Below are 144,179 nucleotides of genomic sequence, written 5' to 3' on the forward strand. Positions count from 1 at the left end.
TTCACTGTGTTAGCCAGGATGGTCTCGATCTCCTGACCTCATGATCCACCCACCTTGGCTTCCCAAAATGCTGGGATTACAGGCATGAGCCACCGCATCTGGCCTCCTGTGACCACTTTTGAATGTGTATTCTGCTGCCATTGGGTGGAATGTTCTGATATATTGATACATCTGTTAAACTCACTTCGTTTAGTGTTCAAGTCCAACATTTTCTTATGATTTTCTATTTGAATGATGTATTAAATTATGTTTTTAAAAAATTTATTTAGCCATTGTATATCCTTTGATTAGAGCACTTAATCCATTTACATTCAACTTAATTATTCATATGTAAAAAGCATCCTGTTCCATTTTTTTGTTTTCTGGTTTTGCTAATCTTTCATTCTTTTTTTCTCTGTTGCTGTCTTCCTTTGTGATTAGGTGATTTTCTGTAGTCTTATGCTTTGATTTATTACTTTTTATCTTTTATATATGTACTACAGGTTTTTGCTTTGTGAGTATCATAAGGTTTATATAGAACAACTTACAACAGTCTATTTTAAGCTGATAACAAAATAAATTTGATCACATAAAAAATTCAACACCTTTACTTCACATTTAAAAATTTAACACTTTTGATGTCTATATGTGTGTGTGTGTGTGTGTGTGTGTGTATATGTATATCCTTTTAGATCATCTATCCATTAACAGTTTATCCATAATCGAAGCTATTATTTTTAATAGTTTAATTTTTAACTCTTATACTATACAAAGAAGCAATTTCCCCACCACCATTATTACAGTATTAGAGTATTCTAAATATGACTTTGTAATTTTATCAATGAGCTTTATATTTCATATATTTTTGTTTTACTAATTAGCATCCTCTTCTTCAACTTGACAAACTCTCTTTAGCATTTATTTTAACACAGGTCTGGTGGTTAAAAAACAACAACAACAACAAAAAACTCCCTCAGCTTTTGTTTGTATGGGGAAGTGGTTTTTTTGTTGTTGTTGTTGTTTTTTCTTTATTTCTGGATGATCCCGCCAGGTACAGTATTTTGGGTTGACAGTGTATTCTTTCAACACTTTGAATATGCGATCCTACTCTATCCTGGACCGTAAGGTTACTACTGAGAAGTATATTGCTAACCTTATTGGAACTGTTTTAAGTGATTTGCTTTTTTCCCTTTTGTTGCTTTCAGGATTTTTCTTTGTCTTTGACTTTTGAGTTTAATTATGTCTTGGTGTAATCTTCTTTTGATTAAATGTGACTGGAGAGCTTGGGTCTTCCCATACCTAGACATTCAGATCTTCCCCCAGAATTGGAAAGCTTTCTGGTTTTTTAAAAATAAGCTTTTTAATCCCTTGTCTCATTTATCTTGCTCTTTTTTTTTATAACACATGCTTTACTCTTTTGATGTTGTCACATATATCCCATTTGCATTTTTTTCATTTAAAAAAATTCTTTCTTCTCTTTTTCCCTTTGGTTGTATATCTTCCAATAACCTATCTTCAAGTTTGCTGATTCTTTCTTCTATTTGATCAGTTCTGCTGCTGATGCTACTCTATTTGCATTTCATTCATTGTATTTTTCAACTCAAGAATTTTTGACTTTTAAAAATAATTTTAATGTCTCTCTTAAATTTTTTATTTTCATTGTTTACTTCTTTTCTGACTTCATTGAATTATTTTTTCTGTGTATTGTTGACATTCGCAGAGTTTCTCAAAAGAATTATTTTGGATTATTTGTCAGGCAGTTCACATATCTCCCCATTTTGGGGACTTTTCTACTGGAAAATTTTTGTATTCTTTTGGTGGTGTTACATCTCAGTTTTAAATGTTTCTTGTTGCCATATATTAATATCCACACATTTGAATAAGTGGGTAATTATTTCAGTCTTTGCAGACTGACTTTTTCTGAGAAAACTTTTACCAGTCAGCCTACCTGGTGATTATGAGACTGCCATCCAGTGTGGACTTGATGCTGAAATCCTTGGGTAACCTGGTCTGGGTCAGCATGTGAGAGGCCCTGGCATCTGAGTCCATGGGGTTTGGCCTGGGAGTTATGGAACTTGGATCTTCCAGGAGAAACCAGCTAATTCGGTCTGCAGTAGTGGGCCTAGACCTTGTATCCAGGAGGGTGGGCCTGGGGCCTTTGTCTTATATCCACGGGGGCCAGTTCAAAGCCTAGGTCCACAGGGGCTTACCTGGCATAAGAGTGGGCCTTGAGCCTGCATTTGCAGAGGCCAGCCAGGAACTAAGCTAGGGCTGGGCCTGGCCCTTGGGTCTACTGAAAAAGGTCTGGAGCCTCACTCCATAGGGGCAGTCCTGGGACACGGGTCCATGTGTTGGCCTGAAGTACCTGTCTGCAGGAATGGTCCTGAGCCTTGATTCACGGAGGCCAGTCTGGCACTAGGATCCACTGGGTTAGGCCTGGACTCTTGAGTCTAATGGAGCTGACTTGAATGCTGGGGCCACTAGAACCTGAGGCCACAGGGCCTAGCCTAGAGCCAGCCTGGTGCAGGTGTAAGCATGGAGTCTAGGTCTGTGGCAGAAGGTGTGGATCCTGGCGTTATGCATGCTGGCCTAAAGCCTTGAGCCACAGGATCTGGTCTGGAGCCTGAGGCTGTAGGACTGACCTGGAACCTGACTATTCTGAGGCCAGCTCGAAAGCTCGCTGTGTGGGTATTGGCCCACAGGCTAGGTCTGCAAGAGTTGGACTTGGACCACAAGGATTCACATGGGACCTGAGTTCATAGGGGCAGACATGAAGCTTAGGTATCTGGGGCCTGGCCCAGCACTGGGATTGTCTCTGATAGGCCTGGACTCTGGATCTTTTGGAGCAGGATTGGACCCTGGATTTGCTAGAGCAGGGGACTACAGGGCCAGCATGGAGAGTGCAGAGGCAAGGACCAGCCTAGCACTAAGCAGGCCTAGAATCTGTGTCCATAAGTACCAGTGGGGTACTTGAGGCCAGGGGTGCTGACTTGGCAGCGGGCCTGAAGCCTGGGGATGTGTTGGCCAAGTCAACTCTGGGTTGGTCTGAAACCTGGAGCTGACTTGTAGCTAGGCATGCAGAGGCTGACCTGGTACTGAGTAATCTTGGAGTTTGTATACACAGGGGCCAACATGGAGGCTGGCTTGCAGGTACCAGCATGATGACTAGGATTGGAGGTTTGTCTGTTCCTGGGGCTGGCCTGGAGCCTGAGTCTGTGGGGAATGGCCTGGCACTACAGTGGATCTGAAGCCCAGGACCACTGGGGTCAGTCCTGGAGCGTGGGGCCACTGTAGTTAACCTGGTGGTAGGGTGATCCAGAGTGCAAGTCTGTTTTGGCATGCCTGGAGCCTAAGATTGTGGGATTTGGCCTAGTGTTGGGGTGGGCTTAGAAGCTTAGTCTGTGGGTACTGCCCTGGGGTCTGGTTTGTGGGGGCATGCCCAGTGCTGGGTTTTACTTGGGTCAGCCCACTGTTGGGGTCCAAGGCAGAGTCCTGTGATCACTTCCCCCTTCTCCCCCAAGCAGAGGGTATCTCTCTGCACACTGTGCTGCCTGGGTATGAAAGAAGAGCGATGTGGGTATTATAAAACTGTCCTCCCTACGTTCCTTAATGCATCTTTTTAATTTTTGTGCTACATCCAGGTTTTGTAATAGTTCACCGGGTTTCCTTAGCTTTTGTGAAGGTATTTTCATGTGTGGAGTGTTGTTCAAATTGATGTTTCCGTAGAGGAACAAACACTGAAAAGTCGTATTCCACCATCTTACTGATGTCCCCATAATTTTCAAAAGGTAATGTGAATAAAAAATGTTTCAGATATCTGCAACAAATGAAATTGGTATAAAAATGTGTGCAATGCACACTGTTGAGGAAGTACTATTGATAAAACTGTGGCTTGTTTATTTTCACAGTAGAAAGAAATGCTAAATTTCAGTTAGAGGTTAATGAAAATAGCAACATAACTTCTCTCCTCCTCCCAGTTCACAAATCTCCTTGAATTCTATTTACTGGTCTCTCAGGATTCCATAGACCCAGGGTTAAAGAACCATGGTATATGAGTGAAGTAAGCAGAATCAGGCATGCCTGTTTTCCCAGAAGAAGGCAGCCCTACTTAGCTCTACCAATTTGTTGCCCAGGAGGAATGCCAGCTCACTGGTGTCAGATTTTCTCTTTCCAGAGAAATGGGAAATCTCTATTTTAACATGCTGGTAAATAAATTCAAAAACAGAAAAAAAAAAAAAAAAACCCAACCACTTTGCAGGTCATATGCAGCATCTCTGTGGGCTGTATATGGACAAGGAACTAACAATTGTACCTCCTCTTAGTATTATTTTCTTAGGCTTTCTAAACTCCTTTGAATTTCCCCTCCTCCTACTTGGCTTTGTAATGCAACTGCTTTTGGGAGGCTAGAGATTCATAACTAATAAGGAGTTAAATAGGCTATGTACAACTAGATCAAGGATTATCTTGTACTATAACAGAAAGATAACTATAAATCATTAATTTTTAAAGAGTAAAGCCGGGCGCGGTGGCTCAAGCCTGTAATCCCAGCACTTTGGGAGGCCGAGACGGGTGGATCACGAGGTCAGAAGATCGAGACCATCCTGGCGAACACGGTGAAACCCCGTCTCTACTAAAAAATACAAAAAACTAGCCGGGCGAGATGGCGGGCGCCTGTAGTCCCAGTTACTTGGGAGGCTGAGGCAGGAGAATGGCGTAAACCCGGGAGGCGGAGCTTGCAGTGAGCTGAGATCCGGCCACTGCACTCCAGCCCGGGCGACAGAGCGAGACTCCGTCTCAAAAAAAAAAAAAAAAAAAAAAAAGAGTAAAGCAGGGCGGAAAAAATCTTTTCATCAATATCAACCATAAAATATCAAAGAGCCTAAAGTAACTTCAATCTAATAAGCATATGTGAGAACCTATTCTGTGCTAGATAATATGTGGTAAAATAAATTACAGCTACTATACTGTTTAAAAAATATTTTAGGAGACGGAAACAAGATGGCCGAAGAAGGGAACAGCTCAGTCTCAACTCCAACCTGGAAGGTGACCCCTAGAAATTGATTTCTGCACTTCAACTAGAGACACTGGGTTCATCTGGGAGCGACAGGCAGTCGGTGCTGGGGCTCTGTGCTGCAGGCAAGCCAAATGAGCAGGCAGGCCATTCTGGGAGGCGCCAAGGGAAGAATCACCCTGACAGGGAACTGAGAGACACACAGCACTGGGAAAGCCAGATGCTTCCACTATTTTCCAAGCACAAAGCCAGGCACCTGGGAGATCATATCCACCGGCAGGAGGTTAAAGTAGACACTATAAAATACTGGCACAGAACCTTGGAATCACCGTGAAGGCAGCAGGGAACTTGGGAGGCATGTTAGAGGCTGGTGAACACAAAAGCTGCTTGGGAAACTTCGAACTGGGTGGAGCTCACACAGCAGCTCAAGAAACTGCATGGGAGAACCACCTCTAGGGACAGGGCACAGTAAGCAATAACAAACACACAGCAGAAGCCTCTGCAGGCATAAGCTTGACTCTGTCGAGCAGCTTTGAAGAGGTAGTGGATCTCCCAGCACACAGAGGTTGAGATCTGAGAGGGACAGACTCCCCTGCTCAAGTGGGTCCCGACCCCTGAGCAGCCAACAGGAGACATCCCCACTGGGGCAGTCGACATCCCACCACCTCACGGGGGTACACCCTGAGGAGGAAGCTTCCAAAGCAAGATCCTGAACAGGTACACTGGCTGTTCAGCAATATTCTATCTTCTGCAGCCTCTGCTGCTGTGAACAAACAAACAGGGTCTGGAGTGGACCTCAAGCAATCTCCAACAGACCTACAGCTGAGGGTCCTGACTGTTAGAAGGAAAACTATCAAACAGGAAGGACACCTACCTCAAAACCCATCAGGTATCACCATCATCAAAGACCAGAGGCAGATAAAACCACAAAGATGGGAAAAGCAGGGCAGAAAGCTGGAAATTCAAAATAGAGTGCATCTCCCCAGCAAAGGGCGCCAGCTCATGCAGCCAGGCAGGATCAAAGCTGGACGGAGAATGACTTTGGCGAGATAGAGAGAAGAAGGCTTCAGTCCATCAAATTTCTCAGAGCTAAAGGAGGAGTGCGATGCCAGGCATAAAGAAACTAAAATGCTTGAAAAAAAAAAGTGGAAAGAATTGATGGCTAGAGTAATTAATGCAGAGAAGGTCATAAAAGCGAAATGAAAGAGATGAAAACCATGAGAGAAATCACGTGACAAATGCAAACTTCAGTAACCGACTCGATCAACTGGAAGAGAAAAGAGTATCAGCGATTGAGGATCAAATGAATGAAATGAGCGAGAAAGAGAAACCAAAAGAAAAAAGAAGAAAAAAGGAATGAACAAAGCCTGCAAGTATGGGATTATGTAAAGACCAAATCTACGTCTGATTGGGGTGCCACAAAGAAGTGAGGGGAAAATGGAACCAGGTGGAAAACACTCTTCAGGATATCATCCAGGAGAACTTCATTGGGGCGAATGACAACATTCAAATCAGGAAATGAGAGAATGCCACAAAGATACTCCTCGAGAAGAGCAACTCGAAGACGCGTAATTGCCAGATTCACCGAAAGTTGAAATGAAGGAAATCGCAGGGCAGCCAGAGAAAGGTCCGGGTTACCCACAAAGGAAGCCCATCAGACTGGCAGCAGATCTCGGCCAGAAAACTCTCCAAGCCAGAAGAGTGGGGGCCAATGTTCCAACATTGTTCTGAAAGAAAAGAATTTTAAACCAGAATTTCATATCCAGCAAACTAAGTTTCGCAGTGAAGGAGAAATAAAATCCTTTACAGATGAAAAGCAGTAGCAGACATTACCCACTAGGCCTGCCTTACAAGAGACCCTGAAGGAAGCACTAAACAGGAGGAACAGCGATTTCCAGCCATTTGCAAAACATGCCAAAATGTAAAGACCATGAGGCTAGGAAGAAACTGCATCAACTAGCGAGCAAAATAACCAGTTAATATCTAATGGCAGGATCAAGTTCACACATAACAATCTTAACCTTAAATGTAAATGGACTAAATGCTCCAATTAAAAAGACACAGACTGGCAAATTTGGATAAGAAGTCAAGACCCATCAGTCTGCTGTATTCAGGAGACCCATCTCACACACAGAGAGACATACATGAGCTCAAATAAAGGGATGGAGGAAGATTTACCAAGCAAATGGAGAACAAAAAAAAACAGGGGTTTACTGCAATACTAGTCTCTGATAAAACAGACTTTAAACCATCAAAGATCAAAAGAGACAAAGAAGGCCATTACACGCAATGGTAAAGGATCTAATTCAACAGGAAGAGCTATGATCTAAATATATATGCACCCAATACACAGGAGCACCCAGATTCATAAAGCAAGAGTCCTTAGAGACTTACAAAGAGACTTAGACTCATACAATAATAATGGGAGACTTCAACACTCCACTGTCAACATCAGACAGATCTTGAGACAGAAGTTAACAAGGATATCCGGGAATTGGGCTAAACCTGCAGCAAGCAGACCCTAATGAACATCTATGAACTCTCCACCCCAAATCAACAGAATATACATTCTTCTCAGCACACCACATCGTACTTACTCCAAAATTGACCACGTAATTGGAGTAAAGCGCACTCCTCAGCAAATGTACAAGAACCAGAAATTATAGCAAACTGTCTCAGATCACAGTGCAATCAAAACTAGAACTCAGGACTAAGAAACTCAATCAAAGCCAGCTCAACTACATGGAAACTGAACAACCTGCTCCTGAATGACTACTGGGTACATAACAAAATGAAGGCAGAAATAAGATGTTCTTGCTGAGCCAATGAGAACAAAGATACAATATACCAAGTCTAGGTTTATTTAAAGCAGTGTGTAGAGGAAATTTATAGCACTAGAAATGCCTACAAAGCAGGAAAGATGAAAATTGACACTCTAACATACATAATTAAAAAGAACTAGAGAAGCAAGAGCAAACACATTCCAAAGCTAGAAGGCAAGAAATAACTAAGATCAGGAAGGCTGAACTGAAGGAGATAGAGACACAAAAAAAACCCTCAAAATCAATGAATCCAGGAGTTGGTTTTGAAAAAGTCAACTGGTGACAGACCACTAATAGGGACTTTAACTAAAGAGAAGAGTCCGTCGGCCTTAATTAAAAATGATAAAGGGGATATCACCACCAACCCCACTGAAATACAAACTACCATCAGAGAATACTATAAACACCTCGCGGTAAACTGAAATCTGGAAAGGAAATGGATAATTTCCCTGGACACTCTTGAGGGCTGAAACTTGAGGAAGAAGTTGAATCTGAATAGACCAATAAGAACTCACGAGAAGTGGGCAATAATTAAATGACTACAACTAAAAAAAGAGTCCAGGACGGAACCTGGATTCTGGCTGAATTCTACCAGCAGTTACAAAGGAGGAGTTGGTCCCCATTCCTTCTGAAACTATTCCAATCAATAGAAAAGAGGGAATCCTCCACAACTCCCCATGAGGCCAATAATATCATCCCTGATACAGAAATATAGCAGGGAACCACAACAAAAAAAGAGAATTGCAGACCAATATCCCTGATGGGCATGGGTACGAAATTATGTTGAAAATAATGGCAAGCCAGTTCCAGCAACACAACAAAAGCTTATCCACAAGACCAGGTATCCCTGGGATGCAAGGCTGGTTCAACATTAACGATGTGCAACATAATCCAGCATATAAACAGAACCAAGACAAAGGAACCACATGATTATCTCAATAGATGCAGAAAAGGCTTTTGACAAATTCAACAGCCCCTTCATGCTAAAAGCGACTCAATAAATTTGGTATTGATGGAGCATTACCTCAAAATAATAAGAGCTATTTATGATGACAAACCCACAGCCAATATCATACTGAATGGGCAAAGCTGGAAAATTCCCTTTGAAATCTGGCTGAACAGGGATGCCCTCTCTCACCACTCTATTATTCAACATAGTGTTGGAAGTTCTAGCTAGAACGAATTAGGCAAAGAGAAGCAAATCAAAGGGTATTCGGTTGGGAAAGAAGAAGTCAAATTGTCCCCTGTTTGCGAATGACATGATTGTATATTTAAGAAAACCCCATTAATCAACTAATCTCCTTGAAGCTGATAACAACTTCGCTAGTCTCGGGATACAAAGTGTGTGCGGAAATCACAAGCATTCTTATATACCAGTAACAATGGTGGGCAGTCGGGAATGAACTTCCGTTCACCAATTGCTTCGAAGAATAAATACCTAGGAATCCAACGCAAGGATGTAAGGACCTCTTCAGAGGAACTACAAACCACTGCTCAGTGAAGCAAAGAGGACACAAACAAAAAATGGAAGAACATACCATGCTCATGGATAGGAAGAATCAACATCGTGAAATGGCCATGCACCTTAAGGCTATTACTCCAATGCCAGCCATCAAGCACCAATGAGTTTCTTCACAGAATTGGAATAAGCTGCTTTAAAGTTCATGGGACAAAAGAGCCACATCTATCCTAAAGTCAAAGGGGCTGAAGCAGGAGGCTTTGCTCACGCCACTGTTTCAAGCTCTCTACAAAACTACAATGCTTTAACAACATGGTACTCTTGAATGGGAACGGATGTTGGGTGGGATGCTCCGGTGTGCATCTACAACCATCTGATCTTTGACAAACCTGAGAGAAACAAGAAATGGGGAAAGGATTCCCTATTTAATAAATGGTGCTGGGAAATTGGCTAGCCATAGGTAGAAGAAACTGAAACTGGATCCTTTCTTACTCCTTATCACGAAAATTAATTCAAGATGGATTAGAGACTTAAAATGTTAGACCCTAATACCATAAAATCCTAGAGAGGAATACCTAGGTAGCAGGTACCATTCAGGACATAGGCATGGGCAAAGAGACTTCATGTCTAAAACACAAAAGCAACAGCAAAGCCAAAAGTGACAAATGGGATCTAATTAAACTAAAGAGCTTCTGCGCAGCAAAAGAAACTACCATCAGAGTGTGAACAGGCCTACAGAATGGGAGAAAATTTTGCAATCTACTCATCTGACAAAGGGCTAATATCCAGAACCTACAAAGAACTCAAACAAATTTACACAAGAAAAACAAACAACCCCATGAAAAAGGTGGGCAAAAGGATATGAACAGACATTTCTCAAAAGAGACATTCATACAGCCAACAGACACATGCAAAAATGCTCATCATCACTGGCCATCAGAGAAATGCAAATCAAAACCACAATGAGATACCATCTCACACCAGTTAGAATGGCAATCATTCAAAAGTCAGGAAACAACAGGTGCTGGAGAGGATGTGGAGAAATAGGAACACTTTTACACTGTTGGTGGGATTGTAAACTAAGTTCAACCATTATGGAAAACAGTATGGCAGTTCCTCAGGATCTGAATTAGATGTACCATATATTTGGTAAATGTTACTGGGTATATACCCAAAGGATTATAGAATTATGCTGCTATAAAGACACATGCACACATTATGTTTATTACTAACACTATTCTAATAGCAAAGAGACTTGGAATCAACCAAATGTCCATCAGTGACAGACGGATTAAGAAATGTGGCATTAATACACCATATATGGAATACTAATGCAGCCATAAAAAAGGATAGGTTTGTGTGTGTCAGCTGGGGACATGGTTGGCTCAAGGCCTCATTCTTAGCAAATATCACAAGAACAGAAACAAACACCACATATTCTCCTCATAGGTGGGAACTTGTTCGTGATCGCTTGGACTTGGAGGGCATGCAGGGACTATCATGGGGAGGTTGTTGGATTTAATATGAGTAGTAATGGGTTGTTGGGTTTGGCCTTGACTGGCTGGTATGCATGTAACAAACCTGGATGCATGCCTACAACAGAGTATAATAAACATTAAAAAAAAAATATTTTAAGGCACTGATGAATGCAAACCTGAATCATAGTTTAGTTTTGCCTGTTTTCATCACATTGAGCTTTGAAGTTCCCTTGTGGTGTTTCAAGTTTAGAGGTAACAATGTTAAGATAAACAATATTTCTATGAATGTTCTTTCAAATGTCTGAGGGTATACATGTGCAAGAATTTCTCTAAGGAAAATATCTAGGGGTGAAATCGCCGAGACAAAGGCATTTGCTTTTTTTGTTGTTGTTAGCTAGATTATGCAAAATGTTTCTCAATGCAGTTGCTCGAACTTGCATTTCCACCAGCAGTGTATGAGGATTTTAATCTTTCTACATCTGTGCAAATATACGGTACAGTCTTTTTAAAATTTTTACAATTTAATGGTGTATAAGTGTATTTTATGGGGTCTTTGGCATTTTCTTGTGGACTAATGAGAGAATTTTGTCATATATTTATTGACTTTTTGAATTTTTCTATTGAATTGTTTGTTGAAGTCTATAGCGGATGCTATCATGTGCCTCCCAGATACCCCTCTCCAGGACAGAAGCACTCATTGTCAAGCTACTGAGAGTGTTGGCAACAGATAGATCTCAGCTGAATTTCTCCCCAAGATAGGGCTTACCAAAATGTACATACCTTTCTCAGGGTCGGCCTGCATCCAATGGCTGTTTGATGTGAGTATATAAAGGCTCTGACCTCCATCCCAATTCAGGACGGCTTTGAAGGGCCATTCTAGCTCCAGAAGCCCCATAGGATGGTCTGAGGTCTTTGATGTGACTGCATTGCAGGTCTTCCTTTCTTTGTGTCCTGTGCTGCTTCTTCCACTTCCCCATAGGTTCTGATCCTGAGATTGTGTCCCAATACATTTTTTATGTTATTTCTAAAATCACTACATTTCTGGCCGGGCGCAGTGACTCATACCTGTAATCCCAGCACTTTGGGAGGCCGAGGCAGGCAGATCGCTTGCGGTCAGGAGGTCAAGATCAGTCCAGCCAACATGGTAAAACCCCGTCTCTACTAATAATACAAAAGTTAGCCAAGTGTGGTGGCTTTCATCTGTAATTTCAGTTACACAGGAGGCTGAGGCAGGAGAATCACCCGAACCCGGGAGGCGGAGACTGCAGTGAGCTTTGATTGTGCCACTGTACTCCAGCCTGCACGAGAGTGAGACTTTGTCTCAGACAAAAAAAAAAAAGTATTAAATCACTACATTTCTTTCAAATTTAGATCTTAATTCATCCTGTAATTAATTTTTGTATGTGATATGATAGAGGTCTTGTATCATTTTTTTCCTACATGGATGACCAGTTGTCCCAGCATTGTTCATTGAAATACCCACCCCTTCCCTAATAATATGCGATACCATTTCTATTACATTAAGTAACACAAGTGTCAATTTTGGGGCCTCCATTTTTGTTCTAATACTACACACACAGTTACTTATAATAGCTTTATAATTAGGCTTGATACCTGGTGGAGAAAATCTCATGAGTATCAGTTTTCTTCTTTAAACCATTAATTGAGTGGGTTGTATTTTTGTAATGTTAAATCAACTTTGCATTCATAGAATGAACTCACCTTGATCATAATGTATTATCCTTTACATACATTGCTATACATTTCTGAATTCGGTTTGATAACATTTAGACCACGAATAAGAATGGCCTGTATTTTTTTTTGTTTATGAATTGTCCTTGCAAGGTTTGAGGATCAAAGTTTCATTGGTCTCATAAAATTAATATAAGTATGTAACAAACCTGCACGTTGTGCACATGTACCCTAGAATTTAACGAATAAAAAAGAAAAAAAAAAAAGGAGGTGGGGGCCACAGTGGCTCACTCCTGTAATCCCAGCACTTTGGGAGGCTGAGGCGGGCAGATCACCTGAGGTCAGGAGTTCAAGACCAGCCTGACCAACATGGTGAAACCTCATCTCTGCTAAAAATACAAAATTAGCTGGGCATGGTAGTGTGCACCTGTAATCCCAGCTACTCAGGAGGCTGAGGCAGGAGAATCACTTGAACCCAGGGGGCAGAGTTTGCAGTGAGCCAATATCGCACCATTGCATTCCAGCCTGGGCAACAAAAGTGAAACTACGTCTCAAAAAAAAAAAAAAGGAGGTGGGTTATGTAGAAAAACTGGGATGACAGTATATGACTTGGTGGCAAGAAGCCAGGCAAAGCAGAAAATGAAACTAAAAAGGTCGGGTATGTAAAATGCAGTGTGGTTTGATACAATGGGAGACAGGGTACTGGGTTGAAGCCTGGTTTTACATCATTCCTCTTCCCTTAGATAGTACCTTGTCCATAGGTCAGTCACAGCACTTCTAAAGTGGACTAATTTATATGCTGTGTCTCTCTTCTTCTGCTAGATTGTAAACTTGCTGAGTACAGGAAACATGCATGTGAGTCTTTGGATTCCTGGTCTTTAACAGATATTCCTGCACATGGCTGATAAATGTTGATTAACTGAGTTAAGCAGTATAATCTTGAGATCATTATCTGTGGAATGGTTTTGCAGAAGTTCCATGAGTTAATAAAATGTTGAAAATACCAAAAACAAGGATCTTGAGCAGTTCCTAGAATAAAATGTTTGGAATTTATCCACAAGAGTTAATTAAGCTGCATATGGTTCTTGTTTTGTTCTGTTTTGTTTTTTACTAAAGTTGTCCTTTTTATTAAGCGTTTAAGAAACTGTATCACAGCTTCTCCATTGAAGTCATGCATCTGATGTTTAGACTCTGCTGATAACCTCACTGCATTGCCTTTACAATGTGTAGGATAAAAGGATGCACCCCATGGGTGTCTGTTACTGGTTCTGTTAATAATTGTTTTCCTTTTCTCATTATAGTTTGACATTTTAGAAGCCAAATGCTGTTCCACATTCTATTAGCCCCTTGCACTGGATTGGGACTGAGGTTTAGAACAAAGAGAAAGTAAAAATGGAAAAAACATGTAAGAGTGAAATGGCACAACTAGGATAATAACTTTAGCTCAACTCACCTGCTGACACCTGGAAATTAAGGAGCAATCACTTACGCAGACAGATCAAAGGAAAGGTGCGAGGAGCCAGGGACAGAGCAGTCTGCCCCAGGTGCTGGTCAGTTCCTTTCTCATGGGTGTTGTCAGTTACCAGAGTATAAGTCAGCCATTGTTGCAAAATGTACAACCACAAAATTTCAGTGTCATACAACACTAAGGTGTTGATTTCATTCACATGTGGCTGATATAGGCTGGGCTTGGCTGGACAGCTATAAGCTGCTGATTGGACCTAAGTCTGCCTGAGGCTTCATCCTTCTTCAATTAAACACTTTCCAGGAGAAACTTAACTCATGGCAATGTGGAGAAACAAGAGAGGTTGCACAACCAGGCAAGCCCTGACCACACGGCCAAGCCTAAACTCAAGGAGGTAGTGAAGCATATTTTTTCCACAAAAGTGTCAGAGAAGGAAGTAAATATTTTGGAATGACTAATGTCCATAGGCAGAGGCCTAGTCTGAAGCATTTCTATAATAATGAAGATAATTGTGCTAAAGAAGTCAAGGGTAGGTGATTCTTGTATTTCACAAGTCCTGGGTATTTTTACTGGGAAATGTTGCTGATAGGACAATGAATTGATACTATCTTTCTAGGGCATATTTACAATATATATTAGCAGTTTCTTACCTATTGACTTCTAAGAATTTGTCTGAGATGTATAGAAAGATTTTTATATAAAGTCATCTATCTCACTTTTATATTAGTGAAATACTGGGGAAAATTACAAGTGTTTGGTTGAATAAAATATGTGACATCCAGATAATGGAATATTTATGCCACATTTCAGTGATGTTATACCAGAATATTTAATGACATGGAACAGTATTGCCAATATTCTTGCTTAATGGAAAAAAAAGCATGTTACAAAACAGCAGATATTTTGTTTTAAATCATGTATATATGGGTATTCATATTAAGCTTCTGTAGGGATATCAAATAAAATATAATAATAGTTATTTGTAGATGGAGCTAATTTTCATCTGAAATTTATTCTACCTACTATGATCTGAATGTTGATGTTTCCCCCAAAATTGATTTTTTGAACTTAATACCCAATGTAATAATAATATTAAGAAGTGGGGTCTTTGGGGATGAGATTTGTGTCCTAATAAATGAATTTGAAGGGAGCTGCCTTGCCTTCCCACCACATTAAGTTACAGTAAGAAAGCACCATCTTGGAAGTAGAGAGGAAGATCTCACCAGACATTGAATGTGTTGTTGTCTTGATCTTGGACTTCCCAGCCTCCAGAAGTATGAGCAATAAATTTCTCTTGTTTATAAATTAAAAAATAAATAAAATAAAATAAAATGAATATGAGACAGTTCAAGACATTTCTATACATTTTGGATATGTTTGTTTAAGACTGGAATTATTTATTCCTTGAATACCTCAGAGTTTTTTTTTTTTTTTTTTTTTGGCCAGAATAATTTAATCTACTAGTTAAACGTTTTGGATATTTTATTCTTTCTTGAGTTAATTTTAATGTTACATTTCTCCTGGTGATTTGCTGGTTTCACTACAATTTAAAATTTACTAGTGGCCAGGCGCGGTGGCTCAAGCCTGTAATCCCAGCACTTTGGGAGGCCGAGACGGGCGGATCACGAGGTCAGGAGATCGAGACCATCCTGGCTAACACGGTGAAACCCCGTCTCTACTAAAAAAAAATACAAAAAACTAGCCGGGCGAGGTGGCGGGCGCCTGTAGTCCCAGCTACTCGGGAGGCTGAGGCAGGAGAATGGCGTGAACCCGGGAGGCGGCGCTTGCAGTGAGCTGAGATCCGGCCACTGCACTCCAGCCTGGGCGACAGAGCGAGACTCCGTCTCAAAAAAAAAAAATAAATAAATAAATAAAATAAAATAAAATAAAATTTACTAGCATAAAGCTGTTAATAATTGCTTCACTTATTCTACAATTTCTTTTGAAATTTTTCAAACCTACAGAAAAGTTGAAAGAATATTGCAATGAACACCCACATACCTTCATCCAAATTTACCAATGCTCATCACTTTGCCACATGACTCTTATCTATTTATCTATTCACACGCACGCACACACACATACACACACACTTTTAGTTGAACAATTTGAAAGTGAGTAGAATAGAGGTCATGACAATCGACCAATAAATACTTTAGTGTGCATTGTTTAAGAATAAATATATTCTTCTACATAACCATAATACATTATCATAATTGAGACAAAAATAATTCCATAAATTTGCCTACTATAAGGTTGTATTGAAACCTATTCAATTTTCCCTAAAATGCCTTTTATAGTTTTTTTTTCTTTTTTTCCATCTAGGATCTGGTGACGTTTTACACATTATATTTGGTTATATCTCTTTGGTCTTTTTTTTTTTTACACTTTTAGTAGTTACTTCATTTTATTTTTTATTCCTTCAGGGATATGATAATCTTGATTATAAAAAAATTTCATCATGACAACATAATTTATTTTGCTGAAATTGAGATAATAAACATGTTTTATGAGATAAATATATAATACATTATTTATGTATATACACATTTTACTACTTTTAAACCAACATAATATTCAGACATTTTGATAATTAAATTCAGATGTCTTTGATACTTTACCAAGTTTTAGTTGTATAAAAACCATAGGTGTAATTCACTTTTTTTGTTTTGATTTGTTTTTAATTTTTAATTTTTTTTTTATTTCAATAGGCTTTGGGGTAACAGGTGATGTTTAGTTTCATGAATAAGTTATTTAATGGTGATTTCTGAGATATCTGTGCACCCATCACTTCAGCAGTGTACACTCAACCCAATGCGTGGTCTTTTATCCCTCACTGTCCCCACCCTTTCTCCCATGTCCCCAAAATCCAATGTATCATTTTTATGCCTGTGCATCCTCATAGCTTAGCTCCCACATGTGAGTGAGAAAATATGATGTTTGGTTTTCCATTACTGAGTTACATCACTTAGAATAATAGTCTTCAATTCCATCCAGGTTGCTGTGAATTCCATTATGATGTTATATATATACATATATACATATATGTGTGTGTATATATATATAACCAAATATTATTATATTGAAATGTTTTTTTATATATATACACATACATATATAACATTTTCTTTATCCACTCATTGATTTGTGAGCATTTGGGCTGGTTCTGTATTTTTACAGTTGCAAACTGTGCTGTCTGTATGGTGACCGTGTCATGCTGGAAGCATGAGTAAAGCCCTTAAACAAAAGATCCTGAGGAAACAAAATAACCTGAGGGCTTTACTCACGCTTCCAGCATGACAGAGTTGCCATACAGATAGCAGCTCAGTCTCTCCTCTCTCCCAGCCCTCGATCCCCTGCTCTTTACCATGTGGGCCCCCCACCTTGGGCCAGCAGTAAAGCTTCCCCACCCCATGTATGAACATTCCCAGTACCAGTGTTTCTACATTTTTCTGAGGTAAGGCTTCCAGTGGTACTGCCATTTCTGCCTTCAGATTAGGAAAGGAGCAAAGACCCTGAGTGCCACATCTCCATCAGTCTTCAGCCAACCTAAGGAGAAGTCAGTCCATCTTCCACGTGAGTCTCCCATACACCCTGCTCCTCACCAAGCACAGCCCCCTGGCTTGGGCCCACAATGCAGCCACCTCACCCCAGACCAAATGCATTTACCGTCAGCGGCTCTGCATTTCTCTACATTGGAGCCCCAAGAAACATGTGAAATGCCTCCTGCCGCGGCCACCGCCACCACCAATGTCCCTTCTTCTGCTGCCTCTGAGCTTGGGAAGAAACAGAAAGCCTGAGCTTACTCCAGGGCTACATTGTGTAGCCTGAGAGAGCGAATCCGAAGTCTTCAGCCAGCATCTGAGTGGGAGAGAAGTTCCTACTTTCAGAGCATCGGGAGTGAGCATGGCTGCAATCATGAGGAAATACAGAGAAGCCACGTGGCTCAGCAAGAGCCTACCTACCACTCATTATGAGTAACCACCATCTGCTGGATCACAGCCCAAACTTCAACACCAAAAATATATTCCCCCCTGTGAAATTAAGGACAAGAACTCAGCTACAAATAAAGACACTGCATAAAGCCCCCATCCCTCTGAAAACATAAAGAAAAGAAGTCAACTAACTGTACTCAAATCAAACTATAGTTAAAGGAACATCTGCCCACACAAATAAGAAAGAACCAGTGCAATAACTCTGGCGAACCAAAAAGCTAGAGTGTCTTCTTTCCTTTAAATGACTGCATGAAATCCCAAGCAAAAGTTCTTAATCAGGCTGAAATGGCTAAAGTGACAGAAATATAATTCAGAATATGGATAGGAACAAAGACAACTGAGATTCAGGAGAAAGTCAAAACCCAATCCAAGAAATCTAAAGATTACAATGGAACATTACAGGAGCTGATAGAAAAAAAATGATCATATTAAGAAAGAACCAAATGGGTATGATACAGCTGAAAAGCACACTGTAAGAATTTCATAGTGCAATCAGAAGTATTATCAACAGAATACATCAAGCTGAGGAAAGAATCTCAGATCTTCAAGACTGTTTCTCTGAACTAACTCATGCAACAATAATAAAAAGAATAACAAAAAGATGAACAAAACCTCTGAGAAATATTGAATTATGTAAAGAAACAAAATCTAAGACTCATTGGTGCCCTCGAGAGAGAGGGAGAGAAAGCAAGCAACTTAAAAAACAAATTTCAAGGTATTATCCATGAAAATTCCCCCAAGCTTGGTAGAGTGGCCAATATTCAAATTCAGGAAATGCAGAGAATCCCTATGAGATACTACGCAAGGTCAACCCCAAGACACATAGACATCAGATTCTCCAAGATTGAAATGAAAGAAATAATGTTCAAGACAGCTAGAGAGGAAAAGCAGGTCACCTACAAAGGGAACTCCACCATGCTAACAGCAGACATTTCAGCAGAAACCATATAAGCCAGAAGTGATTGGAGGTGAATATTCAGCATTCTTAAAGAATAGAATTTCCAATCAAGTATTTCATATCCAGTAAAACTAAGCTTCACATGCAAAGGAGAAATAAGATCCTTTTCAGACAAGCAAATACCATGGGACTACTTTACTACCAGATCTGCTTTACAAGAAGTCCCAAAACGAATACTAAATATGGTAGGGACAGACCAGACACTGCATAAACACACTTAAGTAAACAGACCATTGATGCTATAAAGCAACCACACAATCAAATCTGCATAATAACCAGCTAAGAACATGACAGGATGAAATCTACACATATGAATATTAACTTAAAGTGTAAATGGAATGAGTTCCCCAATTAAAACTCACAGAGTGGAAAGATGGATAAAGAAGCAAGACTCAATGGTGTGCTGTCCTCCAGAGACCCATCTCACATGGAACGACAGCAATAGGCTCAAACAAAAAAAGATGGAGAAAAATCTACCAAGCAAATAGAAAACAAGAACAAGAAGATGTTGTTATCCTTATTTCAGACAAAACAGACTTTAAACCAACAAAGATCAAAAAAGACAAAGACGGGCATTATAAAATGGTAAAGGGTTCATTTCAAGAAGACCTAACTATCCTAAATAAATAAGCACCAAACACAGGAGCACCTAGATTCATAAAGTAAGTTCTTAGAGACCTACAAAGAGACTTAGATTCCTACATAACAGTACTAGGAAACATCAATTTCCCACTGAGGGTACTGGACAGATCACTGAGTCAGAAACCTAACAAAAGTATTCAGGATCTAAACTCGACATTTGACCAAACGGACCTAATAGACATCTACAGAACACTCCATCTAAAATTAGCAGAATGTATACTGTTCTCAGCCACATGTGGCACATGCTATAGAAGCGACCACAGAATAAAAAAATCTTCACCAAATTCACAAAAACTAAAACCATACCAACCACACTCTTGGACCACAGCACAATGAAAATAGAAATCAATAACAAGAAAATCACTCAAAACCATACAATTACATGAAAATTAAACAACCTTATTCCAAATGATCAGTGAGTAAACTATGAAATTAAGGCAAAACATACTACCCAAAATAATGTATAGATTCAATGATATTCCCATCAAGCTACCATTGACTTTCTTCACAGAATTAGAAAAAAATTATTTTAATTTCTTATGGAACCGAAAAAGAGCCAGTATAGCCAAGACAATCCTAAGCAAAAAGAACAAAGCTGGAGACATCACGCTACCTGACTTCAAACTATATTACAAGTCTACAGTAACCAAAAAAGCATGGTACTGGTACCAAAACAGATATACAGACCAGTGGAACAAAACAGAGGCCTCAGAAATAACACCACACAGCTACAACCACTTGATCTTTGACAAACATGACAAAAATAAGCAATGGGGAAAGAATTCCCTATTTAATAAATGGTGCTGGGAAAACTGGCTAGTCATATGCAGAAAACTGAAACTGGACCCTTTCCTTACTCCTTATATGAAAATTAACTCAAGATGGATTTAAGACTTAAATGTAAAACCTAAAACCATAAAAACCCTAAAAGAAAACATAGGCATGGGCAGACTTCATGACTAAAACATCAAAAGCAACTGCAACGAAAGTCATTGGCATATGGGATCTAATTAAACTAAAGAGCTTCTGCTCAGCAAAAGAAACTAGCATCAGAGTGAACAGGCAACCTACAGAATGGGAGAAAAATTTTGCAATGTGTCTATCGCACAAAGGGCTAATATCCAGACCCTACAAGGAACTTAAACAAATTTACAAGAAAAAAACAAACAACCCAATCAAAAAGTGGGCAAAGGATATGAACAGACACTTCTCAAAAGAAGACATTTACATGGCCAACAAACATATGAAAAAAAGCTCATCATCACTGGTCATTAGAGAAATGCAAATCAAAACCACAATGAGATATCATCTCACGCCAGTTAGAATGGCGATTATTAAAAAGTCAGGAAACAACAAATGCTGGTGAGGATATGGAGAAATAGGAATGCTTTTACACTGTTGGTGGGAGTGTAAATTAGTTCAACCATTGTAGAAGACAGTGTGGCAATTCCTCAAGGATCTAGAACCAGAAATGCCATTTGACTCAGCAATCCCATTGTAATGGTTACCAAAGTAATGATTATAAATCATTCTACTATAAAGACACATGCACATATATGTTTATTACAGCACTATTTACAATAGCAAAGACTTGGAACCAATCCAAATGCCCATCAATGATAAACTGGATAAAGAAAATGTGGCACAAATACACCATGGAATACTATGCAGCCATAAAAAGGGATGAGTTCATGTCCTTTGCAGGGATATGGATGAAGCTGGAAACCATCATTCTCAGCAAACTAACACAGGAACAGAAAATCAAACATCACATACTCTGACTCATAATTGGGAGTTGAATAGTGAGAACACATGGACACAGAGATGGGAACATCACACACTGGGGCCTGTTGGGGGTGGGGGGCAAGGGGAGGGAGAGCATTAGGACAAATACCTAATGTATGCGGGGCTAAAAAACTAGATGACGGGTTGATGGATGCTGCAAACCACCATGGCACATGTATACCTATGTAACAAACCTGCATGTTCTGCATATGTATCCCAGAACTTAAAGTAAATTTAAAGAAAAAGAAATTAAGGCAAAAATCGAGAATTTTTTTTAAACTAATGAGATCAAATATACAACATACCAGAATCTCTGGACAAAACTAAAGCAGTATTAAAAGGTTAGTTTATAGTGGTAAACCCTCACCTCAAAAAGTCAGATAGATCTCAACTTAAGAACCTAATATCACACCTAGAAGATTCAGAGAAACAACAGCAAACCAATAACAGAGTTCGCCGAAGACAAGAAATAAAATCAGAGCCCAGTTGAAGGAAATTGAAATGTGAAAAACCATACAAAGGATCAATAAACCTAGTAGTTGGGTCTCTGAAAGAATAAGTAAGAGAGATGGACCCCTAGCTACACTAATAAGAAAAAATGGAGAGAAGATTAAAATAAACACAATCAGAAATGACAATGGACACATTACCGTCAACCCCACAGAAATACAAAAAAACCTCAGAAAGTACTACAAACACCTCTATACATACCAGCTAGAAAACCTAGAAGAAACGAATACATTTCTGGAAGCATACAACCTCCAAAGATTGAAACAGGAAGAAATGGAATCCCTGAAAAGACCAAGAGTTTATACCAAAATTGGATCAGTAATAAAAAGCCTAGCAACGAGAAAAAGCCTAGAACCAGATGGATTTACAGGCAACTTCTACCAGATATATAAAGAAGAGCTGGTACTATTCTTACTGAAACCATACCAAAAAACTGAGGAATAGGTACTAATCCCAAACTCCATTCTATGAGGCCAGCATCATCCTGATACAAAAATCTAGCATAGACAGAACAAAAAAGAAAAGTTCAGGCCAATATCCTTGATGAAGATAGATGCAAAAATTCTCAACAAAATAGTAGCAAATGGAGTCCAACAGCACATCAATATCTCATCCACCACAATCAAGTAGGCATTATCCCTGGGTTGCAAGGTTGGTTCAACATAGGCAAATCAGTAATCGTGATTCACGATGTGAACTGAACTGGAAAACCACATGAGCATATCAATAGTGCAGAAAAAGCTTTCAATTAAATTCAACATCTCTTCATATTAAAAACCCTCAACAAATTAGGCCTTGAAGGAACATACTTCAAAATAATGAGAGGTACCTATGACAAACCTATAGCCAATATAATACTGAGAATGTGTAAAAGCTGGAAGCATTTCCCTAGAGAACTGCAGCAAGACAAGGTTGCCCTCTTGCCCTCTCTCACCACTCCTATTCAACATAGTAGTGGAAGATCTGAGCAGGGCAATCAAGCAAGAGAAAGAAATAAAAGGCATTCCATCAGGAAGAGAGGAAGTCAAACTCTCCCTGGTTGCAGATGACATAATTTTATACCTAGAAACCCCATAGTCTCACTCCAAAACTCCTTGACCTGATAAACAATGCTGGCAAATTTCAGGATATAAAAGTCAATGTACAAGTATCAGCAGGATTCCGATACACCAACAATATTCAAGCTGAGCGCAAAATCAAGTACACAATCCCGTTCACAATAGCCACAAAAAGAATAAAATATCTAGAAATATAATAAAGCTAACTAGGGAGGTGAAAGTTCTCTACAATAAGAATTACAAAACACTGCTCAAAGAAATTAGAGATGACACAAACAAATGGAAGCATTCTTTGCTTATGTATAGGAAGCATTAATGTTGTTAAAATGACCATACTACTCGAAGCAATTTACAGATTCAATGCTATTCCTATCAAAGTACCAATGACATTTTCCACAGAACTTTTTTTTTTTTTGAAATGGAGTCTCACTCTTTCACCCAGGCTAGAGTGCAGTGGCACGATCTCGGCTCACTGCAAGCTCCACCTCCCGGGTTCTTGCCATTCTCCTGCCTCAGCCTCCTGAGTAGCTGGGACAACAGGAACCTGCCTCCATGCTTGGCTAATTTTTTGTATTTTTAGTAGAGACGGGGTTTCACCATGTTAGCCAGGATGGTCTCGATCTCCTGACCTCGTGATCCAGCCACCTCGGCCTCCCAAAGTGCTGGGATTACAGACATGAGCCACCACTCCCGGCCTCCACAGAACTTTTTAAAATTCATATGGAACCAAAAAAAAAAAAAAAAAAAAACTTGAATAGGCAAAGCAATCCAAAGCAAAAAGATCAAAGCTGGAGACATTATGTTATGCAACTTCAAACTATAGTACAAAGCTACAGTAACCAAAACAAAATGGTACTGGTACAAAAACAGATACATTAGACCAATGGAACAAAATTGCCCAGAAATAATGCAACGCATCTGTAACCATCTAATCTTCAACGAAATTCACAAAAACAAGCAGTGGGGAAAGAACTCCTTATTCAATAAATGGTGCTGGGATAACTCGCTAGCCATATGCAGAAAACTGAAACTTGACACCTTCCTTATACAGTATACAAAAATTAACTGAAGATGAATTAAAGACTTAAATGTAAAATCTAAAATTATAAAAACCCTGGAAGATAATGCAGGAAATACCATTCTGGATAAGGATCCTGGCAGCAATTTCATGACAAAGACACCAAAAGCAATTTTATCAAAACCAAAAATTGACAAATATGACCTAATTAAACTAAAAAGCTTCTGCATAGCAAAAGAAACTATCAACAGAGTAATGAGATTACTTACAGAATCAGAGAAAATATCTGAAAATTATGCATCCAACAAACGTTTAATATCCAGAATCTATAAGGAAATTAAATCAATAAGCAAAAAACAAACAACTCCATTAAAAAGTGGGCAAATAACATGAACAGACACTTTTCAAAAGAAGACATGCATACAGCTAACAAGCACATGAAAACAATACTAAACATCACTAATCACTGGAGAAATGCAAATCAAAACCACAGTGAGATACCATCTTATACCAGTCAGAATGGCTATTAAAAAGTCAAAAAATAATAAATGCTGGTGAGGATTCAGAGAAAAGGTTATGCTTGTACACTGCTGATGGAAATGTAAATTAATTCAGCCATTGGGGAAAGCAGTTTGGCAATTTCCGAAAGAACTCAAAGCAGAATTGCCATTTGACCCAGCAATCCCATTATTGTGTATATACCCAAAGGAATATAAATCACTTTACCATAAAGCCACATGCACATGTATGTCCACTGCAGCACTATTCACAATAGCAAAGACATGAAATCAGTCTAAATGACCATCAGTGATAGGATGAATAAAGATGTGATACATATACATCATGGAATACTCTACAGCCATAAAAATGAACAAGATCATGTCCTGTGCAGCAATATGGATGAAACTAAAGACTATTATCCTAAGTGAACTAACACAGGAGGAGAAAACCCAACACCACATGTTTTCACTTATAAGTGGGAGCTAAATATTGAGTACATGTGGACACAAAGAAGGAAACAACAGACACTGGGGCCTACTTGAGGGTGGAGGAAGGGAGGAGGATGAGGATTGAAAAACTACCGTATCGTGTACTATCATGTATTATGCTTTATTACCTGGGTGGCAAAATTATCTTTTCACCAAACCCCAATTTACAAACCAAACCAAACATGCAATTTACCTATGTAACAAACCAGCATATGTAATTCTGAACCTAAAATATGTTTTTAAAAAAGAAGACTGAAAGAAAACATGGAAAAGGATTAAAATTAGTAAAATGTGGGTGATGAGAAAAGGAAAAAACAAAAATTAAAATTCAGCAGAAGAATTTTAAAAGTTAGCTGAATTGACACAAGTAGGGAAAGAGCTGTGATTTAAACCCACTTTTCTATGACTCCTAAGACTGTGTATTTAAGCACTATGCTATACTGCTATATTTTGGTTTATCTTATCCCATGGCAACAAATAGCCACATACGGATGAAATTTAAAGTATTTAGAGATAAGTCTTCCAATATCAGTAAAATAGCAGGTTAGGTGTCTTGACTAATGCTTATGCTGAAAACAACTAAAGTGCAAATAATGTACAAAAATTATTCTTATATCATAAAGAGCTGGCAAAATAGTATGATTTTTTGTTCAGGCCAAAATCTACAAAATGTGGCAGTCCACAAAAATCACAGGAGCATCGAAGCCACTTTTGCACATTGAACACTTGTTTTCATGGGTTTGGTATTCTAAAGGGATGGAAGGCAAAGTCTGGACTCCATGTAAGATGAGAAATCTAACAACAGACCCTGATTCCACAAATTTGGAACCCTAAAGAGCTATATTTTCAGTGAAAGAATGAAGTAGATAAAAACATATCCAACCCACAGCAGCCCCCAGAGAACTGCAAAGAAAGTTGCCTGGTTCCTATGCAATGCAGGGGATGAAGCCATCACTGAGATTTTATAACTCAAGCACACCCTTATGAGAATTACAACCCAAATTCCCATAATCTATGTGGCCCTAAATGCCTCAAGCTGTTATTTAATGTCATTCTACACTAATAATACCCCAAGAGACCTGAAAGAAGCAAATACCAATTCCCTATGGAAAAAGGTTCCATCATCTAAGCTCTTAAAGAAGTCCTATAAATAAATTTTCAAGAATAGGCTGCTCACCACACAAAAAAATAACTAGTAACAGAGCAGAATAAGGAACTGTGAGGGAGAACTGTCATAAACAAACTGATAGTAGAGAAAGACCCACAAAAACTTCTGATGTTGGAATTCTCAGAGAAAAAATATATAATGACTATGCTTGTTACATTTAAAGAGGTAAAATATGAGCTTAAAATATCTGTAATGAACAGTACACTATAAAGAATGATCCCACAAATTTATACAATAACCAAATAGAATTTCTAGAAATTAAAAAAAAATAAAACCATAGAACTAAGATTAAAACTCAACACACATTTAGCATTTCACTAAAATATAGTACTCTTGGGCATTAATCTCAGAGAAATTGATGGAGAACAGAATATCATCCCATTAATTTCTTACAAATTACATAGGAAAATGTACTTTCACAATGAAGAAATCTGGAAAGTCAGTTAATGCAGTGATCAAATGTGGCATTTCAAATACTGAGATAAATTTACATTATGTACCTCATAAGATGAAATGTGAATTACATAGTATAACTTATGTAGTATTTTATCAAAAATTATTTTATCTGAATGTTATAAGGAAACAATCATAATAATCCAGAATGAGAAACATTCTATAAGACCTGGCTTAGACTCTTAAAAAATATTCAATGTCATTAATAAGTAAACAAAATTCCAAGATACTTCATTTTCATTAAAACACACCAAAGAGATATAACCAAATGTAATGTGTAAAACTTCACCGAATCCTAGGCTGGAAAAAAAAAAAAAAAGATCGAAGGCATTTTAGGGGCAATTAGATAGATTTCAATACAACTTTATAGTAGGTAAAAAATTATGGAATTATTTTTATTCTCTCAATTATGCATTATGGTTATGTAGGAGAATATGTAGGAGAATATATTTGTTCTTAAGCGATGCATACAAAAGTATTTATTGGTCGATTGTCATGACCTCTATTCCACTGACTTTCAAATCGTTCAACTAAAAGTTTGTGTGTGTGTGTGTGTGTGTGTGTGCGCGCGCGCGCGCGTGCGCATGTGGATAGATAGATAAACAGGTAAGAGTCATGCGGCAAAATGATGAGCATTGGTACATTTGGATGAAGGGCATGTGGGTGTTCATTGCAATATTCTTTCAACTTTTCTATAGGTTGGAAAAATTTCAAAAGAAATTGTAGAATAAATGAAGCAATTATTAACAGCTTTATGCTAGTAAATTTTAAATTGTAGTGAAACCAGCAAATCCCCAGGAGAAATATAACATCAGAATTAACTCAAGAAAGAATAAAATATCCAAAACGTTGAGCTAATAGCCTGAATTATTCCCACACACAAAAAAACTCTGAGATATTCAAGGAATAAATAATTCCAGTCTTAAACAAACTTATCCAAAAAGTATAGAAAACTCTGGAACTGTCTCATATTCATTTTATGAGACCAATAAAACTTTGATCCTCAAACCTGGCAAGGACAATTCATAAAAAAAAAAATTCAGGCCAATCTTATTCATGGTCTAAATGTTATCAAACCCAATTCAGAAATGTATACCAATGTATATAAAGGACAATATATTATGATCAAAGTGAGTTCATTCTATGAATGCAAAGTTGATTTAACATTACAAAAATACAATCTACTCAATTAATGGTTTAACTGATACTCATGCAATTTTCTCCACCAGGTATCAAGCCTAATTATAAAGCAATTATAAGTAACAGTGTGTATAGTATTCAAACAAAAATGAGGCCCCAAAATTGACACTTGCATTACTTAATGTAACAGAAATGGTAGTGCATATTGTTGGGGAAAGGGTGGGTGTTTCAATGAATAGTGCTGGGACAACTGATCGTCCATGTAGAAAAAAATGATACAAGACCTCTATCACATCACATACAAAAATTAATTACAGGATGAATTAAGATCTAAATTTGAAAGATAGAAATGTAGCGACTTGATTGATTTTTTTTTTTTTTTTTTTTTCTCTGAGACAGAGTCTCACTCTCGTGCAGGCTGGAGTACAGTGGCACAATCAAAGCTCACTGCAGTCTCCGCCTCCCAGGTTCAGGAGATTCTCCTGCCTCATCCCTCTGAGTAGCTGGGATTACAGGTGTGAGCCACCACACTTGGCTAACTTTTGCATTATTAGTAAAGATGGGGTTTCACCATGTTCGTCAGGCTGAACTTGACCTCCTGACCTCAAGCGATCTGTCCGCTTTGGCCTCCCAAAGTGCTGGGATTACAGGCATGAGCCACTGTGCCCGGCCAGAAATGTAGTGATTTTAGAAATAACATAGAAAATGCACTGGGACACGATCTCAGGATCGGAACCTATGGGGAAGTGGAAGAAGCAGCACAGGACACAAAGAAAGGAAGAACTGCAATGCAGTCACAGCAAAGACCTCAGACCATCCTATGGGGCTTTTGGAGCTAGAATGGCCCTTCAAAGCCGTCCTGAATTGGGATGGAGGTCAGGGCCTTTATATACTCACATCAAACAGCCATTGGATGCAGGCCGACCCTGAGAAAGGTATGTACCTTTTGATAAGCCCTATCTTGGGGAGAAATTCAGCTGAGATCTATCTGTTGCCAACACTCTCAGTAGCTTGACAATGAGTGCTTCTGTCCTGGAGAGGGGTATCTGGGAGGCACATGATAGCATCCCCTATAGAGTTCAACAGACACTTCAACAGAAAAATCCAAAAGGTCAATAAATACATGAAAAAATTATCTCCTCATTAGTTGACAAGGAAATGCCAAAACCCCGTAAAATACACTTATACACCATTAAATTGTAAAAATTTAAAAAAGACTGTACCGTATATTTGCACAGATGTAGAAAGATTAAAATCCTCATACACTGCTGGTGGAAATGCAAGTTCATGCAACTGCAATGAGAAACATTTTGCATAATCTAGCTAACAACAACAATAAAAAAGCAAATGCCTTTGTCTCAGCGATTTCACCCCTAGATATTTTCCTTAGAGAAATTCTTGCACATGTATACCCTCAGACATTTGAAAGAACATTCATAGAAATATTGTTTCTCTTAACATTGTTACCTGTAAACTTGAAACAACACGAGGGAACTTCAAAGCTCAATGTGATTAATATAGTTGTTTATATAATAGAATACCACAGAGCTACGGAAATAAAAATACTACAGTTACAAATATCTACATGGATAAATTGTACAACCACTCCTGAGAAAAATAAAGCATAAAAGGACACATACAATATGATTCAATCTATTTAAAGTTCAAAAATATGGAAAATTAAGCTATGATTTAAGTTTGCATTCATCATTGGCAAAAAAATTTTTTTTCACAAAGAAGGGAATAATTATCACTCAAAATAAGATAGAGGTTACCTTTGAGGAGAGGGAGGAGATCATGTGGTAAGCAAGAGGTGCCTGGATGCTTCTGGAGGTCTGGGCAATAAACGTGTTACATCTGAACCTGAGTTGTGGACACATGTAGCTTTATGCTGTCATTATTCTTTCAATTGTAGATATGTTTTATTCATTCCTCTGTTTTTATATTTCATAATGACAAGAACCAAAGTAAGAAAAGGAAAATAAGTGCCTAGAGATGATCATCCACTTTTATCAAGGTTCAGCCACATTGTACTGAAAATATGATTTAGAGAAAATGCTAAGGGAAGACAGACGGCCCACAAGTATTACTGTAAAGCAACAGATCCAGAGATCTAGCATGAAGAACGAAGCAAGCAAGCAGGTACGCTCTCCTTTCACTCTTCACCTGGTGAGGGGTACAAAACATGTGTTCTGGGCTTCACCCTCAGCTGTTCTGGCTTCATAGCCTGCATTAGCTAAGAGGCAATGATTGCTTGCTTTGTTTTTACCAGGACATGTACCTTCCCCTTGCTGACCTATCCTAGTTCCTTTCAAAATGTACCTGGTACCATTGTCTCCTACCCATGCTCATTCTCTGCCAGGTTACTATTCCTAACCTCATAGACAAAGCAGGCTAATACCCTCATGTGTGCTCAAACATAAATTTACATATTAACTCTCCTAAGTAACTCCTAAGCATTTTCAATAGCAGATTTCAGAGAAGAGGTACCTTTGCATTCACTATTCTCTTGACCATATCCTCCACCAGCCTTATGAAGTTCCTTCCTGAATTCTCACAGACTGATTATAAGCCCTCAAACTCAGGCCCTTTACTTCTCTCAATACATACGCATGGTAATTTGGTTCGTATGAATTCTTTCCAAACCATATGATTTGGTTTTTTTCTCAACAATGTGATTTGAAGATCATTTCATGTAGGTTAGTATAGATCTACCACATTTTTATAAACTGCTGCACTGTATCACACAATATAACATACCATATAGTTTAATTGGCCATTCCCCTTTGGATAGGTATTTAGGTTGTTTATAATTTTGCACAATTACAAGCAATGCTAAAATTAACATATTTATGGTATATGGACTAAACTGTATATAATTGAGAGTTGCTCTACTATAGACACCAAAATGTGAAATTTCTGAGACATAGGGCATATGGCCTTTTTGGTCATAATAAATATGAAAAAAATTCCCCTCCAAAACGACTACCATTTTTATCTTCAACCAATAATTTATAATTTCTCCGTCCTAATCATTTGCCAACACTTGGTCTTATAAAACTTGTAAACATTTTCCAGTCAAATGAATAGAAAATAGTTCAATTTCATTTTATTTCCCTAATTACTAATGAGATTGAACATCTTTTTATATGTTCATTGACTACATGTAATCCTCTGAATTATTTGTTAATTTCTTTTTACATTATTGTACATTGTATTTTTCTTATTGATCTGTAGGATTTTAAAAAATACATTCTGGATAGAAATCCTGCATTACATATGTGGCTATCATTGTTCACATGTTTTTAATCTTTGGAAATATTAAACATATCTCCATGAAAACACTTAAAAAACTACTGTGTTTCTTCACATGCTGGTCTCTTCCGCTAGGGAGTGAATTTCTTTAGAGCAGGAACTGGGTTTTATTCATCTCCATAGCAACCAGAAAGGAGACTGGATTATTGGTAGGTTTTCAGTCAATACTGGTAGCATTGAATTGATAATGCCTATGGCCCAAAGGGATGACATTGGCTCTTAGAATAAAGAAATGAGTAAAAAGGACTGTGAGATTTCTTATTTTTATCATTTGTAGTGAAAACCTCATTCTGGCAGCCCCAGGAACAGTCACTTTTCAATTTGTTCTTCCTGCTCTTGGCCTCAATCTCCAGCACAGAATTTCCCTCTTTCTACTTTTCTCCCAGAGTTTCTCTGAAAGGTGAGGCAACTTCCACATCTTCATTCAGGGCTAGAATTTTTACTGTGGTGTCTTTGAAGTTTAAAGCTGTCCCAACACCCTCCTTTCCCTCCTTACATCTTAGGAAAACACAAACAAAATAGTGAGGAGAGCAGAGCTGAGCAAGAAAATATAGCCAACTATGTCTGTATCCCACGAACTCTTGTCAAATCCTTTGTAGGAAATACACAAAAGGAGCACAAAGCCTTCATGAAGCTCCATTCAGGGACACGGCTGAATAGATTCCCCAAAATGGGGAGGACCTCATATGATTAAACAGAGAAACTGTCATGTTTAAGACGACATGGCTTCCTTTTTCATCCCATGATACTACACAGTAGTTTCATCACAACTTTACCCAGCTAGGCGGAAAAAAGTGATCTACTCATGTCATGCTGAAGAAACAGATTGGAGACAAAGTCAAGAAAATAGCCATGATTTCTGAAGTTTAAGATCTTTTTATTAATAAAAAAGTACAATAATTAAACTGAACAAGATTGCTTAGTACCCAAGCACACACCCTGCATGGATGCCATAATGGGAGAGTCTCTGAAGTAGAACAGAGTAACCTCTAAGTGGCCATGCTAACAGAGGCAAATCTTGAGTATCTCCAGGTTCATAACAGACTTGTTTATGAGAGATTGCTCATGATCCTAGCCTCAGAGCCATGCCTCTGAGGCAAGAACTAGTATAAAATAGAGAAAAAATAAGGTGTTGCTCTAAAGCACTAAAATAATGAGGCACAAACATAAGAGTTACAGAGACTAAAGCTTAATATACTGTTTTATAATTTATTTAAACAAACTAACAATGACAAAAAATCCAACTATCCTTTCACTGCAGGCTCCTTTCCCCAACACAAAAAAAGAGAACCAGTTTCTGGCACTGCTCACCTGCGTGACCTCCTGTCAAAAAACAGGGATGGACACCACTAGGAAGTCTCTTCCCCTTTTAATTCTGTAATACAATGAAAACAGCACTGCATACAGCATAGTTATAAAGTAATGTCCAACACAGCTACTTGTAGTGACTCTAGGAAAGGAAGGAGTTTTTAACAGTTGACAAAATAATATCTCTTCCCCTGACCCCACCCCAACACCAGAAAAGGAAATGGAAAGTAAAACCAGTGTTTGGAAAACAAAGAAATATCCTGCCACTGGTATAAATCCCATCCTCTTCCAACCCACTCCCACCCCCAACCACCCTACCCAACTTCCCTCCTCCTACCTATACTATTCAGAGTAAAGTAAGTTGGGAAAGAGAAAATATAAGTGGTGAAACTGAACTGGCCAAAGCTTAAAGGGCTCTGGAAAATTGCCTTTGTGCTTCTGAGAATGTGACATGTAATGTGGTCCAAGCAGAGTGACAAAGGGGGAAGAATACAGCTTTTGAAGCAATGAATTTTGCCTACCTCTTCCTTTAGGTCCTAATACATTTCAAGTACGGAAACAGATGATAATCCTATTGTTAGTAACAAAGAAGATACAGGGAAAGTGAAAGTAAAAGAATAAATAATATTGCTTCCAGTGGCCACTCTTTAATTATCCTTCTTACTGACTCAAATCTATCTGTTTATCACCTAGGAAGCCTAATCTTCTCTTTTACATAGGGTAAATATAAGGTACTATAAGTATCATATTAACAATGGTTATAATACTTGGTTGTTCACTTAAAGATCTTTCATCATTTTTGCCAACATCAATTTATGAAAAGCCTCACAACATTCCTGTGAGGTAGATATTGAGATCCCCATTTTGCAAATGGATTAATTGAGGCACAGAGAGGTGATATGACTTGCCTAAGGTCAAACAAGTGGGACCTGGGAAAATACGGAAGAGAGGTAACTCAGGGTGGCATTACCATTGTGAGAGAGCCATATTTAACAGTGAGAAAAGATAGTGCTATGTGTTTATTTAAACTTGGCCCACCCAGTTCCTTCTGTGTCCATCACTCTGCAGTACCTCATACAAGAATTAGCAAACTGTGGAGCATCAGTAAGTTCCCTTGGCTTATTTAAGGTTAGGTACATTCTTGATGGTTTGGTTCATGAGAAAACTTTTTGGGGGCAGGATAGACCCCAGAATCTTAGAACTCAGATCACAGAAATCCCTAATTCCAGAATTTTGCAGACCACTTCGTTTCAAAGAGCTGTTGGAGTTCAAAAATATTACTATCATGTACACACACACTGTGCTGTAGTTGATAAAGTTGTTTCCCATGGGTATACAGGTTAACAATTCAGATACTGCTGTATATGCACACTGAATTTAAAAAAATAAGTAAATAGATGACAGAGGTTGAGAGGCAGGTTTCTCAGTATTAGTGTGGGAGGCTTCATATAACTAAGAGGAAGAAGCTAGAATGATTCACATGGTAACACGTTAGAGTTGAAAACATCAATATGAACTCATGTTTAGCTAAATAAAAATCTGGATGATTACATATAGAAATATTTATAGAATGTGCATATACATAGGATAGTATACACATATGTTTCCTTGCTCTGTTAGCTGAGATGCCCTAGAAGCAACAATAACCCAGGAGCAACGAACATACCTAATGCCCAGATATTGGTTTCTAATACAATTTTCCAGTAAAAGAAACCAGGACTTCTTGAAGAAATGGCTGATTATAGGAGTAGGCCACAAAATATACAAGATGAGCCTGGAACATCTTGCAGTGGCAGAAAGTAAGAATGTGCCAAAAAAACAAAAAAAAACAAAAAAAACTGATGGGGGTATGTCAAAAGGACTTCAGAATCACCCAAAAGAGCTCCCAATAGCCAAAGCTGGAACAATTAGAGCAATGAAATAAAGTAGTAGTATTAGATTATAACTCAAAGTATAAAATAAATACCCATGAGTCCATGCTGATATAAATATTGTATAAATAAATAAATGGGGGAGAAGAGACAATCTCCCTTAGAAAATAATTCCAAATAATTTATGTAAGATACTTGCTCTGAAGGGTGTGGCATATAACTTACCACTCCGCATGGGCTATACACAGTGATTTCCTTTCAGAGACTACAGTATGGAGGGGAGGAAAAAAGAGTACAGGGGAGAAACCTGACAATGACTATTTCAGTCAGGTGATCAAGGTTAAACAACAGTGATGAGTCATGTAAATACAGGCATACCTCGTTTTATTGTGCTTTGCTTTATTGCACTTTGCTGATATTGCATTTTTTACAAATTAAAAGTTTGTGGTAACCCTGTGACCAACAAGTCTATTGGCACCATTTTTCCAATAGCATGTGCTCACTTCGTGTTTGTGCCAGTAACATTTTACCAATAAAGTATTTTAAAATAAGGTATGTACATTGTTTTTTAGACATAACATTATTGCACATTCACCAGACTACAGGATAGTGTAAACATAACATTTTATATGCACTGGGAAACCAAAAAATTTGTGTGACTTGCTTTATTGTAATATTTGCTTCATTGCAGTGATCTGGAACCAAATCTGCATTGTCTCCAAAGTATGCCTGTATGATGTGATGAAAATGGCACTTCTTCTCTGTGGTCCTACTCTCAAAAACTCATAACCTCAGTCTAATCATGAGAAAGACAATGGACAAATCCCAGTTGAGGAAAATATCTCTCAAAACTGTCAAGGTCACTGAAAACAAGGAAAGTCTGAGAAATTGTCACAACCTACAGGAACCTAAGGAGATATGATTACCAGATGTAATGTGGAATCCTGAACAAGATGCTGAAACTTTTTTTTTTTTTTTTTGAGATGGAGTGTTGCTCTGTCACCCGGGCTGGAGTGCAGTGGCATCATCTTGGCTCACTGCAACCTCCGCCTCCCAGGTTCAAGCAATTCTCCTGCCTCAGCCTCCCAAGTAGCTGGGATTACACATACCTACCACCACGCCTGGCTAATTTTTTGTATTTTTAATAGAGACAGGGTTTCACCATATTGTCCAGGCTGGTCTTGAACTCCTGACCTCGTGATCCTCCTGTCTCGGCCTCCCAAAGCGCTGGAATTACAGGTGTGAGCCACCATGCCTGGCCGAAACAATTCTTTAAAAAGGATATTAGGTAAAAATTAAGGAAACCTGAATAAAGTATGGACTTCAGTTAATATTAACATATCATTGTGTTTCATTAATTGTAACAAATATATCACACTAATGTAAGATGTCAATAATAGGAGAAACCGGATGTGGGGTAAATGAGACCTCTCTGTTCTAGCTTCACAATTTTTCTGTAAATCTGAAACTGTTTGAAAATAAAAAGTTTATTTTAAAAGAAATTAATATCGAAAACCTTTGTCTTGCCCATAATGCACTCTGCTTAATCTACCCAATCAGTTCACACTCTTCACACTCTTAGTTTTTCCTAAATTTTACTGTAATTATGAAGTTTATGTTCAACTGCTGATCATCAGATAGAGGAATTCTGCTGCAACAGATCCCAGAATATTATCCAATCATATCGATGCCCTAAGCAACTGTCCAGGCTAAAGGTGCTTTGCTGTTGTAAAAACAACAAATTCAATTGAATCCCAAATGCTATTCAAGAGATACATTTTAGTTCCTTTCCACTTCACTGTCTATCTAGCAAAGTTTTATGTGTTTTTGGTAAACTCTGTACTGTGCTATATTTGAATTCCTATACTCTATAAGATTCTGTTAATGAATCCTGAGACACTTCTTAGAGCATATGTAAGTAATTGGGAAGCTTTTATCGTTTTTTGGAGGCGAGAGGGAAATGAGAATAGGGTTAAAATTGCTTCTTTACTATAGACAATTAACAAACATAAAGGCTGTCATTATGTTACAGAAACATTTTTAGATAAAGGCTCAGATGTCAGGGACCCTAATATTTGGGACCCTAATTTGATCAACCTAATTAGTTCAACAAGATATTTGATAATCTTTATTTATGAGTAGATCATATGTCTCAATGCAAAAGATTCTGAGTTCTGTGGGGAGCAGTTCAGTTCTGAACTCTGAAAAAGGAGTATCAGGATCCAAATTTTGAAGAAAATGAGTAAGCCTGGGCTGTACTGTGAAATACTGCATCAACTACTGAATTATAAGCTTAAACTTAAGTTAGTTCATCTTTACCAATCTGTCTTACAGCTACATCAGAGGTCCCCTTTAACAGACTGGCCCCAGATATCGCCTAGTGTGTTAGCAATTATTATGCAAGTTTGGAACTTGTATACCAAAAGTCAGGAAAAAGCCTTGATCGAAATAACAATGATAACAGTAAAAATCCACACGTCATTTTGAAAACTACAGGCAGTCCTTGGGTTTATGGAGAGTTCATGATCTAGACAGACACTGCAAGTTAAAATGAGGTAAATAAAATCTAGACATTAGGCCGGGCGCAGTGGCTCAAGCCTGTAATCCCAGCACTTTGGGAGGCCAAGGCAGGTGAGATCACGAGGTCAGGAGATGAGACCATCCTGCCTAACACGGTGAAACCCGTCTCTACTAAAAATACAAAACAGCCAGGCGGTGGCGCCTGTAGTCCCAACTTGGGAGGCTGAGGCAGGAGAATGAAGTAAACCGAGGGCTGAGCTTGCAGTGAGCTGAGATCTGGCCACTGCACTCCCAGCCTGGGAGACAGAAGCGAACTCCCTCTCAAAAAAATCTAGACATTATAGGAAGTGTTAGAACTATGTGCCTGATGTTATATGGCAATGACCACAAGTACATTTTACTTGCTATTTAATCAGCTGTAAATGATTTTTGAGTTCTAAGGTTTTTCTGAAGAATAACATATAAAATTAGACAAATGTGCAACCAATCACATAAACTTTTAATTTGGTTTAATAATGTGATCCTGGCCAAGCGTGGTGGCTCACTCCTGTAATCCCAGCACTTTGGGAGGCCGAGGCAGGCAGATCACTTGAGGTCAGGAGTTTGAGACTAGCCTGGCCAACATGGTGAAACCCCATCTCTACTAATAATACAAAACTTAGCCAGGTGTGGTGGCACGCACCTGTAATCCAAGCTATTTGGGAGGCTGAGGCAGGAGAATCACTTGAACATGGGAGGCGGAAGTTGCAGTAAGCAGAGATTATGCCACTGCACTCCAGCTTGGGTGACAGAGTGAAACTGTCTCTCAAAACATAAATAAATAAAATTATATGATCCCTAGGAGAATAAGCATGCAGGTGTATAAGGGCTCAAGGAAACATCTAGAGAAAAAATCTGACCCGTATTTGTCTCATCTGTAAAATATGAGGGATGGGCAGGACTAGATGGTTAACGGGATCCCTTCTTGGTGCTAGAATTCTACAATTTAGTGAGAATGGACAGCCTCAGGAAATAGTAACCTAAAGTATTCAAGCAGGGTTGAAAAGAAAAAGGTGTTCAATATAAAGACAATCTTTAAAAGAGAGGCTGAGTCCAAATTCAAGTGATGCAAAGCCCCCTTCCCCACCCCTGACCCCAGGAAAGGAAATATGCCATGTGGAGGTAGATCTATGGTCCAGGGCCAGGAACAGAGGATTTTGTGCCCCAGGTAATATTATAAAACAATCTGATTGGGCAGCCAAATGAGTATATTATGCAACCTGCTATAATAGCTAAAACAAATGGCTTAGGTCTTCATAGCAGTTGCAGAACATCAAATTGCTTTTTGTATGTCAGTTTTCATGAAAAACATCTTATGTTTCATTTGAAACACAGGAATGAATGCCAATAATTCCATGGAGTGAAAACATTCCGTTCTTCCAACCCCTCACTTCTGTATAACATGCCCCTAGTGTGTGATTTCTCATCATGCAATATACTCAATTGTTCCTTTGTGTAAACAAAAAAATAAACAGTACAGCCAGCCCCTCAAGACACTGTCTCAACAGCCTGCCATTTGAATGAGGTTTGTGATTAACAGCACTTTTGATATCCTATCCAAATAAATGAACTCCTCTATTTGTTCTCAGGATCATCTTAGGTCTGTTTGTTCCTCTGCCCAACCTACTCTCCTGGAACATTTTTCTCCTTACTGATATGTCCATGTGTGCTTTGAATATTTGTCCAAATTTAACCTGACAAATAATAATTGTGCAGCAAAATCTTTAATCCTGAAGGAGAAAGTGGAAGAGAAGAAAAAGAGGAGAAGTACAAGAACTCCTCATTCCCTTGATGAACTTAAGAAGCAGAAGCACCAGCACTATCTGCAAACCAAACTTTAAGAAGAAATAGGATTAGATTTATTAAAACCTTTTGAGTGTGGTATGGGACTCAGCTTATTCACTGGGAGTGTGCCTCTTACTCAGAAACCAAATCCCTGTAAATCTTACCAATCAACTACATTGTTATGCTCTTTCCATTTAGGAAGTTAAAAAAGTCATTTAGGACACTATCAAGCCACTTTTAGGTACTTATTTAAAAAACATATGGACGAGAGTTCTAGAAAACAAGAGAAAAATTGGAAAGAAAAAAGCAGCGTATGTTTGTTCACAGCCTTGAGTTTGATTCCTGTTTTGTTACTGTAGGAAAAATGTCCTATTTCAGAGCAGGGGGGATGGGAAGGCAGCCATGGGTGCCACACTGGAATTCAACCCACATGGAGGTTGAAAAAAACGGGTCTGGACAGTGGAGAAGTGAAGGTAGAATATGAAGAGCCTCCCCCCGGGAGACCAGCTCTCTTTTCCTCCAGTCTCCTCAACTTGGCTCAGTGGGCTGCTTCAACCCCATTGCAGATGCAAGCTGAAGTCAAAGAGGAAAAAATTGTCCCAACCTCAGCACACGAACAGGAAAGATACCAGCGCAGCTTCTCTAGTGTGATCTGTGCAGCTCACATGGTGTCATGGCGACGGCGATGCAGAGACAGGTGGTCAGAACGAGAAAAGCTGCGGTTGCAGTCTGTGCACCGGAAAGGCTTGATGCCTGTGTGCTTGCGGAAATGGCGAGTGAGCTCATCTGAGCGAGCAAATTTCCAGGAGCAGCCATCCCAGGTGCATTTATAAGGCTTCTCTCCTAAAAAGGGAATGTGACCAAAAAAAAAAAAAAAAAAAAAAAAAAAAGAATCAGAGAGAGGGGGATTGGATACTAGAAAGATAATAGATACATAACTTGTGTCAAGTGAAAAGGTTAGGCAATAACCTTGAAGGTATATGCTAGTAAATCTTTTAAGTTAATTAATTGATTGAGAAGCACCGTATAAATGTACAACATGATGTTTTGAGATGTATATACACTGTGGAATGGCTAAGTCGAGTTAATTAACATACATATTACCCATATACTTATCTTTTGTTGTGGTAAGAACACTTGAAATCTACTCTCTCATTGATTTTTTTTTTATATTATTATACTTTGAGTTCTAGGGTACATGTGCATAACGTGCAGGTTTGTTACACATGTATACCTGTGCCATGTTGGTGTGCTGCACCCATCAACTCGTCAGCACCCATCAACTCGTCATTTACATCAGGTATAACTCCCAATACAATCCCTCCCCCCTCCCCCCTCGCCGTGATAGGCCCCGGTGTGTGATGTTCCCCTTCCCGAGTCCAAGTGATCTCATTGTTCAGTTCCCACCTATGAGTGAGAACATGCGGTGTTTGGTTTTCTGTTCTTGCGATAGTTTGCTGAGAATGATGGTTTCCAGCTGCATCCATGTCCCTACAAAGGACACAAACTCATCCTTTTTTATGGCTGCATAGTATTCCATGGTGTATATGTGCCACATTTTCTTAATCCAGTCTGTCACTGATGGACATTTGGGTTGATTCCAAGTCTTTGCTATTGTGAATAGTGCCGCAATAAACATACGTGTGCATGTGTCTTTATAGCAGCATGATTTATAATCCTTTGGGTATATCCCCAGTAATGGGATGGCTGGGTCATATGGTACTTCTAGTTCTAGATCCTTGAGGAATCGCCATACTGTTTTCCATAATGGTTGAACTAGTTTACAATCCCACCAACAATGTAACAGTGTTCCTGATTTTCAATAATACAATACATTGTTACCTACAGGAGTTCTAAAGAAAGGCCAAGATGTTAGAGTGGGAAGCACATAGCCTCTTGTTCAAACAGGCCTTTGTGTGATCCAGCTCTACTATAAACTAGCTGTGTGATCTTACATAATCACTTCTCCCTGGCTTGGTCTCTGTTTTCTCATTTCTAAAGGATAAAAATATACTACAAAGTTGTTCAAAACATTTTCTTTTTAAAAGATAGCTAGCAACCAATGCAACTGGGATTTAAACTCAGGTCTTTGGCACTTTAAAATATCTGTTCCTCTAATATCTCCTATCAAACAGTCTAAAATAGAGCCATATGGCTGGGTGCAGTGGCTCATGCCTGTAATCCCAGCACTTTGGGAGGCCAAGGCGGGCGGATCACAAGATCAAGATACCGAGACCATACTGGCTAACACGGTGAAACCCCGCCTCTACTAAAAATACAAAAAATAAGCTGGGCGTGGTGGTTGGTGCCTGTAGTCCCAGCTACTCAGGAGGCTAAGGCAGAGAATGGCGTGAACCCGAGAGGCAGAGCTTGCGGTGAGCTGAGATCGTGCCACTGCACTCCAGCCTGGGAGAGAGTGAGACTGTGTCTCAATAATAAATAAATAAATAAATAAAGTAAAATAGAGCCATATATACACAGGATGAATGTGTGATTCACTGGAAAGGGCCCTCAGCAAAGGCTACAGGTCTTCTGTGTAAGGTTAGAAACTCAAGGGCATGTAATGGCACGGGGGGCAGTGTCAGGCCAAAGTTTTTGAAATAGCTCCATGCCCAGAATCTTTGGGTTGTATTTGAATTATATATAGGATATGTATGCTCAAGATAGAAAGCTAAATGGAAAAAAAAGTAGTATAAAAAATTAACACAGTATGACCGCATTATGGTATGTAGATCACACGCAATACATTTGTATACTCATAATAAAGCCAGTATCAATACACTTAAATGTACAGTATGAGAGAAACTGTTAACAGTGAATGACTTTGTGGAAAGTGAGGACCAGGGATAGTGGGAAGAGGACTTTTCATTTTTACTTTATACCCTTTTGCACTGTTTTAAATGCTTTAAAATCATAATGTTTTATCTTATAATAAAAATTTTTAAAAAGGAAATAAGCTATATGAGCAACAATAAATATTAACTGTGGATAAGTCTGGGTTGTAGGATTAGGGTAATGTTTGCTTTCTTCTTAATACATTTTTCTGTTTCCCATCTTCTACAACGAGCATGTATTATTTTATAATCAGAAACAAGCAATAATGCAGACACAAAAATGTATTGGTATTCTTTCTAACAGTCTCTTTCTCTCGGTCTTTTCCCCTTTTCTCCCTGTAAATTACCTAGGGCATTTAATTTTATGCTGTTCTAAATTCTGGTGGCAATCTGGCTTGCATAAACTGTTTTCCAACTTACTACACACCACCTACCAACCCTCCCAAGTGTTTGCTAATTAACTGTATAGTGTTCACATAATGAGCAACAGTATGAAATCCAGTCTGAATCACAGCTTTGGACTATACCCAGGCAAACATTTCAAGGATTAAACACATCAATTGCTGATCATTTCAATATTCAGAAATAGTTGCATTAGCTGCTAAGAAGAATGAGATAAAGCTGGATGTAATGAGACAAAAAGATGGCCAATGAAATGTTATCAAATCAAAAAAGATACTGAACAAACATACACACATATGCTCATGAAGAGTAGGATCTCGTTTATGTTTTTAAAATCTTGTGCCTGTTCTTTCTCTCTCTCTGTCTCTGTCTCTCTCTCTCTCTCTCTCAAGAGGAAAGATCTGGAAGGCTATACAACAAATTGTTAACAGAGGGAAGAATAGGATTTCAGGGGATGTTTAAAGTGTGTAAATGAAATTTTCACTTTTTGTTCTATGTGATTTTACAGCATCTCCATACCTCCCAACGGCTGCATTGCTATCTATATATTTTGTGGTGATCTCTCAAGAATGTCTTCTGAGAATTCTTATCTACACCTCAACCAACTGAGGAAAATTTGACTTGTAAATCAGTGACACTCTGTGGTGATCAGAGCTCATTTCTAGAACACACAAATTATTGTAAAGGAATTCAGCAGTGAGGCCCATTTTCCTATTTCAAAAGCATTTACCCTTGTATTATCATTGAACAAGCTCCTGTTTGTGCCAATGAACATCATACAACACAACTTGTAATCTCCATCAACTTATCATTTGAATTAAAGAACAAAGTATATATGCAGAAAAAGAATTCATAATATAAAGCATATATATTAACTATGTGACAAAGATAATAAGTGTGAAATGCCAGGTGCGGTGGCTCATGCCTGTAATCCCAGCACTTTGGGAGGCTGAAACACGTGGATCATTTGAGGTCAGGAGTTTGAGACCAGTCTGGCCAACATAGTAAAACCCTGTCTCTACTGAAAACACAAAAATTAGCCGGGTGTGGTGGTGCGTGCCTATAGTCCCAGCTACTTGGGAGGCTGAGGTATGAGAATTGCTTGAACCCGGGAAGCAGAGGTTGCAGTGAGCTGAGATTGCACCACTGCATTCCAGCCTGGGTGACAGAGCAAGACTCTATCTCAAAAAAATAAATAAGTGTGATATCAGTTCCAAGGCTAGTTAATAACCTCTGGGTTACTGTGAAGGCACAAATATGGAGGCATGGGTAGTTTTTAGATGAAGAAAGCAACCCAGGCAGCTGGTGGCAAGGTCTTGGTAAGGCGGTGCAGTGAATGGTACACATAGGGTCAGCCATCTTGGAGCATGGAGCATCCTTACAAGAGTATTATGAGATGATCCTTATTATAAAAGACAGATGAAACACTTAGGATTATTTTTTAAAAGAGAATTTGGACTTAAGCATAAAAGTCAATGATATACCCAAGGTGGTGTGGAAGAGAGCAGTCTGTCCTAGGTGTGAGCAATAATGGGGATGCATTGACAATAGAGAACTTTAAAACAATAATAAAACAGACTAAAAGTTAGTCTGTTTAAATCAAGAATGGCTTGGTCAAAGTTGTACATTAAAATTATTTACCCATGCTGTGTAAGGTGGACTACAATGACTAGAAGCCTACTGGGGTAATCTATTTGTCTGGCATATAAAGCTCAAATTGGTTTTTCATTGAATTGATGAAGGAATCAATAATAAATATAAGAATAAAACCTAAGGAGGTGAAAGAGAGATTGGAATTGAAAGAAAAACATTAATAAAACCTAGCATTTACTGAGTATTCACCATATGCTGGATAGTATTTTAAGTATTTTACACTATTAATATTCCAAGATAGGGAAATGGAGGTAAAGAGGGGTGAAGCAACTTTCAGCAGTGAGTAGCAGACTGAGATGTCAAATCACGACACTAGTTTCACAATACATAGCCTTAGCCATTATGAATAAAAAGGCTGTTCAAAATTGGAAAGAAATAATAGAACTTTAGAAACAAATAACTCGAGACATAAGAGAATATTAATGGCTCATGCCTATAATCCCACCCACTTTGGGAAGCTGAGGTGGGAGGATAACTTGAGTCCAGAAGTTTGAGACCAACCTGGGCAACATAGTGAGACCTTGTCTCTACAAAAAAAATAAACAGAATTAGCCAGGTGTAGTGGCATGTGCTTATAGTCCCAGCTACTCCAGAGGTTGAGGTGAGAGAACTACTTGAGCCTGGGAGAGCAAGGCTGCAGTGAGTCGAGATTGTGCTACTGCACGCCAGCATTGGAAACAGAGTGAGACTCTGACTTGAGGGGAAAAAAAAAAAAGAGATAATGGTAAGAATCAATGACACATTTGGAGCCTGGGGAAATGGGTGATGCCATTATAAATATATTGGGACTTGACAGTATGAACACAGTATGTTTAATGAGAACTGTTATATCTATGTTTCCTGCTTTATATGATTGCAAACTCAGGGGAGATGAAGTGCTGCATTGCATGCCTGGTGTTTGCAGATAAGCAAGAGTCTCATGGCTCTCTGCTGGAAAAATATCTACCAAAGACAGAGACAGTACTCTCTAGGACCCTTAACAATGAATCACAATCTTTGGAGGGCAATGAATCAGGCATTTCTGTAGCTGTCTCAGTCCCAGGGAACCTGTGGAATACTAGCAATAGAGAAAAGTATACCTAGGTTAGGTACAAAGGTCTAATCCTATGGGGCTTTACCCATTTACTACCTGTGTAACTATTGGCAAATTCTCTAGCTCTATGAATGGCACCTCCATTCACCCAGTCACCCAAAACAGAAACCTTAGAGTCACCAACGTCCCCTCAATCATCTTCTCTCCATCTCCGCTGGCAACATACTAGTTGGGTTGTCATCATTTTTTGCCTGGATTGCTTCATTATCCTCTTAACTGATCTTCCCCCTTCCACTCTTGCACCTCAATGCTTTCTCCACCCACCGCTGTGCTCAATATGTCCTAGTCAAGCTGAGCTAGTATCAGTTATTAGAACAAGGCAAGCTTATTCCCATCTCACTAGTTTTGTACTCTGCCTAGACAAGAATAGTCTTTTGCCACACTTTTTACACAGCTTGCTCCTTCCCATATTGATTGTTATTCTCCCTACTTTAAAAAACTTCCTTAGTTACACTAAAAGTTCAGACTTCATCACTATGTATCATATCCATGTAACAAAACTGCACTTGTACCCCTTAAACTTCTACAATTGAAAAATAAATGGAGAAGTGGGGCAGAGCAAGGGGGCCAAATAGAATGCTCCACCAATCATGCCCCAAAAAGAACGCCAATTTCACAACTATCTACACAAAAAAGGACCTTCATAAGAACGAAAAATCAGATGACCACTCACAGTACCTGGTTTTAACTTCATATTGTTAAAAGAAGCACTGAAAGAGGGTAGGAAAAAGTCTTGGATCACGAACACCACCCCTCACCCATCCCTCTGCAGTGACTACATGGTGTGGAGAGAGAATCTGTGTGCTTCAGATAGGGACAGTATAGCACTTGCGAGACATTGCATTAAATTCAGTGCTGCCTTGTCACAGCAGAAAGCAAAACCAGGTTGAAGTCTGCTGACTCCCACCCATGGAGGGAATATTTAAAACAGACAGAGCCAGAGGGGAATCACCCATCCCAGAAATCAGAACTTGAATTCTTGGAAGACTCACCACTATGAGATAAAGTGCTCTGGGGCCTTGAATTAACTTGAAAGGCAGTATAGGCCACAAGAACTTCAAGTCTTAGGTGAGTCCTAGTGATGAACTGGGCTCAGAGCCAGTGGACTTGCGGGGAGCATATGACATATTAAGATATCAGCTGGATCGGATAATACAGCGGTTGCACCACCCCTTCCCCAACCCTAGGCTGCACAGCTCACAGTTTCAAAAGAGACTCCTTCCTTCCACTTGAGGAGAGGTGAGGGCAGAGTAAAAAGGACTTTGTCTTGCATCTTGGATACAAGCTTAACCACAGTAGGATAGGGCATCATTCAGAGTCGTGATGCCCTTTTCCAGGACCTAGCTCATGGATGACATTTCTAGACACACCCTGGGCCACAAGGGAAGCTGTTGCCTTGAAGGGAAGAACTCAGTTCTGGCAGGACCCATCATCTACTGACTAAAGAGCCCTTGGTCCCTGAATAACCAGTAGCAAAACTCAGGTAGTACACCATGGGCCTAGGATGAGACTCTGAGACGTGCTGGCTTCAGATGAGACTCAGCACATTCCCAAGCTGTAATGGCTATGGAGAGACACTCCAGCTTAGGAAAGGAGGAAAGAAAAGTAAAGGGGACTTTGTCTTGTGCCTTAGATACCAATTGGCCACAGAGGGATAGAGCACAGGCAAAATATTGGGGTCTCCAGTTCCAGGATTATGCTCTTGCATGGCATTTCTGGATCTGCCCAGGGCCAGAGGGTAGCCCACTGCCCTCAAGCATGAGTCCCAGGCCAAGCAGCATTCACGATAAGCTGAATAAAGAGGCCTTGGGCCTCACGGGATCATCAGCAGTAGCCTGGCAATACTCCCTGTAAGCCTATGGTAGTGGTGGCCAAGGGGTGAGGCTCCTCTGACTATGGAAAGTGAAGGGAAGACTGGGAAGAACTATGTCTCATGGCTTGAATGCCAGTTCAGTCACAGTACAATAGAACACCAGATGGACTTCTAAGGTTTTTGACTCGAGTTCCTGGCTTCCAGATGGCATCTCTGGACCTACCAAGGGCCTAGGGGAACTCACTGTGCTGAAGGAAAAGACATAGGTACGACTGGCTTCACCAACAGGTGACTGTAGAGACCCACGGCTTTGAGTGAACACTGGCAGTAGCCAGGTAGTGGTTACAGCGGGTCTTGGCTGAAGTCCAGTGCTGTATTAGTTTAAGGCCTGACCCAGCACAGACTCAGTGGTGGTGGCCACAGGGATGCTTGTGTCAACCCACCCTCAGGTCTAGGTGGCTCAGAACAGAGAGAGACTGTTTGTCTGGGATAAAGTAAAAGAAAAGAACAAGAGTCTCTGCTTGGTAATCCAGAAAATTCTTCTGGATCTTATTCAAGAACATTAAAGTGGAACCTCCCCAAGTCTGTGACAACCATAGGGTTTCTGGGCTTGGGGTGCTCCCTAATGCAGAGATGGCTTAGATCACAACACCCAATCCCTTTGAATATGTGGAAAGACTTTCTGAGAAGGATGGATACAAACCAACCCAGACTGTGAAGACTACAATAAATACCTAACTCTTCAATGCCCAGACACTAATGAGCATCTACAAGCATCAAGACGATCCAGGAAAACATGACCAAACCAAATGAACCACATAAGGCACCAGGGACCAATCCTGGAGAGATATGTGACCATTCAGAAAGAGAATTCAAAATATGTTTTGAGGAAACTCAAAGAAATTCAAGATATACAGAGAAGGGATTCAGAATCCCATAAGATAAATTTAACAAAGAGACTGAAACAACTACATAGAGTAAAGCAGAAGAAAAAATTAGTGAGCTTGAAGACAGCCTATTTGAAAATGCATAGAGAGGAGACAAAAGAATAAAAAACAGTTTCCCGGAGCAAGATGGACGAACAGGAGCAGTTCCAGCCTCCAGCTCCCAGCGCGAGCGACACAGAGAACAGGTGATTTCTGCATTTTCAACTGAGGTACCGGGTTCATCTCACTGGGGAGTGCCAGACAATCTTTGCTGGTCAGTTGGTGCAGCCCTACCAGTGAGAACTGAAGCAGGGCGAGCCATCGCCTCACCTGGGAAGCACAAGGAGGAAGGGAATCCCTTTTCCTAGCCAAGGGAAACTGAGACACACAACACCTAGAAAATCAGGTAACTCCCACCCTAATACTGCACTTTACCAAGGGTCTTAGCAAATGGCACACCAGGAGATTATATCCCACACCTGTATGGGACAGTCCCACGCCCAGAGAGCCTCCCTCATTGCTAGAACAGCAGTCTGAGATCTAACTGCAAGGCAGCAGCAAGGCTGGGGGAGGGGCACCCGCCATTGCCGAGTCTTCAGTGGGTAAACAAAGCCACCAGGAAGCTCGAACTGGGTGGAGGCCACCGCAGCTCAAGGGGGCCTGCCTGTCTCTGTAGACTCCATCTCTGGGGACAGGGCATAGTTAAACAAAAAGCAGCAGAAACCTCAGCAGAGGTAAATGCCCCTGTCTGACAGCTTTGAAGAGGGCAGTGGATCTCCCATCACGGAGGTTGAGATCTGAGAACAGACAGACTGCCTGCTCAAGTGGGTCCCTGACCCCTGAGTAGCCTAACTGGGAGACATCCCCCACTGACACCTCACACCTCACACAGCAGGGTACACCCCTGAGACAAAGCTTCCAGAGCAAGAATCAGACAGCAACACTTGCTGTTCAGCAATATTCTATCTTCTGCAGCCTCTGCTGCTGACACCCAGGCAAACTGGGTCTGGAGTGAACCTCAAGCAATCTCCAACAGACCTATAGCTGAGGGTCCTGACTGTTAGAAGGAAAACTAACAGAAAGGACACCCACACCAAAACCCCATCAGTTTGTCACCGTCATCAAAGACCAAAGGCAGAAAAAACCACAAAGATGGGAAAAAAGCAGTGCAGAAAAGCTGGAAATTCAAAAAATCAGAGAGCATCTCCCCCTCTGTTAATAGTGGGAGACTTTAACACCCCACTGTCAATATTAGACAGATCAATGAGACAGAAAATTACCAATGATATCCAGGACTTGAATTCAGCTCTGAACCTAGCGTACTTAAAAGACATAAACAAAACTGTCCACCCCAAATCAACAGAATATACATTCTTTTCAACATCACATTGCACTAATTCTAAAATTGACCACATGATTGGAAGTAAAACATTCCTCAGCAAATGTAAAAAAACAGAAACCACAACAAACTGACTCTCAGACCACAGTTCAATCAAATTAGAACTCAGGATTAAGAAACTCATTCAAAACTGCACAAATACATGGAAACTGAACAACCTGCTCCTAAATGACTACTGGGTAAATAACGAAATTCAGGCAGAAATAAAGATGTTCTTTGAAATCAATGAGAACATAGACACAATGTACCAGAATCTCTGGGACATATTTAAAGCAGTGTGTAGAGGGAAATTTGTAGCACTAAATGCCCACAAGAGAAAGCTGGAAAGATCTAAAATTGACACCCTAATATCACAATTAAAAGAACTAGAGAAGCAGGAGCAAACAGATTCCAAAGCTAGCAGAAGGCAACAAATAACTAAGATCAGAGAAGAACTGAAGGAGATAGAGACACAAAAAACTCTCCAAAAAATCAATGAATCCAGGAGCTGGTTTTTTGAAAAGATAAACAAAATTGATAGACCACTAGCAAGACTAATAAAGAAAAAAAGAGAGAAGAATCAAATAGATGCAATAAAAAATGATAAAGGGGATATCACCACCGACCCCACAGAAATAGAAACTACCATCAGAGAATACTACAACATCTCTATGCAAATAAACTAGAAAACATAGAAGACATGGATATTTTCCTGGACACTTACACTCTCCCAAGACTAAACCAGGAAGAAGTCGAATGCCTGAATAGACCAATAGCAGGCTCTGAAATTGAGGCAATAATTAATAGTCTACCAATCAAAAAAGTCCAGGACCAGATGGATTCACAGCTGAATTCTACAAGAGGTACAAGGAGGAGCTGGTACCTTTCCTTCTGAAACTATTCCAATCAATAGAAAAAGAGGGAATCCTCCCTAACTCATTTTATGAGGCCAACATCATCCTGATACCAAAGCCTGGCAGAGACACAACAAAAAAAGAGAATTTTAGACCAATATCCCTGATGAACATCGATGCAAAAATCCTCAATAAAATACTGGCAAACCACATCCAGCAGCACATCAAAAAGCTTATCCACCATGATCAAGTGGGCTTCATCCCTGGGATGCAAGGCTGGTTCAACATACGCAAGTCAATAAACGTAATCCAGTATATAAACAGAACCAAAGACAAAAACCACGTGATTATCTCAATAGATGCAGAAAAGGCCTTTGACAAAATTCAACAGCCTTTCATGTTAAAAACTCTCAATAAATTCGGTATTGATGGAACGTATCTCAAAATAATAAGAGCTATTTATGACAAACCCACAGCCAATATCATACGGAATGGGCAAAAACTGGAAGCATTCCCTTTGAAAACTGGCACAAGACAGGGATGCCCTCTCTCACCACTCCTATTCAACATAGTGTTGGAAGTTCTGGCTAGGGCAATCAGGCAAGAGAAGGAAATCAAGGGTATTCAGTTAGGAAAAGAAGTCAAATTGTCCCTGTTTGCAGATGACATGATTGTATAGTTAGAAAACCCCATCATCTCAGCCCAAAATCTCCTTAAGCTGATAAGCAACTTCAGCAAAGTCTCAGGACACAAAATTAATGTACAAAAATCACAAGCATTCTTATACACCAGTAACAGACAAACAGAGAGCCAAATCATGAACGAACTTCCATTCACAATTGCTTCAAAGAGAGTAAAATACTTAGGAATCCAACTTACAAGGGATGTAAAGGACCTCTTCAAGGAGAACTACAAACCACTGCTCAGTGAAATAAAAGAGGACACAAACAAATGGAAGAACATACCATGCTCATGGATAGGAAGAATCAATATTGTGAAAGAATCAATATTGTGAAAAAGTAATTTATAGATTCAATGGCATCCCCATCAAGCTACCAATGACTTCCTTCACAGAATTGGAAAAAACTGCTTTAAATTTCATATGGAACCAAAAAAGAGCCCGCATTGCCAAGACAATCCTAAGTCAAAAGAACAAAGCTGGAGGCATCACGCTACCTGACTTCAAACTACACTACAAGGCTACAGTAACCAAAACAGCATGGTACTGGTACCAAAACAGAGATATAGACCAATGGAACAGATCAGAGTCCTCAGAAATAATACCACACATCTACAGCCATCTGATCTTTGACAAACCTGAGAGAAACAAGAAATGGGGAAAGGATTCCCTATTTAATAAATGGTGCTGGAAAAATTGGGTAGCCATAAGCAGAAAGCTGAAACTGGATCTTTTCCTTACTCCTTATACAAAAATTAATTCAAGATGGATTAGAGACTTAAATATTAGACCTAAAACCATAAAAACCCTAGAAGAAAACATAGATAATACCATTCAGGACATAGGCATGGGCAAGGACTTCATGTCTAAAACACCAAAAGCAAGGGCAACAAAAGCCAAAATTGACAAATGGGATCTAATTAAACTAAAGAGCTTCTGCACAGCAAAAGAAACTACCATCAGAGTGAACAGGCAACCTACAGAATGGGAGAAAAGTTTTGCAATCTACTCATCTAACAAAGGGCTAATATCCAGAACCTACAAAGAACTCAAACAAATTTACAAGGAAAAACAAACAACCCCATCAAAAAGTGGGCAAAGGATATGAACAGACATTTCTCAAAGGAAGACATTCATACAGCCAACAGACACATGAAAAAATGCTCATCATCACTGGCCATCAGAGAAATGCAAATCAAAACCACAATGAGATACCATCTCACACCAGTTAGAATGGCAATCATTCAAAAGTCAGGAAACAACAGGTGCTGGAGAGGATGTGGAGAAATAGGAACACCTTTACACTGTTGGTGGGATTGTAAACTAGTTCAACCATTACGGAAAATAGTATGGCGATTCCTCAAGGATCTAGAACTAGAAGTACCATATGACCCAGCCATCCCATTACTGGGGATATATCCAAAGGATTATAAATCATGCTGCTATAAAGACACATGCACACGTATGTTTATTGCAGCACTATTCACAATAGCAAAGACTTGGAATCAACCCAAATGTCCATCAGTGACAGACTGGAATAAGAAAATGTGGCACATATACACCATGGAATACTATGCAGCCATAAAGAAGGATGAGTTTGTGTCCTTTGTAGGGACATGGATGCAGCTGGAAACCATCATTCTCAGCAAACTATCGCAAGAACAGAAAACCAAACACCGCATGTTCTCACTCATAGGTGGGAACTGAACAATGAGATCACTTGGACTCGGGAAGGGGAACATCACACACCGGGGCCTATCATGGGGAGGGGGGAGGAGGGACGGATTGCACTGGGAGTTATATCTGATGTAAATGACGAGTTGATGGGTGCTGACGAATTGATGGGTGCAGCACACCAACATGGCACAAGTATACATATGTAAACCTACGTTATGCACATGTACCCTAGATCTTAAGAGTATAATAATAATAAAAAGAAAAATCAGAAACAACAGGTTAACTGGAAAGTGTGGAGAAGCAGAACACTTTTACTGTTGGTGGGACTGTAAACAGATTCAACCATTGTGGAAAACAGTATGGCCGATTCCTCAAAGGATCTAAAACTAAAAATACCATATGACCCAGCCATAGCATTGCATTGTATGTGTACCCAAAGTTATGAATCATGCTTATATAAAGACTTACATATACACCGTATGTTCGTGCGGCACTATTCACAATAGCAAAGACTTGGAATCAACCCAAACGTCCATCAGTGACAGACTGGATTAAGAAAATGTGTCACATGTATGCCATGGAGTGCTATGTAGCCATAAAGAAAGATGAGTTAGTGTCCTTTGTAGGGACATGGATGCAGCTGGAAACCATCATTCTCAGCAAACTTTTGCAAGAACAGAAAACCAAACACCGCATGTTCTCACTCATAGGTGGGACCTGAACAATGAGATCACTTGGACATGGGAAGGGGAACATCACACACCGGGGCCTATTATGGGGAGGGGGGAGGGGGAGGAATGTCATTGGGAGTTATAACTGATGTAAATGATGAGTTGATGGGTGCTGACGAGTTGATGGGTGCAGCACACCAACATGGCACAAGTATACATATGTAACAAACCTGCACGTTGTGCACATGTACCCTAGAAGTTAAAGTATAATAATAAAAAAAAGAATAAAAAACAATGAAGCAACAACTATAGTACCTACAAAATAGCCTCAAAAAGGCAAATCTAAGAGTTATCAGCCTTAAAGAGCAAGTAGATAATGAGATAGGGGTAGAAGTATTCAAAGGGATAATAACACGGAACTTCCTAACCTAGGGAAAGATATCAATATCCAAATACAAGAAGGATAAAGAACACCAGGCAAATTTAACCCAAAGACCATTCAAAGCATTTAATAATTAAACACCCAAAGGTCAAGGATAAAGAAAGGATTCTAAAAGAAGCAAAAGAAAAGAAAGAAATAACATACACTGGAGTTTCAATACCTTTCACAAGACTTTTTAGTAGAAACCTTAAAGGCCAGTAGAGAGTGGCATGACATATTTAAGATGCTGAAGGAAAAATAAACTTTTGCCCTAGAATAGCATATCTGGTGAAAATATCCTTCAAACACGAAGGAGAAACAAAGACTTTTCCAGATGAGCAAAAGCAGAGGGATTTCATCAATACCAGACTCATCCTATAAGAAATGCTAAAGGGAGTACTTCAATCAGAAAGAAAAGGACATTAATGAGCAATAAGGAATCATCTGAAGGTACACAACTCACTGGTAATATTAAGGACAAGGAAAAACACAGAATCAGGAAGAAATCCCAAACCTGAACAGACTAATCAACAAGTAATGAGACAAAAGCCATAATTAAAACTGTCCCAGAAGGTGGAGGTTGCAGTGAGCTGAGATCATGCCACTGCACTCCAGCCTGGACAACAGAGTGAGACTCGGTCTCGGAGGGGTGGCGGGTCGGGGGTGGTGGGGGCGGTGGGAAAGTCTCCCAGGAAAGAAAGCCCAGGACCTGATGGCTTCACTGTCAAATTCTAACAAATATGTAAGATTAGCTCATATCCATTCTACTGAAAGTATTTTGAAAAATAGAACAGGAAGAAGTACTTCCAAACTCATTCTATGAGGCCAGTATTACCCTGATACCAAAACCAGACAAAGACACATGAAAAAATGAAAACCATAGGTCAATATCACTGATGAATATTGATGCAAAAATCCTCAACAAAATTCTAGCAACACATTAAAAAGATAATTCATCATGGCCAAATGGGATTTATCCCACAGATGTGGGGATGGTTCAGCATATGCAAATCAATTAATGTGATACATCATATCAACAGAATGAAAGATAAAAATCATATGGTCATTTCAATTGATGCTGAAAAAGTATTTGATAAAATTCAACATCTTTTCCTAATAAAAATCCTCAGAAGACTGGGTATAGGAGAAACACACTTCAACATAATAAAAGTCATTAATTGCTGACCCATAAGTATCATACTAGAAGGGGAAATACTGAAATACTTTCCTCTAAGGTTGGGAACATGACAAAGATGCCCAATTTCACCTTTATTCAATGTAGTACAGGACGTCCTACCTACAGGAGTCAGATGAGAAAAGAATTAAAGATCATCCAAATTTGAAAGGAAAAAGACAAATTATCCTTGTTTGCAGAAGATATAATCTTATATTTGGAAAAACCTAAAGCCTCCAGAAAAAGAGCTATTAGAATTGACAAAAAAAAAAAAAAAAAAAATTTAGTAAAGTTATAGGATAAAAAACTGACATACAAAATCTAAAACATTTCTATATGTCAACACGTGAACATTCTGAAAAAGAAATCAAGAAATAATCTCATTTACGACGGCTCCAAATAAAATGAAATACCTAGGAATTAACATAAACAAGAAAAGAAATGATCTCTACAATATATATTATAAAACAATGAGGATAGAAACTGAAGCACAAACAAAAGGAAAGATATTCCATGTTCATAGAGTGGAAGAACACATTTTGTTAAAATGTTTGTACTACTCAAAGCAATCTACAATTTTAATGTAATCTCTATCAAAATATTAATGACATTCTTCTGCATAAATGGAAAAAACAATCCTAAAATTTATATGGAACCACATAAACCCAGAATAACCAAAGCTATCTTAAGCAAAAATAATAAAACTGAAGGAATCACATTATGTGACTTTACATTATACTATAGAGGTATAGTAATCACAATAGTGTAGTGCTGGCATACAACAGACACACAGATTAGTGGAACAGAATAGAGAACCCTGAGATAAATCTATGCATTTATAGTGAACTCATTTCAGACACAGGTGCTGAGAACATACATTGGGGAATGGACTGTCTCTTAAATAAAGGGTGCTGGGAAAACTGGATATCATAGGTAAAAGAATAAACTAGAGCCCTATATCTCACCATATGCAAACATCAAATCAAAGTGGATTAAAGGCTTCTGTCTAAGATCTGAAACTATTACAAGAAAATATTGGGGAAACTCTCCAGGACATTGGACTGGGCAAAGATTTGTTGAGCAATACCCCACAAGCATAGGCAATCAAAGCAAAAATGGACAAATGGGGTGCCATAAAGTTAAAAAATCTTCTGGAAATAATCAACGAAGTGAAGAGATAACTCACAGAATGGGAGAAAATATTTGCAAACTACCCATAGGACAAGGGATTCATAACCAGAACATACAAAGAGTTCAAAAAACTCTATAGGAGAAAAATCTAATAATCCAATTTAAAAATGGGCAAAAGAGCTAAAAAGACATTTATCAAAAGAAGATAAACAGGCATATGAAAAGGTGCTTAACATCACTGATAAGCAGAGAAATGTAAATCAAAACTACAATGAGATAACACCTCACCTCAGTTAAAATGGCTTTTATCCAAAATACAGGTAATAACAAATGCTGGTGAGAATGTGGAAAAAAGGGAACCCTCATATACTGTTGGTGGGAATGTAAATTAGTACAATCACTATAGAGAACAATTTGGAGGTTTCTCAGAAAACAAAGTAGAGCTATCATAAGATCCAGTAATCTCACTGCTGGTTATATATCCAAAAGAAAGGAAATCAGTCTATCAATGAGATATCTACACTCTCATGTTTATTGCAGCAGTATTCACAACAGCCAGAATTTGGAAGTAACTGGTGTCCATTGACAGATGAATGGATAAAGAAAATGTGGTGCATATGGGCAAAACAGCTGAAAAGACATTATCACTCACCTGTTCATAGCCTCTAGGCAAAACAGCTAGGGCTCTGGGTCCTTCTATACACATTCTAACACAGCAAATGTAACATAGCAGATGTTTACAAGAAAGGAGGGCTTCCTCCTTGTCCAAGGTATCTAAGTCCCAATTCTGAGCTTGGAGACCACTATGGAGAAGGAGTCTCCAAGGCAAAGGGCACACATGGAGAATGAGATCCTATCAATTGCAACAATATGGATAAAACTGGAGGTCATTATGTTAAGTGAAATAAGCCAGGCACAGAATGACAAACTTCACATGTCGTCACTTATTTGTGGTAACTAAAAATTAAAATAATTGAACTTACGTAGACAGAGGAAAAAGGATGATTACCAGAGGCAGGGAAGGATGGTGGGATGTCAGTGGGTCAGAGGGCAGTGGGGATGGTTAATGGGTACAAAAAATAGAAAGAATGAATAAGGTCTACCATTTGATAGCACAACAGCATCATTATAGTAAAAAAAAAAAATCATTTAATCGCACATTTAAAAATAACTAAAAGAGTATAATTAGATGGTTTGTAACACAAAGAATGCCCCATGCTTGAGGGGACAGATACACCCCTTTACCCTGATTTGACTATTACACATTGTCTTCCTGTATCAAAATATCTCATGTAACTCAAATACATAAACCTACTATGTACCCACAAAATATGAGAATAAAATAAAAATAATTATTCGTACTGATTAGGTTGTAAAGTGATAATATTTGTGATATATTGGGTTAAAATATGTATTATTAAAATTTTTAAAAGAAAGAAAAGAAAAGAAAACTCTATCAAGAAATTAAGTAGGGTTTTCTTATACAGATATTTGGGAGTGGACACTGCTTAAGATAGGTTTAGGGAAGAATTTTCTGGGCAGAAGACATTCAAATTGAGATCTAAAGGATAAGAAATGTCATGAGGTAAAATTAATAAGAGGCAAGATCCTATAGGGCCTTTTAGGGTACTCTATTTGGATTTCATTCAGAGTGTGACGGGAAGTCCTTGGAAGATTTTAAGTAGATGTTATATAATCTTATTTATATTTAAACAAAGCAAAACAAAAGCAAACAGATGAAAATCCTTTGGCTACTGTGTGGAGAATGAATTGTAGTGAGGAAAGAAGGCCTGTTACAATATTGCAGGGATGGGGGTACTTACACAATTGCCACGTTATTTCCTAAAGCAACTAAGCCTATTGTAAGTCAAGCAGTTGGGGCAAATTAAATGTAGCTGTGAAAGGCCTTCAAGTGAGCATTCCTATGGTCACATACCCATGGCAAAGGTATGGGTCAGTCTTAAAACCTGAGTAGAATAAGAACAATTCTGAATCTAAACAAAGTGAGGTTGGGGGCAGTAACTCATGTCTGTAATCCCAACACTCTGGGAGGTCGAGGCAGGCAGATGACTTGAAGTCAGGAGTTTGAAATCAGCCTGGCCAACATGGTGAAACCCCATCTCTATTGAAAACAGAAAAATTAGCTGGGCAAGGTGGCACATGCCTGTAATCCCAGCTACTTGGGTGGCTGAGACATAAGAGTCACTTGAATCCAGGAGGCGGAAGTTGCAGTGATCTGAGATTATACCAGGCTAAACTCCAGCCTGGGTGACAGAGCAAAACTCTGTCTCAAAAAAAAAAAAAAAAAAAAAAAAAAGTACTGAGATTCATGTAGACATCCGTTGTCTTCATTCAACCACCAGCCATCTGGCTGTCATGATCTCTTATCAGATAAGGCATTCACCTATAACACTCAAAGCTAAGAATTGTCGATATTTTAGGGCCATTTTTTCCCTTCATATGGGAAGCTTACACCACTAGGGAGAAAAACAGTACTGAAATCTGAAAAGTAAATAAAAGTAAATTATATCTGTTATCTCAGTTTAAGAGTCGAGAGGTGACATAGGAAAGACAGCCAGACTTTTAGCATATTATAAAGCAATTTCCAAGAACTCCTAGAAGGTAGCCACACAATAGGTTACATTGAAATTCAATCCATAGAGTTCCAGATTAAAATAGTCAAGTGGGATCACCTAGTCCAAACCCTTCATCTTACAGTTGAGGAAACCTAAGATCAAAGAGGTAGGAAGACTTATCAGATCCCACAGCAGCTTAATTGGAGACTTGGAATATATGGAATATACATATAGTCAGCATCCATTTCCCATGGAAGAAAAGCAAACAAATACATCACTAAATAATAATAGTGTCATGGGAATGTTTGAATAATGCAGCCTAGAAATCACTCACCTGTTCATAGTCTCTAGGCACAACAACTAGGGCTCTGGGTCCTTCTACACAAATTCTAACATAGCAAATGTAACATAGCAGATGTTTACAAGAAAGGAGGGCTTCCTCCTTGTCCAAAGTGTCTAAGTCCCAATTCTGAGCTTGGAGACCACTATGGAGAAGGAGTCTCCAAGGCAAAGGGCACACAATGATAAACAACAAACTGCATCTGGCTTCTAGGCAGGTTTCTTTGAATTCCTGGGGTTATAAAAAATTTTTGAACTAGATGCCAACATTCAAAATCAAGGACATTTCACATAATCCGGATTTTTTTTTTTTTGCTTTTCTTTAACAATGAAATTTACTAATACAGTCATCCCTCAGTATCCATGGGGGATTGATTTCAGAGCCACCTACATTCCTAACCCCACCCATTGGGTGGATAATGAAATCCATGGATGCTCAAGTCCCCGATACAAAATAACATAGCATTTGCATATAATCTATGCACATTCTCTCCTATATTTTAAGTCATCTCTAGATGTACTTATGTTACTTAATACCATGTAATGCTATGTAAGTAGTTGTTATACTGTATTTTAAAATTTGCATTTTTTTATTGTTGTATTATTATTTTTGTTGTTTTTTAAAAAGTATTTTTGATCTGTGGTTGGTTGAATCCATGGATGTGGAATCCAAGAATATTGATGGCTGACTGTAGTGAGCTGGATTTGAGTGGCAGCTCTCCTTCTTCAGATCAGGTATGTGCTGTCCAGTTTGACAGGATCACTACCGGGTCTGCTTTATTTATTTATGTGCACCCTTTTTTTTTTTTTTTAATGTGAACAAAGACACGTTAATGGTTAGTGGACTAAAGCCTGCTTTAATTTCAGATAGTTTAAATTGTTCTTGTGCTTTTCCATGCTTAGTAAAACTTGTGAGACCCTGGTAGTAAGGAAGGGAGTAATACCTTAATCTTTGCTTAAGTGTTGACTCCACAATTAGAAAGACCCACAGGGGCTCACTGAGAATGATGACTATTAAGACACCAGATTTAGTTTAGTGTTTTCCTAGGCCGGTTTTATAAAATTTGCCTTAGAGCAGGGACAAGAAATAGGGATAAAAACCATGAATGGAGCTTGTGACCACGAGTATAAATGCATCAGTCTTTGTTTCAGTACTTCATTCTCTGTCTCTCAGAAATTTTCTCTCTCTTGCTGCCCCTCTCTCTCTCGTGTGTGTGTGTGTGTGTGTGTGTGTGTGTGTGTGTGTGTTAGGGGTGAGATGGGAGTGGGCAGACCTGTATGGATTCTGCGGTGAGCTTTCAGGTGAGAGCTTTTGGTGTACACTTTGCTGCATCCTGCAAAGTCACATTGGTGAATCCGTCTTCTCTTCAAGTCAAGCGACTCTTCTCCCTGCATTTGGGCCATTGCTGCTGGTCTGATCAAAGAAATAGAGATAAAGCCAAACAGTGACTTTACAGTGAAGGCTTAAAAAAATGAATTTACATTCATTGGTGCCACCTCATATCTGCTTTTAATTTATGCGAATTTAATGCTAGGTCCCCCCAAAAAGAAATAATTGGAATAGTAAAAAAAATTCTGTCAACTAGGCCATTCTGCTCAGTAGGTACAGGTCTCTCAGTAGGTGCTCAGAGAAAGCATGCGAGGTGGTAGTGTTTCCTTCAGTGGTTGTGTTCCCAAATAGTGTGAGCATTTCACTTCAATAAGTTTCATTCTCCTGCTTAAAGAAATTTGATTTTCGGCCGGGCGCGGTGGCTCAAGCCTGTAATCCCAGCACTTTGGGAGGCCGAGATGGGCGGATCACGAGGTCAGGAGATCGAGACCACCCTGGCTAACACGGTGAAACCCCGTCTCTAGTAAAAAATACAAAAAACTAGCCGGGCGAGGTGGCGGGCGCCTGTAGTCCCAGCTACTCGGGAGGCTGAGACAGGAGAATGGCGGGAACCCGGGAGGCGGAGCTTGCAGTGAGCTGAGATCCGGCCACAGCACTCCAGCCTGGGCAACAAGGCGAGCCCCCGTCTCAAAAAAAAAAAAAAAAAAAAAAAAAAACAAAGAAATTTGATTTTCATACAACAGTTGTTGCTAAACACAAGCCAACTACTTCCAATTAGTTCTGATATTGAAAGACGAAGCTGTTTTAAACTTACAGAGAGAAACAATACACAACTACACTTTGTGGGAAATTTGAAGGTTTTTCAAAAGAAAAATTGATGATTTACAGTTAGAACATAGCTCTACCATAACATGCATGTACATGCACATGTATGCACACAAACTCGTATACTTTCACTGGAAAGGTAGTCTCCCTACATTTCTTGTCCTCAAATTCTTACTCTTGTGTCTGATCATTGGTTCTACCTATACATATATGCAAATGTACACACATACACACACACACACACACACACACACACACACAAAGACAGACTTGAAGACAAAAAGTACTCACTCTTGCTGTAGTCCCTGCAGACTCTGTAAGGCTGAGGATCCACTCTCAATTGTACTCTCCTCACTGTCACTTGGAATCTCCAGTGGAGACATGGAGGTGGGGTCAACTTTCACTAAAAGCAAAGAAAGGGAGCAGTGTGAGCTAAAAATATATGTGCCTCTTTAATCATTTTCAGAATTCCCAGTTTGTCCCACCTAAAGAAGTGGCAGCAAGATAGAAAAATAAAGAAAAAAACAAAGATGAAGGAAGTGTATTTGTATGGAAGGAAGAGAATAACATTTTATTTTATTATTTTGCATAGCAGGGAACAGAAATGCCTTTAAAGTAAGAGTAGTATGGAGAGTTCTGATACCACTAGAATGAGAGTGTCTGTAGGATATGGTTTGGGTATGATTCATCTCTATCTCCAGCTACCAGGACAGGGTCTGCTGAAAAGTTAGTTTCAACGTGTGTGTGTGTTGAATTGAACTCACTGAATAGCTCCTGGCTGTCCTAAAATCAAATTATAGGATTAGTCCAGATGTGAGAACATCTACCTTGGCCTTTGTGCTCTTAAACAGAAATGAGTCAATGAGATGAAACATATACCTACCACCTAGTAGGTGCTTGATACAACCTTCCTTTCCACCTATGTTGGGAGAAGCTGTCAAATATTCCTTATTATCAAACACTGATGTTTCTGATTTCTAACAAAACTCAGTCAGGTGCTCAACAGTCTCCTAGATCCAGTGAAACCTTCAAAATTTCTATAGAGAAGAAACTTGGGGGTGGTGATAAGGTGGGGAACAAGTATTTGGTTAAAAGAGTTGTCCTATACTTTGCATATCATTCATTAAAAAGTTTTAAGCATGTATCTTGAGGTGTGCATGTTTGTGCATGTATGTGATATACAGGTACTGGTATCCTACAATTTTATATGCATTATAAGAAAACAAACAAAAAGTAGTACGTCATCTCACTTAAGTTAAAGTGGCTATTATCAAAAAGACAAAAGACAGTAAGTGCTGGTGAGTGTGTGGAGAAAAGGGAACCCTTACGCACTGTTGATGGGAATGTAAAGTAGTTATAGCCTTTACGGAAAACAGTATGGAGGTTCCTCAAAAAATTAAAATTAGAACTACCGTATGATCTGGCAATCTCCCTTCTGGGTATATATCCAAAGGAAATAAAATCATGTGCCCAAAAGATATCTGCATCCCTGTTTAGTGCAGCATTATTCACAATAGCCAAGATGTGGAACCAACCTAAAATATCTATCAACAAATGAATGAATAAAGGAAATGTGACACACACACACACACACACATATACAATATAATATTATTCAGCTATAACAAATAACAAAATCCTGACATTTGTGAGAGCACAGATGAACCTGGAGGACATTATGTTAAGTGAAATATGCCAGGCACAGAAGGACAAATAGTGCATGATCTAACTCATATTTGGAATCCAAAAATTTAATCTCATGCAAGTAGAGTAGAATGGTAGTTACCAGAGGCTGGGGTGGCTAGTGGGGAGGGGGATGGGGAGATGTTGGTCAAAGGATGCATAATTATAGTTAGATAGGAGGAATACATTTCAAGAGATCTATCAGATAGGAGGAATACATTTCAAGAGATCTATTGCATAGCAAGGTGAGTATAGTTAATGATGATACACTTTATTAAAATTGTAAAGAAATGGATATTAAGCGCTCTCACCACAAAAATGATAATAAGGTAATGCATTTGTTATTTAGCTAGATTTAACCATTCCAGAATGTATATATACTTCGAAACATCATGCTATAGATGATAAAACATACAATATTACCTGTCAATTTTTAAGGGTAAGAAAATACAAATTTTGATACGTTCTTCTTGCACTCCAATTGTTTTATATGTGCCCCCTAAGGTTTAGTAAGCCCACCATTTTGGATACCGATGTGGTTTGGCTGTGCCCCCACCCAAATCTCAACTTGAATTGTATCTCTCAGAATTTCCACATGTTGTGGGAGGGACCCAGGGGGAGGTAATTGAATCATAAGGGCCGGCCAGTTTTCCCCTGCTATTCTCATGATAGTGAATAAGTCTCATGAGATCTGATGGGTTTATCAGGGGTTTCTGCTATTCTTTTTTCCTTATTTTTCTCTTGCTGCCACCATGTAAGAAGTGTCTTTTGCCTCCCGCCATGATTCTGAGGCCTCCCCAGCCATGTGGAACTGCAAGTCCAATTAAACCTCTTTTTCTTCCCAGTCTCGAGTATGTCTTTATCAACACCATGAAAACGAACTAATACAGATACCATTGGGCCAATGCCCTTAGCTTGGAACCACATTGAGCACATTTAAAATTTATTCTGTTTATTTAGAGTGGCTCTGATGGACTGATGATATTATGGAGACTATTCAAAGCTCCTTCGAACCATCCCTTGATGCTACCACTGCCTTTATCTCAGCAAACTATCACACGGGAAATTTTATTTCCTTTTTTATTTGTTTCCTTTTTTTTTTTGGTTTGTTTGTTTGGCTCTCCTTTCGTATATGGAATGGATCTCATATCTCAAAATAAGATTATGAACACTTATCATTACCACACTTAACCACTAGTCAATGATAATATTTGTATTCAGAAGACCAGTGCAGTCTCAGCAACTTGATGCTTAGTAGTATATTGTTTTTCAGCCTCCTACATTTAGTATAGGGCATCAAATTTCAAAGGTAGAGACTCTTTTATACTAAGCTGAAATCTGCTTCCTAGTCATTTCCACCCCTTGCCCTTTTCGATATATGCAAAACTTTATCAGCCTGCTTTAGAGGCCACATAATTTTCCTTGATCATTCCTGATTACAAACTAAAACAGATATACCTCTGGGAGGAGAACTAGTGGTTGGGGGATAGTGGTGGAAGACAGACTTAATTTATACCTTTCTGAATTTTTGAACTTATTTTAAAAATAAAATGGAAGATTATAGCATTTGAATTCTCTCTTGGACAAATTTTCAAGTTTGTTTATCAAATTATCTGTTGCAAGACAACTAAGACAACTACTAGTACTGTGTTAAGTTCTCTGGAGGCATACATTAAAAAAATTAATATAGAGTATTATTTTTGAGGAATCTACAATTCAGTTGTGAAAATAATGCCCAGACACTTGTGATACAGGCAAATAAATAAGTAAAATGGAAAGTGATAGATGCCAAATGAGGAAGAACACAGGGAAGATGACAATATTTCAATTACTTCTTTTGTAGGGAAGAGAAAAGGGAAAGTATTGGTAGAGACAGGAGCTAATACTGGCTAAGTATGTTTGAGATAGAAATATTGTTCTCAGCTTTTCCACCAAAGCATTCTGAAGGCGTAAAATAAACACATTATCCTGAAAAGTCCGAGGGTGGATGCCTTTAGTAAGCTTAACCTCTTTTTGAAGTGTGTGGTTTATCTTACAGGTTTTGCAAATTTTGCATTTTGTAATACAAGATAATCATATCTTAAATATAAAATGCTTTAAATTATTTAATATCAAATAATATGGAAGTTCCAGGAAGTTGTTTAATATGTCACTGATAGATATGCATACCTGGTCGAGAAGCATGGTCTAATCAAGAGTCATTGTACATTCTTTTTTTTTTGAAACGGAGTTTTGCTCTGTCATCCAGGCTGGAGTGCAGTGGCACACTCTCGGCTCACTGCAAGCTCCGCCTCCTGGGTTCATGCCATTCTCCTGCCTCAGCCTCCCGAATAGCTGGGACTACAGGCGCCTGCCACCACGCCCGGCTAATTTTTTGTACTTTTAGTAGAGATGGGGTTTCACCATGTTAGCCAGGATGGTCTCGATCTCCTGACCTCATGATCCACCCACCTCGGCCTCTCAAAGTGCGGGGATTACAGGCATGAGCCACCATGCCTGGCCGAGTCATTGTACATTCTTAAGCATTAAAAAGACATGATAAAAACAGTACTTATGAAAGATTACTGTTGAAGCAGTGTCCAGGAATAACTGGAGGTGAAAAGAGACAGGAGATAGGATGACTCAAAAAGGGAATAGATTCAGGAAGGCCAGGAAAGGGGCAATATTGTTACTTACCTGATCCAGCATTTTTACCATCTCCTCCAATGAGTGGGACTGTAATGGCTGCAGGGCCCCCATCTGCAGGCAAAGTAGTATACACCATGGGCAGAGACTGCACTACCACTGGGATGGTCTTCAGGCCACCCATCTTATTTGGCAGACTGACTGAGGGGATAGTGTGAATGACATGTAAGATCTGCTGGCCACCAGTGCTCTGAGAGGAGGTCAGGACAGAGCCTGGGGTCAGAACAGTAGGAATGTTTGCTGAAGTGCTCATGTCAGATGTTGACGTGGACACCACAAGGGTCTGGGGAGCAGACTGTGGCTTCGGGGGACGTACTGGAGCTTGTAGCATGCTAGCAGGCTGGAGAGGAGCCTTGGGCTTGTGAAAGGAGAGGTCAACTGGTTCCACTTGGGGCAGGCTGAAATCACTAGCCAAAAGTTCTTCTGGGGGCTCAATCTTGATGTCATTAAACAGTGCTGGGTTTTCCATGGGGTTGGCATCCAGGAGTGTTGGAGAAGTCATATTACTTCTGTATTCTATCTCAGAGGGATCTCTGTTCCGAACAGAACTAGTGACCTTAAATAAACAAATGAGAGATGCGTAAGTCAGTGTTAGTACCCTGAAGAGACATGCAAGCAATGTAAAACAGAAATCTCTATTCATTTCACATGGAAAGAATACATGGTGCTGGGAGAAATAAGGCAGGAGTAAACTAAAGAGAAAAAAGGAAGGGAAACTTTACTGAGTACCAGTAAGTACCAGGTACTGTATCAGGCAATTGTTAACAATTATTTCATTTAACCTTCACAATAATCTTGCAAAACTATTTAAAGTCAACACTTTATGAGCATCCACTATAAGCTTAGTGGCAGCTCACATGAATAAAGTACAGCCAATAAGTACATACTAACATACTAAATATAATGATAGAATAATGTGACTAGTTTATAAATCATACCATACTAAATAATGTAACAGGCATACAAGCAAGGCGTTTTAGAAAAACAAAAGGGAATGACTCATTCTGTCTAGAAAAGGAAGACTTCAAAGAGGAGATGATGCTTCAGATGAGTCATAGAAAATTAATAGAAATTTTCTAGGCAGATAAGAGATAAGAAAGATATTCCTGTCTATAGAGCCATAACAACAGACAATATAATTACAGAATAAACTATGAAATAAACTTGCAATACAGTTAGTTGTATTATATGCAAAATTGAACTCTGTAACTTTTTAATTCTGGGATTTTTAAAGAAAACTAATAAATGATTTAAATGATCATAAATGATTTAAACTAATAAATAATGTTATTAGTTTAAAAAACTAATAAATTTTTTTAAAAAACTAATAAATGATAACTTTATATGTAATATATGAAGTAAAGCCTCAACCTAATTAAAAACTTTCTAAGAATTCCATGAATTCAAAGGTCAAGGATATAACGAACTGTGTATGCCACTGCCAAGCAACACTCTGGATCTTGAAGATGAGTTTGGAGATGGTGGTACCTCTTTAGCCAGTAAACAAACAAGCCTCCATTATCTATTAGCATTATATTTGAATTATTGGAGTTTTAAATTATGAAAAATTTTAAGGAATACATCCTTTATATAAAACATAGCCACTTTTAGTTTTGTATATTTGGAAGATGAGGAAAGGTAGAGTTTAATGAAAGGTTGGCTGATAGAAGATAATTGTTTGGAAGAGAGGAATAACAAGGGAAGAAGTATTTCTGTGAGATTTAACTAGCTTCTCAATGAAGATTGATTGAAAGAGGAATAAAACTAGATTAAAAGAAATTCAAAAGAAAGCACGTGGAAAAATCGCGATGAGACGTAAAAATATTTGACTATTGACTGGATATTGGACAATATTAATGAATTATTGTTAACTTTAAGGTGTGATAATTACATTATGCTTACGATTTTTTAAAATTTAGGTGAGAGATAATAAGGGTCTGAATTCAGAGAGTAATAAGTGGCAGGGGAGGCAGTGTCTTCTTGCTCTGACTTTATTTTAAAAACACTCAGAGTGCTGCAGTGAGCTATAATCACATCACTGCACTCCAGTCTGGGTGACAGAGCAAGACTCTGTGTCAAAAACACATGACAAAAACCCTCAGAGCAGGCTGGGAATGAGTAACAGCACCAAAAACCCATCCGTGCTTTGTCTCCAGAATTTAGCCAAACTACCATCTTCTTTTCCCTTCTTTTACGCTACAACACTCTTGGTTTCTTGATTTGCAAGCCCCTATCCCAACTCAGCCCTTGTTTGTGGTCCAAATATTGCTTCAATCTGCTCCTCCAGGACATGATTTCTGTGAATGTAACCTATCCCTCATGGGTGGATTTGACCCATCCAGATAAGGGGGGAGTAGAATCCTGTTGACAGGGATAGGAAGTTGTCAAGATTGGCTCTGCTGAACATAAAACTCCCCTGTTCTCAGAATCCCTCAAATCAACTTAAGGTCTTATTTTTCCTACATTTCCCACATATCTCTTCACTTGAGTAGCTCTATTCACAGAAATCATAGTCTCTCTATCATTGCTGTCAATAACAGTGAGAAATAGAGTTACAATAGAAAGCATAAGAAGAGGTTCAGTGTAGGGCAGGCACGGTGACTCATGCCTGTAATCCCAGCACTTTGGGAGGCCAAGGCAGGTGGATCACTTGAGGTCGGGAGTTTGAGACCAGCCTGGCCAACATGGTAAAACCCCATCTCTACTAAAAATGCAAAAATTAGCCAGGTGTGGTACCATGCACCTGTAGTCCCAGTTACTCGGGAGACTGAGGCAGGAAAATTGCCAATGCACTTCAGCCTGGGCGACAGAAAGAGACTCTGTCTCAAAAAAAAAAAAAAAAAAAAAAAAAAAAAATTCACTGTAATATCATTTTCTATAAGAATACAGTTGTGGGTGCAGGTGTATAAATAAACACAACTTGTCATTGAGATTAAGAAAGGATTTAGCTAAATTTTAGGGACTTTTTGGACTCTAAGCTTTAGGCCCAGAAACCTGAAAAAGCTGAAGCTTTGAATCCTAACTATAAAATAAACACTACTTTGGCAACGTTTACTCTCTTTTGCCAAAGAAAGGCCACTTCAGTGAGCTGAGTGCTGCCTACAACAATGTTACTAGCTCAAGGCCTTGTGCTTAGCTGACACTTGATCTGCAGGTATGCATTTTATTGAAAAACATTATCTAGGAACATCTAAAATGTAAACTGATTGATGAAAGTCAAGAAACTGAAGAACTGATAGTCTATTCTTATTGCCTTGATGAGATACAGTGTTACAGGGTCCTGCTCCAACAGGCCATCATTAGTTGTCCTTTTATAGACTAAACCTATTTTGTGGTTTGCCAATTCTTAACCAAACCCTGTCTGCAGCAGGGCTTCAATCACTACTTCTCTCCTGCCATCAAAAGGCTTTGAGAGAAATGTTGGAATGCCAGTTGTTTGGGTTTTAGTATCTTAATAGTAACTTCCTCAAAGCATATCAACACATACTTTTTTCTGTACATATCATCCAAGTATGCCTCTTATGTCTAAGTGAATCTATCTTGTAGCAAGTATTTTCTGGGTGTAAATATTGTCTTCTGAATGCAAGCTTTCTTGAGAAAACAGACTGTTCTTAAAACTAGGTCTCAAGGTTGACCTTACTGCTCCTTCCTTTGTGGCTTAAAGACAAGCATTCCATATCTATACACTATTAGGCTGAATAAATTTTGTGTGCACTGAGGATTCTTTTTTTCAATATGAGCAAAATAATTTTAATAGAAATATTGCTATACAGTCTAACTTATTCTGTATTTTGAATATAACCCACCCTATGGTTAAAAAAAACCCCAACACACTATTTGCTTTACCTTATCTCTGTAGATAGCATATTATGCTTGAACGTTCTGAAGAAGACCTTCAAGTCTTGATTGAGTGAGTTTTTGTCCCTAGAATTTTGGTGATTTTAAGAATCCTCACTAAGATGACTCGGGATGGCTACCTATTTCACGCTTCACTGAATGTAATCACTTCCGCTTTGAAAGCTCATCCAAAGATTGTTCTGCCACCAGATTTTTCTTTTAAAGTAATCTTTCTTCATCTTTAGCGTGGTGTGATGGCTTCAGTTTTTAAGGGTTCTCTAGTCAATCACTATCAAAGAGAATAGCTACTTTCCCCATTAGGTATTTTAAGACTTTATCCTGAATTCCTGGATTTCTGAATCTATGAAGAAGGTTGTGCACGAAAGAAAACAAAGAAACTTAGGAGTGGTTTGAAGACAAGCTTGCATTTCCACAGTGCTACTCCTCAAATACACAGAATCCTTATCAGGTTTCCTTAAGCCAATTTGAGTGGACAAAAAATTATAAAAAGAGTTATTTATTCATAAATTACTAAAGATGAGACCCTTTCAGTTCTTAGGAAACACCCCTCTCAATTCTAGAAATAAACTCTGAGAAAAGTTGGTCAATTTCACAAATATTTAAGCATTTGATTAAGATAGGTAGAGAAGCCCTGAGAATCAGTGGAATCAACTGTTACAAAGTTTCCACTTTTCATGTATTTGAAACAGCTCTGATGTGGATATGAACAGACATTTTTCAAAAGAAGACATTCATACAGCCAACAGACACATGAAAAAATGCTCATCATCACTGGCCATCAGAGAAATGCAAATCAAAACCACAATGAGATACCATCTCACACCAGTTAGAATGGCAATCATTCAAAAGTCAGGAAACAACAGGTGCTGGAGAGGATGTGGAGAAATAGGAACACTTTTACACTGTTGGTGGGATTGTAAACTAGTTCAACCATTACAGAAAATAGTATGGCGATTCCTCAAGGATCTAGAACTAGAAGTACCATATGACCCAGCCATCCCATTACTGGGTATATGCCCAAAGGATTATAAATCATGCTGCTATAAAGACACATGCACACGTATGTTTATTGCAGCACTATTCACAATAGCAAAGACTTGGAATCAACCCAAATGTCCATCAGTGACAGACTGGATTAAGAAAATGTGGCACATATACACCATGGAATACTATGCAGCCATAAAAAAGGATGAGTTTGTGTCCTTTGTAGGGACATGAATGCAGCTGGAAACCATCATTCTTAGCAAACTATCACAAGAACAGAAAACCAAACACCGCATGTTCTCACTCATAGGTGGGAACTGAACAATGAGATCACTTGGACTCGGGAAGGGGAACATCACACACCGGGGCCTATCACGGGGAGGGGGGAGGGGGGAGGGATTGCATTGGGAGTTATAACTGATGTAAATGATGAGTTGATGGGTGCTGACGAGTTGATTGGTGCAGCACACCAACATGGCACAAGTATACATATGTAACAAACCTGCACGTTATGCACATGTACCCTAGAACTTAAAGTATAATAATCATAAAAAAAATAAAAAAAAAAAAGAAAGTGGTAATGCAAGATTAGAAAGAAAAGAACAAAATACTATAGACAGCACAGTAGGTGGAAGGAGAGGAAGGGATGTTATAGAAACACGATAAAGCCTAGGCTCCTCCCAAACAGAAAGAGAAAACCTGTTTTTGTAAACAGGTGCCTTCCAGCTTTGCTCTGGGTTAAACCAATTAGTTTTATGCCTGGATACATATGCACACATATGTTGTACACATTCATTGTTTAGGTCAAAAAGTCTGTTTAACCTTCTAAAACCCAAGTCTTTTTCCAATAAGAGCGTTATGTGTTTGTGATTAGAAAAAGGAGAGGTGGATGGAAATGGGTATTATTAGAAAGCTAGACTTAATCTAACAAACCTGGCAATTTTAAGAGATTGGGATAGTAGCAGCCACAATCAGGCAAAATGAGATCAGAAATGTACATATGTATGTATATATGTATATGTATGCATATATTTGTTCACTAGGTATTTGTTTAGTACCTAGCACAAAACTATAGAAAATCTGAAAAATACTAAATCAGTTTTTCTTCCTCAAATAATCTAAGGTTGTTTTTAGGTGATACATGGATGAAGTTATTTTAATATTTATGCTTCCTCTGTTGTACTGTACGTTGGAAAATATATATAACACATTGTAGTGGGCTGAATGGTTACCCTCAAAAAGACCTGTCCACAGTTCAATTCCCAGAATCTTTTCGGAAAAAGTATCTTTGCAGATATAATTAAAGAACTTGAAGAGAGCCTGCTGGATTATCTGGGTGGGCCCTAAATTCTATGACTAGTGTCCTTCTAAGAGACATACAGAGGAATAACACACAAAGACACAGAGGAGAAGGTAATGTGAAGATGCAGACTGACAGTGGAGTGATTGGGCTACAAGCCAAAGAACACCTGTATGTACTAGAAGCTGGAAGAGGCAAGGAAAAGATTCTTCACTAAAGCCTTCAGAGGCAGCATGACCCTGACAATAACTTGATTTCAGATTTCTGGCCTCTAGAACTGTGAGAGAACACATTTCTCTTGTTTTAACCCACCTAGTTTGTGGTAGTTTGTTTCAGCAATTCTCGGAAAGTAATACCTCACATCAAACCAAGAATTCTCCAGATAGCTTAGGACAAAACTAATATAGATTTCTTTATTTATTTAAATAATTTGTAAAGTATGTAAATAATATTGATGGCAAGGATGTGGCAAAAACCATGAATGTGGTAAGTAAATAACTGAAGTTTGGGAGACAAAAAATATTACAGGGGAGACAAGAGATATTTACATAAAGTAGTTGACAATAGAGAACAGGTACCACATTAGTGACTAATACAGATAATTTAGTGTTCCAGGAGCATAAGTTCACTAGAGATTCGTGATAGTTGGGGTTTTCTGTGAATGTTTCATGGAAGAGATGGAATTGGAATTTGAGTCCTAAGAAAAGTGAAGAGTTTGGTGAGCTATACAAGCTCATTGAGGCACAATCCATTTAGAAAAAACAGTGTGGGGAAAAGTGGCACAGAAATGTATGAAGCCTCAGAATGCAGCCCAGCTTTAAAAAGAGAGAAGGAAAAAAAAAGAAATGTATGAGCCAATTTGATAGTATCATGGAAATATTGTTCATTTTCTTGGGCGTGACAGTGTTGATGTAGTTATGTAGGACAATGTCATTATTTGTAGGTGATGCATGCAGAATAATTTAGGGGTGAAGTTTCTTGATGCAACTTACAATAGTAATAAAATGGGGGGGGAGAGAGAGAATTAGGCTGTATGAAAATATGTACCAAATATTAACAATATTAAATTAGGGTAAAGGAGAGACATGTATGATAAAATTTAACCCTAACACTGCTCATACATTTTGACCAAGACATCCCACTTGCAGGAAGTAATCAGAAATGAAAACTAACGGGCAGGTGACAACCAAGTGCTCATTCACTATATGGTATGTTGATATAGAATATGTAACAAACCTGCACGTTATCCACATGTACCCTAGAACTTAAAAGTATAATAAAAAAAAAAAGAAAAAAAAAGAAATTTAGAGAAGGGAGAGCAGCATATGTGCCCTGAGCTACACACCCACCCAGTAATCCTATCTTTTGACATAAACAAATCCTATAATGAATCAAACCAGGAGGCTTCTCCACACTAGAATGATGCCAGCATTGTGTAGTTGCAGAACACAAACTCCTAGCCCTTGTCATCTGAGACATGACCAGTGTGCTGTGGCCATGTATCACAAGCACTCTGGCTTTTCTAAAAACAAGATATCCTGGAAATGCCAAGAAACAAACAAAAAAAGTGCTTAGATCCCTTACTATCCAGACTTTTCTATACACTGAACCAATTTCAAAGTGCCTCCAAATTCTGGAAGTTCAGTATGCTTAAAGAATGCATAGAAAACCATTTCTAGAATTATACTTAGGTACACTGAGATTTCAAAATAAGGTAGCTTTGGCCAGACGCAGTGGCTCACGCCTGTAATCCCAGCACTTTGGGAGGCCGAGGCAGGCGGATCACGAGGTCAGGAGAGGCTATTCTCCTAAGGGAATTAATGCAGGAACAGAAAACCAAATACTGCATGTTCTTATTTATGAGAGCTAAACGTTGGGTACTCATGGACATAAAGATGGCAAAAATAGACACTGGGGACTACTAGAAGAAAGAGGGAGAGAGGAGAACAAGGGTTGAAAAACCACTGAATACTACGCTCACTACCATGGTGACAAACCTCCATATCCTAAACCTCAGCATCACACAATACACCCATGTAACAAACCTGCACATGTATCCCCGAATCTAAAATAAAAGTTGAAGACACTCACCAAAGAAACATCAGACTTAATCTGCACTATAGACCAAATGGATCCAATATATATTTACAGAACATTTCATCCAATGGCTGAAGAATACACATTATTTTCCTCAGCACAAGGATCATTCTCAATGACAGACTATATGTTAGGTGACAAAACACATCTTAAGACACTCAGAAAACCTGAAACGACATCAAGCATCTTCTCTGACCACAATAGAATAAAACTAGAAATTAATAACAAGAGGAATTTTGGAAACTATACAAACACCATACACCACTAGTATTATAAAACATGAATTTATTAATGTTTAATAATATTAAACTATAATTTAATTAGGGAAATTAAAAAATATGCTCCTGCCAGGCACGGTGGCTCATGCCTGTAATCCCAGCACTTTGGGAGGTGGAGGTGGGCAGATCACCTGAGGTCGGGAGTTCGAGACCAGCCTGACCAACATGGAGAAACTCCGTCTCTACTAAAAATACAAAATTAGCCGGACGTGGTGGTGCATGCCTGTAATCCCAGCTACTCGGGAGCCTGAGGCAGGAGAATCACTTGAACCCAGGAGGCGGAAGTTGCAGTGAGCTGAGATCACACCATTTCACTCCAGCCTGGGCAACAACAGTGAAATTCCATCTCAAGCAAACAAACAAACAAACAAACAAAATTGCTCCTGAATGACCAGTGAGTCAATGAAGAAATTAAGAAGAAAATTGAAAAATTTCTTGAAACAAATAATAATGGAAAACAACATATCGAAACCTATGGAATATAGCAAAAGCCATCATAAGAGGGAAGTTTTATAGCTACAAGTGCCTAAATCAGAAGACAGAAAAAACTTCAAATAAACAATCTAATAATTCATCTTAAAGACCTAGAAAAGCAATGATACCTGCATATTCTTTTTGAAAAAAAAAATAGAAAAGCAAGAGCAAACCAAACCCAAAATTAGTAGAAGAAATAACAGATGAGAGGAGAAATAAATGAATTTGAAATAAAACTATACAAAAGATCAATGAAATAAAAAGTTGTTTTTTGAAAAGTTAAACAAAATTGACAAACCTTTAGCCAGGCTAATGAGAAAAAAAAGAGAGAAGATCCAAATAAACTATCAGAAATGAAAAAGGAGACATTAAAACTGATATTGTAGAAATTCAAAGGATCATTAGTGGCCACTATGAAAAATTACATGTCAATGAATTGAAAAATCTAGGAAAAAATGAGCAAATTCCTAGACACATATAACCTAACACGATTGAACCATGAAATCCAAAACATGAACAGACCAATAACAAGTAATGAGATTGAAGCCATAATAAAAAGTCTCCTAAAACAAAAGCCCAGGACCTGATAGTTTCACAGCTGAATTCTACCAAACATTTAAAGAAGAATTCATACCAGTTCTACTGAAACTATTCTGAAAAATAGAGGAGGGACTATTTCCAAACTCATTCTACAAGGCCAGTATTACCCTGATACCAAAACCGGACAAAGACACATCAAAAAAAAAAAAAAAAAAGAAAATTACAGGCCAATATCTCTGATGAATACTGATGCAAAAATCCTCGACAAGCTACTGGCAAACCAAATTCAACAATACATTAGAAAGATCCTTCATCCTGACCAAGTGGGATCCCTGGGTGCAAAGACAGTTCAACATATACAAATCAATCAATGTGATAAATAATATCAATAGAATGAAGGATAAAAATCGTGATTATTTCAACTGATGCTGAAAAAGCGTTTGATAAAATTCAACATCCCTTCAAAAACCTGGGGATACAGGTAACACCTTATCATAATAAAAGTCATATAAAACAGACCAACAGCTAGTATCATATTGAATGGGGAAAAACTGAAAGCCTTTCCTGTAAGACCTGGCACATGTCAAGGATGCCCATTGTCAACACTGTTATTCCACATAGTATTGGAAATCCTAGCTAGAACCATCAGAAAAGAGAAAGATATAAAGGGCATTCAAATTGGAAAATAAGAAGTCAAATTATTTTTGTTTGCAGATGATATGATCTTATATTTGGAAAAACCTAAAAACTCCACAAAAAACTATTAGAACCGACAAACAAATGCAGTAAAGTTGCAGTATAGAAAATCAAACTAATCAAATCAGTAGCATCTTTATGCCAACAGTGAACAATCTGAAAAAGAAATAAAAAAGTAAACCTGTTTACAATAGCCACACATAAAATTAAATACCTGCAAATTAACTTAACCAAAGAAGTGGGAGATGTCTACAACGAAAACTATAAAACACTGATGAAAGAAATTGAAGAGAACATCAAAAAATGGAAAAATATTCTATGCTCATGGATTGGAAGAATCAATATTGTTGATATGTCGATACTGACAGGGACAGGAGGCAGGGAAATTCTAGGCAGAAGTGGGCAGGTCCCTGGTGAGGGCCCCACCCTGAAGCCTGGAACCACGGGGTCCAAAGTGAGAACTTACATTTCCGTTTTCCTGCTTGAATGTTGCCTTTTCCACAACCACCCATGGCTGACCCTGCCCCCTATCCTGTGTCCATAAAAACCCAGGCTCAGCTGGCAGAGAGAGAAGCAGCTGAACGTTGGAGATTATAGTTGGATGTTGGAGAGAAGCAGCTTGACTTCAGAGGGACAGCTTGACGGCATAGCTTTGGGGAGGAGTCCAGATGGGGACACCTGGACTCCAGGGGAAGATTACCTTCCTGCTCCATCCCCTTTTCAGCTCCCCCTCCCACTGATAGCCACTTTGATCAGCAATAAAATCCCCCACATTAACCACCTTCGATTCATTGTGTAACCTCATTCCTCCTGGATGCCAGACAAGAACTTGAGTGTGGGTGCAAAAGGTTGTCACACTGACCCTCCGGTGAGCTGTTAACGCTTAAGCCATCCATAGACAGCAAGGCTAAAAGGGCACTGTAACACTCCTTCTGGGGCCTCAGGGGTCGCAGGCACCCACCAGACCCTGCTGCGGGCTGCGCATAGAGTTTTGCTCCTGCCGGTGCCCAAAGGCACTCACCCCAGCTCCTGCACCCAGTGACCTGTGCTTCCCCTCCCACAAGGGGTAGAACGCAGCAGGTTTAAGTGAGTGGAATTCGTCCCTGCTAGTGCCAAAGCGGCAGCTAGGTCCAGCACCAGTGCACTCCAGTTCCCATCCATGAAGGGGTCAGGGAAATATCCCGCTTCAATACTACCCCAAACACAATATAGATTCAATAAAATCTCTATCAAAATACCAATGACATTCTTGGCTGGGCGCAGTGGCTCATATCTGTAATATCAACACTTTGGGAGGCTGAGGTGGGTGGATCACTTGAGGTTAGGAGTTTGGGACCAGTCTGGTTAACATGGTGAAACCCCATCTCTACCCAAAAAAAAAAAAAAAAAAATTAGCTGGGCATGGGGGCACATGCCCATAGTCCCTGCTACTTGGGAGGCTGAGGCACAAAAATTGCTGGAAGCCGAGAGGTGAAGGTTGCAACGAGCCGAGATTGTGCCACTGCACTCTGGCCTGGGCAAAAGAGTGAGACAACATCACAAACAAAAAAAAAAAAAAAAAAAAAAAAGACATTATCTACAAAAATAGAAAAACAAAATCCAAAAATTTATATAAAACCACAAATATCCAGAATAGCCAAAGTTATCCTAAGCAAAAAGAACAAAACTGAAGGAATCACATTACCTGACTTCAAGTTATACTACAGAGCTATAGTAACCAAAATGGCATTGTATTGGCATGAAAACAAACATATAGCACAGTGGAACAAAATGGAGAACCCAGAAATAAATCCATGCATCTACAAAGAATTCATTTTTTACAAAGGTGCCAAGAACATACATTGGGGAATGGGTGTTCTCTTCAATAAACGGCGCTAGGAAAACTGGATATCCATATGCAGAACAATGAAACCAGAACCCTACCTGTAACCATATACAAAAATTAAATTAAAATGGATTAAAGAGTTAAATCTAAGACCTCAAACTATGAAACTGCTGCAAAAAATATTTGGGAAAATCTCCGGGACATTGGTCTGGGCAAAAATTTCTTGAGCAACCCCACAAACCAAAGCAAACAGGAACAAATGGGATCACATCAATTAAAAAGCTTCTGCACAGCAAAGGATTCAGTCAATAAAGTGAAGAGACAACCCATAGATTGGGAGAAAATATTTGTAAACTACCCATCTGACAACAGATTAATCACCAGAATATATAATGAGCTCAAACAACTCAATAGAAAAAAGTCTAATAATTCAATTTAAAAATGGGTAAAACATTTGAATAGATATTTCTCAAAAGAAGAGATACAAATGGCAAACAGGTATATGAAAAGGTGCTCAACATTGGTGATCATCAGAGAAATTCAAATCAAAACTACAATGAGATATCATCTCACCACATTCAAAATGGCTTTTATCCAAGAGACAGGCAATAATAAATGCTGGTGAGGATGTGGAGAACAGAAAACACTTGTGCACTGTTGGTGGGAACGTAAATTAGTACAGCAACTATGGAGAACAGTTTGGAGGTTCCTCAAATAATTGAAAATTCAGCTACTATATGATCCAGCAATCCCACTGCTGGGTATATACCCAAAAGAAAGGAAATCAGTATATTAAAGAGATATCTGCACTTCCATGTGTGTTGTAGCACTATTCACAATAGCTAAGATTTGGAAGCAACCTAAGTATTCATCAACAGATGAATGGATAAAGAAAATGTGGTACAGATACACAATGGAGTACTATTCAGCCATGAAAAGAATGAGATCCTGTCATTTACAATAACATGGATGGAACTGGAGATTATTATGTTAAGTGAAATAAGTCAGGTATAGAAAGACAACTATCACATGTTCTCATTTATTTGTGGGATCTAAAAATCAAAACAATTGAACTCATGGACATAGAGAGTAGAAGAATGGTTATAGAGGCTAGGAAGGGCAGTAGGGTGTTGAGGAGGAGGTGGTCGTGGTGAATGTGTACAAAAAAATAGTTAGAAATTGTCTGGGTGCAGTGGCTCTCCCCTGTAATCCCCAGTACTTTGGGAGGCCGAGGTGGGCAGATCACCTGAGGTCAGGATTTCAAGAACAGCCTGGCCAACATGGCGAAACCCTGTCTCTACTAAAAATATAAAAAATTATCTGGGCGTGGTGGTGTGTGCCTGTAGTCCTAGCTACTCAGGAGGCGGAGGCAAAAAAATTGCTTGAATCTGGGAGGCGGAGGTTGCAGTGAGCTGAGAAGCCACCACTGCACTCCAGCCTGGGCAACAGAGAGAGACTCCATCTAAAAAAAAAAAGTTCAAAATAATAAATAAGACCTACTATTTGATAGCACGATCTGGTGACTAGGGTGCCTGGGCAACAGAGAGAGACTCTATCTCAAAAAAAAAAAAAAAAAAAAAGTTAGAAATAACAAATAATACCTACTATTTGATAGCATGATAGGGTGACTAGAGTCAATAATAACTTAACTGTACACTTAAAAATATCTAAAAGAGTGTAATTGCATTGTTTGTAACACAAAGGATAAATGCTGCAGGGATGGATACCCCATTCTCTATAATGTGATTATTTCACATTGCATGCTTGTATGAAAACATCTCATGTTTCCCATAAATATATACACCTACTATGTACCTACAAAAATTAAAAATAAAGCCAGCCACTGTGGCTCACACCTATAATCCTAGCACTTTGGGAGGCTGAGGTGGGCGGATCATGAGGTTTGGAGTTTGAGACCAGCCTGGCCAATATGGTGAAACCCCGTCTCTACTAAAAATACAATAATTAGCCAGGCATGGTGGTGGTGCATGCCTGTAGTCCCAGCTACTCAGGAGGCTGAGGCAGAAGAATAGCTTGAACCCGGGAGGCAGAGGACGAAGTGAGCCGAGATTGCGCCACTGCAATCCAGCCTGGGTGACAGAGTGAGACTCCGTCTAAAAAATAAAAAAATAAATACATACATAAAATAAATAAAAATTCAAAAATTCAAAAAATAAAATAAAAGTTGAAATTATAACAAAAAAGGATTCCTAAATGTAATCTAGATACTTTATCTGATGAATTAAATAAAGAAACAGACAAGTTTGTTTATACAACACTGTATACTCAAGTCTATAGGTGATTTAAGAATTTTCAAGGTTAATTTTGATTGTATTTGAGTTTCACACATGGAGTGATTTTGCAACCCCAAGAAAGATGGGACTTCAACATCTAGCACAGAGCCCTGGGATATAAAAATCCAGATAACTTGTTTCAAATCCTAATTCTTCGAGTGTTCAAGGCCAGTTTTATTTTCCATCAAATGGGGAAACTAAGAATAATGATGATTAATTTTATGTGACAACTTGGCTGGGCTACAGTGCCCAGATATTTGGTCAAACATTATTCTAGATGTTTCTGTGAAGGTATTTTTTTGGATGAGACCAACATTTAAATAATCATATTTTAAATAGAGCACATTACTCTCTATAACGTGATTGGTCCTCATCCAGTTGAAGGCCTTAGTAAAACAAAGACTGTCCTCCATAGAGCAAGAAATAATTCTTCTCACAATCTGCTTTTGGACTCAAAACTGCAACTCCTTCTGAATCTCCAGGCTGCCGGCCCGCCCCGATGGGGTTTTGGACTTGCCATGCCTCCACAATCTAATGAGGCAATTTCTTGAAATCTCTCTCTCTCTCCATGTACATACACACATACATACACCATACACACATATCTCGTTGGTTCTGTTTCCCTGGAGAACACTAATTAATACACTGTTCAACAGGATTATGGTGAAGATTGAATAAGACAATGCATTTAATCTTCATCCTATATGAAATAGTGCTAGATAAATAGTTGCTATTGTCTACTAAAGGTCTACTCTTGTCTTTATCGCCTTGATTCCAGAGGCTATGTTTCTTGTAGGCCAGATCTACTCCCTAGTTGAACATGAAACCAAGGTATTTATATACTTTCTAGAAATATGTCTTCCTTCACCTCTTCTCAATCCCCAAACATGTAATAGAAAGAAAAATGAGTTTAAATTCTGTAATCACTACCAGGTATTCAATACTATTATGGCCCAATATTAGTACCCTATTTTCCTGATAACTGACCTGCTTGAATACCTGCATCGAGCCACCTTCTGAATTAAGTTGGACCTCCAAGTTGTTTATGAGTTGATCCATATCTGGAAAAGAGAAAAGGAAAAGACAACCTTCAGAATAAAATCTAACCCACTATATGCGTAAGTACGCCATTAATGTTATGTGTGTTCTATGACCTTTATCTTTCAGTACTTACTAGATACTGATAAGCCATTGAAATATTCTGATTTATTTTACTCATCAAGATGGCCCTAACTTTTCCCCAATAATATTAGCCACTCCCCTCCACCAAACTGCATGCAGGTAATCTGTTTCTTCCTATTTCTCCAACACGCTCTGCCTTCATAGGAACATCAGCATAGCTACAGTTTTCAGTATCCTACCTTCCTGGTCTAGTTCTTGCTTGAAGGAGTTCTAAGTTCTAAGCTTCTATATGTATATTTACCCCAGTGAACTTATTTACACGTCAAGGCCAAATCTCTCTAGACATATTTTATCTATCTACGTCTCTTAAATCTACAAGCCAGGTGGGGTAATAAAAACAGTTTTCTCTTTCCTCTTTAGTTTTTCCTCTTATGGAAAAGCAACTGGTGACCTAATTCAGCTGCCTTAAACCATCAGTCATTCGTACTAGAAGCACCTACTAGCTTTCTTCCTCAACCAGATTTTCTGGGAGTTAGATGTGCAGCATTCACATCCCGTAATCTTTGGCAAGGCCTTTTTTTTTTTTTCCCTAAGCCTCAACTTGTCCATCTATGATTAAAAGATTTCAGACTATCCTCTGCAAAGCCCTAAGGCTTCCATGGAACTTGGGGGTGGGGTTTGTTAAATTAAGGTTAGCTTAAAGCTTCCTCCTTACATATTTCAAGTTCAGCCTAAAGGTTTCCCCATCCATAATGAACCATAACCTAACTGGATGTGTAGACAGAGTGTAACCTACTCTTGCGCCAATCACAGAGTTTCAGCCAATTACAGGCAGTCAACAACTCGAAGTGTTTGAATAAGGCAAATACTGAGATGTGATCAATCTAGCTGTTTTTATACCTCACTTCCATTTTCTATATGTCACTTTCCTTTTTCTGTCCATAAATATTATCTGACTACATGGCAGCCCCAGAGTTGCTCTGAATCTATTATTTCTTCTGGGGGCTGTCTGATTCATGAATCATTCTTTGCTCGATTAAGTTGTTAACTGTAATTTGTCTAAAGTTTCTCTTGTAACAGGTTAATGGAGGAACTGTAGTAAGTAATAACAATAGTAGAAAACTGACTTCCAATAGAATCTGAGCTCCTTGCAGGCAGATACTTTCATCTTTGTTTTTTTTCACTAATGTATTCCAAGGTCCTAGAACATTGCCTGGTACATGGTAGGTGTTTAATCACATTTCTGAAGGTTTTTGATGACAGTGACAGAAATGGAGAGTGAGGGAATGTGTTTTCTCAAGTACAGAAATTGGAAAAGAGTGGAAAAGAATGAAAAAAAATTAGAGAATTTATGCATGAAAGATGCCTGAGGTGTAATTAACTATGAAGTGAGAGGTGGTGGAGAGGGTAGCTAAGCTTTTTCTGATTTCTACGACAGGAAAAGGAGGTGTGATGGTGGAAAAAGAATGTGAGGTCAGGTAACTCTCATACAGCCCACAGGGGGGCACCAAAATGCCAGGAGAGCTTTCTTTGTTGCTGCCAGAAACATCTGTAGGAGTGGAGAAGATTCGATTCTCCCTCTGCATTCACACAACACCTTCAACAGGCTTCATTATTTCTAGCAAGTACAACTTAAGAGAGCCATCTCCAATCTGTTCTTCGATTCCTATGGATTAAGAGACAGCAGGGTTGAGGAAGCAGAGTGATTCTGAGAAACTACATTAGCTTCTATGAAACTCAGTTTCTTCACCTGCCAAAAGAGGGGAACACAGTATTGCCTTAACAGAGTTAATGTGAACATTCCATGTTAATACATTCATAGGCCATATAATGACATTTCAGTCAATGATGACCCATAGATAGATACCACAATTATTCTTTTTTTTTTTTTTTAAATACTTTAAGTTCTAGGGTACACGTGTGCACAACGTGCAGGTCTGTTACGTAAGTATCCATGGGCCACGTTGGTGTGCTGCACCCATTAACTCACCATTTACATTAGGTATATCTCCTAATGCTATCCCTCCCCCCTCCCCGCACTCCACAACAGGCCCCAGTGTGTGATGTTCCCCTTCCTGTGTCCAAGTGTTCTCATAGATACGACAATGATTCTATACGATTATAACAGAGCTAAAAAATTCCTATCACCTAGTGACATCATACCCGCTGTAATGTCACAGTGCAAAGCATTAGTCATGTATTTGTGGTGATATTGGTGTAAACAAATTGACTGTGCTGTCAGTCAATATAATTATATACAGTATATAACACTGAACAATGATCATAAATGACTATGTTACTGTTTTCTGTATTTACTACATTATACATTCTATCATCATTTTAGAGTGTACTCCTTCTACTTATTAAAAAGAAGTTAATTATAAAACATTCTCAGGCAGGTCCTTCAGGAGGTATCCCAGAAGAAGGTATTGTTGTCATAGGAGATGGCAGCTCCATGCATGCTATTACCCCTGCGACAAGATATAAGGTAGAAGACAGTGATACTGATGATCCTGACCCTCGCAGGCCTAGGCTGATGTGTGTCTTTGTGTCTTAGTTTTTAACAAAAACTTGTAAAAAGCAAAAAAAAAAAGAAAAAAAATTAACAATAAAAAAAGCTTATAAAATAAGAATACAAAGAAATAAAATATTTTTGTACAGCTGTACAGGATTTGTGTTTTGAGCTAAAAAAAATTATAGTAAGCTAAGTTAATTTATAAGAAAAAAATTGCTTATAAATTTAGTGTAACCTAGTGTACATTGTTTAAAAAGTCTAAAGTAAGGTACAGTAATGTCCTAGGCCTTAACATTCACTCACTACTCATTCAGTGACTTACTCAGAGCAACTTCTAGTTCTGCAAGTTTCCTTCATGTTAAGTGGTGTTCAGGTACACCATTTAAAAATATTTTATACCATATTTTAACTGTGCCTTTTCTATGTTTAGATACACAAATACACACCATTATGTTACAATTGCCTACAGTATCCAGTACAGTAACATCCTATAGAAGTTTGTAGCCTAGGAGCAATAGGCTATACCATATAGCCTAGGTTGTAGTAGATTATACCATCTAGGTTTATGTTAGTACATTCTATGACGAATAACTGTACATATAAATACACTTAAAACAAATCCTGGCATATAAAACATTCTCAACTAGCTATTATCACTACCATTATTATTGTTGATTATCAGAATCTTGAACTCTGGCCCAAAGAATCTCTCCTGTGTATCAAATAGGACTTTTGTACCCCATGAGTTCACAAACCTGCTCCACCTCTTATATTTCTAATCTTAATTTCTAGCACCACCATAAACCCAGTCTATCAGTCTAAAAACCTAGGGGCCAGACACCTTTGACTCCTCCCTCCCTATCTTCAGCCAGTTGGTTATCAGCTATAATAATTCTCCCACAGATATATCTCTTAAATCTAGCCCTTCATCATTTCTTAGTCATTTCCTTCCCCTTCTGGTAAATACTCCACATAGCTATCAAAGTGTAGTAAAACATGTGGGCTCTGGAGTAAGTGCCTAGAATCACATTTTGATTCTGTGACTTCTTTTTATTTTTTATTTTTTTATTATACTTTAAGTTCTAGGGTACATCTGTGACTTCTTAACAGTAAGAAGTTGGGCAAAGTTTTTCCAGCCTCTTGTGTCTGTTTTCTCATCTGTAAAATGGGAATAATAATAGTACCAGGTCACAGAGTTACTATGAGGATGTATCAAGTTGATATATGTTCAAGTATTTATAACAGTACCTGGCACAAAGAGGAATTGTCTGTTTCCTCCACCACCAGGTGAGCCCTTCAATAGTTACCTAGTCTTTTTCCTTTTTTTGTATCCCTATGTTTTAGCAGAGCATCTCCTATATACTATGTACTAACGTCCAGTGAATAAAGGAATGAATGATCATGGAAATGTGGGAAGATAGAGCCATAGCCAGAACTATAACTACCCATCTTCAAAACCTTTAATAGCAACAATCAAGGAGCCTGAAAAATACTTCTTGGCCCTCCTATATCACAAATATTTTAGTAAAATGGTATAACAGGGAGAGCTGACAATTAAGAATGTCACAGCCATTTCTGGTTAGATGTTTCTGTTTTAATCTTTAACATTACTGTGAGAACCAGGCCAACATCTGCAGCGGGTTGCCAGTTTTCTCTATCTGACCTAGACTGCAAATTTACTGAGGATAGAGGCCAGAGACCATGAAGTTTGTTTTCTTCCTTCTGGCAGTACCTCCTCCCTCCTTCCCACACAATATCTACTATAGTGTTGGCTATTTAGTAGGTACTTGGTAAAGACTTGATTACCATCAGAAAGTTCCCCTTTAAGTTGACCATGATGTCCTGTAAATGACATAGCAGTTCTGCTTTCTCCAAATACCTAACATGTGCCTTTGAAGACAATTATCAGGCCAGCTTTCTTTTTCCCTGTCCCCCTTTTTGCCAGATGTAATCATCTACATTTCTTGATCTAGTTCCATTTTGTTTTATTTTTTAAAAATTGATTATTTCTCTAGAGTTTCTTTCAATTTTTTCTGCATTTCTCTTCTATTTACCATTTTTTCTTGAAATATTGTACATCACAAATACAGTGTCTTCAGAAAGGTCTACATGATGCTGAGCATATATTAACTTTGATTATTTGGAGCTAATTATTCCATCTCTTGTTTCTTCCTATATGTTCAATGACGGGGTTGTTTCATCTTCAGTTAGAATGGGCGGGGATGTGATGTGAATATATTTATTTCTTGTTTGCTAAACTAGTTCTGATAAATATACATAACAGTTGGTGCTAAAAGAATAATAACACACCTATTCCTTAATTTTGTAGCTAGATCCTAGAATAGATGTGTAGTGTTGAATTGGCTACTGCATTAACCTCACTTTCTGGAGCTCTACAAACTGAAATGGTCCAAGACTCTTCTAGGATGCCTTGTCTTGGTGCTCCTGAGCCACTGCTCAGGCAGTGAGTAGAAAGGTTATTCAGGAGCATCTAATTAAATGAGAAAATGAGGAAGAGGGGAAAGTTTAGTGCCAGCATTTGAGCATGGGACATGAATACCACAACAGCTACATTTTCCCACTGCTTCACTTTTATGCTGCCTTCTAAGTGTTTACAAAATTAACACACTTATTCCTCATAGCAACCTTATGAGGTAGTTTCTATTATTATCCCCAATGCACAGATGGGACAACTAAAGTACAGAGTTTAAATAAGTTCACCATTACTATGGTCATAATAAGTTGCAGTACCAGAGAAGTGAAGGAAAGAGTCTTGAATGAGGGATGAGTGAAGAGTCCAGAGGTGATGATGGGCTGTATATTAGAAATGGTGAGTGTGAGGTTACAACAAAATGTCAAATTGCTAGTGATTTGAAATATCTGGATTGGGCTCTTGAGTTAGGTTATTGCTCCTTAATAATCCTAGAGCTTGGTTTGCCCACATCACATCTACTTTGTCTAAATATACAGATAACATCTTTTAGTATATTATACAGAGCATCTAGCATCTTTCAGATATTTAAATCCAGCTTCCTGTCTATATTCCACTTCTGCAAACACACAGCAGTATTTAAACAAAAGAAAAATTTTTAAATAACAAAAATGATGAGACCCTCAACTTATGAAACGTATTAGATATCAGGCACTGGGTTCAATGCTTTACTTACATTATAATCACAAATTACCACATCATTTTAGAGAGGAGGAAACTGAGGCTAAATGATGAAAGTCAGTTGAGGATAGTAAACATTAGCATATAAAAATCAGGAAGAGGCCAGGTGCGGTGGCTCACGCCTGTAATCCCAGAACTTTGGGAGGCCGAGGTGGATGGATCACCTGAGGCTGGGAGTTCGAGACCAGCCTGACCGACATGGAGAAACCCTGTCTCCACTAAAAATACAAAATTAGCTGGGTGTGGTGGTGCATGCTGTAATCCCAGCTACTCAGGAGGCTGAGGCAGGAGAATTGCTTGAACCCGGGAGGCGAAAGTTGCGGTGAGCCGAGATCACGCCATTGCACTTCAGCCTGGGCAACAAGGGTGAAACACCGTGTCAAAAAAAAAAAAAAAATCAGGAAGAATACCAAACATGATCTCATACTGTCTTTGAATAAACAAATAAGCCCAAGACCACAGTGTTATTCCCTTATTCATACTCTGCTTAACAATAAGATGGTAATCATACTAGATGATCATCTATGTCAATCATCCTAATCAAGTTTTCCTTCATTCACAAAATCATGGCAATGTAAAGCTAGATCTTAGAAGATCATCTACAGCCCCCACCACACCAGACACAGACAATCTGGCAAGATCAAAGATGACTAGACTCTGTTTGCTACTTACAACTCTCACATAAGGGCTTCCCCATAACTCTGAAGAATGGGATGAGGTCACTTATGAATCACTTGTTTCTGTTATCCAAAAGTCCTGTTGGTTATATCATTCTGGTTAAGTTGCCCAAAGAATGAGAGGAAAGGCAGGCTAGTAGCCCTTTCTTTCAGAAGTGATGAAGTCTAGTGGAAACAACGTTAAATCAGAAGCAAATAAAACCTGTGTTCTAACCTCCGTCTTTGGACAAACTAATTCAGTCTTCCTGTTTCCTTTTACCACATCTGGAAGGTGTTTTAAGGACAGAAAAACACTAATTTTATCAGCTGTGCTCCAGAAAAAGAGTTCCAAACTGAGTAGAAAAAGTAAGTTAAACTAAGATACAAGTGGCAGCCTCTGCCACATACACAAGATATTTCATCCACCCGAATATCTACTGAGATAGAGTGACTAATCTGCATTCTATGGAAGAGAAAAACAAAGCCCAGGGTGATGTAGCTAATAAGTGGTGATACTAGAGTTTTAAAGCAGATTACTCCAAACCATGGCAATCTCCATCAGTTTCAAATCCAAATTTAAAGGTTATTCTTTTTGCTCAATTATTACCACACTGGATGGCAGGTGCTTAATAAATGCCTTTCTTCACGATGAAGACAATACCAAAAGAAACAAGACATGGCGCCTTTGGCCACCTGTTTGGATGTGATTTATTTTTTCCCAAATTCTTAGGGTTAAAAACAAACAAACAACAACAACAACAAAAACACAAAAAGACAGCTCCGCCAAGTGGCTGAACAAATGGATTCACTTCAGCAATCATAGCAACTCGGCCCAATCAGTCTTCCACCTACACAGACGAACCAACTGCCTTGGCCACGTCTTAAAGGGCCAGAGCAGAACCTACGCTCTGGCTTCCTTCTTCAACCAAGCTCAGCCCCTCCTTAAAGAGCTGGCACGCCCAAAGCAGCTCCTCCCCTGCAGCTGCTTCCAGGCCTCACTCTGTGCCTCCAATAGCCTAACTTTGCACCTTGAACCACTGTCCCCTCCTCCCTCTTTTCAGAAGCTTCTCTAGGTACCCGCTATGGTTTCAGGGGGTTACCTGGGAGAGTTGGCCTTGCGAATCCTGTTCTCTCTGGTTGTGACTTTGGCTGTGTGCCGTTAAGTCAAAGACAATCCTTACCGCTTAAGGAGTATTGGGAGTGCCGAGCCAGGGCAGACTAGACTAGACAAATTATCCATTCTTGCCCCCTTTCACTTCTTCCACCAAGCTCTCTCCTCTCCTTCTTAGCCCCTCTTCCTCTTTGCCCAACCCTTTAGTAAAGTCATTTTCCCTTGAGTTTCATTTGATTCCATACCGTGTTCTTAACCTTCCGCTCCCGCCCCCACTGCTGAAACCTCAAGTGGGGTGTGGGGGGGAGCAGGGCGACTGAGAGGGGGAGAGAATCTAAAAGAAAGAGGTGGGACTGGGTGGGTATTAGTCCCAGAGTCACTTACCGACCATGTCACTAGCCGAGGACTCCTGAAGTGTCCAGAACTCATGCCGTCCTCCGGGAGGCTCATACTCCTGAGCTGATCGCAAGAGAGCTGCTCCCCTCACTCCCGCCCCATTCTGACATCGCGCAGGGCGACGCGCTCCCGTCTTCTCGTTCTTGGCCCCCCACTCCCCTCTTTCTCCGGGCTGGAAAATGAGGAGGGGATTGAAAGGGGAGGAGGGAGTCGATTCAGACCCAGCTGGGCCACTCTCGGAACAAGGGAAACAAAGCTCTCAAGCATCCAACCCAAAAATCAGGGGCCGGCAGAGTAGACTTTCTGAAAAGAATCCTCCCCCTGCAGCTTTTCCTTGGACAAAAATAAAGTGGGTTCGCTGGGCCGAAGTGGCCGGAGCTTAAGGTCCTCCGTTCCCCTTTTACCTCCACCAATTCAGTTCCGGCCAAGCCCGCTCTCCACCCATCCTCTGAACTCCACACACCCTTTAAAAGGAGAGGGCCGGGGGTGGGGGCTATGAAAACCAACCCAACCCCCAAAGCACTACTTGAACACAAAGTTGAGGCGGAGAAGAAATCCTTCAAGCCGGGAACCCACGAGGAGATACCACAAGAGGATCCCTTCACCGCCGCCGTTGCCGCCGCACACCCCAGCGCCTTCCTAAAAAGAAAGAAGGGAGGAGAAAAATGCCGACGATTGGTAGAATCATAGAGAAGAACACCAGCCCCAGGGCAGGGGCTTCAGCGAAAAATGGCAGCAACTCGTGCGGGTTCTCTGGGGCGGGGTTCCTTGGAGGCACCTAGCTGACCCACGGGGGACCTCGCGCCCCACGCGGGTCAGAACCTAAAGTGCTCTCTGGGCAACCTGAGTGGATGGAGTGATTCCGTCTTTCTCTGGCCCTGCTAGGCCCAAAGGAGAGGTGTGACTATCGTGAGGACTCCACCTAGGGTGGAGTTCCTTAAAAAGGACAGGCGGCCGCTAGAGGAGAGTGCAAAGTGGGAGGGGTGGAGAAGGGTGGGGCTGAGAAGGAGGAGGGAGGGAGGAAGGAGGGGGTGGGGCGGGGCCCTGGGCCGGGAGAGCTGGCCTCGCCCCTGGCGGGCGCCTCCCTCAGCCTCCAGCAGCGGCAGGTATAATTCCAATTAATTTCAGTTCCTTATCTGTCCCAAAATTAAGGCTTGCAAGCACACTGCTTGATTACCTATTTACTCCGGTTATGCTAACTCTCCAGGGGAGGGTGGTGAAACGGGTACTGGGATTGGGGCTGGAGGCTGTCTAGGAGGGAAAGGATAGGGAAAGGAGAAAACAAAAAAGCTGGCAACTGGAAGCGATATTTATCCTCCTACCTCTCCATGGTAACACGAGCAAGGACAGCGAGGTCACAATGTCTTCTCAGGGAGGAAGCTAAAAGGAACGGAGATTGGAGCTGGGTGCATTTTCTAGCAAGAGATAAGCCAAGGAGGTGAGGGCGAAGGAGTAGGTGGGGAAGAAGGAGTTGAAGATGATCTGTGAATACAGCGTGGCCCAGCAGGGAGACTTAAGAAAGGCTTTCTCAGTCTCCCAGATACCAGACCTCTAAGAATAGAGTTCTCAACCCCCTGAGACCGCCTCTCAGCCAGGCATTGGCGAAGATCCCCGTAAAGCTGAATCCACAGGATAGGAGCCATGTTTCCAGGATTTCTTTACACTTGCCTGAAAGTCTCTCTCTAGCTCATTTTAATGGGAGGCCAGGAAGTCACAAGAAACCACAGCCCATTTTCAGTGCCTCTTCCCTACCACAATTCTTTTAAAGAGGAGGAAAAAGAAGAGAGACAAGAAACAAAGCAGAGGGAGGAAAAGCAAAGAGACAGGAGCAATAATAATATCTGCCATGTATTCAGCACCTAATATGGGCAAGTCCCTGGGCCAGGTGCTGTTACATTCATCATATCCTCATTTAGTCCCAATAACAACCCTGGAAACTAGGTACTGTTATATTCTCTGTGCCCTTTATTTTAAAAAAAATAAAGAAACGGAGGCCCACAGCCCAGTACTTTTGAACACATAGGTCCACTTGCTTAGTTGATATTTCTGCCTGAATGTCTTCTGTGCATCTCATCTACCTTCCTTTCCCCAAAACACTCTGTTCTTCCTCCTGTAGTTCACCAACTACCTGAATGGCACCACCATACATCCAAGGCAGCACCCTGGAACTCATCCTTTAACCTGCTGTGATCTGGCCTTTGTCTACCTCTCAAACAGGAGAGATTTTGCTGTTCTCCTGGGCTTTACCTGGATTACAAATCCCTGGGAATTCCAAGCTGTTTCTAATCTCTATGACTTGAGTTGCTTTACTTTCTCTGACTGAAATAGATGAAGCTCCCTGTCCACCATTTTTTTTCTTTTTTGCATGTCCTTCCAATGAATCCATCCAGTTTCTTGAAAGGACTAACTCAAGGTCATCTCCCCTCCTTAATTTCTTCAGGCAAAACTGACCATTGCTTCCTCTGCACCCTTCTCTACCTCGGGGCACATATTTGTTGGTATAATTGCCTCCCCCTACTAAACTATAAAGTCCTTGAGCTGAAGCATCAGGTGATCTCATTTCTGTAACTTGGATGCCAGGTTATATTATTATTAACAATAATAATAGTTATTGAGCATTAACTGTGTACTAAACTCTGTTGTAAGCCTCTTATGTATATTAACTCATTGAATCCTTCTGACAATCCTATGGGTAGACATTATTGCTATTCCCATGTTACAGATGAGGAAACTTAGTGACAGAGGTTAAATAAATACATATGCATATGTATTTGTTTCATAAAAGAATGTCCCTGTAGTAGGGGTTTCATAAATAACTCTCTATCTCACTATATCTCTTCATTACCACCTGTACCCCTGCCAAGCTTACAAGGTAAGATATATTGAGATGGAATCATACAGAGAAGTGTACAATTCTCTACGCCTTCATTTGAAAATTTTACTTTATTCCTTGGAGGCTTTGTTTTTCAATGTATAAAATTTGGGGAGTATTATCCAACATAGGATTCTCACCACTACAGCGAAGGCTATTTTGAGCAAAGCTGAAAAGTTTTCTCTTAGATTCAAGTGTGTAAAATACATTAAGCAGTTTATATCAATAATAAATGCATTTTTCGTGATGTGCAGATGAAAATAAGTAGATTGCTGAAGTAACATTTTGAAAAGAGTAGCCACTACTAGCCCTGAATACAGTGGGTGTGCCTTAAGGTCATCGAGTTACTTATTCAGTCTGAAATAGCTTTTCAAGAAGGTCGATTCATACACAGATAGCTGAACAGTTTATATTTTATTAAAAGTCTTTATTGTTAACAAATTTATTTTAAGCTCTAGTTTTTTGTTTGTTTTAGAAATACTGCCTCAACTTTATTTGTGGGGAAAACTTAGACCTTAGATGGCAAATTCAGTTTTTGCAAAACTTGAAGTTAGTGAAACTTGGAAAAACAAACCCAAGATCCTTTCCCATCTGTTCTTCCATCCATTCAGTCAATACAATGTAATTAGCACTTGCGCTTCATCAAGAACAATGCTAGGTGTTGGGGGCGGGGGAGGTGGAATGAGAACATCCATTCTAAGAGGCTCCAGTGGAGGAACCCTCAATTCCACTGTATGCACACAGCCTATTAGTCCACATTTCCCCTTCAAGTCTTTTAGAGATGGCCTCTGTCTCACTCAAATTAGGACCCAAAGGTGGTTCACAGGGAACTATGAAACCCATGACCACAGTTAATGTCAAAGGCGGGAGTTTGCCTTTATATTCTTTTACTCTTGACACATAAAAATAATCAGCATGTGGTTGGTGTTCTCTATGTCACACGAAAGGGTATGAAGGAGTAGGTGTGGAGAACTAGAAGTTTTGATAAATTTCCCTGTCCTTCTAGGAAGCACCTCAGGCTCTCCTTTCTTTAGCTGGCTAGAATAAACAGGAACCAAATAGCAACTTGTGATATTTTCAACTCCTTCCATACCACCTTATGCCTGAGGGAGACTGCTTGAAGAAGCAGCCTGTGCTTTCCTCTATATATCCAAGGAATTAGATGAGGAGTATTAAATTAAGTGTGGAACCCAATGAAAAGCAGCTGATAAATATGCAGACGCGATTCTGGGCCCACATATGCTGTTCTTCCCTTCCTCTCTTTCTCCTCTTCATCATCCTGCTTCTCCTCCTCCTGAAAGCCTGCTGACAAACTACCAGGGTGGAGCCCAGTCTGAGGGCTGGAGGAAGGGGAGGAGGAAAAGCCTCAGTAAGAGGACTCCACCCTCTCTGCTCCCAGTAGAACAACAACAATAAAAAAAAGAAGGCTTGAGAAGCTGGGGCTGACAGGAAGGTGGGGCAGAAAAGGGCAAAGTGAGGAAGGGTGGGTAGATGGGAGGGGAGTTAGGACCTCAGCTGGGTAAAGCTGGCCTGGGGTTGGGAGGGAAGTCAAGCAATATATAAACAGAAAAATCTGCATTCATTAAATCACTGTTGTTTGTGGAACAACAAAAATGTAGCTAAAACCAGGGCATGGTTCAGACCTAGTGGGAACAAAATTGTCCTCCTCACCCACTTTTCTTCTTATTCCACAGTTCCCCAGAGAGCATATTCCTTCTGCGAGCTCAGCTAGAAGGAGACCTTTTGCCCCTCTGCTAATGTTGAACCAGTGTTAAGTTCCTCACATGCCCCAGAGGACAGTGCTAAGGTTACTGACAGCAAAGGATAAAGATATTTTGGAGAAGGAAATCTAGTTAGCTGAGAGAAGAAAGCCTGGAAGGAGATTGCGGGAATAAAACAATGATTTAGATTGCAAACTGTGCAACGCTGGGCAAGTGCCTTCACATCTCAAAACATCAGTTTCCTCACCTATTTCTTTTAAAGGTATCTTATTACTTCACAGAATTGTCAAAAAGATTAAATAAGATGCAGAGGTGGCTTTACAGTAAAATTAATGAAGCTTAAGCTTTACTCCCCTTTCCAAGACTCCGGGAGGGATCAAACATTGTGTTTTTCTTAAAGATGGTCCCCAAAGTGGTATAAGCTTCCAGCCCCACAAAACCTAGATTTCTAGGCCTCCAATGAGATTATAGCCTACAAAACACAGTGTCTGGTACAAAGAAAGCTCTCAGTAAAGGTTAACTAATATTCATGGCAATGGCAACTGTGAAAACTACCAGCTTTAGGCCGGTCGCGGTGGCTCAAGCCTGTAATCCCAGCACTTTGGGAGGCCGAGGCGGGCGGATCCACGCGAATCGGGAGATGAGACCATCACAGCCTGGCACACAGTGAAACCCGTCTCTACTAAAAATACAAAAAAAGCAGCGGTAGGGTGGCGAGGCCTGTAGTCCCAGCTACTCGGGAGGCTGAGGCAGGAGAATGGCGTGAACCGGAGGCCGGAGCTTTGCAGTGAGCTGAGATCGGCCACTGCACTCCCAGCCTGGAGTGACAGAATGAGACTCAGGTCTCAAAAAAGAAAACTACCAGCTTTAGGTTGAGTCTCCTTCTGGTCATAGATATTGAGAACATTCTCCCATGTTCCCCATAACCCTTGCCACTGTATGTATAAATAAACCAGTTTACAAAAATCAGCAACTAAACTGCTTGCTTGAGACATTCAGAGGCATGATTAAGTTTGGTTTAGGAATGGCCAATGGGACAGAAACATGTGGCCAGGGTTTGAAATTCTCCTGGCATGGCACCATCCCAGACAAGCTCTAGCAGGTCTGCTGAGTCCTATAAATTTAGTTGTGCCTGAGGCTGCTATCTTTATGACCAGGGAGCTTGACTAGGTAAGGGTGTGTGTGTGTGTGTGTGTGTGTGTGTGTGTGTGTGTATGTGTGTGTTGGGGCTAGGGGGTTGAGTGTGTATGGGTTTTTAACTCCATTTTGGACCCTAGATACCACCACACCCCTAAATTGGAGGAGGGAAGAGAGAAGAAGCTTTATAATCAACAATCAAGTCAAACCAGAAAAACTGCACCTGCAGAAAAGGGATAACATCCTTGGCCTTGTCCCCAAAGTGTATATTCCTGAGTCAGGGAAAGAACCTATTGTGTATACGAGAAAAAGACTTGCAGGCCAGACACGGTGGCTCACGCCTGTAATCCCAGCACTTTGGGAGGCCGAGGCGGACAGATCACGACATCAGGAGTTCGAGACCAGCCTGGCCAATATGGTGAAACCCGGTCTCTACTAAAAATACAAAAATTAGCCAGGCATGATGGCGCACACCTGTAGTCCCAGCTACTTAAGAGGCTGAGGCAAAAGAATCGCTTGAACCTGGGAGGCGGAGGTTGCAGGGAGCTGAGGTCGCACCACTGCACTCCAGCCTGGGCCACAGAGTGAGACTCTGTCTCAAAAAAACAAAAAGAAAAAGACTTGAATTACTGCTTTAATATTAAACAAATAAATATATAAGATTGTCTAAGGAAATGTATAAATAGAACAGGAACTTTTTTATCACTGAGCTAATCCAGAGAGGCGCCAGGGCTCTGAAGGCTCCCAAAGGCAGGCTCATGCTTATCATCCTTGTGTTACTTACCACAAGCAGCTCTCACTTCCCCAACAGAGGGGTGGTATCCATCTTTCACTGTCCCCTAAGCCAACAGGAGATTGGCCTTCACCCTTCTTGCCATTGCAGTCTTATCACTTCCCTCAGAAAGTAAAAGGGAGAGAAGAAAGAGGGTGGGGAGGATGTCTTTGGTGCTTTCTTAAAACCTTTCTGCCAACACACCTATTGAACTACTGCAGCCTTATTTTTCATTTCCTCTGTCCTTTGTTTGCCCAAATGGCCTTGCATTGTGGTAGTCCTTTTCCCTCAAGTCAATACCACAAATATAGTTGGAGCAGTTTACCCTGGAGCCACAATAACAGGATATTCCCTTCTCAAGTCAGGCCAGCAGAGTATTTAAGAGTATGCCAGGCAGATTAGCAGTAGTAATTTACTTCCTAAGGTGAAATAAATTATTTGATCCAAGATGAGAATCTAATTAGTATGTTATGGAGATATAGGCAATCATACCTGTTTACATGATATAAACACACAACTAAATGGCCAGGAGTATGTGAACCAGTGGGGAGAATATACACAAATATACTGAAAATAAAACAATGCATACACACATACTAGCAAGATTTAGTCATCCAATCACAGAATGTTGGCATAAGAAGGACCCAAAGAGGTTATTTCATCCAGTGGCATTCATACCAGGTGATTTAGGTGGTACATAGATAAATATTTTCTAATAGTATATATTTATTTGTATGGTTACCTTCTATTTATGGAGAGTAAAACTAGCTTTCCATTTATGGTAATGCTATTTTTGATGAAATTTATTTAAGTAAAACTTGTCAGTGTATTTAAAGAAGCATATTAAGTAACTAATGATATAGGTAGTACTCAGATATGGTCTAAATCTTGAAGTTAAAACATAAATAATTGAACGTTAGCAAACCATGATTGAATTAAATTCTACTCCCAATTCAGGAGTTCCCTTATTTAGACACCTCGGTCTGGAGGAGAGTCTAACCCCAAAATCAATAAATATGAAGCAAGCTTGCCTCCTCCTCCTGTGTGCATGGCAGAATTGTGAACAGAACATGGCATTTTTCCACTGAGCCTAGGTGAAGCCTTCTACTCTTCTTCCTTGAACCTCCAGTTTGGGCTAATGGGCCCTCTTCTGACTCTTACAGCACTCTGACATATTTCTCTCAGAGGGCTCACTGCAACATAGTATACCTTTCTTTTTATGTGGCAGTCTTATCCATTTGACTGTCAGCTCCTTGAGGCCAGGAGTCTAGTAGTTCAATCACCTTTATGCTTTCAACTCGGAACACAGTGCCTGTCATATGACAAGTAATAAAAGTTTGTAGAATGGAATAATTTAGAGCTGCAAATGCCTGGATGTGAATACTGACTTCGCCACTTACTAACTGTGTGACCTAGGACAAGTTACTTAACCTATCTGAGCCTTGGCTTCCTCCTTTGTGAAGTGAGCATAATGATAGGACTTACCACACAGGATATTGAGAGAATTATGTAACTTAATACATGTACATAAACATGCTTAGAGGAGTACTTGCCACAGACTAAGCACGATATAAACTTTTGCTATTATTATGTTGAACCGAAATATGCCTTTTTAATATTTCCACCTATTGGTCCTGGGACTCATTCCTGGAGAAACATAGAACAAGTCTATTCCTTCTATGTCATGATCCCTCAAAGGTCTCACCTTTTGTCCTCTCCCATAAATTTCCCTGATTGCATAATCTATCTCTTGCATAACATAGTTGTCACACCCCCTTACCACCTATTAGTTGGTTGATTACAGTAAAATAATAAAGACTCTTAGGCCAGGGATGCCATCTCACAGAGACCAAGGTGCTTTACCATATAGTTTACCGGGTAAACAAGTGCAAGGGTGAGAATAAATGTCTCTATTACCAGAAAGTCAGAGATGGAAACAAAGGATGGTCACCCCAGATTTATTTATTTATTTATTTTTTATTTTTTTGAGACGGAGTCTCGCGCTGTCGCCCAGGCTGGAGTGCAGTGGCCGGATCTCAGCTCACTGCAAGCTCCGCCTCCCGGGTTCACGCCATTCTCCGGCCTCAGCCTCCCGAGTAGCTGGGACTACAGGCGCTGCCACCTCGCCCGGCTATTTTTTGTATTTCTTAGTAGAGACGGGGTTTCACCGTGTTAGCCAGGATGGTCTCGATCTCCTGACCTCGTGATCCGCCCATCTCGGCCTCCCAAAGTGCTGGGATTACAGGCTTGAGCCACCGCGCCCGGCCCCAGATTTAAATATAATAATGAAAAAATTGAAAAGATCTAAATGTTTAATACTGAGATATTGAGTAACTAAAATATAATACACCCATATGATTGATGCACTGCTAGGGTCTAAGTATATGTGTGCCCTTCAAATTCATATGTTGAAATCTTAACTTCCAATGTGATGGTATTAAGAGGTAGGGCCTTGGAAGGTGATTAGGTTATGAGGGCTCCACCTGCAAAGATGGGAATAGTGTCCTCATAAAAGGGCTTCAGGGAATGAGTTCACCCCTTTTTACCCATCTGTCCCTTCCTACATGTGAGGAGGCAGTGTTCATCCCCTCTGGAGGATGCAGCAACAAGGCACCATCTTGGAAACAGCGAGCCCTCACCAGACACCAAATCTGCTGGCACAGTGATTTTGGACCTTCCAATCTCCAGAACTGTGGGGAAATAAATTTCTATTATGTATAAATTACCAGGTCTGGGGTATTTTGTTATACAAGCAGGACAGAGTAAGACATAGACATTATATAGCCATTAAAATTTAAGTTTTTCAAGAATTCTCAATCACTACAGAAAATATTTGCATAATAATATTAAGTGTAAAAACAGGACATAGAAGTATAGTTACACTATCATTTACATTTTACTAGACCTACACACATGTCATTCATCTTTGCCACAGAAACAAACACAGTTTAGCATTAAAACAAAGGATATCTAGTAGGATTATAAGAAAATTTTATTTTATTTAAAAATTTTTCTATAAAGATCATGTATTGCTTTTATAATAAAAAAAAATCAAGTTGGACATAGTACTGTAGTTGTAGGTAGCTGAAGGATTATGGTGGTTTTTATTTCTTTTACTACACTTCTTCATTTTTCAAATTTTCTATGACAAATTTGTAGTATTGATATAATTAGATAAAACAAGATGAACTGTTTTTAAAGCAACATCTTATCATAATGTTCATTTACCTGGGTCATATCAGCTTTAGGAAAGAATACTCAAGGAGCATGAGCATGTAATACTAGTAACAAGACCCACCATAACATTTCTTACCTACACTATCAAAATGACCTCCTAATTGGTCTCCCTAACAGTTTCTGCCCTCATGCACCGCAGCTAAAATTTATCATTCCAAAATCAGAAATTTCTCAAAGGTGTCTCATTGCCCTCAAGATAAAATGTAAGCCAGACGCCATGGTTTACTCCTGTAATCTAGAACTTAGGGAGGCAGAGGCAGGAGGATAGCTTGAGCCCAGGAGTTCAAGACCTGCCTGGACAATGTAGTGAAACCCTGTTCTCCACAAAAAGAAAAAAAGAGACCAAAAAATATAACAAACAAGTGTAAGATAAAAACTAAAATCTCTTAATGTTATCTACAAAAAACAACAACAAAAAAGCCTTCGGAAATAGTTTGTGCTTTTCTCCCTAGTCTCATCTCCCCAACTAGGATTTGCCGCTTGCTCAAGACAATGCTTTGCAAGGGAAAGTACACAAATCCTGGCTACATCTTTCTCTCTGCTTAGAAATTTGGCTTAGTAACAATAATCACAATTTGTAATTAGGTATGTTATGTATTTGTGTGATTATTTTTTCTATGCCTGTCTCTCCCACTAGAATCCTTACTGTGAAGGCAGAATCTAGGTGAACTTTACTCACAAATGTGATCCATTGTTTGAAAGAAAGTAGTTGCTCAATAAATATTTGCTAAATTCATCGACTGACTGACTACATGATATTCTCATTTGCTTTTTATTGCAGTGTTCATCTTTGACTTCTCTGATCTACAAAGCTCCTGAATGTGCTGGGATGGCAAGGGGCCATAGTGTTGGGGGTAGGTTAGATTGTAGTAAGTTATTTATTCCTATTAATGATAATTGGAGTAAGAGTTTGAGGCTGAAATTAGTCTACATTTCTGTAATAATAACTAACATGAATAGTGTGCTTGCTATGTGCCAGTCATTTTTCTAGGTGCTTTACATGTAGTAAGCTAGTACCATTATCTCCATTTTACAGAGGAGAAAATTGAGGCAGAGAGAAGTTAAGTGAGTTTGCCAAGATCACATAACATATCACTCCTTTCAGTTGTTTTGATTGTAGCTGGATTCAAAGAACATGGACCATAGGACATGACATGGATCCTCAGAAATGAACCCTAGAGGTCTGGATAAGTAACTATTATAAACCTGTACAAGTTTTGCCAAATGACAATCCTATTTGCATGTTCACATCTGTCCTTGGCCACACTGTGTTGGAATAAGGCCAGGGGAGGCGCCTCTAGTCATGATCCAAGAAGGAATAAAACAGGAGGCACTTTTCCAAGATGACCAAAAGAGTCATTTGCTGTAGAATTATTTTTTAATTTAAAGTTTACTTCAAAACTAGTTCTGACGATTCTAGCCAGTATTATTTTTCCCATTTTAGAGCTCCAGAAATGCACAGATTTATTTTTTCCATGAAATAATCAATATGGCTTATTATGCTTATGTGCAAGTAAGGAAGTATAATTTAACTTAAATTATTTTTCCAAGAATACAAATTAGTATATTAAAGATGGAAACCCAAAATGTCAGATTCTTTATTCAGATAATTATATAAACTATGACAAAGCACAGAATAAAAACATAAGACTGTTGTATAATACACATTTGTGAGAGAAACATGAACACATTTGATAAAATAAAAGGCTTATGTGAATAATAGCACATTTTTTTTTTTGTGTGAAAAAGAAGTGCCTCTCAAATAATTAAGATTCTATGACAACACTTAAAACTTCAGTATCTGGGCTGGGCACAGTGGCTCATGCCAGTAATCCCAGGACTTTGGGAGGCCAAGGCGGGCAGATCACTTGAGCTCAGGAGTTCGAGATCAGCCCGGCCAACATGGTGAAACCCGTCTCTACTAAAAATACAAAAAAAAAAAATTAGCTGGGTGTGGTAGCGCATGCCTGTAGTCCCAACTACTCGGGAGGCTGAGGCAGGAGAATCACTTGAACCTGGGAGGCGGAGGTTGCAGTGAGCGGAGATCAAACACTCCATCCTGGGCGACAGAGCGAGACTTTGTCTTGAAAGAAAGAGAGAAAGAAAGAAAGAAAGAAAGAAAGAAAGAAAGAAAGAAAGAAAGAGAGAGAGAGAGAGAGAGAGAGAGAGGGAGGGAGGGAGGGAGGGAGGGAGGGAGGGAAAAACAAAAGCAAAACAACTTCAGTATCTTATGATTCTCACACTTTAGCATGCATCAGAATTCCTGGGAGTTCTTGATAAAACACAGATTGCAGGGTCCCACCTCCAGAATTTCTGATACAGTAGGTCAGGGGTGGAACCCAATAATTTGCATTTGTAACAAATTCCCAGGTGATGCTGATGTTGCTATTCTGAGGACTAATAGCAACGATTGCAATTCTTGGAGTACTAATGGCCTAGGTCTTGCTCTTTAGGGAATAAGAACATATATCCTGTTATTCTATTATTGCTCTACAGGTGTTATAAACCGACAAGTGATCCACAGGAAGTACATTTTGTAGATCTTTAGTGCAAAGAATATTTTCTAATTTTTTAAATCTCCATTTTATGAAAGCATCTGATAATAATAGCTACCAAATTAGCACTATACATACATTACTTCATTTACTGCTCAGTACAACGTTGAGATTCCTATTTTACCCTGAGTAGGGACTGAGTTATTATCCATTTTATAACCAAGTACATACCAGATTGTAATCTCTACTGCCCCCCAATGTTCAGAGTTAGTCTCAACCTTTTACCAGCTTTTTTTTTTTTTTTTTTTTTTTTGAGACAGTCTGGCTCTGTTGCCCAGGCTGGAGTGCAGTGGCACAATCTCAGCTCACTGCAACCTCTGCCTCCTGGGTTCAAGTGATTCTCCTGTCTCGGCCTTCCCAGTAGCTGGGATTACAGGCACGTGCCACCATGCCCGGCTAATTTTTGTATTCTTTCAAAAGTTCTGAATTGAAGTAGGGGGGCAAGGATGGGAAAAAGTGGGAGAAGGTGAGGACACTGGGGAGAGGATAGGGGTCAGCAGGCATCTTCAGCACTGGTCCCTATCTGAATATTTCTGGACACTAGCCTTGTGATAGCTAAGAAGCCTTTTCGTTTTGTTTTTTTTGTTTTGTTTTTTTGGTTTTTTTTTTCCCATTTATGGAGGTTATTTTCAGCATAGGTCAAGAAACAAGCCTGGCGCTTTAGCAATGGCTCATTCCCAGTTGCTAATATTTAGGGCTCAGAACCTCTTGATTTTAATAATCTCTATGCCTGCACAGACCCCTCCTGCTGGAGAAGCTGTCATAACTGGCCACTAATCATCTGTGTTTAATGATACTCCATTCCTCAGAGAGGCCTCAAAAGAGGTTTCTTTCATGGACTATCAGAGATGGGTCCTGAAAAATCACTTGGTCAAGGCCTCAAATTCCCCAAAGTTATTAAATTTAAATTTCTGCCTTTATCACCAAATCACAACATTGAAATAATATTTCTTTCTTTTTTTCTGAAAGAATATTTCATAATACAAGTTCAAACGTGGAGCCTATGATAGGACTACACCTTCTACAGCACATTATGACATTTATATTTATATATAAGAATATTTTTATCATCTTGTAAATAGCATTCTGTGCTCTTGTGCTTGTTAAAAAATGTTGTTTTGTTTAGTGTGACAATTTAAAATATGCCACAATTTTGAAGACACTATTTTTGATATTTCATTTAAAAAAATATTATGAGAATCTCAACAAAAAGAAGTAGCACAAATTCCTTTGACCACTGTGAGGTCTTGGCCTCATGCTGTTAGCCTCTTTCCTAAACCAAATGGATTTTTTAATCTCACATCTCTACTTTCTCAAGATGAGAGCCTAACCTAATCCTCACAAACCCTTTTACAGCTATACAAATATGAGTGGATAGTTTCTGAGAAGGAGATTTGCCCCTTTGGGACCTAGTGTAAAATTTAAAAAGTTGAATTTTTCATCAATCTTTAAACCTTCCTTACTATTTATGACTAATTACTCTAAAGCAAAATAGCAATTATATGTATCAGTAAACATGTGTTAGGTTAACTTTTATGTTCTAAGTTTGACTATATCATTAGTACATGATGGGTTCCTTTGATTGTCATAGTATATTGCTCAGATGGAATGATAATCTGCTTATAATAAAAGAGAGGAGTTACTGGTTTTAAGAGGAGATTGGTGATATGTTTATTGCGTTTTGTACACAGGAAACAGTCAATTTATTTAGGAGTTCCTATCACAGAACATGTTTTGAACCAGCGAAAGGACTGTTTTTATCATACCCCAAGATATATCTGTTACTGAGCAGGACTCTGCTCTCCATCACTCTAACCCAGACCTCTTGGCTCAGCTCCCAGAACTCTAGCCTAGGTATATTACCTCACTATCGCCTGCTTGTAGCAGGGGTGAGTTTACATACTTTATCTGATATCTCAGACATTTATAGAGTTCTAAAATATAAAAAACATCACAGTTCTTTTATCCCTGCCCTTTGGAACAGGTTACCTTTGGATCCTCTCTACACAGATGCAGGCATTGGTACAGGTTTTCCTTTCTGCTGTTGGTATGTAAAAACAAGTCAAATGAGTCTGCCTCACACTAGTGCTACTGATGCAATGGCCGCTCAGTAGTCTTATCTCTGACCTGACTAGTTTCTGAGATGCTGCAAATTCCATCTCCAGTAGTGATTCCACTCTCACCTGGTCTGCAGCAAGTGACTCCAGCTGTCATCAAGGGCCTAGAAGCTTGGACCTCTACCCACCACTCGTCCTTCTTCAGGGTAGTGCCCCTTTCTTTATGTTATCTATCCACATTCCCAATCCTAATTTACTTCTCTATTTCAATGTTCTGCCTGTTGAAATATCTGTTTCTGCTCCAACTCTTGAGTCCAACCAATATCTTTAGTCTTTTAAAAGGTACAATTGACAGCTAGGTGCGGTGGCTCACACCTGTAATGCCAGCACTTTGGGAAGCCGAGGTGGGCAGATCACGAGGTCAAGAGATTGAGACCATCCTGGCAAACATGGTGAAACACCGTCTCTACTAAAAATATTTTAAGGCCGGGCGCGGTGGCTCAAGCCTGTAATCCCAGCACTTTGGGAGGCCGAGACGGGCGGATCACGAGGTCAGGAGATCGAGACCATCCCAACATGGGCTAACATGGTGAAACCCCGTCTCCACTAAAAAATACAAAAAACTAGCCGGGCGAGGTGGCGGTTGCCTGTAGTCCCAGCTACTCGGGAGGCTGAGGCAGGAGAATGGCGTGAACCTGGGAGGCGGAGCTTGCAGTGAGCTGAGATTCAGCCACTGCACTCCAGCCTGGGCGACAGAGCGAGACTCCGTCTCAAAAAAAAAAATATATATATATATATTTTAAAAAATTATCTGGGCATGGTGGCACGAGCTTGTAGTCCCAGCTACTCAGGAGGCTGAGGTAGGAGAATCGCTTGAACCCGGGAGGTGGAGGTTGCAGTGAGCCAAGATCGTGCCACTGCACTCCAGCCTGGTGACAGAGCGAGACTCTGTCTCAGGATAATAATAATAAAATAAATAAATAAATACATAAATAAATAAATGGTACAATTGAGAATGGCATGGAAGAATCCTGGATTGTACAAATCCAATTAGATGGAACCTGAAGCAATCAGCCTCTAATTTGGTTATATCAGGAAAACACTACCAATAATGAGTCCTTTTACCATATTTCTAATGCATGCTACATATGAAGCATTACCAAGATGTGGCTCACTATTCTTGAGTATGCCTCCAAGATAGGAAGTCAATGAGTACTAATTTTTACTTAGTTATGCTCTCCAAGTAGGCAGCACATATTTTCACTATCCCTGTAAAACAGTCATGCACACATTCACATTCCTGGCTACCATGGGCCAGGAGAACCAGATTCTAAGCAACATTAAGGCCTTTCCCTCTTGAAATCCAGCTATTTATTAAACAGATACCTGTTTGGCACATACTATATGCTATGAGAGAGATTTGAGCTAGCAAGGGAGATCAAGGAAGGGTTACCTGAGGATGAGTAAAAGCTAACAGGGAAGGAACAGGAAGATGGAACCTCATAAGCAAAGTCCCTGCGGCAGGAAGGACCATACATGTTCAAAAACAGGAGAGGCCAGAAAAATTGGAGGAAAGTGAGCAAGAGGACATGTAGTATAAGTTGAGGCTGGAGATAAAGGAAGGGGCCACACTATACACGAGTTTATAGTGATCCTAAAGAGTTTTGTTGGCTTGATGTGGTGGCTCATGTCTGTAATCCCAACACTTTGGGAGGTCAAGGTTGGAGGATCACTTGAAGACAGGAGTTCAAGACCAGTCTGGGCAGCATAACAAGATGATGTCACTAAAATCAATCAATCAATCAATCAGCAGCCAGGTATGGTGGTATTCTCTACTGGAGAAGCTAAGGCAGGAGGATCACTTGAGCACAGGAGTTCAAGGTTACAGTGAGCTACAATCACGCAGCACTCCAAGTTGGGTGACGGAAAGAGACCTCTAAAATAAATACATTAATTAAAACAAAGAGCTTTGTTTTCATCTAAGGAGCCACTCAACATTTTAAGCAGAGGAGCAACATGATAAGATATGCATTTTGAAAACATATTTTTGGTTGCATCATAGAGAACTGATTGGAAGGAGATGTGGCAAATTAGGGGAGACCAATCAGGAGGCTAGTGCAGGACTTCAGCAATAAAGGATTACAGCTTACAATAGGTAGAGGAAGTGAAGATGAAGAGAAGTAGGCTGATTTTAGATAAGTTTAGGAGGTCCAATCCACAAAGTTAGAGAACAGATTGAATATTGAAGGTGAGGGAGAGGGAAATGTCTAAGATGATTCTTAGAATTCTAACTTGAGCAACTGGATGAATAGCGGTGTCATTCACCGAGAAACAATAAAAAAGAAACATGTTTGGGGAGGGAATATTATAAATTTGGTTTTGGATGACTTGAGTTTAAGGTGCCTTATAGGCAAGGCCAAGTAAACAATTGGATATGTGGATTCCTTTCTTTTTCTTTTCTTCTTCTTTTTTTTTTTTCTTGAGACAGAGTCTCACCCTGTCTCCCAGGCTGGAATGCAGTGGTGTGATCTTAGCTCACTGTAACCTCCACCTCCTGGGTTCAAGGGATTCTCCTGCCTCAGCCTCCTAAGTAGCTTGGATTAAAGGTACTGGCCATCATGCCTGGCTAATTTTTGTATTTTTAGTAGATACAGGATTTCACCATGTTGGCCAGGCTGGTCTTGAACTCCTGACCTCAAGTGATCCACCCGCCTTGGCCTCCCAATATGTTGGGATTACAGGCGTGAGCCACTGCACCTGGCCAATAATTGGATATGTGCATTTCTGAGAAGCTGTACGCTCACTATGGAGGACCTAAACCTCATAGAGCAGCAATTGCTTTCTGGAGACCTTGAGTGTTGTTTTACTCTATACATACACACTTTTCTGAGCCTCAACTTGGGCCTCTCTTCAAACAGTATTTTAGAATTAAGTGAGACTTATTTAGTTTGGAGCCAAGCATTGTTTTATCTTTTGTCCAAGCAACTCTCCTGAATCCTCCGTCTAATTCTTATTGAATTAATTAACCATCTCTACAATAGTGACAACTGGCTCATTTAATATACAGATCACCAATGTAACAGTGGTAGTTTCAAGTTGTCACTTACATTCCCTTAATAACAACAATAAGGGCAAACAGTTATTGATCACTTAATATGAGATGCATCTTGGGGTAGGCTCTGGAGATTCCAAAATAAATTAAGACCTGGCCACTGTCTGCAAAAGACTCATAGTCTACTGATCAACTTGGCAACTTACTTCTGTCTCATAGTACATAATTTAGCAATAGTTTTCTAAATTGAAGGATAATGACATGTGTTGAGCATAACACCTGTTATGTGTCAAATATAAAATGGGTTATAAGGTTCAAGATGTGTTTATGCAAGGAAGGCAGTACAAGGTAGTGGTTAATAGTTTAGACTTTGGAGTTGGACTGCCTGGATTCCAATCCTGGCTCTGTGATGCTGAGTAAATTTTTTAACCACTCTGTGTTTTAGTCTTTTCCCCTGTAAATTGAGGCTAATTGCAGTACTTATGTGTATTAGTTTGCTAGGGCTAACATAACAAAGTACCACAACTGATTGGCTTAAACAACAGACATTTATTGTCTCATGTTTGAAAAGTTAGAAGTCCAAAATCGGCTAGGTGCAGTGGCTCATACCTGTAATCCTAGCACTTTGGGAGGCCAAGGTGAGCAGGTCACCTGAGGTCAGGAGTTTGAGACCAGCCTGGCCAACATGGCAAAACCCTGTCGCCATGTTGTATATTTTGTATAATAATATACAATAATATTAATATATTATATAATAATATAATAATACAAAATTAGCCAGGCATAGTAGTGCACACCTGTAATCCCAGCTACTTGGGAGGCCGAGGCAAGAGAATCACTTGAACCCAAGAGGCGGAGGTTGCAGTGAGCTGAGATTATACCACTGTACTCCAACCTGGGCAACAGAGTGAGACCTTGTCTTAAAAAAAAAAAACTTCTTGTCCAAACCCCTCATGTTATGGCTAACCATAAAAGTGTTGCTCTCTTTTTTTAAAAGTAAATGACTCAATTATTTTCAGATTTCTCTGTATATCAGACAGTTTTTTAAAATAAATATCAAGTTTTATTAGAAACAAACAAACAAACAAACAAAAAAGTCCCAAGTTAAGGCATTGGCAGCACTGGTTCCTATTAAGGTTTGTAAGGGATGGATCTATTCCAGTCCTTCTCCTTGGCTTGTAGATGGCCATGTTCTTCTTATACTTATTCACATCATCTCTTTAAGCATGTATCTGTGTCCAAACTTCCCCTTTTCATAAGGATACCAGTCATGTTGGATTGACTGAGGTCATTCATCCACCCTCATAACCTTGTTTTAACTTAATTACATCTGTGATAGCCCTATTTCAAAATAAGGTCACATTCTGAAATACTGGGCATTAGGACTTCATCATATGAATTTGAGGCAGGGGTGTGACACAAATCAGTTCATAACATTATGTCATAGAATTGCTGTGAAGTTTTAAAGAGATAATCCACAAAGTACTTAAAACAGTGACAGGGACAGGAGGCAGAGAAATTCTAGGGAGAAAAAGCTGGGGTCCCTGGCAAGGGCCCCACCCTCAAGATTGAAAAATTGGCCCAAACTGAGAACTTTATATCCTCGTTTTCCCACTCAAATGTTGCCTTTTCCAAAACCACATCTGGCACCCCTCATCCCCCATCCTGTACCCATAAAAACTCCAGGCTTCACTGGCAAAGAGCAGAGAAGGGGAGAAGACAAGAAGCAACTGAACATCAAAGGAAGCAGTTTGACTTCAGAGGGATGGCTTCATGGCAGGACTTCAGAGAAGAGTCCAGCTGGAGATGGCTGGACTTCAGGGGAAGCATACCCTCCTGCTCCATCCTCTTCTAGCTCCCCTTCCTGCCGAGAGCCACTTCCATCAGCAATAAAATCCCCTGAATTTACTATCCTTCAATTGGTTTGCATGACCTGATTTTTCCTGGATGCCAGGCAAAAGTTTAGGATACAGAAGCCTATCACACTGATCCTGTGCCCTTGTGAAAAGGCAGAGGGTCCACTGAGCCGTTAAGCATTTAAGCCATCTGCAGATGGCAAAGCTAAAAAAGTGCTGACTGTAACACTCCTTCTGGGGCTTCTGGGGTCACAGGTAACCCCAACCAGACGTTGTCTTAATATTAACCATTAAGCTGTATGTTACCTAATTTTATGCTTACATCTATGACCCATATGAAATAGCTCATTTTAGGCCAGGTGCGGTGGCTCATGCCTATTATCCCAGCAGTTGGAGAGGTCAAGGCGGGTGGATCATCTGAGGTCAGGAGTTTGAGACCAGCCTGGCCAACATGGTGAAACCCCATCTCTACTAAACATACAAAAAATTAGTCAGGCATGGTGGTGGGTGTCTGTAATCCCAGCTATTCGGGAGGCTGAGGCAGGATAATTGCTTGAACCCGGGAGGCAGAGGTTGCTGTGAGCTGAGATGACGCCATTGCACTCCAGCCTGGGCAACAAGAGTGAAACTGTCTCAGAAAAAAAAAAAGAAAAAGAAAAAGAAAAGAAAGAAAATAAATAAGTCATTTTAAAAGATGAGAACATGAGACTCAACACCACACAACTAGTAACGGTAGAGTTACTATTCCAATATAGCTCTGACTAATCCCAAAGCTGATGCATGTTTCACTATACCATAAAGCATCGTCAGGTGACATAAAGCATCACCAGGTGATTACTAACTAGGTTACTGTCTATTTGAAACTGACTGCCAGAGAAATATTTTCAGATATGGTCAATTATTTCATGCATCAGTGCCAGGATCTTACTGTCTTCAGGATTCTGATTAGCAAAAGCAATTGATCACATATATCCTTTATCAATCTAATATAACACCACCTCTAGGCCACCTAGGCTAACAACAATGTCATTAAGAACAAAAGACCTACTCATGCTGAGAGGTGGAGCAAGATGGCTGAACAGAAAGATCCACTAATCGTCTCCTCCCTGCAAGGACACCAAGTTAACTATCTACACAGACAAAAACACCATCATACGGAGCAAAAATCAGGTGAGCAGTTACAGTACCTGGTTTTAACTTCCTATCCTTGAAAGAAACACTGAAGAGATAGAAAAAGCAGCCCTGAGTTGTCAGTGCCACACCTCCCTCAATACGCAGCAGTGGTGGTCTCTGGGCATTGTGAGAGGGGAAACACAGCAATTTGAGGCATCAAACTCAGTGGGGTCCTGTTAGAGCAGAAATGAAAACCAGACCAAACTCAGCTGACACCCATACACAGAAGGAGCATTTAAACCAGCCCTAGCCAGAGAAGAATTGCCAATCCCAGCAGTTCGAATATGAGTTCCCACAAACCTCATCACTGAGGGCCAAAGTGCTCTAGGTTTCTAAGTAAACTTGAAAGGCAGTCTAGGCCACAAGGACTGCAACACTTATGTGAATCCTAGAGTTGAAATAAGCCTAGAGACAGTGGATTGTGGGGGCACACGACATACTGAAACACCAGCTGGGACAGCCAAGGGAGTGTAAGCATCACCCTACCTGAAACACCAGGCTATGCAGTTCTCAGCTACAAAGGAAACCCCTTCCTTTCAATTGAGGAGAGGAGAGAGAAGAGTGGAGTGGACTTTGTCTTGCGTCTAGGATACCAGCTTAACCACAGCAAGATGGGACACTGGTCAGAGTTGTGACACCCCCGTTCCAGGTCCTAGACTCCAGACAACATTTCTAGACACACCCTGGGCCAGAAGGGAACCCATTGCCTTGAAGAAAAGGACCCAGGCCTAGCAGCATTTATCACTTGCTAAATGAAATACCCTTGGGCCCTGAATGACCAGCAGCAATACTCAGGTACTACACTGAGGGCCTTGGTTAAGCCTGAGATTTGCTAGATTCAGGTGAGACTCAGCACATTACCAGCTGTGGTGGCCTCAGGGCAAAACTCCTTCTGCTTGAGAAAAGCAAAGGGGACTTTGTCTTGTACCTTAGGTACCAGCATGGCCACAGAGAGACAGAGCACCAAGTGGGCTCTTGGGGTCCTCAATTCTAAAATGTGACTGCTGGTTGATATTTCTGGACCTGCCCTGGTCAGAGCGGAGCCCACTGTCCTAAAGGATGAGTCCTAGGCCAGGCAGTATTCATGAAAAGCTGACTTAAGGGGACTTTGGCCTTAAGGGAACATCAGAGTTAGTCTTGCAGTACTCCTCATGGCCTGGGGAGACAGTGGCTATAGGGTGAGGCACTTTTGCCTTTGGAAAGGGAAGGAAAGACCGGGAAGGACTGCATCTTGTGGTTTGAGTGCGAGCTCAGTTGGAATACAACAGAACACCAGGTAGAATTCAAAGGTTTTTTACTCTAGCCCCTGACTCCTTAACGGAACTTCTGGATCAACCCGGGGCCTGGGGACTTCACTTCCCTGAAGGAAAGGACACAGGCCTGGCTGGCTTTGCAACCTGTTAACTGTAGAGCCCTAGGGCCTTGAGCAAACATAGACAGTAACCATGGAGTGGTTACAGCAGGCCTTGGGCAAGACCCAGTGCTGTACTAGCTTCGGGTCTGACCCAGTATATTCATAGTGGTGGTAGTCACAGAGGTTCTCGTGTCACTCCACTTCCAGCTTTAGGTGGCTCAGAAGAGACAGAGAGACTCTGTACGTTTGGGAGAAAGTAAGGGAAGAGAATAAGAGTCTTTGCCTGGTAACCCATAAAATTCTTCTGGATCTTGTCCAAGACCATCAAGGCTTACCTCTACAAGTCTGCAAGAATCACAGTGTTACTGGGTCTGGGGTGCCCCCTAAAGCAGATAGAGCTTAGATTACAACATCCAAGTCTTTTCAAATATATGGAAAGCCTTCCCAAATAGGACGGCTACAAATAAGTACAGGCAGTGGAGGCTACAATAAATACCTAACTCTTCAATGCATAGACACCGAAGAATATCTACACCAGACAGGGAAAACTTAACCTCTCCAAATGAACTAAATAAGGCACCAGAGATCAATTCTGGAGAAATAGAGATATGCGACCTTTCAGACAGATAATTCAAAATAGCTGTGTTGAGGAAACTCAAGGAAATTCAAGATACCACAGAGAAGGATTTCATAATTCTATCAGAAAAATTTAACAAACAGATGGAAATAATTAAAAAGAATCAAGTAGAAATTCTGGAGCTGAAAAATGCAATTGGCATGCTGAAGAATGCATCAGAGACTTTTAATTGCAAAATTCATCAAACAGAAGAAAGAATTAGTGAACTTGAAGACAGACTACTTGAAAATATACAGAGGAGATAAAAGTAAAAAAAAAAATTTAAAAATGAAGCATGCCTACAGGATCTAAAAAATAGTGTCAAAAGGGCAAATCTAAGAGTAATTGACCCTAAAGAGGAGGTAGAGAAAGAGATAGGCATAGAAAGTTTATTCAAAGGGATAATAACAGAGAACTTCCTAAACCTAGAGAAAGATATCAATATCCAAGTACAAGTAGGTTATAGAACACCAAGCAGATTTAACCCAAAGAAGACTACCTCAAGGCATTTAAAAATCAAACTCCCAAAGGTTAAGGATAAAGAAAGAATCATGAAAGTAGCAAGATAAGATAAACAAATGACATATAATAGAGCTGCAATTCCTCTGGTAGAAGACTTTTCAGCGGAAACCTTAAAGGCCAGGAGAGAGTGGCATGAAATATTTAAGGTGTTAAAGAAAAAAAAACTTATCCCAGAATAGCATATCTAGTGAAAGTATCTTTCAGACACGAAGAAAAAATAAATACTTTCCTAGAAAAAAGCTGAACAATTTCATGAATAGCAGATCTGTCCTGCAAGAAATGCTAGAAAGCATTTCAATAAAAAAGAAAAGGACATAAATGAGCAATAAATAATCACTTGAATGTACAAAACTCACTGGTAATAGTAGATACACAGAAAAATATAGAGTATTATAATACTGTAAGTGTGGTGTGCAAACTACTTTTACCTTAAGTAGAAAGAATAAACAATGAACCAATAAAAAATAAAAACTACAACAACTTTTCAAGACATAGTCATTAAATAAGTTAAATAAGTTTCTACAAATAGAAACTATAAAAAATTAAAAAGCAGGAGGACAAACTTAAAACATACAGTTTTTATTAGTTTTATTTATGCTTGTTTGTTTATGGAAACAGTGTTAAACTGTTATTGGGTTAAAATAATAGATTATAAGATAGTATTTGCAAGCCTCATGGTAACCACAAACCAAACAATATACAATGAATCACAAAAAAAGCAATAAACAAAATCATATAACCAGAGAAAATCACATTTACTAGATAAAGACAGGAAGGAAAGAAAGAAGGTAGAGAAGACAACAAAAACAAAAACAAAACAGAAAACAAATAAAAAAATGGCAGTGTAAGTCCTTATTTACTAATTTTTTTCTTTTTGGAGATGGAATCTCACTCTGTCACCCAGGCTGGAGTGCAGTTGTATGATCTCAGCTCACCACAACCTCTGCCTCATGGGTTCAAGCAATTGAACCTCAGTCTCCCGAGGAGCTGAGAATACAGGCACTCACCACCATGCCTGGCTAAAGTCCTTATTTATGAATAATAACGTTGAATGTAAATGGACTAAACTCTCCAACCAAAAGACACACTGGCTCAATGAATGAAAAAACAAGACCCGTGGATCTCTTGACTACAAGAAACACACATCATCTATAAAGATACACAGAGACTGAAAATTAAAAAATGCAAAAAGCTATTCCATGTCAATGGAAACCAAAAAAAGAGCAGGAGTAACTATACTAATATCAGACAAAATAGATTTCAAGACAAAAACTATAAGAGACAAAGAATGTAAGTATATAATGATAAAGGGGTCAATTCAGCAAGAGGATATAACAATTTTAAGTACATATGCACCCAACACGACAGCAAACAGATATATAAAGAAAATATCAGAGCTAAAAAGACAGATCCCAATGCAATCATAGCTGGAGACTTCAACACTCCCCTTTCAGCATTAGCCAGATCTTCTAGACAGAAAATCAACAAGGAAACATCAGACTTAATCTGCATGGCAGACCACATGGATCTAATAGATACTTACAGAACATTTTATTCAAGAGCTGCATAATACACATTTTTATTCTTTAGCACGTGGACAATTTTCAAGGATAGACTATATGTTAGATCACATACAAGTCTTAATTTCTTAAAAAATTAAAATAATATCAAGTATTTTCTCTGAACAGAATGGAATGAACGTAGAAATTACTGAAAAGAGGAATTTTGGAACTATGCAACTACATGAAAATTAAAGAATATGCTCCTCAATGATCAGTGAATCAATGAAAAAATTAAAATTGAAAAATTTCTTGGAACAAATGATAATGGAAACACAACATACCAAAACCTATGGGATACAGCAAAAACAGTAATAATAGGGAAGTTTACAGCTATAAGTGCTCACATCAAAAAGCAAGCAAACCTTCAAATAAACAATCTAATAGTGGATCTTAATAGTGGATCTTAAAGAACTAGAAAAGCAAGAGCAAACCAAACTAGAATTTAGTAGAAGAAAAAAAATAAGGATTACAGCAGAAATAAATTAAAATTAAAGTATAAAAAAGCAGTGAAACAAAAAGTTAGTTTTTTAAAAAGTTAAACAAAATTGACAAACCTTTAGCCAGACTAGGAAAAAAAGAAAGAAGATCCAAATAAATAAAATCAGAAATGAAAAAGGAGACATTGGAACTGATACTGCAGAAATTCTAAGCATCATTAGTGGCTAATATGAGCAAATATATGCCAATACATTGGAAAGTCTGGAAGAAATGGACAAATCCCTAGACACACACAAACTACCAAGATTGAACCAGAAAGAAATCTGATATAGTTTAGCTGTGTCTTTACTCAAATCTCACTTTGAATTGTAATAATCCCCATGTGTCAACAGCAGGGCTAGGTGGAGATAATTGAATTATGGGGACAGTTTCCCCCATACTGTTCTTGTGATAGTGAATAACTCTCCTAAGATCTGATGGTTTTATAAATGGGAGTTCCACTGCACAAGCTCTCTTGCCTACCACGATGTAAGATGTGACTTTGCTCCTCATTCACTTTCTGCCATGATTGTGAGGCCTCCCCAGCCATGCGGAACTGTGAGTCAATTAAACTTCTTTTCTTTATAAATTAACCAGTCTTGGGCATGTCTTTGTAAGTAGCATGAGAACAGACTAATACAGTAAATTGGTATTGGTAGAGTGGGGTGTGGCTGTAAAGGTACCCAAAATGTGGAAGCAACTTTGGAACTGGATAACAAGCAGAGGTTGCAACAGTTTGGAGGAATCAGAAGACAGCAAAATGTGGGAAAGTTTGAAACTTCCTACAGACTTGTTAAATGGCTTTGACCAAAATGCTGAGAGTGATATGGGCAATAAAGTCCAAGCCCAGTTGGTCTCAGATGGAGATGAGAACTAGAGCGAAGGTGACTCTCGTTATGCTTTAGCAAAGAGACTAGTGGCATTCTGCCCTTGTCCTAGAGATCTGTGGAACTTTGAAATTGAGAAAGATGATTTAGGGCATCTGGTAGTAGAAATTTCTAAGCAGCAAAGTGTTCAAGATGTGACTTGGGTACTGTTAAAAGCATTAAGTTTTATGTATTCACAAAGAAATGGTTTGGAATTTGAATTTATGTTTAAGAGGGAAGCAGAGTATAAAATTTTGAAAAATTTGCAGCCTGATACGCAATAAAAAAGAAAAACCCATTTTCTGAGAAGAAATTCAAGCCAGCTGCAGAAACTTGCACAAGTAACAAGAAACCAAATGTTAATCGCCAAGACAATGGGGAAAATGTCTCCAGAGCATGTCAGAGGTCTTCAGAGCAGCTCCTTCTATCATAGGCCTGGAGGCCTAAAGGGAAAAAAATAATTTCATGGGCTGGGCCCAGGGCCTTGCTGCTTTGTGCAGTCTCGGGACTTGATGAATTGTGTCCTAGCCATGGCTAAAAGGGGCCAACATCTATGTTGAGCTCTAGCTCAGGATGTTGCCTCAGAGGGTTCAAGCCCCAAGTCTTGGCAGCTTCCATGTGGTTTTGGGCCTGTGGGTGCACAGTAATCAAGAATTGATGTTTGGGAACCTCTGCCTAGATTTAAGAGGATGTATGTAAATGCTTGGATGTCCAGGCAGAAGTTTGCTGCAGGAATACAGCCATCACACAACTCTGCTAGGGCAGTGTAGAAGGGAAATGTGGGGTTGGGGCCCCCACACAGAGTCCCAACTGGAGCACTGTCTAGTGGAGCTGTGACAAGAGAGTCACCGTCCTCCAGACACCAGAATGGTAGATTCACCAACAGCTTGCACCATGCACCTGGAAAAGCTGTAGGCACAATGCCAGTCCATGAAAGCAGCCAGGAGGGAGGCTGTACCCTAAGAAGTCACAGAGGCAGGGATGCCCAAGGCAATGAGAGTCCACCTCTTGCATCAGCATAACCCGGATGTGAGACATGGAATCAAAGGAGATCATTCTGGAGCTTTAATATTTGGCTGCCCCATTGGATTTTGGACTTTCATGAGGTCTGTAGCCCATCTGTTTTGGCAAATTTCTTCCATTTGGAATAGGTGTATTTATCCAACGCCTGTACTCCCATTGTATCTAGGAAGTAACTAACTAGCTTTTGATTTTACAGGCTCATAGGCGGAAGGGACTTGCCTTGTCTCAGATGAGACTTTGGACTGTGGACTTTTGAGTTAATGCTAAAATGATTTAAGACTTTGGGGGACTGTTGTGAAGGCATGATTGGTTTTGAAATATGAGGACATGAGATGTGAAAGGAACCAGGGGTGGGATGGTATGGTTTGGCTGTGTCCCCACCCAAATCTCACCTCAAATTGTAATAATCCCCATGTGTCAAGGGAAGGGCTAGGCGGAGATAATTGAATCATAGGGTGGTTTCCCCTATACTGTTCTCATGGTAGTAATTAAGTCTCATGAGATCTGATGGTTTTATAAGTGGGAGTTCCCCTGCACAAGCTCACTTGCCTGCTGTTATGTAAGACGTGACCTTGCTCCTCATTAGCCTTCTGCCATGATTGTGAGGCCTCCCCAGCCATGTGGAACTGTGAGTCAATTAAACCTCTTTCCTTTATTAGTTATCCAGTCATGGGTATGTCTTTATTAGCAGCCTGAAAACAGACTAATACAAAATCCAAAACCCAAACAAACAAATAATAAGTCATGAGATGGAAGCTGTATTAAAAAGTCTCCCAGTAAAGAAAATCCTGGGACCCAATGGCTTCACTGGTGAATTCTACCAAACATTTAAAGAAGATCTAACATCAACCCTACTCAAATTATTCAGAAAAAATAGGCAAAAAGGGAATACTTTGAAATTCATTCCACAAGGCTAGTATTGCTCTGATTCCAAAACCAGACAAAGATACATAAAAAAATTACAGGCCAATATCTCTAATGAGTATTGATGCAAAAATCCTCAACAAACTATGAGCAAACCAAATTCAACAATACATTAGAAAGACCATTCACCATGACCAAGTGCAATCCCTAGGATGCAATGATGGTGAAATGTGTGCAAATCAATCAATATGATACATAATATCAACAGAATGAAGGATAGAAATGTATTAAAATGAGTATTATGACAGACATTAACTGTGTTCAGATTTTATTAAGCTAGCTAGTTTCTATTTAATATTTAAATCTTCCCATAATGTATGCAGCGATGAACTGTAAAAATCAAGATAAAATAAGGAAATCATTAATAGGGTCAAAGCTTTTATTACTGCTATTATGTATAAGCTGAGAAATGGTTGCTTCTTAAGAAAAAATACATCCAATATTAAAATATATCCCTTGTTATACTTAGGGCAAGTTATAAACCTCATTTTTTTTTTGACGGGAGAATTGTTCCAGTGAATCATTTATTTCCATTGAACCCCAGACATAACAAGCAGTCTAGTATCTAAATTTTATTAGTTGATTGTTACCATCACACTAATAGACAATCTCCATATTCCACAGAATAAAACTGTAATATCTGTATGTCATTTTCCATCTTGATTTCTCTGCTCAGCTTCCAAAATTAGAACGAAGGTGGGGAAGGATGGGATTAACACAGATTCAGTAAAGTATGTCACACATACTCTCCCCCAACCCCGTCCCCAAGCGGTAGGTTACCCTTAAAATGAAACAGATCAGTGGTCTCCATTTAGAATCAAACTGTTGTTATCTAGAGACAGTTTAATGTCATACGATGGAGATTAAGCTTAACTTTGTATTTTGCTGGGCAACTTACATTGGAACTTTCATAGGACAACAGAAGGTCTGACAGAGGAACTTAAAAAAATGAAGGAGAAAAACCATATGATTATTTCAATTGATGTTGAAAAAGCATTTAACAAAATTCAACATCCCTTCATGATAAAAAAAAAAAAAAACCCTAATAAAACTGGGGAAACAAGTAACATACCTCAACACAATAAAAGCCATATATGACAGACCCACAGCTAGTATCATACTCAATGAGTAAACAGTGAAAACCTTTTCTTGAAGATCCATAACACAACAAGGAGGCCCATTGTCAATGCTGTTCTTTTCTTTTTTTTTGAGACGGAGTCTCGCTGTGCTCCCAGGCTGGAGTGCAGTGGCGTGATCTCGGCTCACTGCAAGCTCCGCCTCCCGGGTTCACGCCATTCTCCTGCCTCAGCCTCCCAAGTAGCTGAGACTACAGGCGCCTGCCACCACGCCCGGCTAGTTTTTTGTATTTTTAGTAGAGACGGGGTTTCACCATGTTAGCCAGGATAGTCTCGATCTCCTGACCTCGTGATCCACCCGCCTCGGCCTCCCAAAGTGCTGGGATTACAGGCTTGAGCCACCGCGCCCGGCCTGTCAATGCTGTTCTTAAACCTAGTACTGGAAGTCCTATCTAGAGCAATCAGACAAGAGCAGACTATAAAGAGCATCCAAATTGGAAAGGAAGAAATCAAATTATTCTTGTTTGCTGATGATACGATCATATATTTGGAAAAGCCTAAAAACTCCACAAAAAAACTATTAGAACTGACAAACCAATTCCGTAAAGTTGCAGTATACTAAATCAACATACAAAAATCAGTAGCATTTCTATATGCCAACAGTGAACAGTCTGAAAAATATTTAAAAGTAATCCCATTTACAACAGCCACACATACAATTATATATCTAGGAATTAACTTAACCACAGAAGTGGCAGATATCTATTATAAAAACTATAAAACACTGATGAAAGAAGTTTAAGAGAACACTAAAGATTGGAAAAATATTCTATGTTCAAAATTGGAAGAATCGACTATGTTAAAATGTCCACATCACCTAAAGCAATCTACAGATTCAACTCAATTCCTATTAAAATACCAAAGACTTTCTCCATGGAACTAGAAAAAAGCTATTCTAAAACGTATATGGAACCACAAAAAAAAAAAAAAACAGAATAGCCAAAGCTATCCTAACCAAAAACAACAAAACCGAAGAAATCCCATTGCCTGACTTCAAATTATGTGAAATCTACAGTAACCAAAACAGCATGGTACTGGCATGAAAAGACACATAGACGAGTGGAACAGAATAGAAAACCCAGAAATAAATCCACACATCTACAGTGAAGTCATTTTTTACAAAGGTGCCAATAACATACATTGGGGAATGGACTGTCTCTTCAATAAATGGTGCTGGGAAAATTGGATATCCATATGCAAAAGAATGAAACCGGACCCCTTTCTCTCACCATATATAAAAGTCAAATAAAAATGGATTAAAGACTTGAATCGAACATTTTAAACCATGAAACTACTACGAGAAAACATTGGGGAAAATATCCAAGACTTTGGCCTTGGCAAAAATTTCTTGAGCAATATTCCACAAGCACAAGTAACCAAAGCAAAAATGGACAAATGGGATCACATGAAGTTAGAAAGCTTCTGCACAGCAAAGGATACAATCAACAAAGTGAAGAAACGACCCACAGAGTGGGAGAAAATCTTTGCAAACTACCTTTCTGGCAAAGGCTTAATAACCAGAAGGTATATGGAGCTCAAATAACAATATAGGGAAAAATCTTATAATTCAATAAAAAAAAATTCAAAACATTTAAATAGACATTTCTCAAAAGAAGACATACAAATAGCAAACAGGAATATGAAAAGGTGCTCAACATCATTGATCATTAGAGAAATATAAATCAAAACTACAATGAAATCTCATCCACTCCAGTTAAAAATAGCTTTTATCCAAAAGACAGACAATAACAAATGTTGGCAAGGACACAGAGAAAAGGGAACACTTGTACATTTTGGATGGGGGTGTAACTTAGTACAACCATTATGAAGAACAGTTTGGAGGTTCCTCCAAATCTAAAAATAGAGCTACCATAAGATCCAGCAATCCTACTGCTGGGTATATACCCAAAAGAAAGGAAATCAGTATATCAAAGAGATATCTGAACCTCTATGTTTGTTCCAGCACTGTTTATGATAGCTAAGATTTGGAAGGGACCTAAGACCCCATCAACAGATAAACGGATAAAGAAAATGTGGTAAATATAAAAATGGAATATTATTCAGACACAAAAAGAATGATATTCAGTCATTTGCAACAATATGGATGGAACTGGAGATCATTCTGTTATAAGCCAGGCACAGAAAGGCAAACATTACATGTTCTCACTTATTTGTGGGATCTAAAAATAAAAACAATGAAACTGATAGACAAAGAGAGTAGAAGGATAGTTTCCAGAGGCTGGGGAGGATAATGGAGTGCAGGTGGTGAGGTGGGGATGGTTAATGGTACAAAAAAAAATGGTTAGAAAGAGGAAATAAGACCTACTATTTGATAGCACAACAGGGTGACCATAGTTAACAATAGCTTAATTGTACATGTAGAAATAACAAAGAGTGTAATTGGATTGTTTGTAACTGAAAGGATAAATGCTTGAGAGGATGGATACCTAATTCTCCATAATGTGCTTCTTTCACAGTGCATGCCTGTACGAAAACATTTCATATACCTCATAAATATACACACCTACTATGTACCCACAAAAATAAAAAAACAAAACAGAACAAGAAAACAAACAAAAAACCCAACAAACAAACAAACCAAAAAGACAAATCAAAAGACTTAGTCATGCAATGTGAAAAAAAAGGTAGGGCCTCAAAAGTCAGTTTGTAGCTCTTCTCTCTCATAAATACCCAACAGTTCACCTGGAGGACTACTGGACAGTACCACCTTTCTTCATACTCACTCTCTGGGAGTCGATACTCTTCTCCAGGAGGCTCAGATACTTGCAAGTCAAGTCTTAATGGGCTTGGCAATGAGGGAGAAGTTGTTGACATACTTCCTGAATCCCAAGAAAGTCCTGAATTCTTAATATTGGTAAGGCGTCCACAGATCTCCATGATCAGTTTTCATGGCTCCATGCTGTTCCACTTGATAAATGAAATAACTCATGTATTTTATTTAAGTCCAGGAAAACAAGAATTTGTTGAAAACTGACTTAGGGCCAGCCATACTTAGGCTACTGAGTTTTTGATGAGCCTCTATTAATGTAATTTTAATTTATGGCTGCACATTATTGAGGTATGATTGACATGTAAAAACTGTACATATTTAATGTATACAACTAAATGAGTCTGAGGATAAGTATATATCCATGAAACCATCACAACCATCAAGGCCATAGACAAATCCATCACCTCTCAGTTTCCTTCTGTATTTTTCATTATAATAATTCTTTCTTGTGAGATCACGTAATATAAGAACTATTCTCTTACCAAATTTTAACTATACAATAAAATACCGATAAGTATAAGCACTATGCTGTATGGTAGATCTCTAGGACTTAATTGCCTTGCATAATTGAAACTTTGTATCCTTTGATGATCATCTCCTTATTTACCCCCGCCAACCCCTAACAACTACCATGTTTTTGTGTGTGAGTTTGCCTGTTTTAGATTCTTCATATAAGTGTGATCATATAGTGTTTGTTTTTCTTTGCCTGGCTCATTTAACATAGCATCATATCCTTCAGCTCCATCCATGTTGTCATAAATGGCAGAATTTACTTCTTTTTAAAGGGTGAATAATATTTCACTGTATGTATATGTCACATTTTCTTTATTCATTCATGTGCCAATGGACATTTAGGTTGTTTTCTTGTCTTGGCTATTGTGAATAATGTTGCAATGGACATTGAAATACAAATACTCTTTGAGATCCTGATTTCAATTTCTTTGGATAAATACCTAGAAGTGGGATTGCTAAATCGTATGGTAGTTTTATTTTTAAGTTTTTGAGAAAACATCACACTGTTTCCCATAATGGCTGTAACAACTTACACTCTCATCAAAACTGTACAGTAATTCTTCCTTCTCCACAATGCTAACCAACATGTGTCATCTTTTATTTTTTAAAAAATAATAGCCATCCTGACAGATGTGATGTAATGATGTTATTGTGATTTTGATTTGCATTTCTCTAATGATTAATAATGCTGAGTGCCTTTCATATACCTTTTGACTATTTGTATGTTTTCTTTGGAAAAAATGTCTATTCAGGTCCTTTCTGCTTTTTTAAAGTGGGTTATTATTCATTTTTTTCCTTTTGAGTTGTAGTCATTCCTTTTATATATATATATATATATTTTTTTTTGAGACGGAGTCTCGGTCTGCCGCCCAGGCTGGAGTGCAATGGCCGGATCTCAGCTCACTGCAAGCTCCGCCTCCCGGGTTCACGCCATTCTCCTGCCTCAGCCTCCCAAGTAGCTGGGACTACAGGCACCCGCCACCACGCCCGGCTAGTTTTTTGTATTTTTTTAGTAGAGACGGGGTTTCACCGTGTTAGCCAGGATGGTCTCGATCTCCTGACCTCGTGATCCACCCGTCTCGGCCTCCCAAAGTGCTGGGATTACAGGCTTGAGCCACCGAGCCCGGCCCATTCCTTATATATTTGATTATTAACACATGTATCAGATATATGGTTGTCAAATAGTTTTTCCCATTCCATAAGATGGCTTTTCGGTTTTTTTTGTTTGTTTGTTTCCTTTGCTGCTCAGAGGTGTTTTAGTTTGATGTAGTTCACTTGCTTTTTTCGCTTGTGTTCTTGGTTTTACATCCATAAAATCATTGCCAAGACCAATGTGAATGATATTTTCCCTATTGATTTCTTCTAGGATTTTTATGGATTCTGGTCTTATATTTAAGTCTTTATTCCATGCAAGCTAATTTTTGTATGTCATTTGAGATAAAGGCCCAATTTCACTTTTCTGCATGTGAATGTCCAATTTTCCCAAAACCATTTAATATTATTTTTAATTTAAAAATATTTACTTATATATTTATGTGTTTTATATTCAATTTTTTGTAGATGTTTTAGACTCATTGGGTCACCATGTTTTATAATTTTTAAGTTTTAGCTTTTGTGAGTACACACAAGGCGTATATGTTTATGAGTTAGAAGATACTTTTTTTATACTTTAAGTTCTAGGGTACATGTGCACAACGTGCAGGTTTGGTACATAGGTGTACATGTGCCATGTTGGTTTGCTGAAGCCATCAACTCATCATTTACAGTAGGTATTTCTCCTAAGGCTATCTCTTCCCTAGCCCCAGCCCTCCCAACAGGCCCCAGTGTGTGATGTTCCCTGCCCTGTGTCCAAGTGATCTCATTGTTCAATCCCCATCTATGAGTGAGAACATGCGGTGTTTGGTTTTCTGCCCTTCTGATGGTTTGTTGAGAATGATGGTTACTAGCTTCATCCATGTCCCTGCAAAGGACATGAACTCATCCTTTTTTATGGCTGCATAGTATTCCATGGAGTATACGTGCCACGTTTTCTTAATCCAGTCTATCATTGATGGACACTTGGGTTGGATTCAAGTCTTTGCTATTGTGAATAGTGCTGCAATAAACATACGTGTGCATGTGTCTTTATAGAAGCATGATTTATAATCTTTGGGTATATACCCAGTAAGGGAATTGCTGTGTCAAATAGTAATTCTAGTTCTAGATCCTTGAAAAATCACCACACTGTCTTCCACAATAATTGGACTAATCTATACTCTCCCCAACAGTGTAAAAGCATTCCTATTTCTCAACGTCCTCTCCAGCAACTCTTGTTTCCTGATTTTTTAATGATTGCCATTCTAACTGGTAGGACATGGTATTGGGGTTTTGATTTGCATTTCTGTGATGACCAGTGATGAGCACTTTTTCATGTGTCTGTAGGCTGCATATATGTCTTCTTTTGAGAAGTGTCTATTCATATCCTTTGCCCACTTTTTGATGGTTTTTTTTTGTTTTTTGTTTTTTTGTAAATTTGTTTGAGTTCTTTGTAGATTCTGGATATTAGCCCTTTGTTAGATGGGTAGATTACAAAAACTTTCTCCCATTTTGTAGGTTGCCTGTTCACTCTGATGGTAGTTTCTTTTGCTGTGCAGAAGCTCTTTAGTTTAATTAGATCCCATTTGTCTCTTTTAGTTTTCGTTGCCATTGCTTTGGGTGTTTTAGTCACGAAGTCCTTGCCAATGCCTATGTCCTGAATGGTATTGCCTAGGTTTTCTTCTAGGGTTTTTATGGCTTTAGGTCTAACATTTAAGTCTTTAATCCATCTTGAATTAATTTTTGTATAATGTGTAAGGAAGGGATCCAGTTTCACCTTTCTACATGTGGCTAGCGAGTTTTCCCAGCACCATTTATTAAACAGGGAATCCTTTCCCCATTTCTTGTTTTTGTCAGGATTGTCAAAGATCAGATGGTGGTAGATGTGTGGTGTTATTTCTGAGGCCTCTGTTCAGTTCCATTGGTTTATATCTCTGTTTTGGTACCAGTACCATGCTGTTTTGTTTACTGTAGGCTTGTAGTACAGTTTGAAGTCAGGTAGCGTGATGCCTCTAGCTTTGTTCTTTCGGCTTAGGATTGTGTTGGTAATGCAGGCACGTTTTTGGTTTCACATGAACTTTAAAGCAGTTTTTTTCCAAATCAATGAAGAAAGTCATTGGTAGCCTGATGGAAATGGCATTGAATCTATAAATTACTTTGGGCAGTATGGCTATTTTCACGATATTGATTCTTCCTATCCATGAGCATGGAATGTTCTTCCATTTGTGTCCTCTTTTATTTCATTCAGCAGTGGTTTGTAGTTCTCCTTGAAGAGGTCCTTCACATCCCTTGTAAGTTGGATTCCTAGGTATTTTATTCTCTTTGTAGCAATTGTGAATGGGAGTTTACTCATGATTTGGCTATCTGTCTGTTAATGCTGTATAGGAATGGATGTGATTTCTGCACATCATTTTTCTATCCTGAGGCTTTGCTGAACATGCTTATCAGCTAAAAGAGATTTTGGGTGAGAAGATGGAGTTCTCTAAACATACAATCATGTCATCTGCAAACAGGGACAATTTGACTTCTTCTCTTCCTAATTGAATGCCCTTTATTTCTTTGCCCTGCCTGATTGCCCTGGCCAGAACTTCCAACAGTATGTTGAATAGGAGTGGTGAGAGAGGGCATCCCTGTCTTGTGCCAATTTTCAAAGGGAATGCTTCCAGTTTTTGCCCATTCAGTATGATACTGGCTGTGGGTTTGTCATAAATAGCTCTTATTATTTTGACTTACATCCCATCAGCACCTAGTTTATTGAGCGTTTTTAGCATGAAGGACAGTTGAATTTTGTCGAAGGCCTTTTCTGCATCTATTGAGAGAATCGTGGTTTTTTTCTTTGGTTCTGTTTATGTGCTGGATTACGTTTATTGATTTGCGTATGTTGAACCAGCCTTGCATCCCAGGGATGAAGCCGACTTGATCATGGTGGATAAGCTTTTTGATGTACTGCTGCATTAGGTTTCCCAGTATTTTATTGAGGATTTTTGCACTGATGTTCATCAGGGATATTCGTCTAAAATTCTCTTTTTTTGTTGTTGTTGTGTCTCTGCCAGGCTTTGGTATCAGGATGATGCTGGCCTCATAAAATGAGTTAGGGAGGATTCCCTCTTTTTCTGTTGATTGGAATAGTTTCAGAAGGAATGGTACCAACTCCTCTTTGTACCTCTGGTAGAATTCAGCTGTGAATCCATGTGATTCTGGACTTTTTTTGGTTAGTAGGATATTAATTATTGTGTCAATTTCAGAACCTGTTATTGGTCTATTGAGGAATTCAACTTCTTCCTGGTTTAGTCTTGGGAGGGTGTATGTGTCCAGGAATTCATCCATTTCTTTTAGATTTTCTAGTTTATTTGCATAGAGGTGTTTACAGTATTCTCTGATGGTAGTTTGTATTTCTGGGGGATCAATTATGATATTCCCTTTATCATTTTTTGTTGCATCTATTTGATTCTTCTCTCTTTTATTCTTTATTAGTCTTGTTAGCAGTCTATCAATTTTGTTGATCTTTTCAGAAAACCAGCTCCTGGACTTGTTGATTTTTTTGAAGGGTTTTTTGTATCTCTATCTCTTTCAGTTCTGCCTTGATCTTAGTTATTTCTTGCTTTCTGCTAGCTTTCGAATGTGTTTGCTCTTGCTTCTCTAGTTCTTTTAATTGTGATGTTAAAGTGTCAATTTTAGATATTTCCTGCTTTCTCTTGTGGGCATTTAGTGCTATAAATTTCCCTCTATACACTGCTTTAAATGTGTCCCCAAGATTCTGGTATGTTGTGTCTTTCTTCTCATTGGTTTCAAAGAACATCTTTATTTCTGCCTTCATTTCTTTATGTACCCAGTAGTCATTCAGGAGGAGGTTGTTCAGTTTCTATGTAGTTGTGCAGTTTTAAATGAGTTTGTTAATCCTGAGTTCTAATTTGATTGCACTGTGGTCTGAGAGACAGTATTTTGTGATTTCTGTTCTTTTACATTTGCTGAGGAGTGCTTTACTTCCAATTATGTGGTCGATTTTGGAATAAGTGCAATGTGGTGCTGAGAAGAATGTATATTCTGTTGATTTGGGGTGGAGAGTTCTGTAGGTGTCTATTAGGTCTGCTTGGTGCAGAGCTGAGTTCAAGTCCTGGATATCCTTGTTAACTTTCTGTGTCATTGATCTGTCTAATGTTGACAGTGGAGTATAAAAGTCTTCCATTATTATGGTGTGGGAGTCTATGTCTCTTTGTAGGTCTCTAAGGACTTGCTTTATGAATCTGGGTGCTCCTGTATTGGGTGCATATATATTTAGGATAGTTAGCTCTTCTTGTTGAATTGATCCCTTCACCATTATGTAATGGCCTTCTTTGTGTCTTTTGATCTTTGATGGTTTAAAATCTGTCTTATCATAGACTAGGATTGCAACCCCTGTTTTTTTTTTTTTTGCTTTTCATTTGCTTGGCAGATCTTCCTCTATCCCTTTATTTTGAGCCTATGTGTGTCTCTGCACGTGAGATGGGTCTCCTGAATACAGCAGACTGATGGGTCTTGACTCTTTATCCAGTTTGCCAGTCTGTGTCTTTTAGTTGGAGTATTTAGTCCATTTACATTTAAGGTTAATATTGTTATGTGTGAACTTGATCCTGCCATTATGATATTAACTGGTTATTTTGCTCGTTAGTTGATGCAGTTTCTTCCTAGCCTTGATGGTCTTTACATTTTGGCATGTTTTTGCAATGGCTGGTACCGGTTGTTCCTTTCCATGTTGAGTGCTTCCTTCAGGGTCTCTTGTAAGGCAGGCCTAGTGGTGACAAAATCTCTAAGCATTTGCTTATCTGTAAAGGATTTTATTTCTCCTTCACTTATGAAACTTAGTTTGGCTGGATGTGAAATTCTGGGTTTAAAATTCTTTTCTTTAAGAATGTTGAATATTGGCCCCCACTCTCTTCTGGCTTGTAGAGTTTCTGCCGAGAGATCTGCTGTTAGTCTGATGGGCTTCCCTTTGTGGGTAACCCGACCTTTCTCTCTGGCTGCCCTTAAGATTTTTTCCTTCATTTCAACTTTGGTGAATCTGGCAATTATGTGTCTTGGAGTTGCTCTTTTCAAGTAGTATCTTTGTGGCATTCTCTGTATTTCCTGGATTTGAATGTTGGCCTGCCCTACTAGGTTGGGGAAGTTCTGCTGGATGATATCCTGAAGAGTGTTTTCCAACTTGGTTCCATTTTCCCCCTCACTTTCAGGCACCCCAATCAGACGTAGATTTGGTCTTTTTCCATAATCCCATACTTCTTGCAGGATTTGTTCATTTCTTTTTCTTCTTTTTTCTTTTGGTTTCTCTTCTCGCTTCATTTCATTCATTTGATCCTCAATCACTGATACTCTTTCTTCCAGTTGATCGAGTCGGTTACTGAAGCTTGTGCATTTGTCACATATTTCACGTGTCATGGTTTTCATCTCTTTCATTTCGTTTATGACCTTCTCTGCATTAATTACTCTAGCCGTCAATTCTTCCACTTTTTTTTCAAGATTTTTAGTTTCTTTGCACTGGGAATGTAATTCCTCCTTTAGCTCTGAGAAGTTTGATGGACTGAAGCCTTCTTCTCTCATCTCGTCAAAGTCATTCTCCATCCAGCTTTGATCCATCGCTGGTGATGAGCTGCGCTCCTTTGCCGGGGGAGATGTGCTCTTATTTTTTGAATTTCCAGCTTTTCTGCCCTGCTTTTTCCCCATCTTTGTGGTTTTATCTGCCTCTGGTCTTTGATGATGGTGACGTACTGATGGGGTTTTGGTGTAGGTGTCCTTCCTGTTTGATAGTTTTCCTTCTAACAGTCAGGACCCTCAGCTGTAGGTCTGTTGGAGATTGCTTGAGGTCCACTCCAGACCCTGTTTGCCTGGGTGTCAGCAGCAGAGGTTGCAGAAGATAGAATATTTCTGAACAGCGAGTGTACCTGTCTGATTCTTGCTTTGGAAGCTTCCGCTCAGGGGGGTACTCCACCCTGTGAGGTGTGGGGTGTCAGACTGCCACTAGTGGGAAATGTCTCCCAGTTATGCTACTGAGGGGTCAGGGACCCACTTGAGCAGGGAGTCTGTCCCTTCTCAGATCTCAACCTCCGTGTTGGGAGATCCACTGCTCTCTTCAAAGCTGTCAGACAGAGTCGTTTGCGTCTGCAGAGGTTTCTGCTGCGTTTGTTATTGTTTACTGTGCCCTGTCCCCAGAGGTGGAGTCTACAGAGACAGGCAGGTTTCCTTGAGCTGCTGTGAGCTCCACCCAGTTCGAGCTTCCCAGCGGCTTTGTTTACCTACTTAAGCCTCAGCAATGGCGGGCGCCCCTCCCACAGCCTCGCTGCTGCCTTTCCGGTAGATCACAGACTGCTGTGCTAGCAATGAGGGAGGCTCCGTGGGCGTGGGACCCTCCTGGCCAGGTGTGGGATAGAATCTCCTGGTGTGCCCATTTCCTTAAAGTGCAGTATTGGGGTGGGAGTTACCCGATTTTCCAGGTGTTGTGTGTCTCAGTTCCCCTGGCTAGGAAAAGGGATTCCCTTCCCCCTTGCGCTTCCCAGATGAGGTGATGCCTCTCCCTGCTTCAGCTCTCGCTGGTCGGGCTGCAGCAGCTGACCAGCACCTATTGTCCGGCACTCCCTAGTGAGATGAACCGAGTACCTCAGTTGAAAATGCAGAAATCACCGGTCTTCTGTGTTGCTCGCACTGGGAGTTGGAGACTGGAGCTGTTCCTATTTGGCCATCTTGCTCGATATACCAAAATCTTTTTTTTATATTTGGAAAATTCTAAAGATTCCACAAGAACTGATAAACAAATTCAGTAAAGTTGCAGGATAAAAAGTCAACGTGCAAAAATCAGTAGCATTTCTTAATGCCAAGATCAAACCACCTGAAATAAGAATCAAGAAAGTAATTCCACTTACAATAGCAAAAGTTAAAGAAAATGCCTAGAAATTAATTTAACCAAAGAAATGAAATATCTTGACCACAAAAACTATAAAACATTGATGCAATAAATTGAAGAAGACAACATAAGCTGGAAGGTATTCCATGCTCATGGATTGGAAAACTCAATATTCTTAATATATCTATACTACAAAAAGCAATCTACAGGTTCAATGCAATCTCGATTAAAATACTAGTGGCACTCTTTAGAGAAATAGAAAACACAATCCTTAACTTTATATGGTACCACAAAATACCTCAAATATCCAAAGCTATCCTAAAGAAAAACAACAAAACTGAAGGAATCACATTACCTGACTTCAAATTATGTGAAATCTATACTAACCAAAACAGCATGATACTGGCATGAAAAGACACATAGACCAGTGGAACAGAAGAGAAAACCCAGAAATAAATCCATATCTACAGTGAAGTCATTTTTGACAAAGGTGCCCATAACAAACATCAGGGAATGGACCATCTCTTCAATAAATGGTGCTGGGAAAACTGGATACCCATATGCAAAAGAATGAAACCAGACCCCTTTCTCTCACCATATACAAAAGTCAAATCAAAATGGATTAAAGACTTGAGTCAAACATCTTAAAGTATGAAACTACCACAAGAAAACATTGGGGAAAATCTCCAGGACATTGGCCTGGGCAAAAATTTCTTAGGCAGTACTCCCCAAGCACAGGTAACCAAAGCAAAAATGGACAAATGGGATCACATGAAGTTAGAAAGCTTCTGCACAGCAAAGCATACAATCAACAAAGTGAAGAAATGACCCACAGAATGGGAGAAAATCTTTGCCAACTACATTTCTGACAAGGGTTTGAGAACCAGAATGTATAAGGAGCTCAAACAACCCTGTAGGGAAAAATCTTATAATCCAATAAAAAAAGCAAAAAAATTAAATAGACGTTTCTCAAAACAATACATACAAGTGGCAAACAGGTATATGAAAAGGTGCTCAACATCACTGATCATCAGAGAAATATAAATCAAAAATACAATGAAATATCATGTCACTCCAGTTAAAATGGCTTTTATCCAAGACACAGACAATAACAAATGTTGGCAAAGATGTGGAGAAAAGGGAACATTTATATATTTCGGGTGGGGGTGTAAGTTAGTACAACCACTATGGAGAACAGTTTGGAGGTTCCTCAGAAAATAAAAATAGAGTTGCCATATGATCCAGCAATGCTACTGCTGGGTATATATGCAAAAGAAAGGAAAGCATTATATCTAAGAGATATCTGCACTCTCATATTTATTGCACCACTATCAACAATAGCGGATACTTGGAAGCAATTGAAGTGTTCATCAACAAATGAATGGATAAAGAAAAGGTACATATACACAATTGAGTATTATTTAGCCTTAAAAAAGATTGAAATTCTGTCATTTGCAACAACATGAATGGAATTGGAGGCTATTAAACTAAATGAAATAAGCCAAGCACAGGAACACAAACTTCACATGTTCAGGCTTATTTATGGGAACTAAAAATTGAAACAATTGAACTCATGGAGATAGAGAGTAGAAGGATGTTTACCAGAGGTTGGAAAGGGTAATTCAGTGGTGTGGGCAAGTGGGGATACTTAATTGGTACAAAAAAATTTGAAAGAATGTATTAGACCTAGTATTTGCTAGCACAACAGAGTGACTATAATAAAAATAGTTTAATTGTACATTTTAAAATAACTAGATGAGTATAACTATATTGTTTGCAACACAAAGGAAAAATGCTTTACACTTTAGATAGCTTATTTACCCTGATGTGATTATTGTGCATTGCATCCTTGTATTAAAATGTCTCCTCTAACTCAGGGTGGGGAGGCGTTCCAAGATGGCCAAATAGGAACAGCTAAAGTCTGCAGCTCCCAGCGGGATCAACACAGAAGACAGGTGATTTCTGCATTTCCAACTGAGGTACCTGGTTCATCTCATTGGGACTGGTTGGACAGTGGGTACAGCCCGTGGAGGGCAAGCTGAAGCAGGGGAGGGAGTCACCTCTCCCGGGAAGTGAAAGGGGTTGGGGAATATCCCTTTCCTAGCCAAGGGAAGCCGTGGCAGACTACCTGGAAAAACAGGACACTCCCGTCCAAATACTGTACTTTTCCCAAGGTCTTAGCAACTGGCAGACAAGGAGATTCTCTCCTGTGCCTGGCTTGGTGAGTCCCAGGCCCACAGAGCCTTGCTCACTGCTAGCACAGCAGTCTGAGATCAAACTGTGAGGTGGCAGCCTGGCTGGGGGAGGGGCGTCCACCATTGCTGATGTTTGAGTAGGTAAATAAAGTGGCCTGGAACCTCCAACTGGGTGGAGCCCACCACAGCTCAACAAGGCCTACTGCCTCTAGACTCCACTTCTGTGGGCAGGGCATAGCTGAAAACAAGGCAGCAGACAACTTCTGCAGACTTAAACATCCCTGTCTGGCAGCTCTGAAGAGAGCAGTGGTTCTCCCACCATGGTGTTTGAACTTCAAGAATGGACAGTTTGCCCTAAGGGGGTCCCTGACCCCCGTGTAGCCTAACTGAGAGACACCTCCCAGTAAGGGCCAACAGACACCTCATGTAGGCAGCTACCCCTCTGGGACAAAGCTTCCAGAGGAAGGGTTGGGCAGCAATATTTGCTGTTCTGCAACATTTGTTTTTCTGCAGCCTCCGCTGGTGATACCCAGGCAAATAGTGTCTCCAAGAGACTTGCAACTGAGGGACCTGAATGTTAGAAGGAAAACTAACAAACAGAAAGGAATACCATCAACATCAACAAAAAGGTCATCTACATAAAAAACCCCATCGCTAGGTCACCAACATCAAAGACCAAAGGTAGATAAAACCACAAAGATGAGGAGAAACCAGAGCAGAAAAGCTGAAAATTCTAAATATCAGATCGCCTCTTCTACTCCAAAGAATCGCAGCTGCTTGACAGCAACAGAACAAAGCTGGACAGAGTATGACTTCGACAAGTTGACAGAAGTAGGCTTCAGCAGGTCAGTAATAGTAAACTTTCTGAACTAAAGGAGGATGTTAAAACCCATCGCAAGGAAGCTAAAAATCTTGAAAAAAGATTAGGCAAATGGCTAACTAGAATAACCAGTGTAGAGAAGACCATAAATGACCTGATGGAGCTGAAAACCATGGCAGGAGAACTTTGTGACACATGCACAAGCTTCAATAGCTGATTCAATCAAGTGGAAGAAAGGGTATCAGTGATGGGAGATCAAATTAATGAAATAACGGGAGAAAACAAGATTACAGAAAAAAGTAAAAAGAAATGAACAAAGTGTATAAGAAATGTGGGACTATGTTAAAAGACCATATCTACGTTTGATTGGTGTACCTGAAAGTGATGGGGAGAATGGAACCAAGTTGGAAAAGACTCTTCAGGATATTATCCAGGAGAACTTCCCCAACCTAGCAAGGCAGGCCAACATTCAAATTCAGGAAATAGAGAGAACACCACAAAGATACTCCTCGAGAAGAGCAATCCCAAGGCACATAATTGTCAGATTCACCAGGGTTGAAATGGAGGAAAAAGTGTTAAGGGCAGCAAGAGAGAAAGGTTGGGTTACCCACAAAGGGAAACTCATCAGACTAACAGCAGATCTTGTGGCAGAAACCCTACAAGCCAGAAGAGAGTGGGGCCCAACATTCAACATTTTTGTAGAAAAGAATTTTCAAACCAGAATTTCGTATCCAGCCAAACTAAGCTTCATATGTGAAGGAGAAATAAAATCCTTTACAGACAAGCAAATTCTGAGAGATTTTGTTACCACTAGGCCTGCCTTCAAGAGCTCCTGAAGCAAGCATGAAACATGGAAAGAAACAACTGGTACCAGCCACTGCAAAGACATGCCAAATTGCAAAGACCATTGATGCTATGAAGAAACAGCATCAATTAATGGGCAAAATAACCACCTAACATCATAATGACAGGATAAAATTCACACATAATAATATTAACCTTAAATGTAAATGGGCTAAATACTCCAACTGAAAGACACAGACTGGCCAATTGGATAAAGAGTCAAGATCCATCAGTGTGCTGTATTCAGGAGACCTATCTCACGTGCAGAGACACACATAGGCTCAAAATAAAGGGATAGAGGAAGATCTGCCAAGCAAATGGAAAACAAAAAAAAGCAGGGGTTGCAATCCTAGTCTCTGATAAAACAGACTTTAAACCATCAAAGATCAAAAGAGACAAAGAAGGCCATTACATAATGGTAAAGGGATCAATTCAACAGGAAGAGCTAACTATCCTAAATATATATGCACCCAATACAGGAGCACCCAGATTCATAAAGCAAGTCCTTAGAGACCTATAAAGAGACTTAGACTCCCACATAATAATAATGGGAGACTTTTACACCCCACTGTCAACATTAGATGATCAACGAGACAGAAAGTTAACAAGGATATCCAGGACTTGAACTCAGCTCTGCACCAAGCAGACCTAATAGATACCTACAGAATTCTCCACCCCAAATCAACAGAATATACAGTTTTCTCAGCACCACATCATACTTACTCTATAATTGACCACATAATTGGAAGTAAAGCACTCCTCAACAAATGTAAAAGAACAGAAATCACAGCAAACTATCTCTCAGACCACAGTGCAATCAAATTAGAACTCAGGATTAAGAAACTTACTCAAAACCGCACAACCACATGGAAACTGAACAACTTGCTCCTGAATGACTACTGGGTAAATAATGAAATGAAGGCAGAAATAAAGATGATCTTTGAAACCAATGAGAACAAAGACACAATATAGCAGGATCTCTGGGACACATTTAAAGCAGTGTGTAGAGGGAAATTTATAGCACTAAATGCCCAAAGGAGAAAGCAGGAAAGATCTAAAATTGAAACCCTAACATCACAATTAAAAGAACTAGAGAAGCAAGAGCAAATATATTCAAAAGCTAGTAGAAGGCAAGAAATAACTAAGATCAGAGCAGAATTGTAAGAGAGACACAAAAAACCCTTCCAAAAATCAATGAATCCAGGAGCTGGTTTTTTGAAAAGATCAACAAAATGGATAGACCACTATCAAGACTAATGAAGAAGAAAAGAGAGAAGAATCAAATAGATGCAGTAAAATATGATAAAGAGGATATCACCACTGATCTCACAGAAATACAAACTACCATCAGAGAATACTATAAACACCTCTATGCAAAAAAACTAGAAAATCTAGAAGAAATGGATAAATTCCTGGACAAATACACCCTCCCAAGACTAAACCAGAAAGAAGTTGACTCCCTGAGTAGACCAATAACAGGCTCTGGAATTGAGGCAATAATTAATAGCCTACCAACCGAAAAAAAGTCCAGGAACAGATGGATTCACAGCTGAATTCTACCAGAGGTACAAAGAGGGGCAGGTACCATTCCTTCTGAAACTATTCCAATCAATAGAAAAAGAGGGAATCCTCCCTAACTCATTTAATGAGGCCACCATCATCCTGATACCAAAGTCTGGCAGAGATACAACAAAAAAACTTAATTTTAGACCAATATCCCTGATGAACACCGATGGAAAAATCCTCAATAAAATACTGGCAAACCGAATGTAGCAGCACATTAAAAAGTTTATCCAGCACAATCAAGTCGGCTTCATTCCTGGGATGCAAGCTGGTTCAACATACACAAATCAATAAACGTAACCCATCACATAAACAGAACCAATGATAAAAACCACATGATTATCTCAATAGACGCAGAAAAGGCCTTTGACAAAATTCAACAGCCTTCCATGTTGAAAACTCTCAATAAGCTAGGTAATGATGGAACATATCTCAAAATAATAAGAGCTATTTAGGACAAACCTACAGCCAATATCATACTGAATGGATAAAAACTGGAAGCATTTCCCTTTGAAAACTGGCACATGACAAGGATGCCCTCTCTCACCACTCTTATTCAACATAGTGTTGGAAGTTCTGGCCAGGACAATCAGGCAAGAGAAAGAAATTAAGGGTATTCGATTAAGAAAAGAGGAAGTCCAGAAATAATAGCACACATCTACAGCCATCTGATCTTTGACAAACCTGAGAGAAACAAGAAATGGGGAAAGGATTCCCTATTTAATAAATGGTGCTGGGAAAATTGGCTAGCCATAAGTAGAAAGCTGAAACTGGATCCTTTCCTCACTCCTTATACGAAAATTAATTCAAGATGGATTAGAAACTTAAATGTTAGACCTAATACCATAAAAATCCTAGAGGAAAACCTAGGTAGTACCATTCAGGACATAGGCATGGGCAAAGACTTCATGTCTAAAACACCAAAAGCAAGGGCAACAAAAGCCAAAATTGACAAATGGGATCTAATTAAACTAAAGAGCTTCTGCACAGCAAAAGAAACTACCATCAGAGTGAACAGGCAACATACAGAATGGGAGAAAATTTTTGCAATCTACTCAGCTGACAAAGTGCTAATATCCAGAACCTACAAAGAACTCAAACAAATTTACAAGAAAAAAACAAACAACCCCATCAAAAAGTGGGCAAAGGATATGAACAGACATTTCTCAAAAGAAGACATTCATACAGCCAACAGACACATGAAAAAATGGTCATCATCACTGGCCATCAGAGAAACGCAAATCAAAACCACAATGAGATACCATCTCACACCAGTTAGAACGGTGATCATTAAAAAGTCAGGAAACAACAGGTGCTGGAGAGGATGTGGAAAGAGACACTTTTACACTGTTGGTGGGTTGTAGGCTAGTTCTGTAACCATTATATGGAAAACAGTATGATTCTCAAGGATCTAGAACTAGATGTACCATATGACCAGCATCCCATTACAGGGATATACCCAAAAGGATTATAATCATGCTGTATGAGACACACATGCACCGTATGTTTTATTCGGCACTATTCCTGTAACAAAGACTTGGAATCAACCCAAATGTCCATCAGTGACAGATTGGGTTAAGAAAATGTGTACATATACACCATGGAATACTATGCAGCCATAAAAAGGATGAGTTTGTATTGTCCCTTTGTAGGGACATGGATGCAGCTGGAAACCATCATTTCTTAGCAAAGTATCCACAAGAACAGAAAACCAAACACCGCATGTTCACTCCTTGGGTGGAACTGAATTCAATGAATCACTTGGACTGGGAGAACATGCAGGGCCTATCATGGGAGGGCAGGGGGAGAGGGATTGCATTGGGAGTTATACCTGATGTAAATATGTGATTGATGGGTGCTGATGGGTTGATGGCTGCAGCACACCAACATGCTTTCAAGTATACATATGTAACAAACCTGCATTATGCACATGTACCCTAGAACTCAAAGTATAATAATAAAAAAAAAAAGAAAAGAGGAAGTCAAATTGTCCCTGTTTGCAGATGAGTTGACTGTATATTGAGAAAATCCCATCTTCTCAGCCCAAAATCTCCTTTAGCTGATAAGCAAGTTCAGCGAATTCTCAGGAAAAAAAAATCAGTGTGCAAAAATCACAAGCATTCCTATACACCATTAACAGACAAACAGAGAGCCAAATCATGAGTGAACTCCCACTGACAATTGCTACAAAGAGAATAAAATACCTAGGAATCCAGCTTACAAGGGATGTGAAGGACCTCTTCAAGGACAACTATAAACCACTGCTCAACGAAATAAAAGAGAACACAAACAAATAGAAGAACATTCCATGCTGATGGATAGAAAGAATCAATATCGTGAAAATGGCCATACTGCCCAAGGTAATTTACAGATTCTTTTTTTTTTTTTGAGACAGAGTCTCGCTCTGTCGCCCAGGCTGGAGTGCAGTGGCCGGATCTCAGCTCACTTGCAAGCTCCGCCTCCCGGGTTTACACCATTCTCCTGCCTCAGCCTCCCAAGTAGCTGGGATCACAGGCGCCCGCCACCTCACCCGGCTAGTTTTTTGTATATTTTAGTAGAGACGGGGTTTCACCGTGTTAGCCAGGATGGTCTCGATCTCCTGACCTCGTGATCCACCCGTCTCGGCCTCCCAAAGTGCTGGGATTACAGGCTTGAGCCACCACGCCCGGCCAATTTACAGATTCTATAAATTAGAATTAGTTATACTTCCTTGTCTTTAGCTACCAATGACTGTCTTCAGAAAATTGGAGAAAACCATTTTAAAGTTCATATGGAACCAAAAGAGAGCCCACATTGCCAAGGCAATCCTAAACCAAAAGAACAAAGCTGGAGGCATCACACTACCTGACTTCAAACTATACTACAAGGGGACACTAACCAAAACAGCATGGTACTGGTACCAAAATAGAGATATAGACCAATGGAACAGAACAGAGCCCTCAGAAATAATGCTACACATCTACAACCATTTGATCTTTGACAAACCTGAGAAAAACAAGAAATGGAGAGAGGATTCCCTATTTAATAAATGATACTGGGAAAACTGGCTAGCCATATGTAGAAAGCTGAAACTGGATCCCTTCCTTACACCTTATACAAAAATTAATTCAAGATGGATTAAAGACTGAAATGTTAGACCTAAAACTATAAAAACCCTAGAGGAAAACCTAGGCAATTCCATTCAGGACATAGGCATGGGCAAGGACTTCATGACTAAAACATCAAAAGGAATGGCAAGAAAAGCCAAAATAGACAAATGTCATCTAATTAATCTAAAGAACTTCTGCACAGCAAAAGAAATTACCATTAGAGTGAACAGGCAACCTACAGAATGGGAGAAAGTTTTTGCAATCTACCCATCTGACAAAGGGCTGATATCTAGAATCTAGAAAGAACGTAAACAAACTTACAAGAAAAAATCAAACAACTGCATCAAAAAGTGGGCAAAGGAAATCAACAGACACTTCTAAAAAGAAGACACATATGCAGCCAACAGACACATGAAAAAATGCTCATCATCACTGGACATCAGAGAAATGCAAATCAAAACCAAAATGAGATATCATCTCACACCAGTTAGAATGGCGATCATTAAAAAGTCAGGAAACAACAGGTGCTGGAGAGGATGTGGAGAAAGAGGAACACTTTTACACTGTTGGTGGGACTGTAAACTAGTTTAACCATTGTGGAAAACAGTGTGGCGATTCCTCAAGGAGCTAGAACTGGAAATACTATTCGACCCAGCCATCCCATTACTGGGGATATACCCAAAGGATTATAAGTCATGCTGCTATAAAGACACATGCACATGTATGTTTATTGAGGCACTATTCACAATAGCAAGGGCTTGGAACCAACCCATATGTCCATCAATGATAGACTGGATTAAGAAAATATGGCACATATACACCATGGAATACTATGCAGCTATAAAAAAGGATGAGTTCATGTCCTTTGTAGCGTCATGGATAAAGCTGGAAACCATCATTCTGAGCAAACTATCACAAGGACAGAAAACCAAGCACCGCATGTTCTCACTCATAGGTGGGAATTTAACAATGAGAACACTTGGATACAGGGTGTGGAACATCACACACCAGGACCTGTTGTGGGGTTGGGGGACGGGGGAGGGATAACATTAGGAGAAATAACTAAAGTAAGTGACGAGTTAATGGGTGCAGCACACCAACATGGCACACATATACATATGTAACAAACCTGCACATTGTGCACCTGTACCCTAGAACTTAAAGTATAATAAAAATACTATATTATAACCTATTATCTAAAGCTAATAACTACTTAACTCTGTTTGCATAAACAAAAAAACAATCAAAAATAAAACTAATAAAAACTCTATACTTCATCCCTCTGCTTTTAAACTTTTTGTTGTTTCTATTTATATCTTTTTGTACTGTCTACGTTTTGAAAGTTATTGTAGTTTTTTGTTTGTTTTTTTTTTTTTTTTTTTTTGAGACGGAGTCTTGCTGTGTCGCCCAGGCTGGAGTGCAGTGGCCGGATCTCAGCTCATTGCAAGCTCCGCCTCCCGGGTTTTTACACCATTCTCCTGCCTCAGCCTCTCGAGTAGCTGGGACTACAGGCGCCCACCACCTCGCCCGGCTAGTTTTTTGTATTTTTTTAGTAGAGACGGGGTTTCACCGTGTTAGCCAGGATGGTCTCGAACTCCTGACCTTGTGATCCGCCCGTCTCGGCCTCCCAAAGTGCTGGGATTACAGGCTTGAGCCACCGCGCCCGGCCTATTTTTTGATGGATTCTTTGTTTAGTCTTTCTACTAAAGATGTAGTGGTTTAGACACCACAGTTACAGTACTATAATATTTTTGTTTTTCTACAGACTTACTATTGTCAGTGAGTTTTGTATCTTCAGATTATTTCTTAATGCTCATTAACATCCTTTTCTTTCTGACTGAAGAATGAACTCTCCTGTCCTTTAAGGTTTCTACTGAAAAGTCTGCTGCCAGATATATTGGTGCTCCAGTGCATGTTGTTTCTTTTCTCCTACTGCTTTTAGGATGCTTTTTTAATCCTTGACCTTTGAGAGTTTGCCTATTAAATGCCTTGAGATAGGATTATTTGGGTTAAATCTGCTTGGTGGTCTATGACCTACTTGTACTTGGATACTGATATCTTTTTCTAGTTTTGGGAAGTTCTCTGTTATTTTTCCTTTGAATAAACTTTCCACCCCTATCTCTCTATTTCTTCTTTAAGGTCAATATTGATTTGCCCTTTTGAAGCTATTTTCTAGATCCTGTAGGTGTTATTTGTTTTTAATTCTTTTTCCTTTTGACTCTTCTAACTGTATATTTTTAAATGTCCTGTCTTTATGCTCACTAATTATTTCTCTTGCTTGACCAATTCTGCTATAAAAAGACTGATGACTTTCTCACTAGGCTAATTTGCACTTTAGTTCCAGAACCTCTGCTTGATTATTTTAAATTATTTCAATCTCTTTGTTACATTTGTCTGATAGAATTCTGAATCCTTTCTTTGTGCTACCTTGAACTTTTTTGAGTTTTGTCAAAGTAACTATTTTCAATTCTCTTTCTGAAAGGTCACATTTCTGTTTCTGAAGCATTGGTCCCTGGTTTCTTATTTAGTTCATTTGGTGAGGTCATGTTTTCCTGGATGGTCTTGATGCTTGTGGATATTTGTCAGTTCTGGGCATTGAAGAGTTAGGTATTTATTGTAATCTTCACATTTTGTGTTTGTTTATACCCATCCTGCTTGGGAAAGCTTTCCAGGTATTTGAATGGACTTGGTTGTTGTGATCTAAGTTATGTTTGCATTAGTGGGCACCCCAAGTCCACTAATGCTGTGGTTTTTCTAGACTAACAGATGTACCATCTTGATATTTTTGAATAAGATCCAGAAAAATTCTATTGATTACCAGTCAGAGACTCTTGTGTACTTCCCTTACTTTCTTCCAAACAAAGTCTCTGTCTTTGTTCTGATCCACCTGCAACTGAGGGTTGCAGACACAAGCATCCCAGTGGCCACGACCACTGAGACTGTGCTCGTCAGACCTTATGCCAGCACAACACTGGGTCTCAACCAAGGCCCACTTGAGCCAGTACCTAGCTACTACCTATGTTCACACAAGGCCCTGGGGCACTACAATCAGAAGATGGCAAAGCCAGATGTGCTTGTGTCCTTCCTTTCAGGGTAGCAAGTTACCCCAGGCCCCTGGTGAGTCCAGAGATGCCATGCAGGAGCCAGGGACTGGAGTCAAAAAAACTTAGAAGTCCACCTCATGTTATATTATACTGCAGCTGAGCTGGCACTCATACCACAAGACACAGTCCTTCCCACTCTTCTCTTTCCTTTGCACAGCCAGAGGAGCCTAACTCCATGGCCACCACCATCACAGGTCCACAGAGACTACTGCCAGACTACTGCTTATGTTCCCTTAAGGCTCAAGGGCTCTTCAGTCAGCTTATGACTGTCCTGAGACTTCACCTTTCAGGGAAGTGGGCTCCACTCTGGTCCAAGGCAGGTCCAGAAATGCCATGCAAGAGCATTTCTGGACTTTCACTGGAATCAAGGACCCCAAGAGCGAACTTGCCGCTCTATCCTCCTGTGGCCAAGCTGGTACCTAGGGTGCAAAACAAAGTCCCCTTTACTTTTCCCTCCACCTTTATCAGGCAAAAAAGGAGTGTCTTCCTGTAGCCACCACAGGTAGGAATGTGCTGAGTCTTATCTGAAGCCGGTAAATCTGAGTCTTATCCAAGGTCTGTGGGTTACTACCTGAGTATTACTGCTGATTATTCATGGATCAAGCGCTCTTTAGTCAGCAGGAGATGGATCCTGCCAGGACCAGATCATTCCCTTTAAGGCAGCAGTTTCCCTTCTGGCAGAGTGTGGCTAGAAATGTCATTCAGAAGCTAGGGCCTTGAAAGGCGGCCTCATGTCTCTGACTGGTATGGAAGTCAGTTTTTGTGCCAGTATCATACTATTTTGTTACTATAGCTTTGCAATACATTTTGAAATCAGGAAATGTGTTGTCTTCAGCTTGTTCTTGCTCAAGATTGCTTTGGCTATTCAGGGTCTTTTGTGCTACCATACTAATTTGGGCATATATACACCATGAAATACTATGCAGCCATAAAAAAGGATGAGGTCATGTCCTTTGTAGGGACATGGATGAAGCTGGAGACCATCATTCCGAGAAAACTATTGCAAGGACAGAAAACCAAACACCGCATGTTCTCACTCATAGGTGGGAATTGAACAATGAGAACACTTGGACACAGGATAGGGAACATCACACATTGGGGCCTGTCGTGGGGTGGGGAGAGGGGGGAGGGATAGCATTAGGAGATATACCTAATGCAAATGACGAGTTAATGGGTGCAGCACACCAACATGGCACATGTATACATAGGTAACAAACCTGCACGTTGTGCACATGTACCCTAGAACTTAAAGTATAATAATAAAAAGGACTATTTTTTCTATTTATGTGTAAAAAGTCATAAGCATTTTAACAATATTAATTTGTCTAACCCATGGACATGGGATATCTTTCCATTTATTTTTGTCACCTTCAGTTTCTTTTATCAATGTCTTACAGTTTTCAGTGCACAGATATTTTATTTTTGTTAAATTTATTCTAAGTTTTATTCTTTTTGATACTATTATCCATAGAATTGTTTTCATAATTTCTTTTTGGATAATTCATTGTTAGTGTATGAAAATGCAACTGATTGTTTGTTGACTTTGTTTACTGAATTTGTTCATCAGTTCTAACAGTTTTTTGAGGAGACTATTTAGAAGCCTAAAATACTTTTGCCTAAAATTGTGACATTATCGAGAAAAATACACATTTTCATGAGATTTATGACTTTCACCAATTTTCCATTGTTTATCGGAAAAAAATGTGTTCCTTAAATCCCTCAGGGCAGCCTTTCAAACTGATAAAAATCTCCACTGGTGGAAAAATATGTGGAGATATAGCTCCCTTTATGGGTATCCTGTGGTATTTGCTATGAAAATTCAGCATTAAAAATAACTGAATATCAGATGGAAATAATTTCTCCACTTTGGTTTGCTCATTTAAAATCTGCTAAGTAATATATGTTTGATTTTGCTTTAAAACTTCCACAGGTCATCAAGAGGTAGTACATTTTAGAATGTGGTTCTATAAAAAGATTGCCTGAACTGGGATATTGTCTCTGTCACTTGAAGTGTGACCTTAGGTAAGTAATTTAATCTTCTTTGCTTAGGTTTTATTTTCTGTAAAATGAGAATGGTGATAGTATCCAACTCATAAAATTACTGTGAGAATTAAATTATACATATATATACCACACATAAATATACATAGCAAATGCCCAGCCACAGTGCCTGTCATGGTAAGGGCTCAATCATTGTCATCAACTACTCTTATTAAATAGGACTCCAACAATCATGTAATTCCCCAGTAGTCCTTTAGCTGGAGTCCACAGGTTCACTGTTTCACTCTCAGGGGGTTTCCTAGTTGGCTCTCTTGAAGCCAAGCATCATGAATGAAGCTTAACAGGGATGGGTTCTTCCAGCCAATACTATAGAGTTAATACACTTCCCAGTCTCTTCGATTACAGGGTACTGGAGAAGAGCTCAAATCAGAAAGTAATGTGGGCCAGGCATGGTGGCTCGCACCGTAATCCCAGCACTTTGGGAGGCATAGACAAACGGATTATTTGAGGTCAGGAGTTTGAGACAATCTGGCCTACATGGAGAAATCCTGTCTCTACTAAAAATACAAAAGTTAGCTGGGTGTGGTGGCACAGGCCTGTGTAATCTCAGCTACTTGGGAGACTGAGGCAGGAGAATCGCTTGAACCCAGGAGGCGGTGGTTGCAGTGAGCCTAGATAGTGCCATTGCACTTCAGCCTAGATGACAGAACAAGACTCCATCCCCCTGCCCAAAAGAAAGAAAGAAAGAAAAAAAAGCAATGTGTCACATGTGGCAACTCCATTACCTTCTGCAGTATTATTTCTTGTCTCAGATCATGAGGGAGAGGTTCACTCATTGTCCTTTTAGAGTGGCCAGAAAATGGAACACATATGGCTTTTACACACATCGTGTTCCCAAACACATGCATCAGAACTCGTAGACTCTTGACTGCAAGCATGGAATCCTTGGATAGGCCTCTTGGGTTCTCAATTAATAGACGATGTTTCTCAAAGCCTGGCAATTGTCACATCTGGAGCATCTCTATAGTCGGCTTCAACCCAGCCTGCTGACAAATGATTTCTCCCCAGAAAACAAATCACACTCCTAGAGAACACCTACTGCTGTTATTAGCTGGTCAGTTAACAGTAAAGCTGTAAAATCTATCTGACAGTTTCCTACAGTGTCAATGAACAGGAAATCTTGGGACATTAAAGAGCCCTGAATGAAAATGGAACTCACCTTTAAAGTTGGCATATACAGAATACCACTATATGCCACTCCATCTGTAGATGCCACATGTCCATTAAAAACAGTATTTATAGCGCAAATTCCATTCATTTCTATTGCTACATGAGTGGTTCTTAATGTATCTACACATATCCCAGGATCTCCAAGACACTTTCAGGGGTCTATGAGGCCAAACAATACTTTTACAATAATATGAAGACATTATTTGCCTTCTTCACTGCATTGATACTTGTCCTGATGGTGCAAGAGCAATGGTCGATTAAACTGTTGGCATCTTAGCACAAATCAAGGCAGCAGCAAAGTGAACTAGTAGATGTTATATAGAAGAATATCATATATTTCAGTTTTAAAAACATCAGTTTCACTTAAGAATACCTTGATGAAACTATATAAAGTACTAATTTTATTAAATATTAACTATTAAGTGAAAGTCTTTTTAATATTCTATATGGCCAAAAGCACTTCTTCTGTACACTGTACACTGAAGTGCAATGGTTGTTTCAGAAAAAAAAAAGCACTTAAGTGATTGTTTGGGGTATAGGTAGAACTAGCTACTATTTTTATTGAATGCTGTTTTTACTTGAAAGAGCAACTGGGAGGCAAATTGTGATTATTCAGATTTGGGTCTTTGATAGAGAGTTTACCAAAAATAAAATTTGAGTTTTCAAGCAAAAGTTAAAATTTTGAAAAATTTGTATCTGCCTCTATGAGGCAGAAGTCTTCTTAAAACTTAAAATGTTTTTCTGAAGAGATTGGTAGTGATATTAAATAAGGCTTTTTTTTTTTTTTTTTTTTTTTTTTTTTTTGAGACAGGGTCTCACTCTGTCACCCAGGCTGGAGTTCAGTGGTGCAATCATAGCTCACTACAGCTTTGAACTCCTGGGCTCAAGCAGTTCTTCCACTTCAGCATTCCAAGTAGCCAGGACTACCAGCATGTAGAACCATGCTTGGCTAATTTTTAAATTTATTTTTTTCTTGAATGAGGTCTCACTATGTTGCCCAGGCTAGTCTTGAACTCCTGCCCTCAAGCAATCCTCAACTCAGCCTCCCAAAATATGGGGATTACAGGCATGATCCACCATGCCCAGACAGATTTTTTGTTATTGTACAATGAAACATGACAACCTTTTGAAGACCCACACAACTGAGTGAACTAATATTTTTTAAGTCACCAACGTGGTGATATTACAAAATCATGCATAGGAAAAAGATCCATTTAAAATGCAAGATAGACCAATGGATTTTAATGTAAC

General features: G+C 39.4%; 1 protein-coding gene across 2 annotated transcripts; it reads right to left on the reverse strand.

Moving 5' to 3' along the window:
- Nucleotides 1–38,380: 38,380 nt before the first annotated feature.
- Nucleotides 38,381–88,893, reverse strand: KLF8 (Kruppel like factor 8). Of its 2 annotated transcripts, none has more exons than XM_031660807.1 (6): nucleotides 87,911–88,893; nucleotides 79,938–80,011; nucleotides 64,596–65,160; nucleotides 60,528–60,639; nucleotides 59,356–59,495; nucleotides 38,381–39,303 (listed from the first exon to the last, which is right to left on the reverse strand). In XM_031660807.1, the coding sequence occupies exons 1-6, from the start codon at nucleotides 87,915–87,917 to the stop codon at nucleotides 39,122–39,124; spliced, it is 1,080 nt and encodes a 359-aa protein (XP_031516667.1). In that variant the 5' UTR covers nucleotides 87,918–88,893; the 3' UTR covers nucleotides 38,381–39,121. The 2 variants fall into 2 exon arrangements, with proteins under 2 accessions (XP_031516667.1, XP_031516668.1); XM_031660808.1 differs by lacking the exon at nucleotides 87,911–88,893 and adding an exon at nucleotides 85,755–85,945.
- Between the last annotated feature and the right edge of the window lie 55,286 nt (nucleotides 88,894–144,179).

The sequence above is a fragment of the Papio anubis genome, chromosome X (assembly GCF_008728515.1).
Source record: "Papio anubis isolate 15944 chromosome X, Panubis1.0, whole genome shotgun sequence".
Lineage (NCBI taxonomy): Eukaryota > Metazoa > Chordata > Mammalia > Primates > Cercopithecidae > Papio > Papio anubis.

Bases quoted from the DNA above. Each gene is read 5' to 3' on its own strand.
- KLF8 (XM_031660807.1), bottom strand. The intron at 60,640-64,595 runs GTAAGTAACAAT...CTTTGCTTTTAG, and splicing joins TGGTAAAAATGCTGGATCAG to TGAAAGTTGACCCCACCTCC. The intron at 39,304-59,355 runs GTCTGCCCACTC...TTCCCTTTTTAG, and splicing joins TCACCGCAGAATCCATACAG to GAGAGAAGCCTTATAAATGC.